The 114,318-nt window shown below is 34.7% G+C and overlaps 3 protein-coding genes across 3 annotated transcripts; 2 read left to right on the plus strand and 1 right to left on the minus strand.

Annotated features, from left to right (window-relative positions):
- The first annotated feature begins 715 nt into the window (after positions 1-715).
- On the plus strand, positions 716-29,208 carry LOC145673198 (uncharacterized). The gene is made up of 7 exons (XM_081742669.1): positions 716-764; positions 2,449-2,538; positions 21,686-21,790; positions 23,646-23,786; positions 24,001-24,135; positions 25,735-25,859; positions 29,071-29,208. Exons 3-6 carry the CDS (start codon positions 21,716-21,718, stop codon positions 25,765-25,767), a joined length of 384 nt encoding a protein of 127 aa, XP_081598795.1. The 5' UTR covers positions 716-764; positions 2,449-2,538; positions 21,686-21,715; the 3' UTR covers positions 25,768-25,859; positions 29,071-29,208.
- Positions 29,125-84,193, plus strand: LOC145673197 (phosphatidylinositol phosphatase PTPRQ-like). Its single transcript, XM_081742668.1, has 12 exons — positions 29,125-29,262; positions 47,455-47,522; positions 53,408-53,630; positions 55,719-55,837; positions 56,842-57,025; positions 59,993-60,295; positions 65,364-65,602; positions 68,285-68,357; positions 75,727-75,938; positions 77,096-77,301; positions 80,924-81,059; positions 83,903-84,193. Coding segments are annotated over exons 1-12 (1,953 nt in total). The 5' UTR covers positions 29,125-29,261; the 3' UTR covers positions 84,092-84,193.
- A 6,316-nt stretch (positions 84,194-90,509) lies between these two features.
- On the minus strand, positions 90,510-99,286 carry LOC145672514 (uncharacterized). Its single transcript, XM_081741676.1, has 3 exons — positions 99,100-99,286; positions 91,910-92,055; positions 90,510-90,954 (listed from the first exon to the last, which is right to left on the minus strand). The coding sequence occupies exons 1-2, from the start codon at positions 99,284-99,286 to the stop codon at positions 91,928-91,930; spliced, it is 315 nt and encodes a 104-aa protein (XP_081597802.1). The 3' UTR covers positions 90,510-90,954; positions 91,910-91,927.
- Positions 99,287-114,318: the final 15,032 nt, after the last annotated feature.

Consider the following 114,318-nt stretch of genomic DNA (forward strand, 5'->3'; position numbering starts at 1 on the left):
AGAATAAGCAGAAGGACAGTTGTGATTGGTAGAAAGTAAATAAAGTTGTACTATATTCTATTGGATGTCACACAGCTCAAATAATTTTAACATAATTTAATGATAACGAAGCACTCTGTCACACGTGATGAGACCTTAAGTTCTCCAAATTTAAATCCAATTATAAATCTGAGATTATTTGTAGCAAAAACTACAACAAGCAATAAAAATCAAGTACTTTGTTGAAGCTTCGGAATCTAGAAATAAGCGAATCGATGTGTCGATTACCAGCAACACATCACTGAATCAGTTCCAAATATTAATATTATTATTATTTTGGTAATCGCTATTACTTAACAATAATCAACCTATAAAAATAATATATTTAGTCTAACGTTGCACCAACTACTGGACAGGTTTTTTGTAAATATTAAGATAAACATAATTATTAAGAACTGAACAGATTAGCTTTATACTAATTTATCTTCAGAAACTTTCAGATTATTAACAAATCTATATCTATATTGTACCTGTATATATTTCTAACTATTCATCATGTTAGTAAGTAGGTATAACAGAACATTAAATTAAGTATAATGTGGTAAAAGTTAACATCGTATTAAAATTCTTGTTATTTTTATTCAAAAAGGTATCCAATTTGAGATACAAAAGATTGATGGCTGACATATCTTCGGTAAAAAGCAAACAATACCAAATCGTGATCAAAGGGACTAAACAAGCAGGATTGGTTTTATTCAAGGACATTAAAGATTGTAATGCTGAAAGTAAGTAAAATCATTTAACTTTGAATCTGCTTTTGTAAATAGTAATTCGAATAGTGGCCTTACATCAATTTAATAATCTAGGCTTTCTTACTTCTATGAAACTTATTTAAAATTTCCTGGAGTCACAACATTTGAAGAAGTACATTTGTCTTGCCATGAAGTTTTGTGATGTAAAGCATTTCATCATGCATGATTCTTTCATAATTTTGTCAAATAACCATTCTCTAACATCTTTCTCAAATGCATCAAATTGAAGCTTCCTAAAGGGCTAAATTATCAGAAATTCTTGGTAAGGTTCTTTTATTGCTTCCTATCTAAGTATGGGCATTATAACGTTCGCTAACCCGAACGTGTTTTAACGGAGGATTATGTATACAAGCGACTAGGGTAAACATAATGGATGGCGTCACTTCTACTGAAATTGAAGTATTAGGTGGAATGGGTTGTGATTGAACCACAGAAGAGCGTGTAGGTAGTTTAATGTTGAAAATGTACTAGCAGGTTGCAAAGAAAGCTTGTTTTGTGCATTAATTGGAGGGAAATGGTCAATATTTTTTCCCAGTTTACTCGAAAATTAGAGAGTATGGCGTACCATTATGTTCATCTGAGCTACTAATATATTATAATAACTTATCGAGAACAAGATACATATAATATTTAGTGATTACTGATATATTCAATTAATGACAAGCTTGGTTGAAATTGGTTCTGGTGCAATTGAGTGAATATCATAAATTCTACGAACCAAGTGTTGTCAATTATGAAAATCACCCAGTTCGGGAACATAGAAAAAATAAAAACACAGCAAATACAACTACAATGGGAAAACCGTGGATTTAGCCAGGAATCGAAGAGAAAGAGAAAAGAAGAAAGAAGAGTAGTGAAAAATACAATTTAATGAGAAAAAGGGTTAAGAATATGAAGTCTTTAGTATCTTTGAAGGGATATGAAGCTTTTAGTCCCTTTGAAAGAATATGAAGCTTTTAGTACCTTTGAAGCGCAAGCTTAAACATAAAAGACCCATGAAAAAGCATCAATAAAATTATAGAAAATCACGTGCTATTATTACTAATAAGCTATTTTAAATTTTTATTTATATCCGTGAAGAGTTGTTTATTATTATGTTATAATTAAAATAATATAATGAAAGAAATAATTTTTATTATTTTGCCCTTGATATCCACCTCTTTGAACTGCTATGATCATAAAATTTTGTATACCTGTGTAGAGTTATTTGTTTAAAACAACATTTAAATCGCTACTCATGGCTTACCTTATGTTCTCACTGCTAAAGTAAAAGTGTCTACCAATAGAAATTTTGCTGTTTCTTCTGTCAACATTGAATTTGCATCCATGTGTTTTTGTGTGTAATTTCGAAAGAATTCATTTTTTATATATATTATAGCTATAAGTTTGGGAAATGAGAAAAGAGAAATTTGTACTACCTAAAAGGATCTCCTGTAAATTTTGTTTCATTTCAAAGAATACACATTATTTTAATTTTGTATTGGACTGTATGAGCTTTTCTTTTAATATTGATTACAAAGTTTGGATTAGTCGGTATATTATGGTCAACAAATTTAATTGTTTGTTATTTCTTTTTTATCTTGAAATATTATCGACTGAATATTAATTCGAGACAGAACAGTATAATTGAAAGGATTTTTCTCTATTCCCTTTTTAGAAATTGATGAAGATATATCTATTCTTTCGTCTAGCACAGTGACTGATAAATCAAAAGTTTCTTTGTGTGACGTGAAGCAAACTAGATCAGGTAACGTATTGTCTTAAAGCCCTTTCATGAGGATAAAACCAAGAGCTAATGATGTTTATTCTAGTAGTTATGACTAGTTATAAGCGCTTATGGCAGCAATAAAATCAGACTTTTGTACTTTGTAATGTAAGGCTGAGTGTTAAATGAAATAACACTAATAGGCCTACATCCGGGAGAGGGATACGCAATATGAAATAAAGGTCTCCCCCACACCAATATAAATAAAGTCTGTCCAATGAAAATATATTAATAAATTTAGCAATATATAGGTTATTACTCCAATAAGTTATATGAGGTTTGAATATAATTTAGACTGAAATGATAATTTATAACTTACTACGAATATGTGTGAGGCATATATTTGAAACAAACTCCAACAAAATTAACGATACAAAAAAATAACAATCCAACTATAATTTTAAGTACAGCAAAATGCTCTAAATGGAAGATACCCTGTCAGAATAGCATCATATTAAGTTTACATACTCTTCATTGGTCAAATACTCTCATACTTCGATAGGTCACCAGCACGGATTATAAACCAGAAATGCCTCGTGATACAACAGACCAAAGAAAGTAAGCACTGTATAACAATATTAGATTTTAAAAAAAAATCAATTAAGCAAGCAAAAAAGACAAATGAAAGGAACTATAATTAAATTATAGAAAACGGGAAAAAATGCAATACTTACGTTTCCTGTTGGATCACGTGGGGCATATGGTTGATAAATCCGTCTAATGCCAACACAAAGTTACAATTATCAAACCACACTCTTATTATTAATGCCTTCGACTAAATATTTTCAGTGGAGCACCATATTAAATAAAGAATTACTTATCACTTTCACTCAAAATATAGTACTAACTAACAAGCCCTTTACTATGCACTGTAAATGAAGAAGAAAAAAAATTGCTCCCGTAGGTCAAGTAGATTTCATGGCTTCTAACCTGGTCATAGATGACAAGGGCCAGAAACCATGAAAATTCCCACCAGAGGGCAATACAATAGAAGTTTACGTAGATAGATACATACTCCAAGTACACCAAGGAGCAAAAGTTCATACATTCCATCATGATTTGTTTACCAACGTTTTAAATAAAAATTACAATGAAATAAAATTAAATAGAAAAACAGACTTAGGTAAGAATAATAACGTAAAGATGGAGATCATACGTTACACCCTCACCCAGCAGACAAAAAAGAAAGTGTTTTTTTTTATTTTTTTTTTTATAACCCAAGACGATAATAGCAACTGTTCGATTAAGAGAATCTAAATATCTTGTTAGTAAAAACTAAACTTCATCGACTCACACTCCATACATACAATTCCCCCTAAAAAAAATCCAACCCCTAAAAAAAACCCACTTCATTCATACAAAAACAGTCATACCAGGAAAGGATATTAGTGTCGGATAAGTACTAGATATCCAAATTTCTAATCGAACATTGTTGCACTCACCGAAGATAATACGTAAATACTGAATATAATAAACATATAAATAATAAATATAAGAAACACTAATTTACCCTATAAATGGAACAATCCTCACAAAAATACTCTAGAATCAATTTCTTACATACCTTAATATCACCTTCTCTTACAACAAACAATAACAAAATTTTAGTTTGGTGATCAAATATTTTCCAAACATTAGACAATAATAGCAGTATTAACAAATAGAGCTGACGTCAATTTCTGTTTTATATTCTGAATTACTTGCAGAAAAAGGAGCTCCAAAATCAGGTACGTCGACGAAGAAAAAGAAGTAGAAAAGCAGAAGAAAGAGAGGAGGCCTCCTGAAGAAAACAAGAAAAGAAAAAACAGTATGGTGCAACAAATAAATACATACATATACAAAATGACTAGAATATTGAGAGCAGCAATATATATATATATTAATTTAATTTTATTGGAAAAAGTCATACGTTATGTTAAATTAATCCATCTCAATAACCCACAAATTTACGTTGCTGATCGAGCTTCACGAAATTTCTTTACCAAAGATACATGACTCTTACGGACATCACGATCATCGCTAACATTCCGAAGCAATAAGGTATTGGGTGTTAAGTATTTTAACACCTGATACGGGCCAAGCCATCTTAATGATAAGCTTTTATTAATTTTATCCAGCAGAGATGACTTGATCTGAGATTTTATTAAAACTTTAGACCCCACTTCAAAATCTGAAGGCGTTCGATTTCTATCATATAAGAGCTTTCGACGGTGCCAAGCCCTTTCCATATTCTGCATTGCTATTTCGAATACATTCCTATTAGGTTTTGATGTAAATACTTTATTGAGCCTCCATTTAACATCTAATGGATCATTAACGTTATAATTGTATTTTAATTCCATAGGAGAGACTTTCGTTTCTTCGTGAACAGAATTATTAAAGGAAAATTCAATCTCCCCCAACATCCTATCCCATTGATCTTGCTTATTATGCAGGTATATTTTGAGCGCGTCCTTAACACCACGAATGTAACGTTCCGACGAGTTAGACGCAGCAAAATATGGCGACAATCTACAATCCCGGATTCCCAAGCTATGCAAAAAATCCACGGAAACTTGTGAAGTAAACACTGAAGCATTGTCATGAACCAAACAATGAATATATCCGTGTCTATTCATTAATTTCCGGAGAATTTTAATAATCAAAAAACTTTTTAACTCCCTCAATGGCTCGAGCATCAAGAATTTGCTACAACGATCCACTATAATTAAAATATAACGTCCTGATTTACTTCGAACCAATGGACCAATGACGTCCACGTGCCATTCAGAGTTAATAATACTATTTATTTCAGAGGATAAAACACCTCTCGGACGAGTATTTGAAGCCTTTGCCTTTTGGCACAACTCGCATGAGGTTATATAGGCGTTAATTTCCTCCCACATTTTCTCCCAGGTATAACGTCTCGATATCCTAGCTATACATTTCCTTACTCCTAAATGAGTTCCGAGCAGAGGATCATTATGATATAAATCTATAATCATTGGCCGAAGAGAAACAGGAATACATATTTTGTATGGTCGAACGTTAGCTTTTGTTCTCTTGCATAAGATGCCATTAACGAGCTTATACGTTTTGATTTCTTCCCCTTTCTGTAGACGCTCTATGATTGAAGAACATTCTGGATCTTTTAATTGATGCTGTTTTATAGAAACTGAGGAACTAGGATTATCCCATAAATTAATATTAACTAGATTTCGATCTACATCCTCTTTTCCTAACGATGTTTGATAAATATCAAAATCGAAGGGATCATGGACACGTGAAACAAAATCTGCACCTATATTCTGGACAGATGATTGGTGTTTTACATCAAAATTAAAACAAGACAGTCTATAAATAAGACTTCCATGCTTTTTCATTCGTCTTACATTACTTAATGCAAATGTTAAAGCTTGATTATCAATCAATAAATCAAACCTATTATGTAAATACAACTTGAAACGTTCTATACTCTCAACCACCGCTAATAATTCCAAATTATAAATACTCTTATGAAAATCTGAAGGTTTAAGTTTGCGGGAGAAAAACGACACAGGCCTAATATTTCCATCGTCATCAATTTGCTCGAGGACCCCCCCGAGGGCGCGCATTGATGAATCTGATCTGACAGTAAACTTCCGATTTAGATCAGGTAATTTCAAAATCACATGACTCTCAAATAATTCCTTTACTTTATCCAATGCAGCTTGTTGTTCTTCTCCCCAAACAAATTTTACTTTTGCCGAACGCAACTTATGTATTGGGTACATAATACCATTAAAATTTGGAATGAAACGAGCGTAAAACTGGACAAATGCTGCCAATGAAATTAACGACTTTTTGTTTTTGGGAGCGGGTAAATTTCGAATAATGTCCAATCGCTGAGGATCCATTTCCAAATTTCCATTTGATATTATGAAACCCAAATAACTTACACTTGTCTGAAAAAATGTACTCTTGGTAGGTGAAATGGTTATACCACTATTTCTGAAAATATCAAGAACTGTTGTTAATAACTTTTTGTGTTCTTCCACATTATCACTATACAAAATGACATCATCACAATAAAATTCAACACCTTTGTCCCGTAAATGATACAAAAGTTTATTCATTACTTCCATCAGAGCAAAGCTCCCCATAGCTAAACCAAAAGGTAATTTATTATACATAAAACTACCTCTATGGGTGACAAAGGAAGTATATTTCCTAGCATTTTCAGTCAAAGAAATTTGTTGATACGCTGCAGATAAATCTAACAAAGAAAAAACTTTACCACTACTCAATGAAGACAAAACATCCTCTATAATAGGAGAAGGCTGACTAACAATACTAAGTTTTTGGTTCAATTTCGAGTAGTCAATTACTAATCTTTTCTCTCCTGATTTTTTGTTGACTAAAAAGGCTGGAAATGCCCAAGGGCTATTAGATTTCTGAATTATATTATTTTCTAACAAATCATCTAAGATGCCATCAAGAATTTTTTGATCCTGCCTCGATATCGGATATGGTTTTAATCTTATTGGGGTGTCATCTGTTACATGTATATTTAATTCATAATTCTTAATAGTGCCTACCTTTTTAGTAATGACATCGTCATATGACAATGCTAGTTGGTCCATATATTTTTGAAGTTGGTCTTGGGGATCGTTGAGCTTGGAATCCACTTTAAACTGCTGGCAAGAATCATCGTCTTTCCCACAACATACTTGATGTGACGCCCCATTACTACACGGAAATGCAGACGTGGTCCCATGTTCACCCGATGACTCCAAACTGCTCGTGTGGTTTGAACCTTGCACACCACCAGATGCATGATGTATCGTCACCATACCACTTACACCAGGAAGACATGAAGGTATTCGATTAGGGTTGGAAGCAGCAGGGATAAATAACTTCACCTTCCCCTGCCCTGGTTTTGATGACGCACCTCGTTTACTAGGAAGAGACTTCGAAAAGGAATTAGATTTCACTGCACCACAAATATATTGTTTATAGTAAATATTGTTATAATCACGATTATTATTGAACGTTATACGATCATTATGTGTGTCAATGATCATGCGATATTTTGATATAGTATCTACACCCAAAATAAATTTAGGGTTCAATCCAGGGCGAACAAAGAATTTAACACTCACTTCTCTCGTCTCCAACACTAACGGTAATTCAACATATTCTGTCATAGTAATAGTTACGCCATCTATTCCCATGCCTGAAAATGTTTCTTTCTTACGCTTTACACTATGAAATCGTTCAAATTGTGTCACTAATCCATCATCTATTAACGATACTGTCGAACACGTATCGATTGCGCCTTCAAACACCCTTCCGAAGATACGAGCTTTCATAAAAATAGCAAGAGGCCTTTGGTCATGCATCTTTTTTCTATCACCACTCATACCGTTACACCACTGTTCATTAGAAGAATCATTAATTTGATGTTTATACTGACAAAGTTTTTTATTAACCGTTTCGGCATACCTTTTATTTGGACAGTTTATTATCTTATGCGCACCAGAACAAAAACGACATTTAATTTTCGGCGGCGAATCTTGATATGACTGTTCATACGTTAATACAGCCCGTTGATAATTAACATAATGTAACAACTGCTCTTTTAGTTCATCTAAACTATCTGGGTAACGATACCGAAAAATTTCATATCTTAACTTTGGGTGCATGCCATTCATAATATAATGTAAAAGCGAGTCTGGGTCGTGATCTCCAAGCAGTAAGTAATGGGTATCACCCAAATGATAATAGTAATCCATAATATTCTCATGTTTATTTTGGAAACGTTCTAAATAATCTCTTTTTATCACACGTAGCCCCGTGCTACTAATGAACTGTTCACGTATACGAGTCAAGACACTTCCCCACTCAGCATTTACGGCAATATTATGTAACAACACTTGACGCAAAGAACCCTCCGTTCGAGCAAGAGCTGCCATAAATACAACATCAGATGAATAAAGACCAGTTTTTATAATTCTGTGAATGCCCAATAACCATTCAAACAAGACTTTTTCATTATTACCATTACATAATGGTAATTTAGCTATCATTTGTTCGAAGGGCAAAAATGCCACAGAATGATAAAACTTATCAGATTTTAAAGGATAAACATTGCTTTGCTGGTGAAAACCATGTCCCAAACAAACATTCCTATAACAAGGCAACGAAGCTCTTTCTTTTTCTTCCCTCACGTGCAACGAGGAAGAGGGATGATCAGCTGTTGGCAGGTCACGCCACTCCATAAACTGAGACTTTGTGGGTGTATGTAACGGCTGTGATAGCAAAACAGAAGGTGTACCTCGGCTAACAGCAAGAACAGGATTTAATATCAACTTTTTCTTTTTCGTTTGTGAGGCACTTTCAATATCGTCTCTTTGTACACTCGTGGTTAAATCTATTGGTACATCCAAGGTTACATTTCGCAACTGATTTATCAAAGTATTCACATCCGTCGGACCATCAGTAAAATGTACAGTCCGTCCAGTATTAACAGGAACTTGAACATTTCGTAAGCTAACCTCATCATCTATGACAATATTAGGGTCACCAACACTTGTATTTTCAAAGCTACCCGTTCGCTCCATAGCTTGAATAGTTAACAATGGTATAAATTCAGATTTTGACAGAATCATAAACCAGGATAAATACAGAGACAAGGCACAAAATTCCTTTGGTGCATTCAGTAACAATATTGCATAGGAAAATCCTGTATGAAACGCGATAATTAATACATTTACATAAGCGTATGACATTAAATAGCTTACTCTTGCATGCTACTCGATATTTCACAACTGTACGCCTGAAAGTTAGGGCAATAAATAGACAGACAATCAAAGAGGTGAGAAGCCATGAAATGTGTGTAATGTAAGGCTGAGTGTTAAATGAAATAACACTAATAGGCCTACATCCGGGAGAGGGATACGCAATATGAAATAAAGGTCTCCCCCATACCAATATAAATAAAGTCTGTCCAATGAAAATATATTAATAAATTTAGCAATATATAGGTTATTACTCCAATAAGTTATATGAGGTTTGAATATAATTTAGACTGAAATGATAATTTATAACTTACTACGAATATGTGTGAGGCATATATTTGAAACAAACTCCAACAAAATTAACGATACAAAAAAATAACAATCCAACTATAATTTTAAGTACAGCAAAATGCTCTAAATGGAAGATACCCTGTCAGAATAGCATCATATTAAGTTTACATACTCTTCATTGGTCAAATACTCTCGTACTTCGATAGGTCACCAGCACGGATTATAAACCAGAAATGCCTCGTGATACAACAGACCAAAGAAAGTAAGCACTGTATAACAATATTAGATTTAAAAAAAATCAATTAAGCAAGCAAAAAAGACAAATGAAAGGAACTATAATTAAATTATAGAAAACGGGAAAAAATGCAATACTTACGTTTCCTGTTGGATCACGTGGGGCATATGGTTGATAAATCCGTCTAATGCCAACACAAAGTTACAATTATCAAACCACACTCTTATTATTAATGCCTTCGACTAAATATTTTCAGTGGAGCACCATATTAAATAAAGAATTACTTATCACTTTCACTCAAAATATAGTACTAACTAACAAGCCCTTTACTATGCACTGTAAATGAAGAAGAAAAAAAATTGCTCCCGTAGGTCAAGTAGATTTCATGGCTTCTAACCTGGTCATAGATGACAAGGGCCAGAAACCACGAAAATTCCCACCAGAGGGCAATACAATAGAAGTTTACGTAGATAGATACATACTCCAAGTACACCAAGGAGCAAAAGTTCATACATTCCATCATGATTTGTTTACCAACGTTTTAAATAAAAATTACAATGAAATAAAATTAAATAGAAAAACAGACTTAGGTAAGAATAATAACGTAAAGATGGAGATCATACGTTACAACTTCATGGAGTTCCACAAAGAAGTTTTAAAAAATCAGTGATATCAAAATTACATCAACATTAACTCTATAATTAATCGACATGTTTTTTTACCAATTCAAGGGACAGAGCAATAGTTCAAGCAGTTTATAGTGTGACATGTACTAATTCAACGTGCGTCGGTTTTTGTTCTTAACACTAACAAGCTTCCAACAATTTTGTATGTAATTCAATTTTAAATTCTGAGTTTTCTACTATTGGACGTAATCCATGAAATGTATTGTTATTTTAAATCGTAATTATGCATTTGAACATTAAAAAGCTTTAAATGATATACGAAACCAAGCTTCATGCTAATAAAGTTATTTTAAAAATTTATAGCTTAATAGTATAGTATATGAAAGGATAATACGTATCAACAAACATTAAAAGAATGATTTAGAAAAGCATGTTCTAGAAATCAGTACCCTCATTATTAAAACTGAAAAAAAATTACACAATTGGAAGACTGCACTGTAAAAAAAAAAAAAAAAAAAAAAAAAAAGAGGTGTTGAAACAACACAAAATGACTCCCACTTTAGCGTGTTAGTTGTGTGTTAACTGAGCACCAAGCACATTGCCTCCTGAGCATATCAGATATAACTCGTCTGAAGGGGATGTGCTTGGTGTTGACCACCCCTCGTTTCGACAAGGTCGATTGGGTTAGTTACCGTTCCCACATCGATACAGCTCTTGAAACTGTTTATGCGATTCTTGACACTATCACCTGCACCATTCATCTTGCATTTACGAAATACATACCTCAGTCTACCTTTCATCCACACAAACCGCCCCTTCCGCCTCAATACGTTCCTTTAATCAGGCGTTCTAGACCACTCTATCATGATTTCACCCGCACTGACAATCCTGAATCGCTTAGGCTCTATCGTCAATACAAACGTACTGTCCATAATTATCTAGTAGCTTACTAACGTCGAAATTGAATCAAAACTTACAATTCTCTCTCTGACAGCTCCCAGCCCACCAAGTTCTGGAAGCGTTTCCATCAACTCACCAGCAAAATCACACGAACTAACTATCCACTTCTAGATGATGCACTTCTTCTTCCCGGTGATATTGCTAAAGCCAACGCTTTTGCCACAGCCTTCCAAGATATATTCACTCCTACTACACCAGATCCAGTATTTCGCCGACATACCATTGACACTTTAGATCTATCGTCACCTGACCTTTAACTTCACCCCAATCGTCCATTACCTCACCACAATCCACTTACAGCTACTATCACTGTTCGAAATCTCCAGCATATTATCTCCCGAAAGGTTTCTATGCATTTACCTTCTTTCCACCATTTTACTTTCATTCTTCGCACTGGCTTCTATCCTCTACCTTGGAAAACTTCTACTACCTTAAGTTTCTCAAACTTGGCAAACCGCCACAATCTGTCTCTTCATACCGCCCTATCCAAATCACCCTTGTGTTTGGCAAGATTCTCGAACGTATCCTCGTCACTCGCCTTCACACGCATCTTTCAGCATATAATTTACTACCTCTCCATCAAGCAAGCTTTCGTCCTTTCTTTAGCATCTCCGATCAACTCCTCCGACTTACTACTTTCATCACTAATCAGTTTAATACTTCTAAACCTTCCTGACTCATATTATTTGACCTCGAGAAAGCTTTCGATAGTCTGGCATCTTGGCCTCCTTTATAAACTTTTCTCCTTTCACTTGCCTCATTGTTATATTCGCCTCATCTATCGATTTATCTCCTGCAGACTTAGCTATATATCAATTAATAATCACATCCCCATCCTATCTTCCTTCATTCCGGAATCCCTCAAGGATCAGCCCCATCCCCTCGGCTCTACCTTCTATGTGTCGCAAACTATACCACACTTCCCAGAACGTTACCCTCTTTCAATATGTCGACGACACTGCCTTTTTAGACACAGAAAATACGATTCAAAGCATTAATCATTCTCTCCAACCTGCCATACATTCCTTTCTTTCTTGGTGTCAGAAGTGGCGTCTTACCATCAATACCGCTAAAACTCAAGAGATTATCTTTTTACTGCCTGGAAAGCGCTCCCGTGTTCATCTTAATCCTACCAATCTCCATCTCCGTATATCCCATACTCCTGTCACCATCAGCAAAACAGTCACTTGTTTATGCATTACTTTCGACCAGCATCGTAAATGGACTCCATATATCATATATCAAGATCATATATACATCTGTGCCAAGGCTTTCTCATGCCTTAACATTCTTTGCCGCCTTACAGGCACTACCTGAGGTCTTTCTGCTGTCACCCTTCTTAATACGTACAAATCTTTCCTCCGACCAGTCCTTACCTACGGCTTTACAGCTTGAATCGATGCTCCCTTTTCTTTCTATACACCCTCCAAATTCTAGAACTCCACGCACTGCAACTTGCTTTCCGTATCCGTCTTCCCAGATCTACCAGGGATCTGTATGACTGTACTCCGCTTCCACATATTCTATACTATCTTGAAACACTCCGCCTACGCTATATTTCTCAACGTTTCCAGAACCACCACTCCTTATTTTTTGACACAATGCACGCCGACTCCACCTTCCCGAAACCAGAACTACTTCGCCATACACCATTGTCTCTGCTTTTCTCACTTTTATCATTACTCACTGCCACCTGGCAGCATAGATCTTCCTCTCGTTGCCGATTTCATCACTCATCTCGATTCACCTTACATTTTCCCATCTACTGCACAGTAGTCCTACTGTCTCACCAGGTCTCCCACTGTCTTCATCACGATCCAGAGTAGCCCTGGATCAGAAGATAATAAGCACTTGTCTAATTAACTCATATCCTTGTGTTGTGACATCTACTGCAGTTCATCCTCATCTCATCATCCTATAAAGCTAGGATCATGGTTAAAGACTATGATGTCCTGCGACACTCCTATGTCATACCAATGCTCCAAATTGATGTTTCCCCGTAATATTGTTATGTTTATGTGATAACAATAAAGTTTTAATAAATAAAATAAACCTAGCTTCTACCATCTATCTTTCTCCTCTCCAAAGATTTCCTTACTTCCTCATCCCCTAATAAAGGGTCATGAGCCTTTGGGGGCAGCTAGTCGTGCGCGGCTACTAAAAAACAAAAGCTTGGTGTTGAATTGACACAAGTAACACGCTAAAGTGGTACTCATGTTGTGTTGTTTCAACACCTTATTACTTGCTGTGTTGTAACAATAAACTTACAAGTAAAGGGTTCAAATGGATAAATTGAGTTGCGGAATAAGACTTAGTACTCCTGATAGAGGATGTGAAAATATGTATACGTGCAAAGTTATAGCGGCTGAACGCCATAAGAAACGGAGGAGGAGGGGGCCAAATTTGATGGAAGAAGCTATGCTATGTTATTGAAATACATCAAATAAATTGTTGAATCGTAAAGACAGTGAAAGATAGACAATGCAAACGGTGGTAGTTCCACATATTGACAAAAGAAGAATGAACATAGTTGATACTGAACCTCTGTCGCCAATTTGAAATCCTCCATTTTGAAATTTGTTATATTTTTGAAATTGAAAGGCGGTCGTGTGATATATCAAGGCCAACATGTTCTCGAAAAGTCAATTATGAACTGTAGTGATCGTTATTTGTACTTATTTGGAAGATTTAGGATCGTCTTTATAGTTATTTACGAAAATTTGAGATCGATACACTTATGTTGAAAATTTGGATTATCACGAAAACACATGTAACTTAAACATATCCACAAGCCAAGAAAACTAGTAGTAGCGAAGTTCGATATTCAACAGTGAAATTTGATAATAAGGTAATAATATACAACTTGGGTAGATATATTTAACTTATATGTGTTTTCGTATAATCCAAACTTTCAACATACGGATATCAGTCTCCTAGATTTTCGTAAATAACTATAAATATGATCCTAAATATTCCAAATAAGTACAAATAACGATCATTAAAGTTCATAATTGACTTTTCGAGAACAGGCTGGCTCTAATTGATATATCACATGAATATCTTTTCATTTCAAAAATATTACAGATTTCAAAATGGCCGATTTCAAGATGGCGGCGGAGGTTCGTCATCTACTCTGCCCATTCTTCTTCTGCCAATATGTGAAGCTACCACCGTTTGCATTGTCCATCTTGCACTACTTTCACAATTCAACTACTTTACTAACATATAGCCCTTCTCCCACCAACTTTGACCCCCTCCCCATCCGTTTTTTAATGGTGGTCAGCCCCTATAACTTTGCACATATACATATTTTCACATTCTCTATCAGGCGCACAAAGTCTCATGCCGCTACCCAATTCATCTATTTGTACCCTTTACTTGGTAAACAAACATATATAAATAAGGAAAATACTGTGTAATGTGACTATAGAGTGATATCGACTATGTTTTGAAATACACGTAATTCACATTCGACTTGGGACATATTAAATATTGCATTAGATTTCCTATGACAAAACAAAACTATGTATTAAAATATTTATTAAACTATAATCCACAAAATAGGATTATGTTTCTTTTTATCTATCTCCATTTATGCATTAATTCCACACCAATAACTGGAAGAATGAGACATTCTATTTGCGAAATTCTGAACCACTCCGGCACTATGAATCTAGACAACTTGATGAAAGGACAACCAAGATATGCTTTCACAGTACATGTTCTTCCTCACTAAACTGCGTCGAAATGATTCATCACTACCTCCAATCGCACAGCACTCCAGAATCTTCATCTCATTCACCTTCAACATAATAACTAAATTACTTTTCAAAACTCCCTCATGGTACTTCAGGCACCTCAAAGTACACTCATTTTCATCTTTAAGTCGAGTGTTCTCTCTCAACCTCATTCTCACTTTCTCCTGCACCATTTCGAGTCTGAACATAGTTGTATGTTTTCAAAGCTAGTAGAGAAAATGTGCCAATCCCTATCTTTAACTTTCCGGCCCATACTATTTTGGGCAGGAAGAATGAGAATGGGAATAACACTGTGAAATAGTACTATCCACGTATCAGTCCTATTTAGAATAGTATTGTTATGGAGACTATACTGAAATCCAACATCTGGAGCAGGTAAAAAATAATTGGAATTGTAAGATCAATTCAGTATCTTATCACTACAAATACAGATTTGAAGTTATTTTGGTTCTAACTTAATTCATGTAGAAGTTACTACCACTAAGGGTTACAAAATGCTGGAGTGCAACACGAATCTATCGATAATTTGACAAGTTTTGTTTATTGGTGAAACAAATTTGTATGTACACTCATGTTCAAAATTATTGTCGCATGTCTATAAATATGTTGTTGTAGGAATATAACTTGATAACAAATTCGCCCGTATTTCTTATAATATTAGTAGTTGTATAATCGGCAAATACATGTATATGGCAAATTTCATATGAAAAGAGGAGAAAATAAAAACAATAAAACGAAAATAAAATTTTCTTGTCCATTTACCAACATTTTGTTTTACTCATTCTAATTTTCTTATTTATAATTCTTTTTCTATGAAGTTTACCACAAATATACATTTCCCGATTATACACATAGTATCAGTATTAAAAGTATTCTGCAAAATAATTATCAAATAATATTCTTACAAGAAGACAGTTATAGATATGCGACAATCATTTTGGACAGGAGTGTACAAAGCGAGTAAGCAAAAACATCGTTATTGCTAGGCTCTATACCCAACCTGGACGAATCTAAGTAATGATATCAGCTTGTAAAATGTGATGTGTTTTTTTGCCATATAAGGCTCATAAGGTATATTTTGTCTGTTCAACGATCCAACATTAGATAGAAACAGATATATGGTGACTTTGAAAAAAAAAACACAATTAAATTGAATGTTGTATATAAACTCAAAATGATGGTGTTCAAAATGGCTGCTGATTGTGTTCTACCCTATCAAGGCGTGGTCTCATCACTGTTAATTATACCCAAGTTATGTTCCATTTCGTTAAGCCGTTTTGGAATTTCAAGTATTAACGAAAACTTTCCTGGCAGTATATCTTATGGCAGGTACTAATAAGAAATAACTAATTCTTTCCCAGATAGATATATGGGAGAAAGTTATATATATATTTAAAGTCAAAGTTAATATTTTCCCACTAATTTTAGAGAAAACAAATGGTAAGCATATAGGATGTCTCATTTCTAGATATGGACTATTTCTATACGAATGAAGAGTATGAACAGAAATATATTTATCTTTATATTAATAATGGTGTCTGTGAACAAAAATCTTTGGATCCAAATTGTAACTGACTATGTTTGTGACTCTTAATCTCTTGAACTACCTGACCGATCTCGATCAAATTATTGACGTAGATGCGGTTTTGGCCTGGAAGTGTTTTTAGTTATTCACTTTGTTGGTAGAACTTAGGGTTGGGGGAGGAGGGGGAAATATAAAAAAATAAATAAAACTTTATAACTCTTGAACCAAATGACCAATCTCAATCAAATTTTCAACATAGATTACGTTCGTGCTTGGAATGGATTTTACCGTTTCATTTTGACGAAACAATGTAGGGGATAGGGAGGAGGGGGAGATATACAACAAGCAATAAACATAAAAATAAAAGTGACCATGTTCATGAGTTAATAACTCTTGAACCACCCGATAGATCTCAATCAAATTTTCAAAATGGATGAAGTTGAAAAATAGGAAGTTTTTTGTTATTTCATTTTGATGGTAGAACTTAGGGGTTGAGGAGGGGAGAAGGGTAAATATATGAAAATGAATAAAACTTAATAACTCTTGAACACCCGACCGATCTAGATCAGACTTTCAACATAGATCAGGTTCAGACCTGGGATGTTTTCGTCATTTTACTTTCACGTCACAATGTAGAGAATGGGAAAGGGGGACATATATGAAAAATAAATAAATAAAATAAAAATAAAGTTACTGTCTTTGTGACTTCGTCACGCTTAAACCACCGAACCGATCTTAATCAAATTATCAACATAAATGAGGTTCCGACCTCGGGTGGTTTCTATCATATCCGTTTGACGGTAGAGCTTAGGGTAGGAGGAGGGGAGGGGAGATATATATATATAAAAATAAATAAAATCACTCTTGAACCAAACCACCTGAACGATCTCGATCGAATTTTCAACATAGATGACGATCGAGCCTGAAAAGATTTTTTTGTTAATATTTTCACTTTGACGGTAGAACCTAGGGGAGGGGGAGGGGAGATTAATATATATATATATATATATATATATATATATATATATATATATATATATATATATAAAATAGAACTTAACTCTTGAAACACCCAACCGATCTCAATCAAATTTTCAATATACATGACATTCGGGCCTGGGATAATTTTTATCATGTCGTATCCCGCAATATGGGGAGGGGAGAGGAATATATAAAAATCACCGAAAATGACCAATATCAAAGAGCGCTTTAGTAATAGTAAAAACATAACATATTAGTACTTTTCCTTAATTTAATCCAGCGAAATCTAGGTGCGTCTTAGATTCGAGGACGTCTTAAATTCGAGTAATTATCGAGAAATTCTTAATTAAAGATATTATTAACGTGCCATTAAAACTACTTTGCTAGCAATAAATATTTTTAATGTTGTATCATATTTAATTATTCAGACAACAATAGTGTTCTGCGCTTGCACGGGACATGCGGGTTTGCTAGTGAAACATTAACAATAGAGGAAATAGCTCCGCCAGTAAGAAAACCGTAGTCTTAACTGTCGAGTTGTAGCTACCCCGCCATGGCCGGTCCCAAACCCGTGCTGGGAAAGGTGGAGGAACCCCCGTGTGTGGCCTGGTCACATGCCTTGTGATGGCCAGGTAACACACAGGGGAGATAGGGTTTCGGGAGCAGCGTGGAAACACGCTTCACTCTTGTATATCCTGTGCTAAAAGCTGGCGACGATCTATTTGTTGTCGGGGCAAATCAGTATAACAACCTACCGGCGGAGGTGAGGCTTCGGCTATCCTCCGAAATGGGCGACTAACTCGTGCCATTGAATCTGGGAGAGTATGTGTGACCTCATCACGTTCTCAGTGAGGTAGGTAGTTTTTAACTGCCGTCCCTACCGTCGGAGGTTAGCCTTCAGGTATCCTCCGAAATGGGCAACTAGGCCGTGCTCTTGGGTCCGGGAGATAAGTCTACGTGATGCCCCAACATGTATGAAAGAGTGGGTAGTTGGTGTGTCCAAGAGTGTGGGCGGATCCAGTGCCCTACCGGGAGGATGATGTAGGTACTGCCCTCAAAGAGATTGTAATGCGTTTTCTTGGGTCCGAGATGAGATACTCGTATCCTAACGCCTACTCGTACCTCAGGAGCGCTGAGGAAGTAGGTCACTCCTTCGTCCCAGGCTTACCCATTCACTGGGTGCAGGATCCACGACCAAATGGCCATTGTCTTTAAAGGTAGACAGTCTACATCAGCCATTGGGTCTGGTAATGTACGGTTGACGTCTGACGTAAGAAGAGGTAGTTCCGTATTGTTTGAACGGCCCTACCAAAGGAAAGGGGTGGGTGTCCCTTCTAATGTTGGCTTACACGTACCATTGGGATTCGGACAAGTAGCTTTGCTACAACGTGTACGTGGTATAAACACGTTAAAGATATGTAACTCCGTATTGTTTGGGCGGGCCTATCAGGGGAGACACTGCTCCCTCGAGAGACACGGCTCCCAAATGACAATGTCTGCCTTTGAGCAAACAGTCTACATCAGTCATTGGCTCTGGTAATGTACGGTGTACCTCTACCGTAATTAGAGGAAGTCCCGTATTGCTTGGACGACCCTACCGGGGGGTGTCGGATTCCTGCCTGCGGGGGGACCAAACGGAGGTGGGGTAGGAGCCAATCCCAGGAATCTGGGTAACGGTTCTGATCCTGCTAAAGGAAGGAAACTCTGTAGGTTATGGGCCGGCACCAAACTCAAATGGTGACTTAACACGTACCATTGGGTCCTGGATGAGATACGGGAGTATCTCGACGTGTGCGTGGTACCTCTACAAGACAAGGCGGTTGCCAGTTGAACGATAGAGATAGGCAGGGCCTGGATTGAACAAGCCCCCTCGGGCATAGCCTGGGACCCCGGAATTGGGTTGGACTCTACCGGGCTGTGGTCATACCGTAGGATTCGGTAGCTTGTGGGAGCCAATTCCAGGAATCTGGGTAACGGTGAACACGGGCAGGAGGTGAGTTGCCTTATAACGCTCGGGCGCCATGCCTGCAGAGCATGGTAGGACTGACTCGCTAGCAGTCTGCCTCAACCAGTAGGTTTACTGATAGGCACTCAGAACTTCGGTCTGGCCGCGCAGTGGGCGTATCCCACTCCCTCAGAGAAGGGAGTTACATCGCTTAGGCAAGTCAGAATTAGGAGACAAATTCTGACGGTGCACCTCGTGCACGACTATACAATAGCGTATAGAGGAACTACGGGTGGGCTGCGTTACATTCTCGCGGAACCCGTCCATCAAATAGACCGAACAGTCGCGGGCATGCTCCCCAAGCATGCAACTAAGCGTGGCAATAGTATACCACTAGCGAACCTATGTCGAGTTCTAGTATTTCAATCAAGTAATGAGTAGATTTTAAATTTTTTCTATGATTAGTTTGTGATGTAACCGCCCTTCACGCCAGTACGTGAATCAGTCTTTTTGTAAATATGTTAAGAATTCGCATGTTTCTTGATGTTTTATAGTACTTGTTTATATTCGTTTTATATTTTAATAAATATCAGCTTTTTAATTGTTGATATCCAATTTTTTTTATAAATTATAATTTTCTTTTATTTTTCGGGTCTATACTGCTGATTGGTTTGTGTGAGTAGGATAATAAGAAGCCAGAGAAGCGACTAATTCATATTTGTACAAGTTTCTGAATAAAGGTTTACTGCACCTTGTACGAAGGAACACGTAGTTGTCATATCATTATATTGTGGTTTGATTTCTACAAAAATAAGTACTTGTGTTTTTCCTGCTCATTGTTAGTGTACTCTAATGAAAATGTCTTCAATGAGTATTTAGTATGAAACTTCGTTATCTGCAAATAGTAGTGTTGGGTGATTGCAAAGGTGTGTCAATTGCTATAATACATATCAGATCATTGCAATGTAAAATTGTTGTTAAAAGAAGAAAAGAATAGTGGATAATGTGCTTGTTCATATTGTAGTTTTTGAAGATTTTACAGAGTTATAAAATGTGTTTTTTCTTATATCTAAATTTTATATATGTTATAATTTATATCAGTATATGTGGGAATGCAAAAGACATTAAAGTACACATCTGGTATTTGCTAATTGGTGTTAAATTATTTGGTACACATTATTTATATAGGATAAAGTTTAGATGTTGTTAGGCCTAAAAAATAAGCCTAACGTTACAAGTAAATGATACTGCATAAATGACATTTAGGAGCAGTAACTCATCAAAATTTTATACATGTTAACAAGTACCAAGAACAATGGCGCTTTAGCTATCAAGAAGTTTAGTCGAAAACACTGTTTAAAACCATCGTTGGTATGACGTTTCATGAAATGAGAATCTACAGACCTTACATTTTATCTATGTTATAGGTTTTGAGTAGACCTTCAGCTAATAGTGGAAACTGATACGTAGACATTTAGAAACAATTATGCCTGTTGCAAGATTAAGATTTTCTGATAACAAAATACTGGAACAATAGTTTTTATTCTGTATTTATCAAATGAAATACAACTGTTAAAGAAATAATATTGTCTATTTAAAGACTGTTTATGAACATTAACTGTAAAATTTAAAATTTCGTGTCTCCTTACTTTTGTGTCTTCAGGGTCTCTCTTTCCTTGTTTAAGAGGGAACAAATCATCTCATTAGAACTTACTTGACGTCGTTACGGGTCGTACTTGAAAAGTGCAATGCATATTTCTCTATTGTTTTGGAGTACGGATAACAGAAACGACGATTATGGGGATAATATTCTGTACATTGCACATCCTATTGTAAACATAAGTAATACTCGCAGGCATATGCCTTGTCATTTGGTTATGCTCAGAATACTTTTTTTTTTTTCAATTTTTGAATTCTGTTAACATATTAAGAAATTCTTTGAGCAGTTCTTCAAGAATATGATTTGTAAGTATATATAAATTCAATATTGTATTTATTGAGGAAACATATTTTGCAAGATTTTAATTTATATTATATCTATATATTTAAGTTTTCCAGAGCGGCCAAGGCACCTGTAATAATGGTGGTGTTTTTAACGGCATTACCAAAACTTGTGTTTGTCCACCTGGCTTTACAGGGAAAGTATGCCAAACAGGTAATTAAGCTACAATATTAACCGCAAATTAACTTATATTTTACTGTAGATAGTCATATGTAAGCAACCAAATATAGCGTTCTTATCTAACTGTGTAGCGTTTTATCTTTTTGTCTGAGAGAGAAAGATCAGGTTAAACTTCACTGAATGTGGTTCGGAACTATATGCAGGAATAGTAAGGCAATTGTCATTTCTTCTTATAGCACGACGCAGAATAAAAGAAAAGAAATAATGAGAGCTACTTGATTGAAACAGAATCTTACTCTAAAAGTTGAGTACCGAGCAACCAGATATATGCTTAACCTGTGATTCTATCTGTCTCAGTACTTGAGTAATTTTACTAAGTTGCTTCCCGTAATTGGCTATGTTGATAAGTATTCTCTCCGGATTGGGAGTTAATTTTATTTGCGGAGTATGCTGATCTTTCCAGTATCTTACTATTTGTAAGTGTATCGAGTGTTACTCATAATTTTAGATCCAGAGTTATGGAACTTGACTTATGAAAATATCATTTATGGATAGAATAATGGAGAACAATAATAGCTAAAGCACTATGTACATATTTTGTAAACAGTCAACCAAAAGGAAATACAATATACCAAACAATCAGAATCTACGGTGATGGTTCATCACACATTCAACATAAATATAAAATACAAGACCTCATTAGTGTATTCGATACCATCTGGCATGATATAAACTGATTGTGCTGAATGGCGTACAGCTTAAATTACATGTATACACTTTATTTTGGATACCATAACAACCAGATAAAATAACAGGAAAAACTTTTGAAGTATTATAAATTCATGTAAGTGTCTCATAAGGACTACTGAAGTTTCATCATTCTACAACATTTGTGTAAAGGATTCGCTTATATGCAACATAATCATCAAATTTGGGCTTTAAGCAGGTGGCCTTTCATATTAGATTATATGAAATAGCATGAACGTATTACATTTCTACTTGATAACCGAACTATCGCATTTTCTAAATGTTTCGATGAATGAGAGTTGAAAATAAACCATTGTAAGAAACAATTAGTACTAGTGTATGCAAATGGTCGAGGAATTATAAGACATTGACATAAAACTTTAGAAGTCAACGGAACTTCCTTCAGATTTAGAATAATGAATGGTGCGCCCATTTTTTAGCGTTTAACGCCCTTCTTAGCACAGGTTATATGCGACGAGATTTAAAGAGTAACGTAGAATCCGAACCATATGAGCTTCAAACGGAAGTCGAACTCATGTCTCTCGCGAACAATAAATGACACGTACGCTAATGATAAAGCAAGGAGGATACTCTATCATATTTAGCAAAAAGGTGATATATCTGGACTTAAAATTCAATAACGGAATCATAATAGCATGATAGAGTATGCCGGTCAAACATCATATAAAACACATCGAGATAAAGTTTTCAAGACTATTCAATCACTGAACATGCAATTGATCGCATACATGATAAATGATATAAAGGAATATATAAATAAATCATCAGAGCAAACCTAATATATGATTCAACTTTATTTCCCTTTAAGGGCATAAAGATAGTGGAAAGAACAGAAAGATGATGCCTTAACTAACAAATAAAAAAATACTGTAATAAATAATGAAAACTTTTACCAGATCAACAATCAAATGTCACTGAAAGAATTCATAAAGACCATAAATAATTCTAAATTTGTGTTAAAATATTCAACTCGAAATACTTGAACTTCCACTTTGAATGAAATAGTAATCCAACAAAGAACAATATTATACAAGTGTTATGTGAGGAAATTAATTTGTGTAAAATAATAATGGTTAAAAGTAATGTTGTTCAATATATTTCGTAACTACTTGTTATTTAGGTTGTGGAAAAAATCGTTTCGGGTTTGACTGCAAGGGAGTTTGCTCGTCCAGAACATATGGCTGCAAAGGCATGTTTTTGTGCACAAAACAATATGGATGTGGGTGTGGACCAGGGATCGAAGGAGAGTTATGTCATAAAGGTACAGTAATTTACCTTAACATACCTCAAGTATATATGAATATCTAAAGATACACATTTTCAGAAAAAAAATGTAGCAAGTAGCAGTATGTTGAAAGATGAAATAGCACTGTATAATTTTCAAGAAATATATTTATTAATTCATTTAGGGAGAATTTGGGATAATTAACAATTTTTAATTCTTTTATTTGTAAAAAGAAATCTTTATTTTTCAGATTGTCCAAGTGGCACCTATGGTTATAAATGCAGTGGAACTTGCGGATTTTGTTCTAATTCTACATGTGATAAATACACAGGTCTTTGTGTTCGTGGATGTCAGCCCGGATATTACCCACCACTTTGTCAAGAAAGTAAGAATCGTTCCTCTTTTCAGTATTACAAGTATTATTTATGTTAATCAGCATAGAAACAGTAATAGTTCAAAACTATTGCTTTGATTAAAGGGATTATATTTATATCATAACAAATTAAGAGTTGGAAAGCTAATAAAATCTTTCTGGTCCTAAACAGCTTTATACGCTTTATCTTAAAAGTTGTTGAAGTATAATGTTCTAATCATGCAAAGTCACTAAATGAAATATATGATTATAATCTTAAATACTCGAACTCAGGGCCGGATCCTGGATTTTCTGACAGAGTGCACCAATAACTACTACTATATTTGAATTAAATTAAATTTCTTAAATGCCTTTAGGCACCTGTGGTGTGAATTAGGAATTTCCCTAGAAATGCTAAGTGTTTATCTCTGTAAATCCTTTTACTTCAACCTTCAGAAAATGAACTTAAACTATTACTTTTGCAAAACTACACTTTCTTTTAAGCCCGAAACGGAAACATGATACGAAATTATCGGAAAGTATTGCTATTTTCACTGCTAGCTTCTCACTTTAGATAGTGTATATTCGCAACGCTGGGGGTAGGATGTACGTGCTCCTGTGCACCCCCTCTAAATCTGGCCGTTCTCAGTCTCTCACAAAGCTATGATTTTGAAATTTAATTGCTATTTGACGTTGAATACAGAATAATTTATTATATCGAAAGATACCAAACCAAACTAAATGCAATTCTGAGTTTACATCATATTTTTATGCCCTGAAGGCTAAAGAAGACTTCAATTACTGGTAATAAGATAGTATGAAAGAATGTAAGAGAAAACAATATCTGTGGCAGGCCACTCTCCCATTACTGGTTGTGCTCTATAAATGATAACCACTACTCTTCCCGTTTGCTTGACTGAACACTTTCTACTGGAGGAGATTTCTTAGTAGGTATACAAAAGAGGCATTTTTAATTCTTCTTTGGATGCTTTCTAGAGTTCGGAAACTGCAGAAATTACGGGAAGAGAGATGGTGTGTAAGAAAACCGAATGCACAGAAGTCCATCAGGATTCTCTATTCTGATGGTGATAAAAAATAGATCGGTCCTAGCATCTGTCTGTCTTTAGAATGTCGACAATAATGTATTGTGTGACTGGACGACCTGTCACGGTGCAATTCTATCAGATTGAGTCCGCTACATACAATTTGAAGATTTCACTGCTCTAAATATAGAGCAAAACATGCTTACCGAATATTGTGAGTATTATCCAACTTCCTTCACATTAGTAAGCATTGATCTTTGTCTCAGTAGTAGTTATTATATACCAACAGCACCTTAAATAGCTGAAAGAGTTGATGATCAGCACCTTTTCTTTATGAATTTCTGTTCACATATTTTCCAATTATACCGGCTCTAACTTGTCGAAAAATGTAAATTTTGAAAGTTTGCTCGTCTATCATACAACTATACTTGTCTGTTTACTTAATATGTTGGTTGAAATAACATTCCCATGTAAGAAAGTACTTATCAAGCTAATTCTCATAAAATTGCAAAGAATTTAGTCGGTAATACGGATGTTGGAATAATTGCTTTGATGTTCTAAGAATTATTATTTGCTATTCTTGTTCTAGAATATGCTCATCTATCGTCGGCTCCGGTTTTAATTTCCGCTGATTATGAAGCATTGAAGATTAATATCAAACTATCTGAGAATACAGGAAAAGGCGATCCATCCTTTTATCAAATTCAGTTGAAGGTAAGGAAATAATTTTAATTGGAAATGAAAGTTGAAATAGGTAATATTGCTGATAATTTATTACAAATCGATTGATATTCTTAATGCTTTAGGTAGCATCGGTAATTACTTTTATACATTCTTATCATTGTCAGAAGTTTTACAATGTCAATAGAAATACATAATTCATATAAACAGGAAAACCACGTTCACATGCTCGTAATTGTTATTTATCATTATGAAATAAAATCAATGTAAAAAATATTCTCTATGAGCTTTGTAAGACTACGTTATCCGTTTTAAAAGATAATAATATATAATTTTATTCCGCTGTACTAGTTCGGTTTAATTGTTCATATTTCCGCCTATTAGTTGTTTTTTGTGATTATCATAGAATTCGTATCCTAATAATGCATCTTATAGTAGGGTAATTACTACATTTTATAATAGATCTTATAATAGGGTTTTTGTACACTTAGTATACAAACTATGTGGGACATATTACTCTCTTCTGTTGCTGACTGTATAATACGACATTATTCAATTTTAATTTAGTAGCGAAAATATAAGGATAAATCAACTGCTTCGCTTTAAAAATAATTTTATCCTTATATACAATATTACTCCTGGGTTCAATCTATTGTTCTACACTTATCGCCGGCAGTACCACGAGTCTTGGGTAAAATCACAAGTAATGCTTCGTATCGTTTTCAACATTCATGTTGCAAAAGAATGTAGAGTAAAATTCACGATAACCATTTCCCTACAAGCAATATGTTTTACAACCTAAGAGAACAATTGTTAATAATAATTTTCTATCACCTTAGGCTTTGTGTAATTACTATGGGAAAAATATTTAGTTGAATGAAATTAATATTGCTATTAACATAATACAAATTGCTTTACCTACTCATTTATTAAGAAATAAATTTTATATGACCATAATATGCTCTCTATGTATTAAAATTAATTTAAACCTTTCAGATTCTACCCATTCCAATGGACATGAAATTTGTCATAATATTTCATATTCTTAAGATTGTATGAATTAGTTGAGAACATTTGATACCTTACGTGCGTATCAGATTCTACAATTAAAATAATAGCTTGCTGTCTGACGACTGCCTTTTATGCTTATCTGAAATATAGAAACATTTATTGTAAAGATTAAAACAAAACCAGGTTTAAAAGGGTTAAGTGATAACTATCTCCTAAAACCTATTTTAAACTTCCTTTACACATAGATTATTCAGATATACATATCATCAGCCTGATCACCTAATTTATTTCTGTGATTGCTTTGGAGGTAATGTACACTTAGGCTAAAACCTGTCATGATATCAGGCAAAAAATACTTACATGTTAGTATCTTCATAACTCGGCACGTTCCGTATGTGAGGTTATGTGCGCATATACATTATTCAAGCATCAGTAAATAATTACCAACAAGATGACACAGTTTCGTAAAAACAGCGAACAAATGCGGTAAATGAGTATAACGTAATTCTTATGTGAGGTTGCAGTATAGTAGGCGACACCATGGCGCAGGGATGGAGTTGCGAGGAGTTGACAAAGATTACCTTAGGCTGCATGATTTACTACTGAATGTATGGTAGAGCTCAGAGTATTAACAGTGCTGTGTTACGTTTACCGTTAGCAGCTGTTATCAGGCTTATAATTCAGTTTGTGTAGAACGAAAATACATGAGTAGAAACAAGATCGGCTGAAACGTGAGGCCATCTAGAGTACATAGACTCACACCTCTAAATCTGCCAATGGGATTGCACATTGACAAATCCGGACGAAACCAGTAGCATTTGAATTGTATGGAGTGCACTATCGAGTCTCCAGAAAGAAGCCTAAGTTTATGAAACCACAAATGACACTGGAACACATCTCGGACACCGTCCTTCATAAAAGAACGAAACAGTTTTGAAAAATGTATTCTGATTGAAGCGGATTTGCCAATTGTTCACAGTGGTTGCAAGATGTCTGGAAGTATCTACAGATCACAACTCTACCTTTCTATGGTGGGACAGAAGAACACAAGTTCCATGGTATTGGGCACAATTTACAAAGATGTCATAATAACAAATTTTCTCAAATGTACATCAATTTACATGTAGCCCTGCCAATAACTGTGTACATTGAAGTATTACAAAATAAATTGGTACACTTCTCTCAAATAGACGATTTGTCTCGGGAAGCAATAAAGCTCATAAATGGTGGAGTACTATGCCGTAGGGTATACAACGATGGTTTGGAGCAAATATGCTTTAATATATGCACTCCCGAGAAAAGAAGAAAGAGAAGTAGTTAATCATGTAATATTTGGTTATTTATATACGTATATCTGAAAGAAAAGATGATATGGAGGTAAAAATAAATAATTATAAGATCTTTGTTTAAAATGTCATATGATTAACATACATGACTACGAACGAGGTAACAAAAGGGAATAGTAGATAATTGTTCTTGTTTCAGGCGAAGCTAACCGGGAAGAATCAGAATGAGACACAAACTCTACATGTCACGGACAATCCCTGGATTTGAGTCCTATTAAAAACGTTTAAAACGTTTGACATTTCCCACAAGTAAAGTTGTATAAGCAGCCACACAGATACACCTATCAAACAATAATCCACAAGGGCCATTAGCTGACGAATGATACTATCTGTTACAGATCGAATACTTATTTTTTTTTTTACCATGCCATGTACAGTTAAGCCTTCTATGCTACCTGAGAAGGGTTTCCTAAGTAATTTCAATATCAGGAATGATTCTTCCTCTGCACTGGTACGTAGAAGTGACCACAGGCTCAATTTTGGTACCTATTTAGTTAGGTCATTGCAATGTACGTTCATTACCAAAAATTCTCATCACACGAGAGCTTAGATTTGATACTTAGTTACTTGATATTTTTCTAGCAAGATAAAATGATTTATTTATTTTATTATTTTACTGATTACTGGAGCAAACATACTCGTGTATAAAATATGTTACTATTTATAATCATATACCATATACTTACAGCGAAAGTAATTACATTTTGGCATTACATTTCAATCGTCAAATAATTCTGACATATTAGGGATCTACTATCTCTACAAATAATGATTTTAACATATACATGAGATGAAAATCCATAAGTTTCTGCTGGTAAGTATGATCATGTATACTGAAGTTTTCGTAATCATACATTTTCATATGATGTTTTAATTTTCTTACGCAGACGAATTCTTTACATTCATGGTCTAAGTTAGATCCTCATCCAATTGAAAATATATCTTCATCAATTATTACGGACATCACTAAGTTATCGCCTGGGCAGTATTATTATATAAGAGTAATACTAATAGACGATGATGGAGGCTTATATGAGGAGATGATATACCAGTTCTTTACACTAGGACAAAATGTAATAGTGAGTATCGATGAACCTATTACTTAACAAGTGATAGATATATATTGTCTGAAATTACTGGAGCAAAACGAATCTTAAATTTAATATCTTATATTTGTTTCATAATGTGGTTATGCTTGAGGTTTATAATAACCTACGATCTTTGTAAAGGCAAAGCCTAACGCGTCTTCCACCATGTGGTTATTCTTAAGATTTATTTTAATTGTGGTACATTGCGAGAGGTTTTACGTTTTAACATAACTAACTCCCTCCTATACTCTTGATAGAAGAGATATACATATTAATTAAGCTAGGAAATTTTAGGCCTGAATAAAAGATACAAGCCTTAAATGTGTGATTGATTTTAATGTTTTAGATTAGTTATGTAGTGTTTGTGAATTGATTTATGTGTAGAGACATTTTGGCAGTTGACAGAGTTTTTAAGCACATACCTGAGATTTTTATTGAAAATATTGTTTTAGGACTGTTATTTGAGGTTTACTTTTGGTACAAGTTTTTAATTTGGTTGGGGTTGACAAAATAGTAACTTTTTAAAACTTTACTTCATGAAGATTATGATGTTTGGTGTTTGAAGACAAAATGTGTTTTTAAAGTTTCTATTTTAGTTACATTGAGATTGTTAGCGATATATGAATGTCGGGTCACACTCTTTATTTTGGCAATATTGTGAGATTATATATTATTTTTTGCTGAGGTTGTTATTTAAAGTGATGTAGAATTACGCCATAACCCAGAAAATTGGGTTTATGTTCAAGTTGAAATTTGGTTTAGATGAAGAAATTTGTTAACGCAAGATTTACATAATGAAAAAGTTCATTATGTAAGTTAAACTGTCTTCAGCACATAAAACAAATTCGCAAACAAATTACATAATAATTTTTAGCATTTTATTATAAATTTTTGATTTAAATTTATGTAAAGAATCTTTTTGTTTTGTTTATTTTTAATAATTAAATTTAAAACCAAAGTACAACACAAATAAAAAATGTATAACTGGCTGGTTACAATAATAACGGTGAAATGAAACATGACAAATAAAATATTAAACTCATATTTAAATAGTAATTAGTGTTTGAATTAAAAGTAGCTTGTTTTTCAATTAGATTGTTACATCTATCATTTAGGTAAATCTGAATGTTCGTCCCATGTATTCTATTCCCCTTTACAAATCTAAACCGTTGAAACGTTTGAAAACAATTTCTCAAATAATTATCACCTGCCTCGGACTTAGCTTTCAACTTGTTACTTTTACTGAAGTACATATCGTAAAGAAGAAGTGGGATTCAAAACTATGACAAAACTATAGTATCGCACGAACCCTTCATATTAAGGGAATAAAGCTCGGAATAAAATCCCATCATTAAAAATATTTTTACTTGTGTCCCAGCATTTTAAAAAATTCCAGTTCAAAGGAAAAACAGGACAATTTCTGTACTTTTTGACTAGGAGAATTGCTGAGCCATTTAAAGTGAAGTTTTGAACATATGAGGTGCATTCAGGTTAAAACACTATCAATTTCTTTTTCTCAGAACTGGTAAAAGATAAAAATGTGCTGTTTGTTTCAAAATATGCGAGCACTCGTCAATGGGTGACAAAGATGGGGACACCGTACGACAATAAAACTCTTGCATTTTACCTGAACCGAAGTTTAATCTTGTCACTTTTATTAAGGTGTTTGTTCTAGTCGAGGGGAAAGGGATTCAAATGTATGCTAAAAATAAAATTCCTCACTAGCCTACCTTAAGTAAGGTTGTATAGAAGCTCTTTATTATGAATAAATGGAAACGTGCCAAAGTTTTCAAAAATTGAGCTTCTAAATGAGTTAGGGACTATTTCTATAACATTTCTTTTATCATATATATATAAATGATATTGTCATTCTCTGTGTCACCATCAGAAGGAAACGGAAAATCTGTTTGAAGTGAATTTGTACTTAGTCACTATTTGGCTTGAATGATATTTATTGTTACTTTCATCAAAATGTATGTCTTAGGAAGTGGACGTTTAACAATTGTGCGAGAAACTGTATCTCAAGAATCACTAAGCTTAGGTAGATGAAAGTCCGTATATAAATTTAATAGTAGTAATAAGTTGACATGCGTCCCAGCATTTTTTACAATTACACTTCTGAGAGGAGAAGAGGAACATTTACTATATTTGTTTCCCGTTTCGTTCTCACAAAATGATAAAAAGAAACAGTTTGATTGTTTAAAACAAATTTTTGAAGATTGTTAGCACCTGCATTGTTCATGGGATTAAGCAATACACTTTTGATTAAAATGCTTTTGTTGCGGGTGAAGGAAGTTTAAAATTTTCGCAAAGAATAACGGTTGCACTGTTTGAAATGCGTTTTGAAATTAGTATTTGGATTGAGCTCTGTTCATCCCGTTTCTAATATACATTACAAGAAAAGGGAAACGGTATTCTAATGTAACTTTCAAATAGTTTCCATGAAACAACATTTTTCCGTGCGAATAACAGTTATTTCAGCTAGTATCTGTTATCCAGCATTCTATATTAGTATCTTATTTAATCGTTAATTTAAGTATGTTAGTATTATAATTTCTTGTATTCATGATAATTATTTTTTTGCTAAAACTGATAGATGTATGAATAAATTTGTGAGATGCCGCGCTCTTTATGTTCGCTTCCTAATAGTTTACTACAATTTTAAATTTTGATATGTATAATATATGTACGGAATATATTGCCTATAAATATCTAATGGCGGTTGCTTTCTGATATAGTCATAGAGTCACGTGCCTTCCCAGTTAATACGAAGAAAATATTTTAACAATCATTTTGTTTGTATTTCTGAATAAAAATGGGAATAACAATGGACTCTACAGCTATGATTGATGTGCATGAGAGATTTGCCAAAATAATGTAAGTCAGGATTCTTGATATTATTCTGTGATCGCTTATTCTGACTTCACTCTTCCTAACGTTCACTTACCTCACTGAACAGTCCTTCAAAAAAATTGCCTTACATATAATGTAATCACCAGGGCCCGGATCTTGTTGACAAGTCAACTTTTTTCTGTTACGCATAGGACAAGGCAAGTTCAAATAAAAACATTATCCATCAACTCTTGGTTCTAAAAATATTTTTTTAGGGTCAACTTTTGGTCACTTTTTGCCGTTTTGAAGTTTCAGGTCAATTTTTTAATATTTTAAGGTAACTTTTAGGTCACTTATGGACTTTTTATTCTTTTTCTTTTACATAAGGAAATCTTAAAATGAAAACTGTTTACGGATTTAAAAACAAGAAGTTAAATTATCTTTTTTCCTGCTTCCTGATTATTGGGGTGGAAAAACTGCATTCCTAACAAGTTAGTGAACACTAGGCTGTTGCTAGTTGACGAGGGCTGGGGGTTCGTAAGTGACCAAAGCAGATGGCTCTAGTTGTTTACTACAATGGATATGACTACGTGAATAACTAAAAATAGATTAGAAGACGTTCAAAGGTTTTAAACAGGCTTTTTATCTATTATTCTGGTGTATACAATCTACACTTGCGAACTTTTATTCTTTAAGTGTGCTTCCTAGTTTCAACTCGAGAGTGAATTGATGGTTTTAGTATGTAAACTGCCGAGGTCTAAACCATCTACAGCTTCTCATTTAAGACAGATTGTTTCCTAATTTGGTAAGGATGTTTTTAGTACTGACGGTACAATATTGTTTGGCAAGGCATGTGAAGTAAAAGTGGCAGCAGAAAAATGATACACTGTATAAAAGCATATCAAAAGCGAAAAACATTTACGGGCAGTTGAAAACAAACATAAAACCAAGTGTTCGCAGTTGTTACTTGTGGAGAGTGCTTTGAATAATAAAGGCAAATCCTCAGTTTCCAAAAGAGTTGTGTGAAGCTTTTGTGTATTCAAATATTCCTCTTTGGAAACTCAATAATGTGAAATTGCGGGATTTTCTGGAACGTCATACAGGTCGTTCCATTCGAGACGAAACGAATCTTGTAAAAAAAAAAAAAAAAAAAAATACATGCCAAAGTGTAACGAGGACACAATAAGAAAAATAAGAGAGGAACTTTGGACTCATAATTTTTGTTTCTATAGACAGACTAGTGATGTGAAGGAACGCTATGTAGTCAACATTATTGTTGGTGCAATGAAAGCCGACGAAGCTAGCAAAATATTTTTGCTAACTGGTGAAGTGTTGGAAACTGTCAACCATTTTACAATATGTAGACTTTTCGATAAATCAATATCCCTACTTTGGCTTGAAGGTGTCCAACATGGCCATGTTGTTTTTGTAACAGATGCTGCTACGTATATAATTGAGGCTGCTAATTCAATAAAATCGTAACAATATTTACAGTTATCTACTGCAATGCTGAACAAGGTATGAGCTAAATTTTCTGACGATTACAAAGTTCCTGAGTTAGTTTGTTGTATCACAGCTTATAAAATGTTTATATGTTGCTTAACTGGACATAAACCTATATATCTCTAATTCAAATATGAAATGCTAAGCTATTTACTAAATTGGTCAAAGTTTAGTTTTAATATTATTGCTTTTTTAAATCAAAGACACAAATGATCAATGGACTGCAACTAACTAAAACAAAACTTTTGAAAATGAGTGAGAAATAGTAATTAAAATCCAATAAATATTCAAAAAATGTCAATATTTTAATGAAATAAACGTTTAAAAAAACTACAAGTTTTAAGGTCAACTTTTGTGAATTTTAGGGTCATTTTACAGGAATTTTAGTGTCATTTTATAGGTCACTTTTTAGAAAATTTTAGGTCAACAAAATCCGGGCCCTGGTAATCACATTCTCAATGTGACTGAAGGAAATTTCCGTTCTCCACCTCCTTTCTGCGAGCGAGAGAAGAGAGAATAGAGTGGCGAATTTAAGCCCTGTGCTCAGTAGAACTGTATGTAAGCAAAGTGGGAGGAATTTGTTCCACTTCTTACATAAAAAGACTGAACTATATGGTTTCATGGATGAGAGGATTTCTCAATAGATTTTCGAAACATTATGTTTGGTTTTCGACAGACATATATCTACAAATTACTAAGAGAAAAATAAAATACTTTCTGAATGCAGTTTTCAATTCAAAACTCCTTATGTCCTTTTCACGTAACTTTGTAACATTTAAGGAAAATGAACATCCTTGAACTGTTGTTGAAAACATTATTTACCTCTGAAATGTTAGTATGAAAGTAAGAATGCAAAGCTACAAGAAAAAAAGAACTAAATGTTATACTCGTTATCTAAGTAAATAATTGTAAAATTCCAATTGATAGAGAATGGTCAAATATCAACTCATTTAGAGTGGGTTTAAGGTGGGAAACTTAAACGAGATGCAATAAATTTGTTCCCAACTAGCCTTGCAGATCTTCATCGACATTTTAGTGCTTCTTTGTAGATATATGGTTACCCAATACGTCTTTGTCATAAAATACCAGGTTTCGACTCCCGATAGGAGCAAAATAACAAGAGAATAAAAATAAAAAAGTAAACAATCAACATATATTAAACGACAAAAAATGACAGGAAACAGAACCTGGTAAAACTGGTAGTAGTGTGATAATTATGCACATTCTGGGTAAACGATCCCTGAACGGGACATGTTATCATCTCCATGATCTTCAAATACACTCTCAATAATTAGTCAGGTTTCTAGCCTCAGCAAGCCATTATCGCACTTCACATCTCTCAACAACTGGCGTTTCATGGTTGAATGAACTTTCTCTTTTTCCTGAAATCAGCATTGCAACCTTCTTTCTTAAGATAAAAAAATTTTAAATCTAAATGTTTAACAGAATAAGGAGATATCACTAATAAATTTAATTTCGAGAGTACACTAAGTAATACGAAGTACATCACACATAATATTATTAACTTCCTAGTAATGATAGGAGACAAGACTTGAAACTTAAGGCTTTTATAAGATTCAGGAGTAGTAGTTAACTCTTGCGAGTGACATCTTTCTGGACTATCTTTTCAAACGTGAATCAGTTTTATCAAAAACGACTCAGGAGATTCTGCTTATATTTCATAAATAAATATTTAAATCTAATAACCCAAGAATAATGTGTAAAACAAATTCTTATATAAAAAATATGCAGGAAAGGTAATTTCCTGTTACGGTTGTTTCTCTCTCTCTCTCTCTCTCTCTAATACGGCATGCGATTTTATTGATACTTCCTTCAACTTGCAGAAATAACTCTGTTTGGGATAGCGATACATCAAGTTTACGTGAGGTAAAAGGAGTAAATTCTACCCGATGTTGCACGTTTGAACATGCTCATACAAAATAATTTTCCAGTGAAACCTACCGAATAAATTCTGACACGGTCTTTTTTGTAGTTTAATATTCCATGATTATGCTTTGAGGCAGTGGCATAGAGAGGGAGGCTCACCCAGCTCGACCCTCCCACTTAGTGCCGTAATATCAAATATGATTTTGAATTCTTATTTGTGATTCCGATGTTTTGATTTTTTTTTAAATATAATTTATCATCACAAAATGTATTTTAAAGTCATGTTCAAAAGAATAACTTCTTCATTCTTGACTTATTTTAAACTCAAGGAAATTGTGGAAATTTGAGGCATCAGAAATAATATACTACAATGCAGATATTGCATTTTTTTTTTCTAACGAAAGTTACCAGTGAAGAGACTTTCAAGTGCCAGCGGAATGATCTACCTAGGATTATCCCCATTCTTCACTAATTTAAATCGCAAGCAATATGTATATACACTACGTTGTTCAAAAGCGAATACTTTTCACGAAAGTTATCGGGGAAATAACTTTCAGACTATCGGGAGAATAAGGGGGTCTTGATCTATTTTAACTACATGCATTGGAATGTTTGTTAAGCCATGAACAAACTATACTCTTTATTATGTCAAAATCTATCAATTTTGGCGAACGTCTTCATAGAAAATTATTTTCTTACTATATTATTTAAAATATGGAAATCTCAAAGTCGGGTATTTGTTCCCGTTTACCCTACTATTTTCAATCGCAACAAGTGAGGATTGTTTGAATGCGATAAAGAAGATAACTGTAAACATATTTTAATAAAATCGAATAATTTATTCGGTAGGTTTCACTGGAAAATTATTTTGTATGAGCATGTTCAAACGTGCAACATCGGGTAGAATTTACTCCTTTTACCTCACGTAAACTTGATGTATCGCTATCCCAAACAGAGTTATTTCTGCAAGTTGAAGGAAGTATCAATAAAATCGCATGCCGTATTAGAGAGAGAGAGAGAGAGAGAGAAACAACCGTAACAGGAAATTACCTTTCCTGCATATTTTTTATATAAGAATTTGTTTTACACATTATTCTTGGGTTATTAGATTTAAATATTTATTTATGAAATATAAGCAGAATCTCCTGAGTCGTTTTTGATAAAACTGATTCACGTTTGAAAAGATAGTCCAGAAAGATGTCACTCGCAAGAGTTAACTACTACTCCTGAATCTTATAAAAGCCTTAAGTTTCAAGTCTTGTCTCCTATCATTACTAGGAAGTTAATAATATTATGTGTGATGTACTTCGTATTACTTAGTGTACTCTCGAAATTAAATTTATTAGTGATATCTCCTTATTCTGTTAAACATTTAGATTTAAAATTTTTTTATCTTAAGAAAGAAGGTTGCAATGCTGATTTCAGGAAAAAGAGAAAGTTCATTCAACCATGAAACGCCAGTTGTTGAGAGATGTGAAGTGCGATAATGGCTTGCTGAGGCTAGAAACCTGACTAATTATTGAGAGTGTATTTGAAGATCATGGAGATGATAACATGTCCCGTTCAGGGACCGTTTACCCCACATTCTGAATGAGGAAAATTTTGGTTTAATTAAGTAAATTTCATTTCGACTTAGGAAGCAGCCAGACAAGTGTGGTTGCGGAACGCCAATTCAATTTTTTCGATTTTTTAAAAGAGAAAAATGAAAGGTACTGAGCTGAGATTGGTTTTCTTAATTTAAACCGTAGTATTATGGTTTTTAAAGGAAGTAGAAACGACATATTTCTTGTATTTTCCACATTATTTGTTTATCATGTCTTTAAATATGATTTAAGTTTAGGAATAAATACCTCTTGCTTGCTATGTTGAAGCTTTATTACGGATCGTTATATGCTACGGAGTTAGTTCCTAATCATTCTTGGTAATTTCTAAGCGTACCTGTAATTTTGCTACAATACACATATCTCGATTCCCTGTGTGTCTACATGTCTCATGGCTTGGGTGCTCGAAGAGAACGTGAACAATATGCAAAGAAATAAGCTAAATAAACTAATAGGTACACACCTGTTCATAAAAAGCTGGAAACTCGTTCAGAAACTAAGTCCGGAAAAGTGAGCCTAGATCCGTCACAATTCTAGCAGATCTATACACAGGGAATTGCATTTTCCCTCCGTTCTTTATATAGACACTAGCTGCAAACCGTACTGTCATCCGAGCGATGTGAAAATGTAAAAAACAAATGAAACTACTTATTTCTGAGATTATATTGATTGCACACTTCATGCAGTTCCAATATGCAAAAACAATCAATATCTTAAGTAGAAATTACTGAAAAAGACAGAAAATGACTATTTAAAATTTCAAGTGCCACCTGCGCTTGGAGCGATACAATTATCAATATTATAACGCATTTCCTTCTAAGTGCTTCCGTAGCCAAGCGGGTTTAGTAATGCTGATTGAAACTTCTGAAGCGAAGGGCGACGGTTCGAGCATCCGTGCGGAAAGTTCGTTTTTATGCCTTACTTTTTCTTAAGTATATGGGAACATTGTTATAAATATAAATTTCTACTTTGAAGTGCTTGGAAAAACAATCAGATGAACTGTCAGTTTTCAAATCTCTGTTTGAGCTCCTCCGTGGCTAAGCGGTTAGCGTACGCGCCTTTGGCGTGGGAGACCCGGGTTCGATTCCCGGCGGGAGCTCATGTGGTTCGGATTCCACGTTAATCTGTAGGTCCACGTCTCATATAGCCTCGCTGCTGAAAGGGACGCTAAACTAAAATCAACTCAACTCAACTCAAATCTCTGTTTCATTTACTAGCCCGCCGTTTCCATAATTTTTGTATGAAAACGTTAACACATATGTCAAAAATGTAAATTATTCATGTTCCTGATATATATAGGTGTGTGTGTGTCTGTGTTATGTGTCACACAACTCTGTAAAACTTTTTTCGTGAAAAATACTGAACTACGAAAACATGACGTGGGCGTATTCCTTGTCGCAGCAGACGAGTTTCTCCACTTAAACCTACGAGTAACGATATCACCTACAGCCAAACAGCTGCAATTGATTCATTACTCATGGCTCATCGTGGTCAGAATGTTCGCGAGCAGCTTACTGCTCTTGTTGAATATGGTGGTATGAGTGTGAGACAAGCTAGCGAACGTATTGGTGTTCCCTGTTCTACAGCATATACTTGGTGGAAGAAATACTCAGAAACAGGTAACGTGTCTAGAAAAGCTGGCACTTTATTCAAAGGGTTTCAACCTCGCAAGAAGATCGGGCCCTAGTTGATGTAATCCGTCGCAATCCTTTCATGTCATACCGGCCGTTAGTGATAGCGTCTCGTTTTCCTGGCTCCTTCCTCACCGCACGGCTACGTCTTATAGATGCAGGGCTTCACGCATATCGAGCCGCGTGTAAGGAGCAATTGACAGATAGTCATAAAGTTGATCGACTAGCATTTGCTGAGGCAAATATTGGTCGTAACTGGGATCATGTAATCTTCACAGACGAAAAGATATTTTCTTCAGCAAATGATAGTCCTCGACTTGTGTATAGGCCCACAGGAAAAACGTTACGATCCACAGTACATGCACAGAACGCATAGAATGGCGCATGCTACTATTCACTGCTGGGGATGGCTGTGTAAGGATACAGTTGGTGAATTACACCGTACAGAAGGTCGATCGAACAGCCAGAAGTATCTGGATATTGTGTAGTATGGCTTGTTCCCCGCTGCGAGAAATTAATTTGAAGACGGCATTATAGAAGTTCTAGTTCAAGCCTGGTTTCAAGAGGAACCCAATGTTGAGCTAGTCGACTGGGTTCCAAGAGGATCTGATTTGAACCGAATGGAAAATCTATGGGCGGAAGTTACAAGAACTCTACACGAAAATTAGCCTGAACCCCCACCAAGGACAGCTGACGCACTTTGGGAGCTAGTTTCTGACGCTTGGGAAGAAATAGTACAGGGACATCAATATGTCGCTAGCTTGGTTAACTCATTACCAAAAAGATTAAGATGCACCATCGAAGCTGACGGCGATTATACGAGATATTAATTTTTGAATAAAGATTTGTCTTCATACCCAGATGACCTTCGAGCTCTTTCAAGAGCTCACCAAGTTTTTCCATTTTTCTTTAATATTGCTTTCATTGGGACGGTTGTGTTTCGTCGGAATCTGCAATTTATATTTATTTCTGCTCCTTTGTTTACCCTACAGAGATAGTCCAGTGGCTAGCACGTGTGCCTTTGGTGTACGGGGTACCGGGTTCTATTCCTGCTGGGAGAGGCTTGTGTTTTTACCTATCTGTGATAATTTTGTGTTCGTGCCCCTGTTGTTAAAGATTTACTGCTGAAACTATAAAACCGAGTAAAACAATTAAATTTTAAAAAGATCAGTTACTGAGAAACGTTCGGTAAGTCAGTTTTGTTTTAATATCTAATGCCTAGCGCGTTCGTTGTTGGCTCTGTTAGTCGCAGGTTAAATTCTAGTTAAGGGTCCATTAAAATTTTACTTGAACTAGAATTTATTTACATGAATCACCCGTCTTCTTTAGCCTAAAGGACTTAAACGTTGAGAAAAGTATATGGTAAAAATGAAATAAATAACAAGACAGTAATAATGCTATTAATCTGTATCTATCTACATAGGATATAAATGAAAAAGACGTCGTCTATCAGAACAAAAATGGCTTAACCGATTGAAATGATTTTTATTAGTTAACACTTTCACCTACCTCTGACTCATGGGCACCTAAAGGGGCAGAGTGAGCTGCCCTCTAAATCACGAAATGTATACAAACAGAAATACCAAACATAATATATAGCAACCATGAAGATAGCCCATCCTAGAACATTTTACGGTGCCATGCGCGGACTGGATTGTTGTCACGCCATTTTTATTAAAATGTGTATCCTAACAGAGGAGAGGAGTTAAAATTTATGCCAAAAATAGAATTTCTCTCATTTGTTAGATGAAACTTGACCCCATGCAGTTAACGTCGCCAATATCGAGTGACCCACTTGCCGGTAAATGTCGATCGTCAATATAGCGACGCATCGAAAGATTTGCCGCTAGTGTGTCCCTGGCGGCAGGATTTCGTCGAGTCGAAACAGGCGTCTAGGGTAGGGGTGTTGCAGTTACCACCACGTAGCGGCGATGACGTCTTTCGATTCTTCGCGGAGAATCGGCGAAGGGACTGAAACGACTTATCGACAGTCATGTGCATGCGTTTATTATTATATATTTGTTTTTCCTGACGAATGCTCCTAAAGTGAGCTCCGGGGTTAAGAATAACCCACGCTTCTGCATCACAAGGTTGCTGTTTCGCGCCATTCCGGGAGAACTTTATATATATTTTGTAAGTGCTTTTTAGACTCATGCATATAGGCTATTTAACATATTTTGGTGGAGTAATTTTGTAATTCATTGGCATTTCGTCGCGTTTCTGCCACCGGTGGCCCACTTGTGGTATAATTTTCATAACGGAAGTGGGGCCACCGCCGATCATTGCAGTGGGGCCATCAATTTTTGGCGAGAGGTCGCTAGTTACCCGTCGATGGTCCACCGATGCTTACGGCGCTGGATAACTCTAAATTAAATTTAATTAGGAAATAACTATAGTTGCTATAAGAACTAGTTTTTGAACTTGGTCTGTGTAATATTTGTCGTTTGAGGCAAACATTTCTTAAGTTCAACTTCGTATCTTCGGGAAACAGTAAACCAAAGATGATCGGTTCGAGCCCACAACCCAACGTTCATAATCGAAAGCATTCTGTAAATCTGCATTTTCCTCTTTTAAGTGTAATAAGATATGTTGATTCGTTATTAACTGTACTGTAAAAACAATTCATCATTGTGATACTTAAGGATAAAGTATTTCGAAATTATGCATACATGGGAGCACATGGTAGTTGCCTGAATCCAGTTATAATCAATGCCCTCTATTTCCTTCGTGCAGTTCAAACCGATTTCCCTGCAAGCTGTTACACAGCGACAATTAGTCTAGTTGTCTACGTGTCGAACTACTGAGACAAAGGACGAGGGATTGAATCTCGGAGATGGACATGAAAAATTTTATTACTTGCAGAATTATACATTTCACCCATAATAAAATGAGCATTAAACAGTTTGTGTTTCCGTGGAAAAGTAAGAATTTATTTCAAGTTAAACTTGTGAGCAGTGAAGCAAAACGAATTGGGCTCATGGTTGTCCGAATACCTGACGATTTGAATAAATCATACGACGCGCCTTTGGTATGGAGTTAAAGAGCTTTCTGATACGTATAAAGAAATCTCACTGACCTAAAATCCATTACGAAATAGAACCTACCAAAAGCTTCAACACCACGTCTGCGTCACTTCGGTGAACGCTGTATCGAAACTTCCTATATAAATTTCAATCACTTGACGTCTAGTCAGTTGACCGTACTTTGGTTGTTAGCTAACTATATTGAAGGGGTATAGACAAAAAATATGCAAAATCCATTTTTCAATTTTGTCAGGAAACGAACAAAATGTGACGCCCTTACGTTTCAGAATTGTTGAACTTTTGGGGGGGAAGAGGTAGATTTCACTCATCTGCTGTAAGTAGTGACTACTGCTGTTAACCATTGCTTTCTTTCATTTTCGTTTACACATCCTATCCTCTTTCAAGTTCGGTTCCACATGCCATTCCATTTAGTTTATATATTCTGTTCGATTAAATACACATTCCTCAATCTCTTATAATATGTCCAAATTAACAAAACGGTTATCTTGCTTTCTTTCTAATAATGACGATTTAAATTTCAAGAGAGTTCATTTTAAATAAACTTGCAACAAATTTGTTAATTTCTACGAGCATTGAATTCTTCCTCATTGTGTGGGGAACCGGTCAAAACCCCCGTTCATATATATTCTTCAGTGGTTACATTCTAATAATAATAAATATTTATGCCAAAATTAGATATAATTGCAGTATACGACGGTTAAGTGGATAATAAAGCAGTTCAAGCCAATATCTTACTTCAATATGTGTCGTAGATTACAATTATCGTTACAAGAAATTGAATATTCGCATCCAAAATTGATTTTATCTAGGTATGATGGATGGGGATGCACACAAGACAAGATTTGAGGCCTTCTCGTCTCGACAATATGCTGTAAAAGTGATGTGTTGACTCGAAAAATGTATATTTTTCTATTGGAAGAGCTATTCTCGACTCGAATTTTGTCAGGAGAAGTCTGTCTCGACTCGACTCTGTGCATCCCTAAGGATGGACAGTTTGAAGAGCCCAGTATTCCAAAGCTGTCGGGGTAACCAATTACACCATTACGCAACATCTATTTCAGATACAACCATTATTATACATTTCATTTTCACAAGCTTCTTCTTATAATAACTATATCGATTTCATACTTAAATTCAATTATAGATAATTGTTTCTTACGTAGTAGCTAATATTCATGCTATACAGTATAAAATAAGTACACATTCAATGTAAGTAAATAAAACTGTAAGATATTACAGATTACTGGCATTGCGATTTAATCCGATTTTAAGCAGTACATATTTTCTACATAATTGTTCAAATTGCTTTATAACAATTCAGATTCTGATGTACCTTAAGTTTTTGTAATGCAAAAATAAGTACAGGTATATATATATATATATATATATATATATATATATATATATATATAGGTGTATTTTAGGGGACTTGATCCCACCCCTACCCGCGAAATTTTATGTTTATTCAAATAAAATACTTTAAATTGAATGAAATATCTTGTAGAATGTTCACATTTCCAAGAATGAAGTTAGGAAAGCCCCCCGAAATATATATGTGAATAATTTTCAATTTGGACTTTTGGTTTTAGGTATTCAACTGTGTCCACATTTCTCATTTTAGCGTTTTCGTATATGAATTATGGACATGGCGGGCTAGTAAATGTGACAGGGATCTGAAAAGTGACAGTTCGTCGGATAATGTGTTTCCAACCACTTCACAGTAGAAATTTATATTTATAAAAAAGTTCTCATATATTTAAAAAAAGAAAGAAAAACTTTAACTCTCCGCACAGAGGCTCAAACCGTCGCCCTTCGTTTCAGAAATGTCAGTAGCAGTACCAAACCCGCTTAACCACAGGCGCAACTTACAAGAGATTGTGTTATAATATTTATAATGGAATCGCTCCAAGAACAGGTTCCTACTTGGAGGTTTAAATGTCCATTTTCTGTCGTTTTCAGCAATTTCTACTTAAGATAATGGTTGATTTTGCATATTGGAACTGTGCATGAGGTGTGCAATCAATATTAATCTCAGAAATAAGTAGTTCTGTGTATAGATCTGCGGGAATTGTGACGGATCTAGGCTCACTTTTTTGGACTTAGTTTCTGAATGAGTTTCCAGCTTTTTGTGAACATGTGTGTACCACTCATGTTAGCACTATAGTAAAACTCTAAAGCTTACTATAAAAACTAATAAAAGCTCCGGATGATTTGTTTGACCAAATTTAGAAATGTACTTTTAGAAATGAATTAAAATAGCTTTTGATATATATTCAACAATTTAAAGAAATAGAGATTTCTGTTTCACATACATAGCAATGTTGCGTGATTAATGCCTAATGAAAAGCATGTTAACGTGTGGATGTTTAATCGTACTAGACATTGCACGTAATATTGTACACATTTAACATATAATCAAAAAATAAATAAATATAAAATTGATTTAGACACTTAATATATGATACTTGAAACGTGAATTTCTTCTTTGTATCCCGTGTAATCTAAGTTTTCTACAGGATTATATTTAAAAGTAGCAAAGTGTTGCTATACTGCAAACATCAAAGCATACAACAATTTGGAACTATTGTGATGAGGAACAACAAATTATATATATATATATATATATATATATATATATATATATATATATATAAAAGGATAGTATACACCCTTATAATCTAGCGTAACAAGCGGGATGTTGTTTATTTAAAGTGGGATCCGGATTATGTGATATATCGGACTTTGAATTTATTCCGTTTAGAAATCTAACCTAACAACAAAGCTCAGTGACTTAGTTATACGACTATGAAGAGTTAATACGACTATAATGTTAAAAGAAGCCTGTGTTGCGAAGTGTCAATTAAACTTGGAAAACTAAAACAGTAATACAGCATTTTATCCTTTTTAAATAAAATATATTCTAGGAGTATTTTATTATACTAATAGTAATATTAGGATAATAAGTGTGATTTTCTGTTAGTGAACACAGCTGTCAAGAAGAATGTAGTAGAGAATAAATGAAAATTAGCAGAATATGCATTGCAATTTGATTAAATAAATTTTGGTGCTATGTATTATGTCATCTGGCAGGTAGTATTGAATAAAATTCACTCTAAAGGCAAGAATTAAACTATAATATTGGAGTTCATTCATTTAAGTTTATTGTACCTTTTCACTACTGAGACTGTATGAAACAAAATCTTATGCTTTAAGCGGTATCGGGATCATTATTTGGAATAGATAAACTGGAATAAACTTTAGGAAACAACCTAAATGGAGATTCAACCAGTAACCACATACGGACGACACCTAACTACGAAGGAGTGTATGGTTTACGTAAATTGCATGCTCAAAAATGAAGATAAATAGAAAATTAGAAGCTGTAAGATGGTACTATATATGAATTTTTCATTTTGTACTAGGTGAACATGCGCTCCCTACACAGCACATCATTCACATATGAGCATGAATTTCCTTGTCATTCCTCCCAACATCTGTACATATCCCTTTACAGACACAAGTGAGAGACGTCTTGATAAAAATCGGCATGGGGTGTCATTAACGGGAGATTTTTTCGATTATTTTGTCTATTACTCGCACCATTTGTAAGATTTGACCTTACTTCCAGTTACTTCCTAATTCATATATGATTAATATTTTCTTTCTTCTTGCATGCATGTAATAAGCAAATACTTTACATACACAATTAATTATAAGGCTAGTGTTATATAGTGTTCATTGGGCAAAACACTCCAAACAATAAAGATTCACCTTAGACTGCAGAATGGTTATCCTTCGTTTTTCATTATCATTTGCCCATGAAACAAACGCCTGAGAGATATAGAACCACTGTATACAAATAGGTGGTGTTGGAATGTATAACTCGTATTACATGGTGCTTTACTTCTTAAAATTTCAAAATTTCCAGTGTATCCCTAAAAATGTAGTAAAGAAATGAAGGTCATATACTGTTTTTAAATATTCAATTAGAACTGGGCAACCTACACAAAATTTGCAATCGATCAGTGAAAACGGCATCTTTCTAGAGCCTATGGTTCCCGAGAACTCACTGCACAAGAATTAGTCACAAACATAAACCTCCATAAACACAAACTTTTCTAGCATTTTAATATGCAGATAATTTATTTCGAGGCTTTCAATACGAGATCGAGACAAGCATCTGCTGTTCGAGGCGAGACCGAGACAGTATTAAGTGTCACCATCCCTTGTAACTAAGTTTCGGGTGGTCAGCTTTTAGCCATGCTGTTCTCGCGTGCAAGGGTTTGGCCACGTGACATTTTGGAACTGAGATTTTGGCCGATTATATTACGGTCACGAGATTTTATCTGTATAGAGACAGCTACTAACAAAAATTCTGCTTTGTACAGTTTATATTCTATACAATTTTGTTTAGTCATGTTATTGTTCTAAATCGTTGTATATTGTTATCCGTTTACGTCATATATAACCTATAACTTAATTTTATACAACTCGAAAATATTACTATTTTTTCCTACTTAAGTTTTTCGCAATCAGTTATTCTGTCTCCTCGATATGAAACCTTCGATTCTGTGTTTTACTATCATTTGCATCTACAGTGGCTTCCTTCTAGACTTACATGTGGTATACGAAAATTTCTTCCTTTCTATTACTGCTAACTTTGCATTTTCCTCTGTTCTTTTTGTATAAATACTTCCGTGGGGGAGACTGAAGTTTTATTCGTGGTGGGAACTCATGTGGTTCGGAGCCCAGGTTAAGATATAGATCCATGTTTGATATAGCCTCGGCTCTGAAGAGACGCTAAACTTCTTATCAATCAACTAAGAGAACACTGCAGAAAACATAGAGTAGTCTGAACTCCTGCTTTCCCATTTCTTTGTTTAAAACAGACGACATATGTTCTTTGGTTTATCGTTAACATAATTACAAAATGTCAATGAATTGCCTCTGCGCTTACCATCTTAACCGTGCTACACTGTAAAAAATAAATAAATAAAACAGTATTTAAACACTTTTAATACAGATGTTGAGGAGGTAATATATCAAGTGTGTATGTATATAGAATGTGCTTCGCGTGTCGAAAAGCGTTGATGTATGACATATTTAAAACATTTCTTCTCGTCAAACAGTTTCGAAAACGAAGTGATGACATACATTTTGTACATATTGTACATACATCTGGGACAAACTTGGATAACACAATATCTACAAGGAGTGAATATGTGTCATCTGCAGGTGTTCAAAGAGTGTCTTTAATGTGTATAGTGTCCTACTGTGTCTAAAAGTAGTTTCTGTATTTTTTGCAGTGTACCAGAAGCACATCTAACGTATTGTTGTTTCTAAATTTATTTGATCTGTTCAACCGTATTTGTCTATTGTGACGGATTACTTAAATTCAATTGTTTAGTTTTACAGTCAAATTTATCGTGCGTGCGAGACAGCTGTCAAGCGTAGTTGGTTCCGAAACATTTGGTGACCTTTCCTTTATAAAGTTTATCTATTTTCCTATTTTTTTTCTTACTAAATTGATATATTCTAATTCTGATTGAAATATTAAGCGAACATTTTAAAATACTATAGAAATAATATTAGTAAAAGATAAACCTACTGTAGTGATGTATTATTATCAAAATATACCAAATAGTACGAATTAATCATAACATACATTGGACGTTTTCTTTTCAGTGCCATCTGTTGATTACGATTTTACCGTGGAAAACGTAACTGATAATTCATTTGACATAAAGTGGAAGGTAAGAATTTAGCTTTTATGGTATTGATACTTATAAAATATAACCAAATATAAACTAGCCGAAACGATCGTTCTTTACATGAAAAGGATAGGCTTATAGGAATTATTTGAACCACCTCAAATCTTAGAATACGTAATGAAAATGTAGTGTTAAGAATTTCCCCCTTCCCACTCCTATCCCGCCCGCCTTCTCACTCTCATAACAAAGGCGGCTGAACTTGAACTTGATGGGCATCATGAGGTCATAGTTCATCTCAGCAACTTTCATAACTCTGGATAGTTTTCTATTATTTTTACATGTGAGCCTAGTTTTACTCTCACAGCCACTCCTCCTCATCATGCCCATGGAGGATGAATTCGGAATTACACAGTATCGCAAGTTCACTGTGCGTCTTGCTGATCCAGTAAACTATACATTCGAAACTAATATTGGCCGTTTTACTCTATTTTTATATGCCACTCCTACCAATTTCTGTGACGGTATGGATGAATTTGGCTTTAAGCAGCATTAAGAGTGTTACAATTCATCTCAGCGATCCCGAAAAATATGAATTGGACGCTAACATTTTTCGTTTCTGATTATTTTTACATGTAACCAATGAATTTGATCTTAAACGGCATCGTTAGTGTCACTATTTATATCAGCGACGCCGAAAACAACGGATTTGGAACTTATATAGGTCGTTTAGATCATTTTTACATGTTAACACCTTCTCACCTTTACTCCTTAACCCTGCTCATGAGGGATATAGCCTACTTGTATTTAGACTTTAACGACATTAGGAGTGTCACTGTTTATCTAGGCGACTTCGATAATTATGGATTGGACCCAAATATACGTCGTTTTCGTAGGCCAGAGCCACTCATGTGACCAAATATCATGATAATCGTGCAGCAATTTAGGATTTTATACATGGACAAATTTTAAAATCAACAACTACATTTAACATTACAATTTACTATCCATTTCATAAAGATAGGCCCCTGACTTCGTGGTGCTCCATGACGTTCAGTCAAAACTTATATTACATTGTCGTACCTCGTTGGAATTGTTGGAATGTTGTCTTTTCAATATTTAAGACATAAACATTTTCTTTGTACTATGTAGTGAGAAAAAAATAAAAATTAATGAAAAAGTGAGTATTTTTTCGTACTTTTTTTGGTAGATCAATGTTTATAGGACTATATCTCAGAAAAGAAATCACGTGAAATAATTTCCTGTGTACAATATGTAGATGCATCCATTAACTGTAAGTTGTGAAAAATTCAATTTTCATCACTTGATACTTTTTGTGTAATTAAAACAAATGTACTACGCTCTGATCTCCTTTTCCATGGTAGGTAGAGAAACGTACAAAACGCTGTTCGAAAATTTGGAAGTCAAGTGTTCCAAATATTTGAATCTGTTAACAAAAAATGTTTAGTTGGTAATTTATTTTTTAATTTCTTTTTTTTTTTTTTACTTCAACATATTCTCTGCGTTAAGCGGTGAGCCATGTTGCAGCCCAACCTTTAAATTCCCCGCGCTTATATGAAGATACAGCATACAGTAAGTGGAAGTGCGGCAACGCTGTCGTACAATGTTGTCGCGTTCAGGAAGCCTGTAGCGCGAAGCCTACTTCATAAAGAATGTAATAGGCAAAAGTATTTATTATAATCTTTCACAACATCATAAAAATAATAATAATGCATTACATATCTCAATGTAATCAAAATAAAACGTTGAAGTAAAACATTCAAAAACTCATCTCTTAATCTATTTACTTCATTCACTTTTGTAATGGGTTTGTTGACTCATCGCTGCTCCTGCTATCTTCCTGAACACTTATTAACAATGGCTCCATTTCTACCTCAAGATCTATCAGTATACACTTTCCAGCTTAGGAACATGTTAAAGGTTAAAAAGAAATGTAGCCTTGGCAATCACGTGTTCACCCAAGTTCTGTGATCAATTCCCCTGCTGAATGTACAGTAACACAGAATGGGTCCTTTGTTTTTTTTAGGGCTGTATTTGCGTCTAATCACGTCGCACTGATTACGTCTTCAACACTTCCCTTCCGTTCGTAGGCGTCAAAACTTACACACGCATATATATATATGGATATTCCTTTACGAGTGGCGGTATTACAAAAGGAAGAGGCAAAATTTTTAGCGATAATGGAATTGCAGAACTGATGAATGACTCCGACTCAGACGGTTATGAGTTAGTAATGAATAGTAATGACATTGATTAGTCTGTGCTCAGTGGCGTATTTGGGAGTGAACAAAGTAGTAACTCGGTTTCAAGTGAACCTGAGGCTGCGCCGGGAAAGAGAAAAAAACGTGTCGTTCCTATTCAAAAACAGATTCAGATGTAGCTTGGAGCGATAAAATTCAAGTAAACGCAAAACCCCTGTTTAGTGGTGTCCCGGGAATTGATCAAAATGCTGGGCTATCTACGGAGTATTCCACATATAAAGTGTTTCCGCTGTTTTTACCGATGAAGTTTTATAGTTAAAAAAAAAGTTGAGTTGATTTTGAATTGAACGTCTTGTTCAGCAGTGAGGCTATATGAGACGTGGACCTACTGATAAACGTGGAATCCAAACTTAAAGTACGTAGCATCCGCAAGGTGAAAGGAAGTTTTTAATAAGTATTAGCGTTTATTACAGGAATGCAAATAACCACTCTCCCGGGGCGTGTGGTTCATCAGTGCGGGCGAGTATTTAATATCATATGGAAGTTAAGTAAATTATTTTTATTATGTGATGTGGGCTAGTAACTTTTTTCTTGGGCGAGTAAACTTTTGTTGCTTATTTGCATCCCTGGTTTATTGCCTGATATATAAAGTTGGACTTTGCGTGGGAAAGTGCTTCGAAATGTAGAACACTAAAGAGAAGTACTGGGACTCCTAGATCTGAAAACAGATTTTCTGTGAAGTGTAAACTCAATATTACATATCAACTAAGGTTGTGTCGTATAATAAAGTTTGTGCTTGTATTTGTTTCTGTGCAAGTGTATTTTGTACTGCGTGCAGTAAGTGAAAAACTGACAAAAAGCAACAAATTTTCGATGACCATCACATGCAAATCCAAACAAAATAAGAGTTCGCTTTTCTAATTTTGAGCACTTGGCACATTTACTGCACATCCTGTTAATTTCTAAGAAATTGGTTCAAAATCTGTAGAGACATAAAATTTTAAATATATCTAAAAAGTGCCGGACAGTGTGCATGACAAGTTTAAATACCCGTCCGGCTGAGAGTGTATAGCGCCAGGAAAATGTGGCAACGTAGCACTCCGTATAAACTGCGATAGGAAAGGGCGCAAAGCTGAGAAAATCATAATGTCATATTTGTGATTGTTTATCTTTTAAAACAAGTCAAAACAGTTTGGTTGAAAAAGCTACTTTAAGATCTTTCTAAAAGTTTTTTCAGATTGTAAATACACCGCAGCAATTCAGAGATAATGATGTCTCGCTTTTTACTGAATAACAAGAAAATTACTGCGTGTTAACTAATGAAATTTTCAGAACTTACAGGTAATATACGCATCTACATATCGTGCACAGAAAACTATTTCATGTTATCTCCTTTCCGAGATATAGTTCTATAAACATTGATTTACCAAAAAAGTACGAAAAAATACGCGCTTTTTCATTAATTTTTATTTTTTTTCTCACTACACAGAACAAAGAAAATTTTTATGTCTTAAGTATTGAAAAGACAATATTTCAGCAATTCCAACGAGGTACGACAATGTAATATAAGTTTTGACTGGACGTCACGGCAGCACCGCCAAGTGAGGGGCCTATCTTTATGAAATGGATAGTAGTACTTTTTTCATTCACTAATTTCCTTTCCTGCGACTTGACATTCATGGGATATGTCATGACATCCTTTTCTGGAATCAAATCTTTAAACATAATAATTACAATAAAAAGATATAGCATCAGCAAACATAACATAACGAGACATGAAACAAATTAAACATATAATGAACAAACAGTAATAATCAAAAATAATAAATTAGTAATTGAAATCAACATAAAATTTTAACATGTAATTAGCATTTCGGGATCATTACAGATCCTTAGGTAAGTTCATATTATATCACAATTGACATTTAGCACGGTATATGATGGTTGGTGAATTGATATGCTTGATTTGATTGTGGAAACAAGGTGAATATATTGTTAATTGCATAGTCATGGCTATTTAGGTTTCACGTCTGCAATCAAACTGTGAATACTGAAAAATGTATTTCATTCATTGAAATTTCATATACACGTATGAACCGAGTTCAGATAATCAGTAATTTTCTCATAATTATTAATATTAAAGTCGAATGCATCTTAATTTAATCTAATAATTACGTTATTACGTTTTCAATTCTGTAATCCATGTAAAAGTGTGCTAAACGGAATTAAGTACTCGTGGCTTTAACTTCGTGTTTTCAAACTGTATTCATGTTGTTGAACATCAGTTTTGTCGCTTCTATATTCAGTTCAACTTAACCCTTTTCCAAGTTTCACTTTTGGATCACCATCTTCTCATCATAAAATATAATACCATATCTCCAAAATTCGTCGGACTTTGCATATTACAAGCACTTGGATTAAAGTGCATTTGCAAAGAAACTCGGTTCTGACATTTCTGAAGTGAGACCATAAAAGCTCCGACAGTATAATTACTATTTGCCTCCCTGTATTTAGTGATGGCCAATGAGACCCTATACCAAGAAGATTAGTTTCCTCATCTGGGTTCCAGTGCGAAATGCATAACTCACCCAGCCTGTTACCTTGTAGCGCCAATACGGATAGCATTAACATTTCGCTGCAAACAGCAGTCAAACTCGTCTAACCGGAAGATGTCATCCAATTCAACTTGATATGCAAACGGCAGAACAGTAGTGAAGAGAAATTTCTTCACTGACCTATGAAGAAACGCATTTCGTACTACGTTTAACAGTATGTGCAGACACTAGGCAGACAATAGGCACTGTGAAACATTTCGGAATTCTTGAGCGAGATTTTGGGTCTTAGTTGTACGATCCAAAATTTCCACATGCATAAGATATGACGTTTTGGTCATTGGTCTACAATGCTATTCGAAATCTGTCACCTAAATTTATATGTTGCTCTCTTTTTAGCCTTAGATTTCAAATTCGCAACTTTATTGCTATATTCTATCCAACACGTCAACAAAATTTGCTCTGTGTAAATTCTAATTAAACGTTTAAACATGTTGTTGTAGTAGCCACCGGCTAATACCGTATTTCAGTCAATGAATATTATATTAACCTCTATGTTCTTAGTTTTTTAATGTTGCCAAGGAATGAAAGCAGCGTACATGCTTTCACGAAGCTAATTTCAGCATTGCATTTAAGCTTTGGCTGTACAAGCACGAAATATAATGCAAAGAAAACGAATAAATCATTGGATTGAACGATTTCTTTTTAATGTGCGGGTTGGAGAAGGATCACTTAGCTTTTATTAAAGATTTCTATTGAACCATTTGCCATAAGTGCTCAATATCTTGTGTAATGTTTTAGTACATACAATACGCATATAATATTCAGCTGTATGAATTCAATATGAAGATCGTATGTGAACATGAATATTATTTCAATCTTAAGGTTAAGAGGCATTTGTGCTGGAATTTCTACAGAAGCCTAAGGAATTTTAATATGCAACAACAAGTATGGCGAATGAGAAATCTCAAAATGACATTTGTTTCAGATATTATCGATTTACACTACCAGGGAGAACATTGTGCTAATTTAAGCTTAATATAGGTACCAATACAAATCCGAACACCATAAAATATTAAATCAAAAATGATTATTTAACTTTATATACTCTTCACAAATATTTTAAAACTATATTTTATTTTGTTTCTTTTGTAAGCCCGCTCCATCTGATCCTAGAGATTGTACAATACTTGAATATGAAGTTTACATAAAAGAAGATTGGAAGTGGATACTGCACAGTAGACAAAACGGCCTAAATAGGGAAGCTCACTTCATTAACAAGCTTCCTTACACAAAGTACGAAGTAAAAGTGAAAGCCATTACATTTGAAGATCAAAGTGAAATGTCAGATGTGTTTACAGTAATTACCAACCCCGGTGGTGAGTAGGTTGCATTGTGACTTGAAATAGTAGTATTATTATTGGAAACTTTAAAAGAAATAGCACTATACATACATACATATATATATATATATATATATATATATATATATATATATATATATATATATATATATATATATATATATATATATATATATATATAGATAGATAGATATATAGATATATATATATATATATATATATATATATATATATATATATATATATATATATATATATATATATATATATATATATTACTACAAATGGAAATTGCTTTATAAATTCTACGTACTTATAAATTTTTATTTTACATTCTAATTAATTTAAAGCTCTTTCCTTGTACAGGTGGCTAAAATTTATGATAAATGTAAAATAGGTGGATGGATGTTTAGATAACATAAACAGCAGAGTACCTTACATGGCTTATATATGTAAAATGAAAAATGATTGATTTCAGTTTGTCGTTCTTTCACACCACGAGGCTATAAGAAAGGATCTACTGCTCTAACAGAAGCCCGTACCTATGTGGATGCGTCTTTATCCTTTGTTATTATTGACAAAATACTTACTTTGTCAACAACGTTATTCTTAGCACATGACATTCAAAGTAACAGTTTAAATGTCCAATGTTTATGGGACGATGCAACCAATTAATTTTATTTTCCGGTTACTATATACAGGTTGCTTCAAAATAACACCGACAACGTTTGGGTGGTGATTCAAGACTCCAAGATAAGACAAAAAGTATAGATCAACCTGGGTGCACAAGTGTTTCCTTTGGGAGTGATAGGTTGCCGAAAACATGAAAAAAAAACTTTAGAAGTCCATAGAGGAACTTTGCGACCTACCGTAGTCAGGTCAATGCTTCACTTAGGAACTAGCATGTGCTTTATCCAAATATCCAAGTTTCAGAATCCTGTAGTACTTCCGCAACAATTTTTATAGGTGTAGTTCGTGAGTACTCCAAATTATATGCCTGTAGCCAAACTCCCTTTATAAAATTTGTCATATGATTACCTGAGGATTCTGAAACATATATTTTTGGATAGAGTACACGTTAGATCCTAAGTGAAGTCTTGACCTGACTACGGTAAGTTTCATACTTTTGGAGCTATGGTCCTTTAAATTTAATTTATTCAGGTTTTCGGCAGCCTATAACTTCGAAAGGAAGCATCTGTACACCCAGGTTGGTGTATTCTTTATATCTTACCTTGGTGTCAGGAATCACCTCCCAAACGTTGTCGGTGTTGTTTTGAAACACCCTGCATATAAGATATGTTAGTAAGCTTTGATATTAAACAAAGTTTGGAATTCTTACATGTTGTTTTTCTGTTAATGTGAGGACAGAGGAATGTCCATAGAAAGAAAATAGCGCATTAGATTAAAAAAAAAAAACAAGAACACAAGAAAGATATTAATTTCTTTTATGAATATGCATACTTTTCAAAACACATGAATAAGGTTTGCGCAATAAAGACCACTTTTATGTCTAATATACTCGCTATAAGATTAGTTTTATACAATATATACCATAGTACACAGTTAGATGTGCTTAAGTTAAAATTTGCAATTCCTTTTTAAAGTAAATCTATATAAGGATGATAAAATATGATATGTGACATTTTGATTATTTCCTGTTTTTTCACTGACTAATTCGTTTTGTTTAGGCCTATGCGCTGACAAAAGTTGATAATGACCTAGTTAACAATTTCGTATTTGTCTGTATATGTAATATATTCCTTTATTACAAAGCAAATTGGAAACACTTTTAATGTTAGTATTAAATATAGTTTAATTTACTCTTCTGTAAAATTGTACGAGATATGCATTCATATTTTGCTTTTCTCGTAAGAAATGTTTTAAAATTCAATTATCCTTAAAAACAATACTTTGGAGTTTGAATGAATAGAATACAGAAGAATTTAAATTCATAGTTTAGAATACTAACAACTGGCGAGTTAATAGTGCCTTGATCATCACTTTTCCCAGTATCATGGAGAAAAGTCACTCCACTTGCTTTAATAAGTCTGCAGTTCTCCGTACAGTGAGATGTATAATTTATAATTCTGTATTTTATTTTAGTCGCAGGTGAGGTAATTAATTTAAGGGTTGTAAGGAGTTCGGTCAAAGATTTTGAAGTTGCTTGGGAACCACCTTCTCATAGAAGAGGTATTATAAAGTATTACCACGTAACATACAAGGTAAGTTCTTTCTATTTAAAAAAAGCAAAACTGTTTAAATTTATAGTAATATAAACTACAACGAAAGAAGAATAACAACATGCATTTCCTATTATTACTATGAACAGTACTTAATTAACATTAATCCTCTTTCAATTTATTATAACTAGAGACCGAATGTTTAGTTATTAAAACCCTGGAAAATAGGCAGGCAAACAAGCGCTCAAAATTTTAAAAAATAGACAGTAAAATAGGCACTAAAATGTAACTCGAAATAATGAAGGTAAATACTCAATAAATTCAAGTCCTAGATAATGTTCACTGAAAATAGAAACATACCTGTTTGTTAATATCTTCTCTTACTGCATATATAAAAACGAAGCTTGACATGCATTCCATGTATATTTGGTAAATACATTTTCTACCGCACTTTATCACTACACATAACAGTCCAAATATTATATACTTATCAACACAAACAGTAGTACAAAGATTTACAGTACTTTATCAGTAGGCATAACAGGCTAAAAGTTTTACGACATCACTTCAAACAACATTTATATTTCCCGGAAGAGGCATATTCCTTTCTTGAAATACTAAATTATATATTTCCCCAATAAAGTCTTATTTTGAAGAAACTGCATAGAATAGGCAACATTAGACACTAACACAATTATTTAGGCAGGAATGGGCCAAATAGACACTGTTGGTATAGACGTTGATACTCGTGCTTACTTTACTGCAGCCACAATAATCATTGCTGTTCCAACCGGAACAAAGTAGGCAAAATAGGCAAAATAAAACTGTCTTAAAATGAAACTATAACCCTCCATATAAACTTCAATATGTTATTTTTGATCATATCTCTAATATTAAAGAACAGGCATTTTGCCTTACATCCGGTCTCTAATTATAACATTTATTATTATTATTATTATTATTATTATTATTATTATTATTATTATTATTATTAATTCTGTATTTTACCCTTTTACTTAATGCATATATGCCATATTTATTTGCAGTGTATTAAAGTGCTGGCTTGCATGAACCAAAGTTGTGAATATTCCAACGATGAAATCAACGTCACATCTACTTCAGTTACATTGAATAACTTAGTACCTTTAGGACGGTACGAAATAAGCGTTGCGGCCTTCACAGGTGTTATGGGAACGTATTCCACCATATTGCATTTGGTAAAACATGATGGTAAGAGCTTAAATTTAACAAACTAGTAAATAAAACACTTACTTGTCAGCTATTGCAAAATAAGGATTCCTCTTTAGCACCTGAGAAAAATATACATCTTGCATGTAAAGCTTATTTTTAAAAATCAAGTAAGAGAATGTATTGAATAATTTTCAATAATATTTTCGAAGATCTTTCAAAAAGATTTCCCTAACTTTTTGTATAAACATTTGGGTGATGTATATAGAAGTTCGTTATGTAGTTTGGATACAAAAACTCGTGACCGAAACATCAAAGCCAGAAATTAGCGAAATAAAATCTCACTTGGAGAAAAGCTGGTGGTTTAAAACTTCTCCTGGCTTAAACCCAGCTATCCAAAATCTCAAACAACAAAATGTCGCCTGCTTAGATCCTCACGGGACGAATCCTAACCATTGCAAACTCTTCAACGTACAATGTTCAAAATATCGTGGATGTATATAGCAATATATTAAGGAATAGCATAAACAATGAACCATCCTCTAACGAATCTTTCTCAATAACGGACACCTCCGTAAATACGAAAAAAATCGGGAGACCCGGGTTCGATTCCCGGCGGGAGCTCATGTGGTTCGGATTCCACGTTAATCAGTAGGTCCACGTCTCATATAGCCTCGCTGCTGAACGGGACGATAAACTCAAACTCAACTCAACTCAACGAAAAAAAATATTTGGTTCTTCCTAAAGTATATGCATTAATACGGGGAAAAGCCCTTTATTTCACGGACAATCTAAGATACTGACACAGGCAGTCTTCTTTTCCCCTCGACATTTTAGTAATTTAATCTAAACTGGAACTATTCTCAAACGTATTTAGCACAGGAAACACTTTCGACAACTTACGAATTAGTATTAGTAAGAAGATAAAGAAATATTTCAAATGATACAGCCATTTTCCAGTGATGGTTAGATAGATTTAAATATAGAGAAAACATATTGAAAGATGGTTTTAAAAAATATTGGAATATATATTCGCTTATTTTTAATGATTAGTGTATGTACAGAGTTTCATAAACTTTGTAAGAGATTTGTGATATACAACATCTTTGCCATAAATTTTGAACCCCTGTAAGGATTCGCAATTCACATTCACCAAGAAATTTAACTTAAATGGATTCGACTAGGGGCATCGTATGGGTATTAAGAGAGGCGATTGCCCATCCAGTTTGGGATATATGTATTTATACATTTTAATCAATATTTTAATAAAAATTATGAAGAACGTAAAATTCTACATATATCGGAGAATCATAGTCGCCTCTCCAAACAAAACATGAGATGATGATGCTGTGTTTGATGAATAAGATTTTCTCTAATTAGGGCTTTTCACGATTATATATTTATTCAGTTTGAACCTGTCAATTTTTAATGTTTCTAGTGTCCAAATTAAACATTCCTGTTGCCATATTACTTAAATATGACACACAATCATAGTCAACGTCTTGCGAATAAACTCAGAAAAATAAACACACTGCTGAACAAGACTGCACTTATTTAATATAAAAACACATTTACACGTGACGTTTCGATCTTCTAGCCAAGATCCTCATCAGACGTACACTCTGATGAGGATCTTGGCTAGAAGATCGAAACGTCACGTGTAAATGTGTTTTTATATTAAATAAGTGCAGTCTTGTTCAGCAGTGTGTTTATTTTTCTACTTAAATATATATAGGGTATTATTGAACTATGATATATCGATTTGAATTCCTCACATCAAAATAAGAGAAAAGGTTCATATGGATCTATTCGGATCTAAGATGTAAAACTAAAGATTGCATTGCATTGAGTAGGTAATCACAGAGATATACAGAAAAAAGAAGTACTCTCTATACATGTAATCAGTGTAAACATTGTGTGACATGTTGCATTTTCGTGGACAACATCAAATATGAGTATGGATCGTCACTGATACTGCAATTTTTAGAGTGGCATTGATGAATTCCACGTTGTTAAGTTTTCATAAAATACAAACTATATAGTAATCTACGAAACAGAACTTATCATCAACTGAAATTTGTCTTACGTATTATGAAAAGTAAAAATATAACTAATGAACATTTTTAAAATTAAGGATAAAATTTCGAATGGGGATAATTTTGATCAAATCAATAACTCATGTTTTCCTGTATTAATACTACATGCATATACGATATTATATTGTACAGAGTGGCCATAAAGTTTCGCTACTCCTGAAAATAAGTAACATAAATCATTAAAAGTACGTAATTATCTACACGAAAAGAACTGAATGACATGAACAACAATGCTTTCGAGAAGTTTTATTGACATAGGAAACATTAAGTGTCCACAAGATCAGTCTGTCGTCTGTCATTCTCATGACGAAGGGTAATACGAGGGTCGGTGCGAATTTTTTTCGAGCATTGCAGGTGAACTTGAGTGAAAGCTTGTTTCACAGCCTCTGTCTGTTCGGCAGTGGTATCGTAACGGTTTTGTGAAACGATGCCCTTTAAGAACCCCCATTATTATTACAGGAACGTTGATTTCTGCGTCGATGTTTCACGGACGCCACAATCTAACGACTTTTTTCTGTTCGTGTGCTACTCCTTTCCTTATCCTTCACACTTTCTGTGGCGAATAGTTTTTTGGTCCAATCGTAAATGTGTTTGTTTCGGGTTAGAATCTCGTTGAAACCTTGTCGGATAGTCTGCATGCACTTCTGCCAGTGTCTTACTTATGTGGTTTCTATCACGCATCCAACAACTTGCAACAACACGTTCTTCAATGCTGTAACTGGAATTATAAGCTATCGTTCACACAATCTGAAACATCGGGAAACCTTACATTAGCATTTATAAAGGGGTAACGGGAAAACTTACATTAGCATTTATAAAGGGATAACTGGACTTTATGGCCACCCAGTATTACATCAGTATAATAAGAATCTTAAAGATTATACATCCAATGTGTTTTCATTTTCCTCTATAGTTCCAGGAATCACTCCTGAGCCAAGTAATATACCGACTGCTACTACCAATTCCAGCATTACGGTTCATTGGAGTCGTCCAAAAGATTGCGAACAGCTGAATGGTCTTTCGGTGCGATACAGATATGAATTAAGTTTGGCTAATGATGAAACAGTTCTTCTTAGTAATACGACAAAAGAAACTTCTATTACTTTGTACAATTTGACCCCTCAAACAGATTATAAGGTGAAAATATACGTTGTAACATCAGGTGGATGGAATGTTAACAAGCCTTTGATTTTACATGCAGCAACAAGAGCTACTGGTAAGTAAGAATTAATTTTCATTAATGTGTTTACATTTCTATTTATTGTGCTTTGAGATATAAAAGTAATTAATTAATTTGTAGAAGAAGATTCACAGTGCTACACTCTAGTTCGGAAGTTGTGTATATTGGATTGACGGTTTGGGCTACAAGTAACCTTGATAATACGTTATTATTATTATTATTATTATTATTATTATTATTATTATTATTATTATTATTATTATTATTATTATTATTATTAGTGATAGTAGTAGTGGTGGTGGTAGTAATAACAGTAATAATAGTAGTAGTAATATACACAAATATGCATAAAAATAAACACAAAATGTGGTTGGATTTTTAAAACTTTAATTTCCAGAACATTTTTTTTTTTTAGTTTAACGTCCCATCCTTATGCATCGACTAAGGAAGATAAGATAGTGATAAGATGGTTGATAATTGTGAAATGATGAAACTCAGAAGAAATTGGTGAATTCTCAGGAAACTCACGCACACAATGTTTATCCACCACAAAGTTCAATTAGTGACAACTATTATCGAACCAGAGACCCTATGGCACGGATGTGAGGTTACTACCACTGAAGCATTGCAGTCCGGCGCAGACCATTAATGTTTATTGCTGTTATCAAAGCGCCATCATACCTCAGTGTTATTAATTTGTGGTTCATAACGAATTTTGTTAATTTCTATGTTAAATGTAAATTTTTAGCAACGTGGCTTCCCCCAGAGTCGTCTCTCTTGCTGACGTTGTTTCATGCAATTTTTTTACCTGTGATGAAACAATTATCAGTCGTTTATTTATCATTTAGCAAAACTGAAAAAAAAAAAAACATTTAACGTTTTGAGCATCATTCCATAACAGTTTCTACCAATGCAATATGAAATTTGTGTTCTAGTTTGCTATAATCGACATCACATACTGATTTTGGAAATAATATCAATATCAGAAATTTGCGCTTTGCATTCTTCTATTCCGGAACTCTTATTACAAACTTATCACCACAATTCATTAAAAAGGAGTTTCTTTCTGGCTATATGGTTGGCGTATGCGTATTTGATGCGGAAGTCCTGTAGGAGTTTACGTGGTTCGGATCATGCGTTAAGCTGTTTGCCCACATCTCATATAATGTCGTTGATGAGGAGACGCTAAACACTAATTAATCAAGAACCCTTTATAAAATGATTTGCGTTACGTTGCAACCCGCTAATTTTTTTAAAGTTCATGCGGAATGAAACACTTGTTATTTAATCTTAAATTCACATATATTGTTCTTCCTTTTAAATTTACAAACAATATTCTGTTACAAAAATGCCGAACAATTTTTAAATGGCGCTTTTCTACGTGGAATTTTATTTTTTAGCTAGACTGTATTCATTATAGCTTAGCAGTGTAAATGGAATGTGTATAAATGTTGACAACCCATTCTTTAATCTATTCTTTTACATCCCCTAAACAGTTGCTATGTTATTACTCATATAACTTCCATTTACTCTGTCCTTCACTTCTACTTCTGAAGAGTAGGAAGTATTCTCAGGCCTGTAGCCAGCCCAAAAATGTGGGGGGACGGCTAAAGTTAGGAGGGCCCGATGCAACCATATTATAGTTCATCACTATATTATAGTTCATTTGACAGTCTACCGTGAAAATTTTAGGGGGCCCGGTCCCCTTAGACCCTTCCTGGATACGGGCCTGAGTATTCTTGATCCACACTCACAGACAAATAGACTTGCCTTGTAGCCCGTTAGTATACTATTACCATGCAGCAAAAGTGAATAACCACAAGCGATATAATTCTTGCTGTAGATTCACCTGAGAATTTTGAAATGTTGCCACCTAGTGAATCTCAGAAGAAAATGAAACGTGCTACACACAAAGCTGATAACGTCTGTATCTCAGTATGTATTCACGTTTGTGAAAATTTCAGGAAAAAGTACCGTTAAAAGAATATAATAAATTTGTTAATTAAAATTAGTAAATATATGTTATATCAACTTTATTTTTGTAATGTCGTAAGGTTACCCCTTTAGTCTACAATATAGTCAATGAATTTACAGATGTTCCATTAAACAACATAATCAGAATATTCAAAGCATATGCAGGTTGAAACGTCTGTCATCACAGAAATATTAATCATCTAAAGCGTTGAAAAATATATGTTTAATCCTGAATAGTTGAAATTATCTGCATTATATTTGCGGTAGATAATTGTTGCTACTGCTACTTAGTTCGGATACGAGATTTTTTGGATGTAATGCTGATTTAAATCTAAATGAAATAATCAGCTCATTAAACTTTTACCACTCCATTCCTCTTCACAGAATTTGTTCTATTCTTTTACTACATTAATATTCTCATCTTTAATCAATGTTCGTCTTTTCTAAACGTCTTTGCTCTTGTAATGAACCTATTATGGTAACAAAACTTCTGTTCAGTTAAACTATATCATTTGGAAGTAACTCCAGATATTCTCTAGAACAATGTATTCAAGCTAAACACTCTAATGAAATATTAATAAATTAATTTGTAATTTTCAAAATGTGGATTACATAAGGTTATGTTATTTTGTTTTCTTCAGTTCTAATGGCTTCATTGCAACCTTAGACTAATACTACATGACCACTTATTTTAAAGAATGCTGCTCATAAACATTTCAATTTGTCTGGTTCCGAAGCCGATTCTGGTAAACGCCTCCCCTGAGATCCACCTGGTTCGAAATTAAAAAAAAAAAGGTCTTCGTCTTCATCTGGGGCCTGGACCAAGGTACCTCTGACCAAAATTTGGTAACTTTCGGTCCACTCGTCTGGTCCCCAGGCCGCACACAGACATATAGACAGGCAAACACACAAACAAACTCTATTTTATTTATATTAGAAGATTAGATAGATTAGATTAATAACTACATATATTCAATTATATAACGATAACAATAATCGATTATATATACAGGTATTCAATAATATAACGACATTTGTGTTGAAATGTTCTGTTTACTTATGAAGCTGAAATCAATTTTAAAAATTTCTATTGGTTCGAGTACTCAAATGCCTATCTGCACAGACTACAATATTAAACACAAGAGCTTCTTATGATCTTTGAATTAAATATATGTATATATCATTAAATTTGTGGACTTTCTATTCTGGTCTTATGATGCTTATTTGATTTAAGTATTGGGGCCACGGTGGCTCAGTGGTAGAGCGGTAACCTCTGGTACGTGGGGTCCTTAGTTCGATACCCGTTGAAGTAAGTTTGTGGTGGACAACATCGTGCTTGTGGATTTTCTCGTTGCACTCTCGTTCCCCCAGTTTCTCATTCCATCAATTCTTCTATCACTATTCACTTGCTTTAATCATTGTTCCCATTAGTCTAACAGGCATAATTGTCGAATATTAAACTTAAAGGGCATTATGCAGAGTCATTTTGACGCATGATTAGCGTCATACTAAGGGTCTGACTACTGTAGGAAACATATGCTAGTCAAACTCTTTAGTACAGCACTAATCACGCGTCAGAGCGACTCTGCATAAGGCCCAAAGATTTCATTTTTGGTTTGTTTGCAAATACGCTTTTCTTCTATATCACTCCACTACTTCAGCTTGGCATACGTTTAGGTAATTGAAGGAATAGGTTGTAGATAATAAAAATTTTGAAATTCATACCATAAGGAGGATGAAACATTTATTTGAAAGTAAGAGTATCTTACGAGCTTGAGAGTTAGGCAGATGGAAGTTCCAATACAGTTTTTTATTGACAAGTAATACCGGTACTACATTACATGAAGAAATTAGCTTGAATGGTGTAATATTTTCTCAATATTGAAACCGAATGTGGTAGTGATTTCTTACCACTTCAATTTACTATCAGATTAGAGGAACTGGAGTATATTTTTGAGATTCATTGCAGACAATCTCTTCTTCGTTATATATTACTGTTCTTATCTACGTTAAAACTAGAAGTGGTTGATTTCTTCCACTTTCGGTTTGGAGAGTAGGTTACGAGAAAATATGTTATCTATTATGAGAACACTAAATAGACTCAAAAGAACTCTTCTCGCCATTTTTTTTTTTTTTTTTTTTTTTTTTTTTTTTTGCTTTATGTAGGTCAATATTGAATCCGGAGGTTGTAGTAGATTTTTAGTCTCCCGGTGGAGTCACGCTCGAAAAGACAGAGTAAATGATAAAGGATGTTTGGTAAACTTGCTATAAATGACTAAAAACGTGTCCCAGTATTTTTGAAAAGTAGCTTCTAAGTGGGGAAGAGACAATATAATTTCACGTTTTATATTCATAAAATGACAAAAATGAGAGAACTGTTCAACCGTATAATACCATTTTTTTTAAAATTGCACTTCAGTGAGACTGGGATTTTTTCTTATGCTTTGATTAAAATACTTTTCTTGAGTGATTGATCGTCAGAGGGGAAAAGGTTTCATATTTTACATCATTCTAAATGAAACTTTGAACATATTTTACACTTCTGTAAAGTTGGAATCTTATCGTTTCATTCCGATAAAAATATGCATCGCAAGGACGAAAAGAGTGTTCAAATACACCTTTAAAATATTTTCACACAAGCCTTTCCTTCCCTGATGATGCCAGCTATTTAATGTGATATTGATATTAGATATTTCAATAAGGGCCAAAGTGCATTTCGTCCGTACCAAATTAAAACAATACTACATGAAAGTAAAATTCACAAATAAATTGACATAGGAACACTTTTTAACATGAACTCTACTTTTTGTAATCGAAAACTCACATACAAAATTTTTCTTTCTTTCTTTTCTCAAAAAGTAATTTACGACGTGATGATTGATGTTCTGATTACGTACATCATTATCTTTAATATAATTACAATATTCAAAACCATATTTTATATCAAAAAGAAAAGTCTGCATGTAAGAAGTTATATTACTTATGATTGCCAAAGAATCATTTATATATGTAGTTTTAATGAAAATTTTAACAAAATTAAGAAATTCCTTTCATGAAGGACGCTGCTTTTTATGTTATTAGTAGTAGTGATTATATAAGCAAATTTAATATTAATTTCATATTGAACTAGTTCCAGAACCAGTGACCAATTTGGTTGTCTACAAGAAAGGACGTCGTATGTTGGGAGTACGTTGGGAGAAACCAGAAAGAACTTTTGGTGATTTGGAGTCTTTCACTGTTGCTTATCAAACAGAGACCGAAACTGAAGAATTCAGTGTAGTAATTCCAGCACTACCATGCCCAATATGGAACGATAAATTCTGTTATACTATAAAAGCTCTTAAACCTGACAGAAAATATGTGGTTACGGTAAGTTTGAGGTAATAAGATTCTTGAAATAACAACAGTTTAATATACTGAATATTAGCTTCTGACTTACATATAACACTTACATAATTTCAGTGAGAAATAAAAATCAGTCTGAAACCAAATAAAATATAAACAATTTCTGCTTTAGATATTTAGCGAACTATAATTGAAACAAAATAGTCAAAGTAGTATTAAAATTTATTCATGTTGGTTACGAATAATGTTGCATTCTCATCTTTCCGCCTTCACCATTTATCTCTCAATTTATATTCACCATCAAGACCCGGAAAGCAACGAGATGGTTCTGTCAGTGAAGTCAGTGAACAAGTTCTAGAAGAGGATAAAATTAAGAGTAAATATAAGGATATTACTTACATAAAAACGGAAATGCTTTCTACTTCTTAACTTTTTTTTTCTAAATAAATGAAATAAATTGATACGCTGTCTTGAATCATAGGTTTTCTGTCATTATTGGTAGGTCACTTGCTACAACTGAGAAGCTTCCATGTTCCACAGTCTCTCACTAGCTTCTTCGTCTTCACGTACGATTTTTCAATTTTGATATCATCCATTAATTATAGTCTCCTTGGCCCCTCCCTCACTTTCCTGCCACCATACCCTCTAACACGCCCCTCATGATACAGTTCCTTCTTATCCAATATCCCAACCAGTTTCTCTTACTCTTCTTAATAACATTTAAAATTGTTCTTTTTCTCCACTATTTCTCTCATTCGTTTTCCACTCGACTCATCTAACTCTCTCCATTCTTCTCCACACTCATATTTCAAAAGCTTCCAGTCGTTTATAATCATTTTTGTGTAATGTCCATGTTTCTGACCGACACAGTACAATACTTCACACGAAGCATTTTATGAGTATTTTTCTTAACTCTTTATTCAAGGTCCCACAAAATAGTATTTTCTTTTTTCCTAAAGGCTTTTTTCGCCATTCGTGTGTTTGCGTTTATTTCACGTTCACATTTCATATCACTATTAATAATACTACCCAGGTATCGAGTAGTAGTCACCTATTTTATTTTCTCGTCTTGTACTTCTATATTTGACAACGACCCCTTCGTTCCAATCACCATGGCTTTTGTCTTGCTAACATTTATTTTCATCCCAGATTCTTCCCAGACCTTCCTCAAGTTTTCTAACACCTTATTGATTCTCTCTTCAGATTTTGTAACAAGCGCCATATCATCTGTAAATTATTATTATTATTATTATTATTATTATTATTATTATTATTATTATTATTATTATTATTATTATTATTATTATTATTATTATTATTATTATTATTATTACTTTACACATGTTACAGTTTCTTTAAACCACTTGTTATTAGGCAGAACACATAGAAGATATTGAAATTTGTGAAACCGTGAAAAGTGAAAGTGTACTTTTTATTAAAATGAAATTGCGTATTATTTCTAAATCAGCAATTTACGATGTACATCATGGAGTTAGTAGGACTTGATTAACGACCAATGGTTAAGAGATATTGGCATGTTAAATCAACTTATTAAATGAATATATACATTTTATACTCATACTTGTATACAACACACACGTGGAGAATACAGTATAATTTTAGATCGATATCTAATCATGTTTAAAATGTAGTGCTATACGTTTTGAAATTTGAAACAAGAATGGATTAAAAGTTTGCGTAATGATTGTTATTTTATTACAATATTCAATTAATTGAATATTATTCGTTCAGTAATTTAGTAACCTCTTTCGGCCCCCTCCCTCTCTTTCCTGTCACCATACCCAGTAGCAAGTCTCTCATGATACAATTTCTTCTTAGGCAATGTCCCAACCAGCTTCTCTTTCTCCTCTTAATAATAACTAAAATATTCTCCCCCACAACTTCTAACACTGTCTCATTCGTTTTCCATTCGACCCACCTAACTCTCTCAATTCTTCTCCACACCCACATTTTGAGAGCTTCCAGTCATTTTTCATCACTTTTGCGTAATACAAAACTATCTAGTGAATAAAAAAGAATGAGCATTCTTACCTTTCCTAGGGTAAGCCTGGCTTTGACTCACGGTTGAATACATGTGCATTCATTGAATGGTTTGGAAATTAATATTCATTTTCAGCATCGAGGATGTAAAAGACACTAATCTGAACCTCACGAGTTTCCACCATAAATAAAACCTGTATCGTCTGTACCCGGACATATATGCTATTAAGGGACGTAGAAAGAAAAATCAAAGATATTTTTGATTTGTTACTTTTCTGACAAGGAAAATGTGTCAAGTAAGAGTTTAAATAATAGGTAGATGTCAGCTGAAACAATATCGATTTTCCTAATTTTTCGTTCCCTTTACTAGATTCATAGTGTCCTTTCACACATGAGTTGAAAGGAATTGTAATTATTCAACTGAATCATTGCTAGACACACTTGGTTGGAGGTAGTTTACATTTAGCTTCGAATGTGAAAATATTTGGTGCACTTCCAAATTCTTTCAAGATGAATCCAAGAACTTGTAGTTCCCAAAATATGGATGGGTATTAGAAGATTGCACCTTGATGGTAGTTTGTGATGCACAACTATTGGAAAATTTGATAGAATCATCAGATGGGCACGACGTACAAAATCTACGTTAAGGTCAAAGATATAACTCCATATTGGTAAAACTGCTTACGAGTGAAATTTTATTTTCAGGTCCGAGCTAGAAACGTGGAATTTCCTGAAGATGGTGAGGAAAGTTCAGTTATAGGTATCACCAAAGAAGAAGGTACAGCACCATATTTTATCTTTTATATATATATATAAGTTGGTTTCAGAAAACTGTTAAAGTCAGTGCAGTTACATCATAGACATAAAATTAGAATCCCAGCTTCCAAGTCCAAGAACACTGTAATCAGTTTTAAGCATCCTTATATTTGCCCTATCTGTGTAATAGATTATTGATGTTCATATAGTAAAATCATAAGATATAACTCCAGTTTTCTAAAGTTTTACTGGTAGTACTCAAAGATTGGTATGAATGAAACATGATTTAAGATTGATTTTGCAAGCACAAACTAGTGTTTTCAGATTTATTTAAACAAAGTTATAATTTGAGACTTCTATGTTAGTTTACAGTTTTGTGCATGAAGTGTGGAAAAACTAAATATTGCAAGAAATTACATGCATTTTTGTTATAAGTTTTTCTTTCGAATTTAAGAATTTTGACAGCACCACCTAGGATTAATTAGGACAACCCTTCTTTTCAAGATGCGTATTTGTAAAATAATCAGTAGTTCTTATTCTCTACATGTAAAGGTAACAAAACTAAGAAGAACTCAATTCTTAAATAACATTAGTTACTCGTGATTAGACAATACAAAAATACATTGCGTAAGGCAGTTTTAAGAATTGCACATATTTACCAACTAATATTAACCTCTTGAGTACCAGGTGTCATTTTTCTATGTACGTGAGGTAATACCGGTTTCATTTACTGCTAAAAGACTGTCTAGAGCGTTATATAGGGCATAGTTATTGGGACGAGAGAGGAGAGCATTCCTTTACTGATGGAAACAATCATTTGCATTGTGGGACATTTGGACTGAGAAAGAGAAATTCTGATGTTCTGAAGGAATTCTTTGCTGTTTCAAGTTGGCAACATTGACCAGAGGTTAAAGGCAAAGTTTCTCCTTTTCCCATCTCGAAATAGATCTCGAAGTTGCTAATTGTTTATTGTCAAAAGAGACACATGTGTGTTGTAATTAAGTGCTTCCTTAGCCCTGCCATCTACTGAGACAACCCCTTTTTTTGTCAGTAAGGTGTTGTCACCTAAGAAGAAATAGTAGAAGTAAGTCTTGCTCTGAATATACTAACAAATTTCATCATCTCTAGGATTAATACGACTTTTAAAAAGGGATACGTTTTCTTGGCATTCACATGGATGTCACTGGTACACACTGGGTTAAGATTGCCAATTACAAAATTCTGAAATGAACTAACCCAATAATAGCAATAAATCAGACACATAGCTTATATAGAACACTGGCTTGTGATATGGTGATGTTAACTTCAGTTGAAGAATGACACATGGTGGCTTAACCGTCAAACCCTCACCTCTTGAGCAAGGGATCGTTGGGTTTATCCCAGATCATGTGATTTTGTAGTAAATAACATTAAATTCATGTTCTTCTTCCATTACGCTCATCCGTTCCCCACATATCCATGGAACATAAAACTGAAAAATCTAGTTTCTTATTTAAAGTTTGAAAAATACATTTTATTTTACCTTTTGAAACGTATTTATATGAATGTTCTATATTATTTATTAGTTTTTGTTCGTTTCTACATATGTTTATTGTCCCAAAATTTTGTTAAAAAATCAATTTAAACACATTTAATCCAAGGAATAGAGATTGTAAAAGGAGCTTTATGTTTCTAAAGGTCAAGTAGTCCTAATTTTCCGGTATGTCAAATAGTTCCGTTCCGTAATTAAAAATCTAAATTTGTGCCATCTTAACCCTTGTACATTTACTGTGGCGCGCCAGAAACCTATAGCATTTGTAATGTCTGAACATCTTTTATTAGGTTTTTCGATCAATTTGTTTTCCACCAATACATCTTAAAGGAAAAATTATGATTTAAAATATTGTAGAGTATTAAACTTGTTACAACTTTTGTGTGCGAAGTGCTTTTAAAGAACCATTATGTAAAGAATAACACATCATCAATATTACAAATTTTCTTTAAAATAGTACTTTTTAGAAACTCTTTGTTCAGTTTTGGATTTTATATATATATATACAAGGCTGAATCAAAAAGTAAGGTGAATTGTTGATTTACAGAAAAGCGTACAGAGATACGTCGATGAAGCTTTACTATGTTTGAAGTATCGTATCACACTATTATTCGAAGAAGGAACCGTAGTTGTCTAAACATTTATTTCAACTTGGCACCAAATCATCCATGCCCTGTTCAAAGAAATGTGGTTCCAGATTTCCTAACCAGGTACGTGTAGCCTGTTGTGCCTCTGTCAGTGTCTGGAAACGCTGCCCACGGAGATGTTGCTTCAGGGGGCCGAACAAATGGCAATCCGACGGGGCTAAATCAGGGCTATACGGAGGGTGATCGAGAATTTCCCACTTGAACCCGTGGAGGTGTGTACGGGTCCGTTCGGCTGTATGTGGACGTGCGTTATCATGCAGTAACAACACGCCCTCTCGGAGTGCCCCGCGCCGTTTCTGCCGTATGGCTGCTTTCAGCCTGTCCAGTAGGTGTCTGCATTAATGGTCGTACCCTTTTCCAGAAATTCAACATGAATAACACCGAGACGGTCCCAAAAGACAGTAGGCATTGTTTTCTGGGCAGATGCTATTGTCTTGCATTTCTTGGCCTGTTGTGACGATGGATGTTTCCATGTCATGCTCTGACGTTTGGATTCAGGTGTCCATAAAGGTATCGGAGTTTCAACGCCCGTTATGATGTGATGAAGGAATGAATTTCCTTCGTCGGCATAACGTGTGAGGTGATTCCGGGAAATGCCCATTCGCTGGTTTTTGTGTTCGTTACTCAGAAGCTTGGGTACCCAGCGCGCACACACTTTTGTGAAGACCAGTTGGTCATGGACGATACCGCTTACGGAACCATAAGAGATATTCAATTCATTGGCAATGTCCTGCAACCGCACTCTTCTGTCTTCACGAATCATGGCATCGACGACAGCCACATTCGTGTCGGTGATGGACGTTGATGGTCTGCCACTTCTGCCATCATCTGTGACAGTACTCCTACCACTTGCAAAGCGTTACACCACACGTACACTTGTTTCAGCGACATAACACTATCTCCGTAGACCTGCACCAATTCTCGACGAATATCACATGGTTTTGTTCCCTTGGCCCAGAAAAACGAATGACATCGCGCACTTCCTCCTTGGTGTAATGTTCCAGTCGTTGCGCCATCTTTGAGTTGCTCTCAGCACCAGACGGGTGGACATAGAATGTTGTACAAGCCGTCACACTTCTATTACCAATTTACCTGTAACATGGAAAAGAATTAATTAGCTACATACAATACTATGGGTTTGACAGGCAATTTCACCTTACTTTTTGATTTATCCTTATGTATATATATATATCCATAACAGTATACAGAAGAGAAAAACGTCTTGAATAAAAGATGTGTATTCAAGAATAAACGTGTTGGATAAATAAACGTTTTAGAGCATAAAATTTGATGCATGTTTAATATCATACTGTAAATTATTGTCAAAGCGTAAAAGGAAAGCAGTTATACAGCTTTCAAAAAAATCGAAATTTCGAATATCTCTCATATTGTTTTGCATATTAATTGACTTTTGTATTATTTATTACTCAACTTAAGTATAAACATTGTTAAACACTTCTGTATTCCAAAAAGTTGTGTGTGAATGTATGAAAAAGAGTAGTGTGTAAGAACAAAAAGAGGAAAGTAAGGATCGAAGCTAGCTGGTGTTGTGCTCTGCCATACGCCTCCCTTCAACACTCTTTTGGTCAGCACCAGTTACGTTGAAATACGAGATCGGAATACATGGGTTATTGTAACGTTAAATTGCGAGTGAATAAATTAATACAATAAAATAGTGATGGCTGCTTCGTTGTCAGATCCTTGGAATGTCTGAATTCGACTTATAAGATGGCCATTGAGTATGAGAGCCAGATGTGTACCCTGGTTTCAGCTCCCCAAAAGACTTCTTGTGAAATACACCTCCAATTTAGTAATGAGGCTGATTTTATTGTGATGAAACAGTGAAAGCCAATATGTGCGTTCGAAACAGTAATCACTCCTCTACAATCTGTGAACACCGTTGTCGCACTCGAAACATGACGGTAAATACACCATTATCAGCAGTCACTGAGAGGCCCTCGTCACGCTAGCAGCATGGAGCAGAGAGCGAATACCAAATTCTGTGTTCAACTGTGTAAAAGTGCCACAGAGACTGTTGATTTGATGTGAAGAGTCTATGGGGATACATGTATCTCTCGTCCACAGATCAGAGGGCGCGGTGGCTCAGTGGTAGAGCGTTCACCTCATGTGCTTGGGGTCCCTGGTTCGATCCCAGCTCGCTCCGTGTGGACTTTAAGGTGGACAAACACTCTGCTCGTGAGTTTTCTCGGGGTTCACCCGTTTCCTCCCACTTTCTTCATTCCACCATTTCACTCATCTCTCATCATCACCGTCTCTATTAGCCTAACAGCATAAACGTGGGACGTAAAACTTAAAGATTTCATTTCATTTTTTCGTCCACAGGTCTTCCGATGGATTTAACGTTTTAAACGTGATGTGGAATCGATTGAAAATTAACCACGGCCGGGTCGTCCAATGTCTGTTTGTAACGAAGAACTCACTGTAAAGATTCGTGAACGTGTGCAAGAAGATGGTAGAGTGACTGTACGAACGATGGTAGATGAGTTTGGTGTCAACAGGGAAACAATTCGTAAGATCTTAGTGGAAGATTTGGGCAAGAAGATCGCATCGCTGATTGTACCACACACATTGTTTGAGGAACAAAAACAAGAGCGTATTGCTTACGCCCGTGACATCTTGGCAACGGCCCGGAGAAACAAAACTTTCGTACTTTTTATTGTTGCGAAAGATGACTATTGGTGTTATCGTTATTTTCCAGCTACTAAAAGTGGCTGCCGAAGAAACGTCCCCAGGATCTCGAAAAGGAAAGAAATTTTGACTTCAGAATTAAAAGGTCAAGACAATGGTCATGTGTTTCTACGACAGTAAGGGTATCATTCACCATGAATTTATACCAGCAAGTCACATAGTGAATGCACAGGTTTATTTAAGTGTTTTGGAGGGTTTCAAGAAGAGAATTCGTCGTGTTCGGCCTGAATACTCAGGTCCAGGTAGCTGGTTTCTTATCCATGATAATGCATCCGCTCACCGGGCACTACTTGTTGGTCAAAAATCAAGTGTGTTTGCTGGAGCACCCTCCTGTTCTCCAAATATGTCACACTGTGTATATTTCCGTTTTCTAAACTGATGTTACCATTAAAAGTACGACGTTTTGACAATGTTGAAGATATCCAAGCAGCTGTAACAACAGCATTACAGAGCACACAACAAACTGAGTTGCAGAGGACATTCTACTTGTTGTGTGAAATTGTCACTCGTTCTATTGACGTAGTAGGGGTGTACTTTGAGTAATAAACAGGTGCTATTAAATTATCTTTGTTTGTTGCGTAACAATAAAATCAGTCTTATGACAAAATGTTTAAAAAAGAATTATATTTAAGAAAGTTTATAACATTGATGATGTTTAAGTCTTTACATGATGGTGCTACAAAAACATTTCGCATACAAAAGTTGTAGCAAGTTTAATACAATATAATTGTAAGTCGTAATTTTCCCTTTAAGATATATTGATGAGAAACTATAATCGATAAACTGGAAAAAAGTCCGGAAGTTAGAAACGCCATAGGTTTCAGGCGCACCACAGTAAACGTACAAGGGTTAAGACATTACAAATTTGGAATCTTAACGGGCTGGACCTATATGAGAACAAAATATTACAACTACTTGATCCTTTTATGGTAATATGTCTCTATTTCCTAGATGTACTGTAAAAAGATCTCGCGCTAAGTTATTTTGCATATTGCGCGTGTTTCTTGGAAGCAACTAACCGCATTATGCAAACCATTCCTATATTTCTTCAAAAATTCAAATTTAAATTCAAAATACTTAATATTGGCTACTTTTTTTTTTTTTTTTAAAAAAAAAGAAATACCAGGTGTTCCATGATCTATCCATGTCAGAATATGGACTTTGGACACCTCTGGAAACAGTGTTAAATGGAACATAGCAACCAATATATCAATGTACAGAGGAAACCTTTCCCTGGTAGGTATCCATTAATGGCCGGTTTGAGACTTTTGGCATATAATCTTCTGGTCTGAAATATGAAACGACAAAGAATATTGATTCGTCAACTTCTGCTGTATGAGTTTCAATTGAGACACTCAACCCGTGAAGCAGCACGAAACATTTGTCTGGCAAAAGGGAACATGCCTTGAGTTATGATACAACAAACTGCGGGTAAAACAAAATTCGAAGATGTTACTCTGGGCTCAGAAAAAGACTTTTCAGAATGATCCGCCTCATTAACATGGAGACTGTACGCCGAACTGTGGAGGCGAATCCGTGCACCAGCATCCATACGTTGGCTACCGAAATGGGTATCTCAAAATGAAGCATACAATGGACATTGTCCACCGTTGCCAAGGTGTGCACAGTATGTCGAATCGTTCGGCATAATCTCACTCACGAGCAAGTACAATGCAGGTGGAAGTGCAAAATACTGTTGATTAATCCGATTGATTAGCCTTTTATTAAACGAGTTGTGACGTAAGACACTAGGTCAGGATCCACGGTTAAATAAGAGCTGTTTTAACATAACGTGAAGCTTAATGAGGGTCAATTTTCAAGGTCATATGTGCACTGAGAACTTATTCTCATCGTCGAGGTGTGAACACTGAACTGTACTGTGAACAACTGGAATCAAACTGTCAAATTGTATCACGAAAACACACATATTGTAATCAACCCATATTTTGGTACAGCAGAAGAATGCTCTACACTATTAGTCACGTGTCACTTAAGGGAAATTCCGTAACTTTGAAAATGTTGAAGTGTTATCATATCCGGCATACACTTCTAACTCAGCACCTTCAAATGACCACCTATGCCGTGCACAGGAGCACTTCCTTTGTGGTAAAAGGTCCGGCAATGAGGATGATATACGGCATATGATACAAATGTTCCTAGACTCGAAGCCCAAAGAGCGGTAAACAAAGGGCATTTATAAGTTGGCAGAAAAATTAGTACCCACTACAGAGCACAATGATTTGTATTTTGCGAAGTAAAGTCTCTTCTATACTATTCACTTGCGATTTCATTTTTCACATGGTGCGTGGGGGGGGGGAGGAACTTATGGAATACCCTGGTATAAGATATCTTGCTTACTTTAAAATTTTCAGGTGCAGTTTTCTTGGAACTTTAATACAATAAACATTCTGCTGACATATAAAGAAATGATAACACACTATACCGAACAAAGAGTAGACATTATAAAATATTAATATATTCTTCAATGATTGTTCCATTTTTAGCACCAAGTAAACCAAGAAATGTGCAGTTGGTTTCCACAGACTCAACCTCTTTGAAAATTATGTGGAATCATCCAGACTTGGCTAATGGAATTATTCGGTCTTATCTTCTAAACTTGGAAGAAATAGACTCTTACAATGTTTCCAACTGTTGTGCTTATTTTCCAATAAAGGAGTACTTGGTTCAAACTGAAAGACCATTTTATGAATATGAGGTACGAGGTTAAATTTTTCTACCACTGTGTAAGCATAATTATAAACATAATTAAGAATTATCATTTATGATTAAAGATTTACTTATAAACTCGCATAAAATGTACTCTGTTTAGTTTAGTATATGTATTATAATGAGTTATAATTTTGTAGTACTTCAGTGATAAAAAAATAGTGAAGTGTTAAATTATTACACATATGCTTTCTTGTCAATCAACGGTAAGTGTAACTATTTGGTCAGAATTTGCCTCTAATTATTGTGCATTTTGATAGTCGTTTCTATCCACGAAGAAAGTCGTTTGCGTTAATCTGACTATCTTCTTGCACCTTCAACTGATGTTATGCATAAATATTGGAAATCTCCTGCAATAGCTATGCACATCAGCTTGGCCGTTGTTCGACAAATATCGGATCAAAACTGGTAAAGGTAGTGTAAAACAGTTTCCTGATATGGTGTCAGTACTGAAAGAATAAAGGCCTTCTCTGTCCTTATCCCTTCATTGAAACGAGAAATAATTGAAATCCATTGTAACTTCCGATTCCGAGATTGATCCTCATAGAGCAAAATGGGTAGAAAATAACGTAAAGTGATATCTTGATATGAATATAATGTCTAAAGAATATGTTCAGTACCGGCTTTCATTCCTATATAGAAATTTGAAGTTGTAGACATTAATTGCTTCTAGTTTCAATATTGCTGTGTAAGCAGCGGCGTTATTTCCTTATAAATTTTGAATTTGGCAGAAGGTCCGTTTATATATACGTGGTATTTTCAAAAAGTGTCGAACCTTTGATTTGCAAAAAACATTTATTGATTTGGAAATACGAAACAGAAATGTCACTTGATTTAGCTGCTACATGTACAGAATGTCCCAATTTAAACTGTTAAAGAGAGCCCACTCGCAATGAGTATTCCTAATGATGCCCCTGACCCTGTTTAACAACATACAGTCTCGTTTGAATGACTGTATACTCTAGCGTGTTTCCTGAACATATACACAGTTTGTAACATCGTAAATGTGATTCAGTCAACCTTGTGGTTACATTTAAAAAAAAATGATTTAACATCAGATATAAATATGATATTTCGATTACGCGAATTGAATTTTGACCTTCCTTAGTATGTGCAGTATATGATACATATATAATTTTCTTTTAGTTTACTGACTTGAATCCTGCTTCCAAATATACAATCAGTGTGTCAGCAAAGACTACTACAATGGGACCGGCAGAACAAGTTGAAGCAGTCACGAAACCTCCTGTACCTTCGTTGGAACCACCTTCTAATATTAAACCTGTTGAAGATTCAAATTCTGCCTATGAATTAAGGTTCCAACCTCTTACGATGTATGACGATCTCCTCAGGTAATCTTTAAAATTTTTACTGTCTGTCAAATTCTATTCTTAAAAAGTAGAGAAAATTCAACCACAATACAGACAAAAATAGAATAAAAGAGAAAATATTATTAGTTAATGAAAAGAAATTAAAATAATATTTATGAAACAAACTTAGCAAAGTTGTTTTAATTTGGTAGTGGGTAAGTTTGCCCAATTATTGTTCCAAAGCTTTGTATAATACGTTTATAATAGCATACATATTAATAAATTCATGCTACTTCAAAATTTTATCAAATATGTTCCGAAAATCTACTGACTATAAGTGGTCCTACTACACGGTACCATTGTATAATCTCATTGAGTAATGCTAATAGCTAATGCTAATATTACCGTAATTTTTGGGAATATGATTAAAAGTTATTGAAATTTTCAATATTGTAGAAAAGAAAAAAACATGTATTATTTGAATATTTTAATCATAACTAATTACACACCAACACTTCCAGCAAAAAAAAAAAAAAAAAAAAAAAAAAAAAAAGCTAGAAAGAAAACTGAGCAAGCTAAGAAAGTTTGGTATTAAAGTTATGTGTAAATGGTCGTTAACACAAGTGCTTTCTATGCATCTAGTTCACGGTTCGATTCTCCGTGAGGAACTTAACAAAATAGTAGTTCATATTCGAGTTTTAAAAGTACCTCTTCTCTTATATATATCCTTTGTTATATATCTGAAAAGTGGTGTTAACCATAATTAACCTAACAACCAAACATTCTTTATAAAATTCAAACACTAAGCATTATGGAACATGGATATTTAGACAGAGTGCATGCTAGTTCCTAAGTAGTTCTTAACCAATTATGGTAATATGATAGTTTTCAAACGATTTGGTTTTGGAGTTTATTTCCTGTCTTTTTCTTACGGTTACAGCAGGAGAAAAAATGTGTTTTTATCCATGTTCATACGGAATCCTTTTTCTGTAGTCGCCATTTCTTCAGCACGGAGTGTGTATAAAAAAAGTAATTTTGAACCAATCAATTACCTTTCCACAACTTTTGTACAAATTTATTTTGTCCGTGCTCAAAGATAACTTTTATAATCGTGCAATGTTATCTTACTAAAAATCGATTACTAATTCATAATTCATAATCAACATAGACGTTCTATTATAAAGTAGTATTCTAACTCTCCTTATCTAGTTAGTTGAATGTAGCTTCAAATTCATTTTAACTTACAAGAAGAAAATGATTGTATAAATATGGTATTTATTCAACTTAAACTTATCTAACCTATAAACTAATTTAATAGAGTGAAGTATATACCTAAATGATTTGAACGGAGCTAACCTAACCTAAATATAATTCGCTTGAATTTAATCGTCTTTCACAATCTTGAACTAAGTGATCTAGCTTCCATAAACTAAGATAATCTGATGCTAACTTAAGGTAACAAATCTAAGTAACAATAATTACTCTTAATATTACTGTTGATTTAGGTAATTAAGATTTAAAATATTTCTATTGTACTGCGAGTAACAACTGAAAACAGCACAAGAGTCTCTCGGTGGCTTAACCTACACTATGCAACTCTACTCCATGTCGCGTTCTCTGTCTTTTAAACATGCCTACTAGAGTACATACCAAATCCAATCGTTAATATAAACCTATTAAAGTGGACACTCTCTGATTTTGAAGGTGCTAGAATGTGATTTATCCAAAATTCACTATATTACATATGTTTATTCTAGTCTAAATTTTCAACTTGCACGTTTAGAGATGTGCATAAAGTCTAAGAAATTACATTATTAGAAATGATTTTTGATTAAAAGAAAAACATTATATTTATACTGTTCCCATAGGCATTCTTAATCTGTGCAAGAATAAATGTAGATATGTAAGTATAAAGACGCTAAGAGAATGACCATTATTATATAAATAGAAAAAATAGCTTTAGAAGCAAAAGTAATATTATCATGCATATACTGCTTTAATTGTTTGCTTTTCTTAGTTTAACATCCCATATTTAAACCCCGAGACTAAGGGAGACAGTGATAATGAGATGGATAGGAATGATGGACTGAAGAAAGTGGGAGGACACGCTAGAACGACGAAAATACTCACGCAAACGATGTTTGTCCATCAGAACCTGGGAGCGAACAAGATACACCACGCATCAGAATGAATGAATGCATTATAATAGTGCAATGGAGGCGTCAGCAGCAAATGTTCAGCCGTCACGACCCCACGCAACATAGAAGAAAGTTCTATCACTGAATGACGTCTCTAATGCCTTTCTTTTGTTTGGAAATAGATTTTCGATTATTACGATCTAAGCCATAAGACAAGAATACTGGCACTAATTTTTGATAAAAATGTGATTTATATGCTTGTGGTACTCCCAAACACGACGCAGTTGAATGAATAAAACAAGATAGTGTGTGTCAGTCAGACAGTTGTGTGCATTCTATTAGTGTTGCACAATAACATGCTCCGGAGACATTCATACGGGAAAGAATAGTCAGGAAACTTGGCCAGGGAATATGGTATTGCCCACAGCATTAATTCGCATGCATTAGAAACATTCTGAAACACAGGCAATGATGCGAGAAGGAATTGATAGTCGACCACAGTCAATTATAGCAGCAAATGACCGCTATATTGTGGAAGAGGCAGTAAGGGACGGGCATCAAGGAGTGCAAGTCTATCAACTCAACAATTCACAGCAGTATTTCGACTGCACGGAGTAGTATCTTTGTCCGACGACCATTGTGTCGCATTTCGTTGACACACATTCACCTTCGACACGTCTGCAGTAGTACCAATAACATGAAAACTTAACCGAAGAGGAATAGGGTCGCGTTCTGTGATCCAATAAAAGCAGATTTGAGTAGTAATTTTCTGGCGAGAGATAAAGAATACCCAATAAACAAAGAAATATTATTGAACATGATCTGTTTGGTGGTCCGATGTTTTTGTGTGAGAAGGCATATTTTTGAATGGATATAACGACTTCCCAATTTTTTGAATGCGATACATTCATCTGTCAATGTTATTGTGATACTGTACTCCTTCTCCAAGTGCTTTTTTAAGAGGTGCAGTCGTCTTAAACTTCTTCTTTATGGATGACAATACGTGACATTATCGAATATTGCAGTTGGTGCTTTTGAAAGGAACAATATTCGGCAATTGGATTGCCTTGCCTGATCCCATGACTTAAATCCCATCGACCCTGTTTCATCAATCTATGACACTCGACAGTGACACAGGGTGTTATACTTTCGTCCTTAAATTTTGCACATGGGTGTCTCTTTTATTTACTGTAATTTTCAGTATTATTTGTGGTACATTATATGACTACTAGTAGTGGTATACTGTGTTCTCCGGGAATGAAGTTTACTTAGGTAATACATTATTATTATCCGCTTCCATTAGCCTAAAGGATATGATCGAGGTATATTAAACTGAAATATTTTATTTCATTATTATCATAGATGGATTGCATTTTGCTTTCAAATGTCTCGTGTACTTGTTATTTCTTTGTATGATTTTGTGAAGCAAATTGTGACCGACACCGCCTTAAACATACACATATACGTAATCATATTCTACTATTTTAGTTGAATTGCAATAATATTAATTACGTAAACTTTTTCAGGAATTATTTTGTTTTGGTTGCATGTAATTCATCTGTTGACGATATCCCACAAACCAACATATATCCTATTGAACTTCAAGAGGAAATGACAGAGCTGATAAATGGAACATTTTATGTTGCAGCGGTGTTGAATAAGGTAACATTTTCTGTATTTTATAAGTAACTCTTACAAGTAAACCTTTCGACATCGAAATCGACTTTGTTTATCAAACTTGGCAGTGAAGTGGTGATCATTCGGAAACGACAGTAAGCAAAATTTAAAATGCTTCCGTCCCTAACGACGGTCAAAGAGACCAAAAATCTGATTTATCAGAATACGCCAGAATATGTTTCAAGTCTGAAAATTTCAGTATGTTTGTAAAATGGCTGAAAAGTGGAAAACAAGGATATATAAATAGACATCGGGAGGAAGCAGACATCTGTCAGAGACTAGGCTTGTCATGACCGCCACCTTGAAGTCAGTCATCTTGTATCTTGCTCGATTGTTTTAAATAAGAAGGGGGTCATTTAATATATCAAACTGGGTTACAATTTTAAGAGAAATACAATGGCGAAGTCTTTGTTGCCATACGTTTATATTTGGAAGACTTAATGAAATGTTACATTGGTATGAGTTCGTTGGTTCCGAGATTTCTTAACAACCGTATTTGTTTGATAAAATGCAAGCCAGTTAAACTTATTGTACGCTAGTAAGAACGTCATAGGTAGCTGCTAATGAATGGTATAATCAACTTGACAATGTTGTAAATAGGAATGTGGTGAATTGATCAAACATGGTCTAACATTTGAAGAGAAACAAACGCAGTTATTTTCGACACAAGGTTGTTGACTGCAGCATTCGTCATTCTTGCATGAGATTATACGTGAATGTAATGATGAATATGTATATTTTGCTTGGTTTGGGGACCTAGTTTAGTCCGTTTTCTTTGTAGTGCTTTTTGTATTTGTGTATATTTGTGCGCAATTGATACCATCAGATTCTATCATGTTTGTTGGATTTCTTTGTTAGTATGGGAATAAATATTAGTACTGTGCTCTCACACTAGTTTATCTTGCGCGTTTAGTGTGAGAAACAATTGGATTATATCTCATAGGCACAAGATATTATAACGAAGGCAGACAAAATGGAATTGAGATAACACGATCAAAAACCTTAAGGAACTGATGGAAGACGGATGGTGTTTTCTCCATTAGATTATTCGAGACAAAAATCGAGTTAGAAGATAATCCTTCATAAGCATCCACCTGTTCAGTACACAATAGCGTTCATTAGTTTTTCTTGACTTCCAAGTTTGATCAAAATGATACGAATAAAAAAATAAGGAACAAACGAACTCATATCAATGTACCATTTCATTATGCAATTCAATTATAAACTTATAGCAACAAAGACATTTGTATTTCTCTTAACATTCTAGCCCAGTTTAATATATTATATGATCTTATTTAAAACAATCGAGCTAGATACAAAATGTCCGACCTCAAGATAACGGCCATAACAAGCCTACCATTTAACAGATGTCTACCTCCCCCCGGTGTCTATCTATATATTTTTGTTTTCCATCCTTTACCCGTTTTACAAATATACTGAAATTTTCAAACCTGAAACACATGGTTGTGGCATATTCTGATCAATCAGATTTTTTGGTGACTAGCCCGTCGTTATCGACGGAAGCATTTTAAATTTTGCTTACGTTCGTTTTTTGATGTTCCCACTTCAATGCCAAGTTTGGTCACCAAAGTCGATTTCGACATCAACAGGTTTACTTGTTAGTCTAGTAAACGCAATCTGTAACATTAATTTGTTTTATATGTTTACATGTTACACATGTAAATACACCTCTTTACTTCTGAAAATTTCCAAACTTTAATTTGGTTGGCTTTAGTATGTTTGGTTAAAAGGGAAGGGCCCACTTTATTAGCACTGTATAACAATACCTATTCTCTATTTGGAGACGTGGATTAGCTTTACAATTAGGTGTTTGACATCTTTTCATTTCTATTATTTGAAATTATTTATGTCCATGATAGCGTAGCATAAAACACAGAACAGAAATACCTTTACTGACAACGATTGTTTTCATTGATTTGCTACTCTTGAATGCAGTACTTTGTATATCTGCAAAGCTAATTTACTCTTTCATTTGAAGTACATTAATTTGTCAAAGAGCATTATATTTTAATCACGCTAGACCCTAGCCATAGGAGCTAAATACATGGTCCTGATTGGATGAAGTTAACCGTTTCTCGCTATGTAGCACACATAAAGCACAAATCAAATGCCACCTGCTGTTGGTCTTCGTGGCTAAGCGTGGTAAGGGACGGGCTACTAATCAAATTCACTTTTGACGTGGGTTCAAACCTCTGGCCCAAGAATTTTTTTTTTTAAATTTCCATAACACTTTTATCATTGCACATAATACTAACTTACCCTTGTACGTGATATATAATCCATAAAAAGTAATTTACTTACGCCATGAAACAGCTCAGCGAGCGAAGGCTTTTAGAAGCCCCGTAGAGCACGTTTTGTTCGACCTTTGACCCCATGATATTACCAAGTGACATGTCACACTCGGGAGGTGCAATTTCGATGTAAATCTAACATCACCTGCTTCCTTGTGGCCAACTTAAAACAGTTGGCTAGGGTAGCGCGTGAAAAAATATGTGGTTCTCAAAGAGCATTACACACCTCTTTTCATCACGTTAAAATTCTAGTGTTTTCGGATATCGCTTGTTATTTTACAGTGGCGCTGAAAATGGCCAATCCTTTGTTTCTTTCATTGAAGCTCTGAAATCAGAGACTTGCATGGTTTGATGTTTTCTACATTTATAGGTAAGCGAATGTTATTCGTTCTGTGCCTTAAACATTGCGAAGCAGCACAATTCAAAGATTTATTTCAATGGATAAAATGCTTTAGTGACAAAACATCTTTTGAAAATATATATATCAAAGAGTAAGATTGTTCCACTTTCTTACAGGGTGAGAAAGGAAACTACGTTACGGTTTTCATTGGAACAGGAGAATCAGGGGAAACAGATTTTGGCACATTCTCCAATCCAATCCTAGAACTCGACACTGAGTATCGCATTGGAATTGCTGCTATTTTAGAGTACGAAGGAGTATATTCTGTGGGTTATTCTGAGAGCGAATCATTAGTAACAAACTAATTATAACAACTTTTTCATAGTTGTTTCAATAATTGACTTTGCTTAACAATTCTTGTAGTATTTTGTAGTTGGATTATAAATAAAGTGTTATTTAAAATTTAATTATTGTAATGTTTGCTATCATTGGTATATTACGAGTAGTTGATCTTTCCGAGAAAACTGCTTATTTCAGGATTTTTTCAAGGAAGAAAATATAAACCCAGAACCTTGCTTGCTTAATTTGATGATTAGCGTCTCTTTGAGAAGCTAGGCTACATGAGACGTGGACCTACGGCTTAATATGTGATTCAAACCAAATGAGCTCCTGCCGGGAACCACAGACACTTCCCATAGCTCTCCTTAATAGAAACATCAACATTAGTATATAATGGCATATATGCAGCGAAGTAGCCTATGAGTGGCCGTCAGTGATGCCAATTTAGCCTATTTTTGGCTAAATCTAGACTATTTGCAGAGGCATTTAGCCATACAAATCTACGAAATGCTTATAGCCTTAACTAGAGCTAATTTGATGAAACTCTTGTGCCATTTTTGGCTCTTTTAATTAGCAGTTAAATTAAGTCTATAGTACTTTTTCTTTGAAAATAAAGTGTAATTTTTAAAAATTAGCCGATTTGTCATTATATATTATCGTATTAATTGATTTTTCTATTACGCAACAAACACGTGTTTTTCGTTCTCTCTCTCTGCCCACAGGTTTACAACTACTTAACAATACTTATCGACTCAAAAACAATTTTAATGTCACTCCATTAACGGCCCCGTTTGCTACTTTTTAATTATTTTAATATTCGCATTTTATTGCAAGAATGAAAGTTTTCTAATACAAATTTAATAAATTGTTCGGTTCATCAACCCACATAAATTGTTCTTGCTTATCAAAGGAAACAAATAGGATATCTAATTAGCTTGAAAATACTCAGTGCAACCATGATGACTCATGTAGGTGTACGGAGAAATAAGAAGTGTTTATAAGGACTATGACTCCGAAAGAAGTGCTACTGAAAATTGGGACAATAGCAGTCTACACAAACACAACCAATCTACGATCCAACGATGGTGCATCCAGTTCCAGTGCCTCGGCTAGCTGTGACGTCATCGATAATGACTTATTTCAATTCAACTCATAATATGGCTGTTGACTTGCACAAATGAGATGAGTTGTTGATGAATTTTATTGTACTTTAAAGTTATGTATGTTGCTTGTTAGTATTCAGCGAATAATATTCAACATTTCAAATTTTAAAGTCATGCATGTTACTTGTTAATCTTCAGCGAATAAAATTCAACATTTCAAAATTTACTGTAAGTCATTTACAGTACTGGACATAAGTATTCATACAGCACCTGTGCCAGAATTAACAATGCATTGACAGGTAAATGGTGAATGAGAGTTATGTCTCGAACACAGACATGTCCCTGCAGTTGGAAGAGTAGACGCAACACGAATTCGTAGAAATATCTTTACTATGGAATGTACAAATAAAGGAAATGCGTGGGCAGAGCGATATTTACCTGGACATATGTATTCTCATACCGCAGAATAATACTAGACAAGTACCATCAAATCACTAGTGCAAGAGACTAGATTGCCATTACTGAGACGCTCGAAGTGTCAGGTGAAGTGTGAGGTGGTGTTCGCTGTAACCTAGAAAGAGATAATGGGGCGGAGAAGGAAAGAAACCACACCCGAGGAAAGGAAACTGATTCTATCACTATTTCAGAAGAACAAATCGTATTCACAAATCGCAGAAATAGTGGACAGATGTCGTTCGACTGTACAGTGTATAGTAGAACGATATAAAGGGAAAACAATATACATAAACAGTGAAAGGGTGGGTCGTCCACAAAAGCTCACTACGAGGGAAACACGGGCAGTGTTGAGAATTATGAAGAAAACGCCGAAAGTGTCATCGTCAGCGATAGCGGCATATGTACATGAACACTTCGGGAAACAAGTGTCTTCACGAACTATTCGGCGACTTTTCAATCGAGCTGGGTACAGAGCGCGGGTACCGAGACGAAAACTATTCATCAATAAGAAAAACAGCAGATGGCGCTTAACGTTTGCACAGGAGCATGTAAGTAAAAGTACATGCTTTTGGAATATATTTAGACATCCTAAAACGAAATTTGCAGAAGAGTGTGGATAAATTGGGTCTTGGACAAGATTATTACATTCAACAGGACAACGACCCAAAACATACCGCCGAGCTTGTGCGTATGTGGTTACTATACCACACGCCTCATACCCTGAAAACCCCAGCGTAGTCCCCAGACCTAAACCCCATTGAACATTTTGGAGTGAATTGGAAACGCGCATACGAAAACATGAAATAACTAATAAAACTAGACTGAAAGAGATACTTTTGCAAGAGTGGCAGAATATTACACGTGAAACCACTACGTCTTTTGTTCATTCAATGCCCAACAGATTGAGGGAGGTTATTCGAAAGCGAGGCATGCATACCTAATATTAAGACAATATATTTATGGTTTGTCATTCATAACCAGAGAACTTTTAGTTTGCTGTACGAATACTTATGTCCAGCACACAGTGCATATTGTTTGTTTCTTTTCATTGTTGTAACAAATCAATCTATGTTTTGTTTTTCTTTTATTTTGTGCATATTCTTTGCTGAATGAAGCATATGTCTCGCACAACACATGCGTCTAATTATTTACCTAATGGCAGAAATATTTGTCTTTTCTTCAATGTTTGACTGTACGAATACTTATGACCATGACTGTATAATCCTACACACACAAAGGGGTTTAAAATCTACAATATGGATTATAGGATAACAGTTCAAAATCTAGCCTTTTTTTTTTTTTTTTTTTTGCGTAAAAATACTTATTTCTGAAGGTCATCTAGCCTATTTTGTTTAGAGGTTGTTGGCAACTCTGGTGGCTGTAGCTTTACATGGTAAGAAGAGTTAATCGCAATAAGAAAAAAGAAGTCGAAGGTAGATACTTTTGACTGTGTATTTTCACTTCACATTGCGTATTGGCTAAACTTGATAAAGACGTTAATAGGAAATATAAAGACAATAAAATAGGATTAAGGAAATTTAAGAAAAAAAATAACATTCTCTTTTTTGTGTTGAATATGGGTAAAAATCTGTTTGAGCTTTTCCTATTCATTTCCGTCTTGTTTCCAACTGTAAATATGATTGTGGTAGTATACACGTGGCATTTTATGTAAACAGAAGTTTTTACATTTATAGCACGTTCAGTTACATCAAACAAGCCAGATTAAAATACCTAATCAATGTGATCCTTAAAACCTTTCCTGAAGACTATTTTGTAGCGGTGTGCCTTCTCGGGTTGCAATAACTTCTGGCGACGTTACAACAATCATAGGAATACACTACATATGTGTTCTGGCTTCAGTTAACAATGAGAGATTTTTAGTAGGTGTCCAACCTCATTGGATCTTTTTTTGGAATTAATTTTGAAATTACATATGCATGCCGTTTGATACAAAAATTAGAATATCTAATGTGAACTTCAGAAATGAACATAACTTATTTAATTATATGATCTTAAAACATCGATAGCAATCAGTCGAGTTAAGTTCTACTTCAGTCTCGACGCTATTGTTTGTATTATATAAAAATTGTCAATAATGGCCTATGTCTTTTTTCTTTTCTTTTAATGATGAATTGTGTCTTGTTCCTTGATGCTTCGCGCCTCCCAAACCTGAAGTGTACTGAAGTCAAACCGGTTTTTTTTTTTTTTTTTTTTTTACAAAACAAGCTAGTTATTTTGCTCTAGCTAATTTACTCTTCAGGAGCAGAAACTTCGGAAATTCGTTATTGAGTTGGTTTCTGTCGGTTGTCATTAAGTAGAGAAACACACTCGTTACTTAGTGAAATGTTTCAATTCAAAAGTAACTAGACGCCTCTTTCGGTATGCGGCAAACTATATATCGAGACGCATAACATCATATAACAATAAGAGTAATCCATATTTATTGTAAGTAACTTTGTAGATTATCTTTGTAAATAATTTGGAACTTGATTCCGTTAAAACGTGATTCTAAAAAACAAAACGCTTTAAAATGCGTTCGTATAGATTGAGTTTATATACATTAAAAGGAAGTTAAGTAATTTTCAGTTTTCACTTAAATTAATAAATAATTTAGAGGTTTTACTGTATTGTGGTCAGATGTCTTGTTTTAAACGAAATTGTCCCTTTTACTATAAAGGTAATCAAGGAAGTTCTGTCGCTTTTTCACCCACCACATTAGAACATTGATATGTCACCTAAGACGTACCTGGAAGATCAAAAATAGTCCCTATCAGCATCGATGACCAATTGCTAACGTACTGGAAGGCCATGGATTCCATCGCGGTAGAACGTAGTGGACCCGAGTCGAAGAAAGTGTCAAGTGCATTTTGCACCTCCCCACACAGCAATGAAATATTTTCAAAACGTTTCTAAAACGTGCCATCATTTTCCTTCAGAAAATGTATCCTACTTCCCTTAAGGAAATATATTCCATATGTTGTTGAAAACATTTTCCACGTAATACTGAAAACATTCTCTGAATATACTCAAAAACGTTGTAGAAATATTTTATACGCCGTTAGAGAAGATTTCCAAAAAATGTTTCCTGTACGATTTCCAAACATTACTGAAAATGTATTTGGAACGTTTTATACAATGTTAACGGAATGGTTTTTAAAATGTTTCTCATGGAATATTTTAAAATTATTTACTGGTAACACAGACAATATTTTCCTACATATGCCAAAATATATTTAGTGAATATTTTTTGTACATCTCAGAAAATATTTAGAGAATAGTTTCTGTGCATGACAAAATATTTAGGGACTATTTTCTGTACATGACAAAATATTTACAGAATATTTTCTGTACATGATAGAAACCGAAGCCCATAGGCCAACCCGGTTACTATTGCAGATACGGAAACAAGGTAAGATATAGAAGGAAATTTTTAAAATGCAGCAAGTTTTGTATTTATATTAGTATACCGCCCAATAGTAACGAGAAGTACAACGCTGCCACTGTTGGATAACACTGAATGAAAGAAAGTGTGGTTTGAAATTATTTGGACCAAAGGGAACGGAAAGACACAATGAAAAATATAGTGCAAGACCCAATTTCGCGTCCTTCGTATCTGCTCTTCCTCCCCCTCCCAACACCGTGGTTGCTACGCCACTGGCGTAGATATTGCATTTGAATGTTTATTCTTCACTGTGTCTCCTTTCAATTCTTCTCGGTGTAGCTAATTTTAAACTACACATTATTTCATTTGTGTAGCCCAACATGATGCATGGTAACGCATTTTCTTTATTGAGCGGTACACTAGTACAAAAACAAAAGTGTTGCTGAAATTTAAAAGTGTCCTTACATATCTTACCTTGTTTTCATATCTGCAATAGTAACCGAGTTGGCCTATGGGCTCCAGCCTTTTGCGTCATTGTGTATATATAATGGCTTCTTCCTGGGAACAAATAGTGGGTCGAAACCAAGGCGGCCAGACTGTGACATAGGAGCTGGAAGAAAACATAATATTCTTCTGTCCAATTTTACCTGCTTAGACGCCTTTGCCTCACTCTGTCTTCATGACGAAAAACCATTGCGGCCCACAGACTCAGACAAAAAAAAATAAATACATAAATAAATATATAAATAAATAAAAATAAAATAAAAATTAATAATAATAATAATAATAATAATAATAATAATAATAATAATAATAAAGAGTGTAAATTGTAACTACAATAATGTTAGCTTGTTCTCATAATTTTAAGCATTATTTTTTACTAAAAATCTTATTTATACAAATCGTTTCTGGGTGTTCCACTGGTGCTAGTGGTATGTGGCCACGCCGTGCATATATGTTGGGCTGTCTTATGTGACTTACGAGATTCAAAATGGATATTAGTGTGTTCACAATCGTCGCCTGCCAGTTTTGAAAGCGGCTGTATTAGATCCATTTAAAAAAAAAAGTTTAGACATCCAATTCAAGAAACAATTGTTAGCAATCCTTTTCCTATCTTAAAAATAATAAATTCAATATAGCTGCTTTGAAAACTGGAACGCGATGATTGTGAAGACTAATTTGCAGTCTGAACCTCGCAATATGACATAAGACACCCCAACATACATACACAGCGTGGCCACATACCAGTAGTAGCAGTGGAACACCCAGAAACATTCTGTGCATAAATAAGATTTTGAGGAGGAGGAAAAAAAAAAAAAAACAAAAAACATGAGAGCAAGCGAACATTATGTAGTTATAATTTACACTGTCCACTATAATAAATATACATATGTATCAGTTTATATCGGTTAGTAATTTAATAAAAATATAAATATACACTATTCTGGCTTTATTTATTTAAATTCTCTTCAGCAGAATCTTCATGCTACTCGTATTATTTGTTTCTATACATTAAGAACAATCTTCTCAAATATCAGAAATTCACATTTTAACTTCTAAAAACTTGTTCTAGGAAATTATGTCACTGACAAGCTAATTCAATAAAAATCAACAACAACAATATTTATGTGTGTTGCTAAAAATATGTTCCACAAATCTACGGCGCATGGGGAATAGATCTTTTCACGAAATGTCACTTTCTTGCTACTTTCAAGAAATATCACATTGCTGAATAACCAGAAATACTCATTTGCTTCTGTATAATCTCACTTTTGATTACCACAACTAACTCTAATTTCGACGCTGGGAATTGTCACTTCAAGTTCTGTGGAACTGCAGCTGAATTCTTAACTGATTTTCTTGTTCGTCTCTGTATGGCATGTTGAAGCCAAATCCCAATAATCCACGCGATCTCATCGTTAGTTACGTTTCTCTCGTGTTGCAGTTTCTGAAAATAAAAATAATAGGTAGTGTTTAATAACATAATAACAGCAGGGAATGATTAGAGATCAATTATTACATCTTAAACTTACAAAAATATTTAAAATGTTTGTGTAGGACCTACAGCAGGTTGTGAAGACAATAATGTGTTACAAAAGTAACATCCTGAAGAAAGTGTAAAGGGCAAGGAAGACAAGAGCTAAAGCTGTCCTCAGACTGTAGCTTAATAACGGACGTTGTAACATGTTGAAGTTGTCGCACTTTTATTTTTAAAAAGTATAGCATCTTATAAATATTAAACCTAATATTAAAAATAATAATAATTTGAAAACATGTGGCAGCATTTGAGTTGATGAACTAGCGTCTCATTCCGAAGGCTCCGATCTCAAATCTGGGCCCGATCATTCTTTTTCTCTCAGTCGCACAAGATGAATGCCAAGATGGTTACTAAGGCTTTGATGACCGCTACCTTGCTCGATTTCTTTGTCACGGAGAAGGCCATACATACTACTTTGCCTTATACAAATGAATAATTTTGATAATGTAGGAATTAATCATGAAATGCTAAAGAAAACCACCAACATGACAGAAGAATTCAGTAAAAGGATGAAATATATTTTATACATATTCAGCTCTCTCTTCCACGGGCACTTAAATGTAACGTGTCACTTGAGGACAGGAAAATTGCACATTTTGCTAAAATAAGGATTTCCAAAGCCTATTAAATGTTATAACAGCGGTTGCAGTATATGCTTTTGGGAAATAAAGTTTACAGGAAGATGGTTCTGAGAAGTATTCATGGCACAATAGTAAGTATTTAAAGCGAAGAAAATAAAAAGGGCACCATAATGTTTTTTTTTTAACAATATTTTAAACATAGTGTATCCCTCTTCAAATGACAACTTCTATTTTTTTTTCCACTCTGAAAATGAGATTAAAGAACAGTAGGGAGAGTTTCTTACCTATTATTGTGTTAGTGGTTAACGAGGAAAGCTCTTTCCTTTTGCACCGTGCCAACTAAATTGCTCAGCTATTGCACTTGTCTTTTTCATGATGTTTCTTGTGATTGCTTCTAAGCTGTGACCTCCCAGTTTTTCATTTCTTAGACCTGTAATGAAATACACATTAAGCACTCAAGTAATAGTAATGGAAATTTAGAGCATACAACTGATGCCCTTAAACAAATTACATTGATTTTAGACGACAGTCTCACCGAGTCAGTTGCAATTGGCGCATCCTCAAAAATTAATATTTGCACTGACGTTTTATTTTTCCAATAAAAGAAAAGTTACATACTAATTTTCAAGCAGTTGTACAGGGTTGGCAAAAACCATGGTTTTTATTGAAAAAAAAAACAGTTTTTTTTGTTTAAATAATTTACTCTTTGTATTTATATTAGATATGGACAGAAATTAATTTGTTTCGTCTTGGTGTTATTATGCAACAACAAGGTTATGCTGAAAGGGAATCCAAACCGCTTCTCGGCTTACATCCAAGAGAAATTGTCCATTTCGACACGAAACCGGGACTAATTGGTCACAAGTGAGATTGTCGACTCACTCACGAAGGACTCCTGATAAAAATACGTTATACTGATCTTTACGTAGGCCTAGTTGTTAATATAATTGTCAAAAGTCATTTCAGAAGGACAAAAAGATAAGTAGTTACAGAAGTAAAAACATTATACAGAATTACATATAAATCAGGAAACTCCCGCCTTAGCCATTGGGAAAATCCTATTATTAGTTTAAATGTGTTTGTATGTAAAATTTTAAGGTCAACGTATCATATTAAATGACAAATTTATTATGTAGATAACATTCAACAAAATTAAAACAAGCTGATTTTGGAAGCTACGTAGGCAGTTGATACATTTTGCCAATTTCTATCAATATATTTAAGCAACCTTGGCTTCTTTATAAAACAACAGGCATTCAGGCAAGTAGAAATATACAATTTGGTTTCGTTTCGTATGTTTAGGCTTAACATCCTTATGAAATACCAAAGTTATCACGGAGAAGACTTTCGCTTAAAGGGACACCGAATCGCTACTTGGTTTACACTTGAAAGATGGGTTGTGGTTCGACCGAGAATTGAACACGGGACCCCTTGATTAAAAGATGAAAAGTAGATAAACATAATGCATATGGTGTGATGTGTGGAGACCACACCATGAATTTCACACGATTTAAAGTATTTTTCGTTCTTTTTTTCTTTTTTGGCTTAAACCTGTTGGTTTTTTTGAAAAAAAAAAAACAGCTGTTTAAACCAGCCAACCCTGCCTTGTAAATTAGAAATTGATGAAAGCAACGTATCTATAAAAAAAAATATTACGAAATATACAGGAAGACGAGGAATAATTTAACAGTTTCAGAATATACACGGTGGTTATAAAGTCAATACCTATTTTTAATCTAGATTATCCTAGAAATTGGCATCAGCTTAGCTGGCGTGTGATACTGTTAACATTTTAGAAGTTGTGGAAAATGCGGGTGCATACGTTGAAATGTAAATTAATAACCAAATGGTGCACTCTAATAATGTATTCGATGAAAATAAAACTGTGATAAGTTGTTTAGTTTTAGAAATATTCATTGTTACAAATAAGAACTGACTTTACACCCACGCTGTATTCAGGGAGTAGTAATGCAGAAAACAAACTATTCGCGAACATGGATGAGAGATACTTTCTAGCATGCATCGTTTAACAAGTCACGTATTTCCAAATTACTTCCAAAACAAAACCTACACGAAGTTGTTCTATCAGAATTCATAAATATCAAATTCTGCGGAGAATTGTAGGTACTATAACGTCAGCAACCTATATTAATACACTAGTTTAGCATTGTTCACAGATTGAAAATATTATGTATAACTCAAGAAGCAGGTATTGTACATGGAAATTAAGATGAAATGAAACAATTAGTTTAACGTCCCACGTTTATGCACCCAGGGTGAGACGCTGATGATGAGAAATGAATGAAATAGTGGAATAAAGTAAGTGGGAGGAAACGGGACAGCCCCGAGAAAACACACGCACACGGTTTGTCTACCACTAAGCCCGCTTGACGTTAGCTGGGATCGAACCAAGGACCCCATGCAGCAGAGATGAACTACGTTCTTTCTAAACGTTTCAACTAGTTCTAAACGTACTCGCTTCACTGTCGGACCAACAATTGAGCCTCTTTCACTCTAATATACGGAATTTTCAAAAACTCTCGGACACGTGTCTACTAACTTTTACCACCCATCTCCCTTAGGCTTATAGACATAATCGTGGGACGTTAAACTGGAAGATTTCATTTTCATTTCATTTCATATTTTTACCACCTCCATCGCCGTCAGCACCCTTCTTTTTTTGAAAAAGCCCAACACACCTGAACCCATATGGGGTTTTTCGGGTATTTTCGGGTTTGTTTTTTCTTCGGGTTTAATTGAGGTTTTTTAAAAAAATATTCCAATGCCTTTAGGGTAAAAGTGTTAAAATGTGATTTATATTTCAAAATTATGATTGTCACAACTTGCAACAATTTTATATTCACTGCTGTTTTGAAAAATGACAGTCATTTTGAAATTTTGCGTTGGATCGCCCAGTTAATTTAGAGTTTCTTGTGCTTCTACTCTGAAAATTTCAACTTGAGAAACTGAAAATTGCGGCGTGGATACCCGCTATTTTGAAATTTTAGGTTGATATTCCGCCAAAATCTGAACAGGAGAAATTTAGTTTGTCTCGTACTTGTACCCTGAAAATTTAAACTTAAAAGACGGAAAGTGGTACCCTGTTGTGCGTGTGGTACAGGCAGACGAACGAACAAATATAGAACGAATCAGCCTAATACCCTACTGACATTCGCCAAATATATTAATTTAATTTAAACAAATCAATCTATAACTCATGTTTTATAAAATAAAAGTTTCAAAATGTCTTAAATAAAATTAAATATTTTCTAGCGTAAAATAAATGGTTCTATTGTTGAAGTTCACTGCCGAAAATACGAACAAGCGGTAGTTGGCCAGTACTCCAAATTATATGCCAGTAGCAAAGCTAACTCTATAAAAATTGTTGCGTGAGTACCGCAGGATTCTGAAACGTGTAGTTTTGGAGAGTGCACATCTCAGTTTTTAAGTGAAGTCTCGACACGACTACGGTAGGTCCCATAGTTTTGGCGCTATAGACCTTTAAAGTTCATCTTTTCATATTTTCGGCAGCCTACAAGTCCGAAAGGAAGCAATTGTGCACCCAGGTTGGTCTATACTTTTTGTCTTATCTTGGTGTCAGGAATCATCTCAAAAACGTTGTCGGTGTTGTTATGAAACACCCTGTATAATTCAATTTCATAAAGTAAATGTTTCAATTGTCTTAAATGAAACTAAATATCTTACAGCGTAAAATAAACAGATTTATTAGGGACGCGGTGGCTCAGTGATAGAGCGTTCACCTCCGGTGCTTGGGGTCCCTGGTTCGATTCCAGCTCGCGCCGTGTCGACTTCTTGGTGGATAAACACCGTGCTCGTGAGTTTTCTCGGGTTATCCCGTTTCCTCCCACTTGGTTCATTCCACCATTTCATTCATTTCTCATAATCACGGTCTCCTTTAGCCTAACAGGCATAAACGTGGGACGTAAAACTGAAAGAGTTCATTTCATTTTTTTCAAATAGTTTTATTGTTGAAGTACCGGTATTCAGTTTCGATGCTTTGTGCGTTTAATTGCGGGAATTTCCCGAGCACTTCTTTCGCGACGAAGGTTTATTATTATTTTCCGAAAATGCAAGCTTTCTTTACTGTACATCGAAACTTCCTCTAGTACAAAGATTGAATTCAGCACTTGAAATAGTAAGCGTTACGCACTCTTCGAAACTCCGAGCACTAAGATTCTTAAATTTTACGCTATTGCTGCTGTTGATTCTATAGAAAGCTTATTTGAAAAGTAGCAACAAATAACTAAACTGTTGTTGGAAAACCAAACTCTACTGAAGAATACCAGTGTTACCATCAAAGATAATAAAAAATAATACTAATAGTTTTATCAATACACTACATATTTACTAGTACTACCAGCACCTATGGCACTAAACCCATCAGCTGTATGAGGGATAATGTCCTTCGGCGTCGCTAAGTAAGCGAGCACACTATTCACGGAAAGTGTTTTCTAAAATATAAAATTGCATATTTTACTTCAAATCGGATATAAGCACATTCCATAAATGAATTTGTTCTATAATTATCTCAATCTAAGGTACGGCTTTTTAAAATGCATTCAGTGCATTAAGAACTTTATAAAGGCCTTACTTTGGATGTTGTATACCTTAACGTGAAAGCACCTAATGTGCCCAAGGAAAGTCCAAAATCTGATAATAATCACTTCCAACCTGATCACGTTAATTGCACCAATAATATACTAACGAAAATCTCAAAAACTCAGGTGGGTCCAACCCGAAAAACCCGGTGTTTTTTTCCGGGCTGGGCCCACTTGGGCAAACCCTGAATACAATACAATACAATACAAGAATAATTGTAATTTTTCGGCAAATCTAGTCTGATGGCCCCCTTGAATTTTATATATATTTACATTCGCCTGCCGCAAATCACTTAAGAGACAATAACAAAATTAGCGAAAGAATTATAATTTTTCAACAAATATTTCGAGCGGCACGCCAATAGTAAACCTGCACGCAGAATTAGGCAATACTCGAGCAGGCTGTTTTAAAAAATTTTGACGCATTTCTTGCATCTTCCGGTTTCTTTTTGCAGAACATGCACTAAATGAAAAATCCTTAAGTTTAACGTCCCGCCGCTTAGGCTAAAGAAGACGGTGATAATGAGAAATGAGTGAAATGAAGAAAGTGGGGGGAAACGGGATAACCCCGAGAAAACCCACGAGCACGTTTGTTCACCACAAAGTCGACACCGCGCGAGCTGACATCGAACCAGGGACTCCAAGCACCGGAGGTGAACGCTCTACCACTAAGCAACCTTGCTCCCCTATGCACTAAATGAGGAGCTCTAAAAGAAAAAGCGAAACAACTTGTGCTAGGTGGCCAGTAAAAAGTAAGAACGCTATTTAACCGAGTCAGGGCAGAAGCACAGCAGGGGGCCCGAGCGATAGCGTAGGAAGCAGGCACATTAGCGACAGGGGATGGGGGGTACGCATAAAAGAGTACGGATGGTCATTTACAATATTTGTAATTATTCTTATCTTCAAAAACACCTAATTTCTATCCTATCTTGATTTTACGCGCTTCACCATACCATGACTCTGCAGAAACTTTATAATCCTTCTCTCTTTATTACACAATTCTTTATAAAAAAAATCACATTACGGCCATCGCAGATGTTCACAACTGACGTATGAACCAGAAATTCCCGCCGCTTACTCCTACCCTATTTGTATTCAAAATCCATTTCAATAAGCTGTGCAATGACAGAAATAACTTACATTCAAACTCTTATTCCTTCACGAAAAATACTTCACATTTTACCTATAAATTTTGTTCTCGGTGTAAACGTCTGCTCGAATGATCCCCACAATTATTATAACCCAGTGGTGTATTTAAGGGGGGCTTCCGGGTTTAAGCCCATTGAAATTGTATTAAAGTAAATAAATTATCTTGCGGATTTTTTTCATCCCCAGGAACAAAGTTAGCCAAGCGCCTGTCCCCTAAAAAAATCGTGAATACGTCATTAAAATAGTAATATACGCGCCATTATCCCGTGATCAAAATAGAAGAGTACGTGCCTGCTCCCTTCGGAAGCACCCCTTGGGCCCCCGCCTTCACCCTCCATGACTCGGTTAGATGGTATTCGTGCTTTTTAGTAGCCCGCTAACACAGATTGATTTCTATTTTTTGTACTGTACTTCTTATCCACACATCAGGACTCAGTATAAATACGCAAATCGTAAAAGAATTGTAACTTTTCGACAATTAATTCTGACGGTCCCCTTGAATTTTATCTATGCCAAGTGAAAAATTTATACTTCGCTTGGCGAAAATCATTGAATACACAACAAGAAAGAAAGTGGCGAAAGAATTATATCTCACTAAGTATTTCAAGCAGTGTTTCTTCCAGACCTGTTTTTGGGAGGGCAGTGGCCCCCGGAGCATACAAAACAATACGTTTATAATAATAACTAGAATAGTATTAGCAATGCCCCGGGAACATTACTTCTGAAAGAAACACAGATTTCGAGTGGCACGCCAGAAGTATAACTACACGCAGAATTATTATAACCTGTGATTAAAATGGTAATATACGCCTGGTAACTCTTTACTTTGGGCAAGGCAGTAATATTATAAAGTACAAATCGCCGAGCGAGCGTTAGCGAGTGAAGGCGGGTTAGAGCCCCGCAGGGCACGTTGTTTTCTGTCTTTCCTTCTTGAGAACTGTAACTAACTGCAGGAACAGGTTCAGATGAATTGTTTATTGCCACTTCCTTGCCTAAAGTAAAGTCTTGCCCACATCCTTTCCCTTTGGAAAGCATCCACTCGCTCCTGCTGCCCTCCACCTTTGCCCTGCTCTGATTCAGATAGTATTGTTGCGGGAAGGTTCTAGAACACAGGTCCCCATATAGGTTAATAGATTTTTTCTCTATACCAAAGTAAAATATTTAATTCACATGGTACTGCCAAGCGAGCGTTAGCAAGTGAAAGCGGGTTAGAGCCCCGCAGGGCACGTTGATTTCTGTCTATATTACAGATAAATGAGAAGAGAGACCTGTGTTCTAGAGCCCTGCCTATTGGTGCTTTTTAGTGGCCACGTAGTAGCCTACAGGCTGATTTGTATTTTTTGTACTGTAGCTTTTACGTGATATATCCGGCCCCATATATATATATACGCAAATCATAAAATAACTGTAATTTTTCGACAATTACTTCTGACGCTCCCTTTGAATTTTATCCATGCCATGTGACGTATTTCAAATCGCCTATCGAAAATCACTTAGGAGACAATAAAAAGAAAATTATTAAACTAATTCATTTTTCAGCAATTATTTCGAATGGTGAGCCAAAAGAAACCTGCACGGTATTTTATGTATAAACATAAAAAAATGGAAATCTAGCCTCCCACATGAATTTACTAATTTGTAAACAAATTTGTCGTTACTTTTACAGACAATAAAGCAAAATTATCTTATGTAATCGTTCTACTTACCGACTTTTCTTGTAAGCTCCTGCGTTGTCACACCTTCTTCTTCTTGTTGTTGCTTTCTTGCTCCGGCTTTTACCTTTGGACAGTTTATAAACTGATGATGTTGACGGTATTGGTGCACTTTATACGGTCCACTAAGATAAACTGATCGTGTAAATATGTTCACAACTTCACAGGGACAGATCAACATTCAAATTCAACATATCGCGCAAGGAATGCTGGTACTTTTGAGAAACAAATGACGGTTGATGTAGCGATGCTATTTTGCGATCGCAAATAAATGCCTGTGCGATGCCACCAGGATATTATAAATTTCAAATTTTTAACAAATGTGTTTATTTGATGCTGCTATAATTAGTATAATGGTTGGTAATAATGCTACTACGATACTCTTGTGAGAGAATTTATTCAACATTCGATAAAATATTCTGGAAATAATTCTAAAATATTGCATGAAAATATTTCATTCAAGTTACAGGACAAGGTAACAAAAACATTTCCATACAAAATTAATAGGCGTTTTAAAAATATTTCTGAAAAATATTTCTCATATTACGAACGAATTTATTTTTAAAATATTCGAAATATTTTAAAAATTATATTTCATATGTTTTCTTGTAAGAATAGAAAAGATTGCATATGACATGTTGGAAAACATTTTATTCTGTTCACAGGCCTATTCTGTTTTCTTTATCATGTAGGCCCTATGTAAAACATTTTTAGTGTTACTTCGGAAACATTTTCTCTTTCAACTAGAGGTAAAAAGTGCGGGGGGACGCCGCCCCCACCTGGAAAAAATATGTACGGCGTCTCCCCAGTTCCTAAAAAAATACAATGGTCAAAGATAGTCAGGGGCAACGGCGTGACGTCATCCGCTACCTACCGTCCCCCACCTTTTCAGATCAAATTTTATCACTGCTCTCAACATTGAAAACATATTACATTACATTCAACACAATATTTCTATTACAATTTGTGAAAATTTTCCTTACATTATTTTCCTACTAACGTTCTAAAAAATGCACATCCTGTCACTGGCGTATTTACGATTTTGTTTCGTGGAGGGAATTTTTGCTAACTTTATTCCTGGAAATGTGAAAATTGTACAGGATATTTCATTTACTTTAATATAGTAAAACAAATTTCGGTGGGGCTAAGCCCGGAAAGCTTATTTAACGCCACTGCTTTCTGTACTTCACTAAATGTTCTCCAAACACATTTTAAAAAATATTTCCGGCAAATATTTGGGATACTTTTCAGATCTAACAAGGAATGTTTTCTCCAGTAACGGAAGAGTATATTCTGAAAACAATGTAAAAATGTTTCTATAATAGACCTATATCAGAAAATGTTGTTCACTAAAGACACAAAATTTTTCCAAAACAGAATGGAAAACATTTTTCTATTCATTTTTAATGTTTTCTTTTATCTGCTTTAAAGTTTTATATTCAAAATTTGATAAAATATTCTGGAAATAATACTAAAATATCATACGAAAATGTTTCATTTAAGTTATAGACGAAGATTACCAAAATACTTTTGTAAAAATTAAGTAAACCTTTTTAAAACATTTCTGAAAAATATTTCTTATATTACGAAAGATTTTTTAAAAATATTCTAAATGTTTTTTATAATATATATTTAATACGTTTTCTCGTAAAAAATAGAAAATATTGCAAATAACGTATTAGAAAACATTTTTTAAATATGTGGAGTATATTTCGTTTCATTGTTTTCCGTATCACATATAGAAAACATTTTTAGTATCATTTCAAAAATATTTCCCTTCTCAACAGTGAAAATATATTAAATTAGATCCAAAACAATATTTCTAATATATTTTGTGAATATTTTCCTGGATTTACTTTCCGACAAGCATTCTCAAAATGTACTCCAGGTAATTTCTGAAATGTTTTACAAACATTTTTGGGAAAATATTTTCGGGAAATATTCGGAATACATTGGGGAAACCAGCATGGAAATGTACAGAAAAGGAAAATCTTTTGGAAACCAAGGAAAATATTTTCTTTTGATTGAGGAAATATTCCTTGCTGTGTGGGCTACTAGGGATTTGAACTGGCATCCTCTAAGGTGATTGTCCAAGGAATGGAATAGGTGATAATCGATGATGCAATGGCTGGAGAGTATGACGAGTGCGATAATGTTTCCCATCAAAGGCGTAGAATGGTGCCCAGGTCATTCTAGCTACGTGGGGCTTAGCGTTGTCCTGTAACAATAGAATTCCTGTGCGATTCAGAAGTGCTGGCTCCAAAGTTTTGAGTTTTTCTTGAACACTTAACGACTGCTGACAGTACACACAGTTGCATTGATTCTCTGACCAGCTGGTAGCAGTTCCAGATGCACGATGCCGCGAGCAGTCCAAACACCCAGGAGGATCTTCTTCTGGTGCAGTGCTGGTTTCGGATGTTTTGTAACCGATTAATGGGATGCTAACGAATGATGACGGCGCCGTGGAGCTTCGTATAGGACCCACCTTTCATCATGTGACAATACAGTGTCTAGAAATGGACCCTTCCTCAGACGAGACAACAAAGAAACACAAGTGTCTGCTTGCTCGGAGTCAAATCATATGGGAGCCATCGTATTAATTTCCAATGTTTTCCAAGTTGAAGGAGGTACTGCGGAATGGTTTCTCCACTCACACTGAATTGTAGTTCCAGTTCCTTGCATATATGGCCACTGTTCGCCTCAATTGCTGCTTGTAGATCTTCATTTTGTACATGTGTTGGTCTTCCGGCACGTGGTGCGTTTTCGTGTGTTTCGCCGCCGTCCTTAAACTTGTTTAAAAAATCGCTGCACTGTCCGCGTAGTCACGACACTCATCAAAGGCCTGGCATATCTTCTGGCTCGCTGCAGCGGCGTTTGACCCCAGTTTGAACTCGTACAGCATACACACGCTTCTGACGCTCTGTGAAGGTCCCATGTTCACTCTGTCCTTACGCAAGTTCACGGTGTAACTGAACTGTTACAGCCAGGTATTATGGGGGATATATCCATACCAACAACTGGCCTTCGCCTTATTTCCATTCGCACTAAACTCACGGTGTGAGGGCCGATGGAACACAGACTTCCACAAAAGCGACAGAAACTTCCTTGGTTACCTTTATAGAAAGCCGTGTGTTTCCTGAAGAAAGAAAAAAAAAACATAAGAAACGCGAAGTTTCGCCGTTGAGTAATAATTGGTGAAGGTGGTTTTGGAATACAACGGACTGGTGTTCACACTAAGTGCTCCGAGTGGACACCTTACCCAGACCATTAGGTGCACTCAAGGACACCTTGCAAGCGGCAGAAAATTTATGATAAGGCCAGTAATAAGCAAAGAAAATATTAGTTCAGTAAATAAAACAGGTGATAAACCAGTAATTATTACTCTAAAATACAGGAGAGAAAACCAGAGTGAAATTAAGTACAATATGCAGGGAAAACCAAGAAATGAAAGTGGAATGAATTAGTGAAATTAGTGTTGAAAGCAGGGGTGTAGCCACGGGGAGCCCATCGGGGCCTGGCCCCCCCAAATGATTTCCTGCCCCCCCCCAAATGACCAGCTTTTAAAACATCATTGTAAGATTACCTTGCTTCAGTCACTTAAAAATAACAAAGCTTACATATAATTAATAATTCACGGTAAAATAGTACGAAAAAATACTATTTTACCATTCCAATCGAAATAGAGTATGGTATCTCTTCCTTATATCAACCGGAAAACAGTATGGTTTATTTTTTTTTATTATTTTTTTTAAACAGCAGATTACACAATTTACTGCGATTTATATTTGACACTTTGAAGACAAACGTTTCAACAAGGTACTTAAATACTACCATAAGACAATGGTACTAAACTGATTTGTAGGTAGGCCTGCATTACATTTTTTATATGCTGTAACTAGTATTTAAAAAAACATATTTATATCAGGTGAAAAATTTGGTGAAAAACGACGTTTTTCAGTATGGATTTCAATTAATCGGTAATTTTCAATTATTTTTACATGTCACCATCCCCCTTAGGAGTACTAATGGGGACTGAATTTGGATTTAAAAGGCATCGGAAGTGTCACTGTTCATATCAGCCACTCCGAAAACTATGATTCGACATTAATATGGATCATTTTCGATCATTTTTGTGTATTTTCCCGTTCTCTTCGAAGTGCACCTTCAAAGTGAAGCTATAAAAACCATCCCAGGCCCGAACCTCATCTACGTTGAAAATTTAATCGAAATCAGTCAGGTGGTTCAAGACTTGTTACAAATGTAGTCATTTCATTATATATATATATAGAGTGGACAGTAACTACGTGGACAAATTTCGGCGGGTGATAGTACATCTAAGAAGAAGCAAAAAAAAGTCGTAGTGAACATGGGGGAAATTCCGTCCCGTTTAGGAGTGATAGTGTCGAAAGCGTGAGAACATGAACTTCAGAGGCCAACAGCTTAAAAACATTACATCACAGAGAGTGCGGTTAAAAACGTCACTTACAAAGTCATACCTACCCTGTTGAAAAATGCATGTTTGGAAACGCAGCTATGCGTGCCCACGGGATTCCCCAAAGAAACGGAGGGATTCCCGGACATGCTGTAAAGGAAAGAATTGCCACACGTTGTTAATTCCGTGCGTAGCTGCGTTTTCAAATATGCATCTTTCAATAGAGTTGGTATGACCCACGCTTTCAACACTCTGTCATTCCTAAACGGGATGAAATTTACCCCCATGTTCACTAGGACTTTTTTTTTTTTTGCTTTTTTAAGATGTACTATCACCCGTCCAATTCGTCCACGTAGTTACCGTTCACCCTGTATATATAGATATATGGATAGATAAATAAATAATTACATTATTTCGGAAAGTTGCGAACTGTAGCCTATATAAATTGAATCATACAGAAGTTATTCGAAGACGCACTAGACACCAGCATGACTGGTGAAGAATCCTGTGTGTATTACAATACAATACAACTCCGTTTTGCGGCTATCGCAGCACTGCATTTATGTTACACGCTTTTCTGGAGTTAGTGGTTAGTGATCGTAGCCACCGCTTTAAAATTCCTTTGCGTTCTCACTTGTATCGCTATTTCTGAAAATATTTAAAACTTCTGATTCAAATCATTATCCACTCTTTTCTTCGAAGAAGTTTCGCATGTGAAACAGAAGAAACTTTTTTTCGTGAAATATTTTCCTCGACGGAACAATGTACGATTTGCAGACCTAAAGATATTAAAAACCTAATTCGTCGGATATTAATGCCGTACTATTTATTATTATTATTATTATTATTATTATTATTATTATTATTGGATTTGAATATTTCTGAAGAAATCGAGTTTATTCGCATTCTTGCAATGTTTACGAAAAAAAAAAAAATGTAAAGTCCAAACTGAAGCCCGAAGTCCAAAGAAGATGTTCGATAGATTGTTTACAAACGAGATGTCCTTCCTCCTTCACGCATGCAGACACTTCGAATCTGTGGTCGACGAGGAACAGAACTCTGCATCGCTAACACAGGCGAACTTCAAATGCACGAATCATCCTGGATCTCGGAAGGAGAGGTCGATGTTATTTCTTTAAATCCTGTCTTAACTGCATCTTCCGCAGTACTTTCTCCTTGCCAATCACCAGTGACCTAAAATGATGGGTCCGATCTCCTTGGGGAAACGACAGTAGTTTTGAAAAATTAGGATTGATTAATTAAACATCCTTATGGGGATAAAAGATTGTTACGAGTCTACTATTTTCTAATACTTTGATTTGTTGGCGAAAAACGCTATTCACAATAATATAAGCATTTTGTAATAAAAAGTTCTAACATTAAAAATAGTTTTTTTATTGTAATAACCCATAAAATAATCAAAATAATGAAAAAACAAAGATCAAAAAGTGTTACGTAACAAAAGGGAGGGGTTCGGCCTTGCTTTACGAAGTGTGACAAGGAGGAGGGAGGGGTAAAAATTGGTCAAAAATAGCGTTACGTAATATGTGGACGGCCCCTAGAACAGGAAATGAGACATAGACGTTAGTAAAATAATTATATTTTTTTAAAGTCACGAATAATAAATAATTATTTTTGTCACGAAATCTTAAAGAAGATAAGTGAAATTTCAAAGAAAACCAGCCTTATGTAGATAGGTTCTGTGTACAAGGGCTTAAAATAAAATAGTTATGCACAGAGGTATAACGTTTGGTCCGGGACAGTAATTATTGGTTAAACATAATAAAATCTACCTGGAATATAATTTATGGACAAAAAGCAAATAATAATAATAATAATAATAATGATAATAATAATAATAATAATAATAATAATAATAATAATAATAATAATAATAATAATAATAATAAGCTAGAAACCAGTGATTTTTAGTTTCCCGGAAGGAAACCAAAATTTGCCCTTTTTTTTTCAAATTTGCTCAAAAACACTAGCTGCAACATAATTTATTTTGGCTTTGTAGCTGCCCCTCCCCTCAAAAACGACGGGTTCCTCCTACATAAAGCTGCTGGCTACACCCCTGGTTGAAAGCATTAATAAAAGTAACAGTACTATCAGAAAATATTATTTCCAAAGTATTAGTGATAGTGGAAAGTATAAGTGAAAATATTAGCGGAAATAGTGTATTAGTGAAATTGAATCAGTGAGTAGAAAAAGGAGAACATTCTCCAACACGTTATTTTTGAAAAACGAAAAGTAAAACCGCTTACCGGAAATACCATTGCTTACGTAAAAATATCTGTATGGGAGACTTGTAACGTATGTTAAGACCTTTCATCTCCCAAAATTCCCAGAACGCAATGGGATTGGATATTTAGTTAGAAATTGTTATCATGGAATGTTATTGTTTATTTTTGGAATGTTCTTCTTTTTCTTCTCACCGATAGTGTTAATGTTAGTGAAAAACTTTTTCAGGTGAAAAACCAAGGAGTGCATGAAATACCGCACAGAAGGAAAAAAAAAAAAACATACAGGGGAAAGCCATAAACATACAGGAAAACCCAACACAAGAAGAAACAAGAAAAGAAGAAGATACCGAAGAGACAATCACACACTGACATAGAAACAAAACAAACAAAACACACACAGAAATACACACCAATCACAAGATATAATTTAGAGTTAAGCTTTTGTTGATTTTTGCTAGTTTACTTTTATTTTATTTATTTATTTTTCCGTTCAGTTTTGTTGTTAATTTCATTTGTTGTCGTTTCAGCACCTTCCCTTCAAATTCCTTTTGCTTTGCTTTGCTTTCTTTTCCTTTCTCATTCTTCATTTCTTTCAAATAAAGAAAAATATACAAATATGAACCATTCGCAATGATGATAACTCTTCGGTTTTTGAATGTGCAAGGTAACCAACTGAGAATACACGTGGCTGAGCGAATGAAAAACACGAAACGCAAAATACCATCACCACTTTTTTTAACATCCTGTTTCTGGCTTTTTAGATAATATACGAGTAATTTCTTTTGAACTTCTATAGTAATTTGAATTAGGAAACCAAGACTTCTACAAAAGGTTCAATCATAAAAAGTGCAATTTAAGAGATAATCGATACTCGCAATCCTGTTTGCTGCTAAATATTGAAAGGCAATATAGAAATTAAAATTGTAATAAGATGTTATAATTAAAAACTTTTTTTTTTTTTTTTGTTTTTGAAAAGCTAACGGTTTCGTCTTACTAGCATGGATACACCTCAGTGTTGCCACACTTGGTACAATTGTACCAGATTCAGCCCTTTTTATCATTCATCGACCCGTTGGTACCACGCTGGCATTTTCAGCCCCTTTTGTGAAAAAGTTGGTACAATTCTATCCAATTCAGCACTATTTAACAAATACTTGTCACATTTTCAAAAGTGTCAGTAAAACGTTTCGTACATCTCAAGTTACCCATACTGTGTGTTGCATTCTTAAAAAAATGCTGTTGAACATTCATTCTGCGACATTGTACCGCACGCTAGGAACTTTGTGTGGAAAATTCGTAATTCGAACTATACCGGGAAATAAATGACGCTAGATGGGTGCATAAACGCCGCGCATGAAGGAGACGAGAAAGAAGCAATGTGGTGGAAATTTTAGCTCGAAATCTTAAAAGAAAAACTACAAACACACTAAATCAAGTGTAGCATATTCTGAAGACCAGCGTGTGCTCAAGTAAGCCTATAATTTATGTGTCGTTGCAAAGATTCTACACCAAAACGATAATAGCACCAGTGCCGTGGCGTGGAAAATCATCGCCTGGGGCGAGAATATACGACGGCGCCCCCGTACATATGAGTGAGATCAATAGACCAGCCGCGAAGCGCCAGCATAGTTGGCGCGAAGCGTAACAAATTTTAAGGAAATTGCTTTTCCTTGATTTTTATTACTTTTTCCTTCTTAGCACTTTTTATTACTTTTTCCTTCCATTTATATATGTATATATATATATATTTTCTTTTTTCCTTCCTAATTTTGCGCCCCTTTCTTCGGCGCCCGGGCCGTCGCCCAGTTCTTCCCCTCCAACCACACGGTACTGAATAGCACGAAAAAATACATTAACGTAGTTGCCGGCTTACAGAGTTAAGTTTTTTACTAGTGACGCCATATTGACGAATATGAAGATACCCGAACATTTCTGCGTTTTATAGATCTATATTGAAGCGTTGTAATAAACTTTATATATAGGACTAAAGTTAGATCAGGGACGATCATACGTAGGCTAAAATATTTTACTTTTTGACAAAGAATGAATTCAGCCCTTTTTGTTTCAATTTGGTACTATTTTTCAGCCCACTCCAGAGCTAGGACTGTGGCAACACTGATACACCTACTAGCACAACAATGAATACACCTACTGTAGGTGAATTTGTGCCATACCCTTTTCTATCGCTACCTAAAAGAAAATAAAGAAGGCAAAATCCTTGGACCAGCTGCGCTGCTAAGAAAGGAGTGATACAATAAAAAAAAAAACTTTTCTTCGGTCCTTTCCACACCCTCGGTACGAAATACCTGTAACTCTAAAAAAAAAATGTATGCATTTATAGTTATTGTTACCACACAATCATATAAATGATAAGAACTCGTACTCTTTACTCTTTTATTGTAACTCTTTTATTGATGATTAAAGATTATCATCAATAATAAACCATACCATTAAACGGCTCTAAAGAAAACTGTACTATCAAATAGCTCTACAATACTTAATTCTACTAATAAAGCTAAAACTATGTGGAAAATCTTAAATGGTGGAACAAACAACAAAAAGAGCGACTTTGAGTATGTTAAAGTTGGGGACGAAATTATTAAAGAACCTAAGCGGATTGCAGATGTCTTAAATTATTATTTTCTAGATAGTGTACCATTACCTGATCCCATACAAGCTAGTTATGACGACTCGATGAAATTTCCAATGCATTCACATACGATTTTTTTAACTCCAGCAACAGTAGAGGAGTTATGGAAAATAGTGAGTAGGATGTCTAATTCGGGATCTTCAGGTTTTGATGAAGTTCCAGTGACTGTTATTAAATTTTGTTTTCCTTTCATTGTAAATCATCTCTGTTATTTAGTAAACATATCTCTTGAGAAAGGTTATTTTCCATCAGTGTTAAAAGTGGCAAAAGTAATTCCTCTCCATAAAAAGGGGAGTATGCATGATGTAAGAAACTATCGCCCAGTCTCCATTCTTTCCACGTTTTCAAAAAATTTTGAATATGTGATGAAGTCACGACTCTGCAATTTTTTGAAGTCATGTAACTTACTATCACCATCACAACATGGATTCCAAAATAAGAAAAGTATTGAAACAGCCTTGTTTGATTACATGTCCAATATAGCTCTTGAATTAAAAAACAGTAAATATGTTGTTGGTCTATTCATCGACTTATCCAAAGCTTTTGATACAATTGATCATGCTATTCTTTTAAGTAAGTTGTATGCTTATGGTATTAGAGGAGTAGCTCACAACTGGTTTCTCTCTTATTTATCCAGTAGGCAACAAGCGGTACAAATATCAAAATTAGCTGCAGATGGGTTTCAAACAACTTGTTCGTCTTTATCAACTGTAATCAGAGGTGTTCCTCAAGGTTCCATTTTGGGACCTATTCTCTTCCTGATATATATAAATGACTTGTTAGAATTTATGCATCCAGCAAAATGTATTCTATATGCTGATGACATCAGTATGATAATATCAGGAAAATCAATAGAAGAAGTTGAGAGGAAATCTGACATTTTTACGGACAAATTAGTAAAATGGTTAACAGCGAATAGGTTAATTATAAATCATGATAAGTCGATTCTCTTACATTTTCATTTTCCAGGAAAACCGCGTATATCACCTAGAATAAAAATATCTTCTAACTTACTCCAATATTCTTGCATAACAAAGCTTTTAGGTGTAATCATAAGTGATGATCTTTCATGGTCTGCTCATATCTGCACTTTAAACAAGAAACTAAGTAGCGTGTGTTTTGCCTTATACAAACTTCAAGGTACTGTATCGAGAGAAGCACTTCTTAGCTTTTACTACGCGAAGTTTAATTCATTAATTAACTTCGGCATAATACACTGGGGATCTGCTGAAAATAGTTTAAGCACTTTCCGATTGCAAAAGAAAGCGATTAGAATAATTTTTGGGTTACCCACAAAATCGACATGTAAAAAGGTTTTCAGAGAAGCAAAAATTTTAACACTCCCCAGCTTATACATCTATAAATCTATTCTTTTTACTGTGAAAAACAAGCATCTTTTTATCTTTAACAAAAATGTTCATAGCCATAATACAAGACAAGGTAGTGACATATTTGTGATGCATCAAAAATATGCTAATATAAGCAAAACCGTGTACATGAATTGTGTCAGATTGTATAATAAACTTCCTCTGTACTTGAAAAATATGACCAATGTTTCCATTCTTGGTAAGACTTTATATAATCTACTCACTGAAAAGTGCTATTATAAAATTAAAGAATATTTAAATGACTCATTAACTGAAGAGTCGGTAACAGATACTTACCCGTGAGTACATGCCCGGTGTGGTACAAACAGTTACCTAATTAGATGTAAATTGTCATGCTTTTATACTTAGTGTATCCTATTTATGTGGTTTTATGTTTTAGAAAGATGCATGATGTATACCTCTGATACTTGACAATATTGTATGTTTTTTTTTTTTCTGACAACTGTAATGCTTACATGAGAATTTCTCATGCTTTGTAAGCTAATGAAACAGGCAAATAAATGAATGAATGAATGAATGTCCACAGAAAAAACAGTTATCTCAGAAATTGAACAATAATTGAAATGAGTGTGCTTTATGAATATAGATGTTATTAAATTGCATGGTTGAATAATACAACAAAACGAAAAGTTTCTTCTTCCAAGAATGACGTAATGCAGTTTTAACAAACGACACAGGATGGAATGAACAGAATAGAATTAATCACTTCTTCCGTAAGTAGCTATATTTTCATTAAAAATCACTGGAATTCGTTTCATTGGGTATATACTGGCTCACACTGATAGAAACGACATTATATGAAGTTAAGATTCCCTGACGCAGAGTATACACTAGGCCAGTATGAAGGCCAGTATGTCTACAGGGTGGTCCGGAAGTGGGCGTACCTCCTTTTAGTTTCATCAGTATAGTGTTAGTTACGGTAGAATGTGTGTACGCAGTTACCTTGAAGTCCTAAGAGTCATAAACATCGGTACGATCACCGTCTATGTCGTAACACAGCAGAATTCTGCGCCAAATTCTCGCAAATGTTTTGCGAAGATACTCCAGAGTCACAAAGGGAAGACGTGTTCCACAGCTGCTCGTAATTCCTACATTGTGTGAAATCGAGTGTTTCTTACTTGTTGCTTTATGCAACCCCAGAGAGCATTGTCTAATGTCGTCAGACCGTCACTCCTTGGAGGCCAGACAAAGGAAGCTGGTGAAGATGCACAACCTCTTTCAATCCAGCGACCAAGAAACGTCTGATTCACGTGCGTCAGGTAACATTAATTGCGCACGTGAATCGCAAAGTGCGCTGGCACTCCATTCTTCTGTATCACAAGTGTCTTTGATACAATTTTCTTCAAGTTGAGGCACCAACCACTCATTAAGCATCTCCAGGTAAGAATGTCCATTAACATTGTCTTCGAAGAAGTACACCAATTAGGGGTACGCCCGCTTCCGGACCACGCTGTCCTTCCAGTTTCAATAATGTTACTGGTTCCCGTAGAGCAAAATCGGTAAAGGAAAGATCAAGATGCGTTTTTGCAATTAAATCAGCTGCCCAAAAGTAACTATTATCCCTTCCCTTAATCCTCAAGTGAATGTGGAAATGGATAAAATCTACCATTTCTGGTTTCAATATTTATCACTATAGAACGAAAATGGTGCTATCCATTGTGGGTGTTTTCTCCTATCCATTCTGGGTGTCAAGAGAACATACCATCACGACCTACCCCACAACACTCTGCCAAGACGAGAAATGGTTGAAATTTGCTACTGTTTCCGATTTCTATACTGATTTTTGTAGAACAAAAATCTTAAAATATATCGATATGCTTTTTTTTTTTTTTTTTTTTTTTTTGGCAATCAATTCAGCTTTCTAAGAGCAGATTCTGTATCTATCCTTAACCATATATTCAAAGCAGCAGTGGTTCACATTAACAATTTCCGGTTTCAACCTTAATCAACATAGAACGAAAGCAATAAAGCATAGCGAGTAATGACTTTCTGATATGAATTCAGCGTCCGAAGAACAGATTCTATCATTGCCTTATTAATATGTTGCAATGAGTAGTTTTAAACACACTACTTGAAGTTTAGGTATTGAATTTCCATAGTTTGGAAGTGTATTGTAATTTCACAGTGTGAAACGAAACTCATTTGTAGCCTATAATATTAAGTTTGCCAATCACTTATTCAGAAAATTCTTATTGTAAGGATTTTTATTAAGCTGGAAGTATGCCAAATTGTTACATAAACTTTTAATTAAAAAATAAAGGAAACACGTATTTGAGAGTATTTAAAAATTCCTAGTTCACAAAAGGTCTTCGTAAAATGATTTGTTCGCGAATCGAGAGGTCGTAAACTGTTGGTCCGCTGTACCTCCGTTTTTTTTTTTTTTTCTAGTAAGTTCTGAACAAAGACTTAATAGAAGTTCGTATGTTTGTAAATATAAGAAAGGTAATTTTTGTTCTAATTACAAACAAACTACGATGCTAGTGTCCAAACCATTCAGAGAAATAAATCCTAAAAAGAACACTTGCTTTTGCTTACAAGTGTACTATATAGAGATAATGAGAGTTTCAAGATTAACATTCCCTAACGGCACAGCCCATGAAGATGTATTATTGTAACCAGATTGTATCTACTCTCTAGTAGCATAAACTGCAGGCCCAACGGTGGAAAAGGGTAGACTACCCAACTACCAAAGTCGGCCCTACGATTCATTTGGCCGCGTTGCCGAGTACTTTGTCAAGTAACTTAATATTGTTGATGTAGCCCCTACGAAACAAGTTACATCACACAACTGGATGCGAAATCAACGCCGAAAAATTTCTTCCCATTGGTAACTGAACAAGGAATTATGAATACTGAAGGTATTCCTGCACGACACTCAGTTTCACTTACACGAATTAGTATTTTTCCACAATTCACAGCCAAATGAACAATTATAATTTATTGACGTTTTTGTTTTGTTGCTAAGATATTACAACGTTTTGATATTTTCTGCGAAAACAAAATTGTAATTACAGTTTTCACACTTTAGAAAAAATTCCCGTTTATGGTCGTATCCTTCAGCTTTGAACTATCAAACAATTACTAGCATAAACATAGTTTTATCTTCCTTCTCCAAACGTATTGATACAAGTGTTGCTATGTCGACTTTAGTAATGATGACCCATAGAAGAATATAAAAGACAGATGCCTTTGTTGAAAGATAATTGTTTCTACTTTTAGGCTTACAGGTAAGCAACTCTAGGAAGTAAGTGATACCACCTGTCGGAAATTATAAATGAATTTCTATTGGTCGTTATGACTACAGTTGGTCTCACAAATTTTCATAAAGGAATAAACAGTGAAATTGCACATGCATTATTGTCATCTCAGCTGCTAAGCGTTGTTGCTCGCTCTGAGCTTCTGTTCGTATTGAGAAGTCATTAAAAGCTAAATTGTACGTACTTGTTTAATTTTGATATTCAAAGTTAATCAAGGGACAGCGTTTACGGTGTACCCTGAAACCTACTTAGAAGACGGTATCTTTTTGGCAATATATCTGGTTCCACAAGAAGGAAAGAATAAAAGCGGATGTCAATATGATTTATTGGGGGGTAATTTTTGGCTGCACATTTGTACCCCCCGGTAATGCATGGATAGAGTCAACCGTGGGCAGCACAACGGCATTAAAGCACGAGTTTCTAATTTATAGTAATGTGAAGCCTGTCGTGTTGCCACATCTACTGTCATTTGCTTATCTACTCGTACTGTAGTGTATCTTCTTAGTCATGCCATTATACAATTGAGACAACGTTCCATAACAGCTTTCGTTTCATTCACCTAGCGCATGTGCCAGTGACTGTGTCACACACTGCAGTTTTAATTAAATATGTATTTTCTTTCTGGTTACCTTCAGGCAAGATTAATCCCATGAGAATCTATTATTATTTAATCATCTTTCTCTTTGGCTCCTCAGTCATATTTTACAAAACAATTTCACCTACATAAAAATAAAATATCAGCCATACATGGTCTGGCAGGAAAACATGACGATTTAGACACGCTTCACTTCAATTTTCATTTTTTATTTCCTAATTTAACTATTACTTAAGTCATCGCGAGGAGTCGTGAAGCTTGACCTGGATCTACCAATTTCACCACCCAATAGAAGGCGAGGGTGTGTCCGGTCGTCAAACCCATCCATGAAATTTTGCCAGTGTCGTCTCTCGCGCTATACGGGGAACATCTCCTGAGGGTACATTGTCGGATTGCCGCTCGTTATTTTATATTTTTGGTATTATTATTGTTACCCTTTCATTCGAATAGTTGTTAGTGATCGTGTTATAGTTTTTTAAGTGCAGTTTCTTTCTCTTTCGCTCGTTTGTCATTATCCTCTAAGCAAGGGAACGTTGTTGGTGAACGTCTGCTGTTTTATTGCTTGAAAGGCAGCTCCACGTATACTCGTAGTATCAAATTCTTCCAATGAATCATACGTGAGGGGAAATCAATTCTATGATTTGA

This window comes from Thermobia domestica, chromosome 16 (assembly GCF_964235325.1).
Source record: "Thermobia domestica chromosome 16, izTheDome1.hap1.1, whole genome shotgun sequence".
Lineage (NCBI taxonomy): Eukaryota > Metazoa > Arthropoda > Insecta > Zygentoma > Lepismatidae > Thermobia > Thermobia domestica.

What these genes read in the sequence shown, in the direction of transcription:
- LOC145673197 (XM_081742668.1), top strand. An exon ending in CATTTGACATAAAGTGGAAG is followed by an intron (nt 47,523 to 53,407) that starts GTAAGAATTTAG and finishes TTCTTTTGTAAG; the next exon opens with CCCGCTCCATCTGATCCTAG. An exon ending in AGTAATTACCAACCCCGGTG is followed by an intron (nt 53,631 to 55,718) that starts GTGAGTAGGTTG and finishes ATTTTATTTTAG; the next exon opens with TCGCAGGTGAGGTAATTAAT.
- LOC145672514 (XM_081741676.1), bottom strand. Translation starts at nt 99,286, where the DNA reads ATGTTGATCTGTCCCTGTGAAGTTGTGAACATATTTACACGATCAGTT. An exon ending in GGAGCTTACAAGAAAAGTCG is followed by an intron (nt 92,056 to 99,099) that starts GTAAGTAGAACG and finishes ATTTCATTACAG; the next exon opens with GTCTAAGAAATGAAAAACTG.
- LOC145673198 (XM_081742669.1), top strand. Translation starts at nt 21,716, where the DNA reads ATGGTGGTGTTTTTAACGGCATTACCAAAACTTGTGTTTGTCCACCTG. An exon ending in AGGGAAAGTATGCCAAACAG is followed by an intron (nt 21,791 to 23,645) that starts GTAATTAAGCTA and finishes CTTGTTATTTAG; the next exon opens with GTTGTGGAAAAAATCGTTTC. An exon ending in CCCACCACTTTGTCAAGAAA is followed by an intron (nt 24,136 to 25,734) that starts GTAAGAATCGTT and finishes TTCTTGTTCTAG; the next exon opens with AATATGCTCATCTATCGTCG.